Source organism: Sciurus carolinensis, chromosome 16, assembly GCF_902686445.1.
Source record: "Sciurus carolinensis chromosome 16, mSciCar1.2, whole genome shotgun sequence".
In the NCBI taxonomy this organism is placed as follows: Eukaryota; Metazoa; Chordata; class Mammalia; order Rodentia; family Sciuridae; genus Sciurus; species Sciurus carolinensis.
The window spans coordinates 3,545,681-3,658,239 of record NC_062228.1 but is presented as its reverse complement, the minus strand read 5'-3'; the positions used below and the strand labels follow the sequence as shown (position 1 = coordinate 3,658,239).

Here is a 112,559-nt window from a genome sequence, read left to right as displayed (position 1 = left end):
CCTCCCTTCTCTTCTCCCCTGCAACCCCTTAGCTTAGTCTCCCCCAGCTCTTCTTGCGCATCCCACTCTCAGCCTCTTCTGCCGCTCCTCCCTTCTCCCTCCCCTTCTCTGCTTTTCCTTTCCTCCCCCTCTCCTCACCCCTCCGCAGCCTCCTTCCCCCTCACTCCTCCTACCCTCATTCTCTCCATCCCCTGCCCCCAAGACCGCAGGGCCCTAGAGCTCCCCCGCCCCGCCCCGGGGGACCTCCAAGTGGATGACATAATGCAGCCAACCAGAGGAGACAAGCTGGCCACCGCCCCCACCCCAGTGTTTAGTTTTGTGGGTTCTGGTGGGGAGGAATTGGAAAGAACTAAGCATTTTAAATAGGAGGGGTAGAAAGTGGACTGCTTCCAAAATGCTGGTGGGATCACTGTTTACTTTGTATTCTGGTCATTTGCATTCATGACTTACCTCCCTCTCTGGCGCAAGAGCTGACTCATCCTCTCTTCCTCATTCCTTCACTGACTTGTTCATTCACTCCCTCATCCCGCCATTCCAAGAAGACCACTCACAGGCTGCCGGCAGGTGAAAACTGCACCTGGAGACCAGGCTCTTGAAATGCACCCAGCACTGGTCATTTCCGGCTCTGGCCGCCAGTCAGGCTTGAAACCTCTTTGGGTACTTGCCTGGAATGGGAAGAAGAGCAGCACCACTATCCCTGCTGCGTTTTAGGGCTAACTGAAGCGACACAGGTCAAATGTATTAGAAATTCATTTTAAAAATCATTTTGTTATTGTTACTAAGTAATTAAAATAAATCCCAGAGATCCAGAAGGTTAGGGACAGCATGCAAATGAATATTAGAAGTATTAGGACTGGGGGTGTAGCTCAGTAGTAGAACACCTGCCTACCCAGCGCAAGAAGAGAGGGAGGGAGGCAAACTCAAAGCAGCAAAATGTTCACCACTCAAATGGCAGCATATTGATCTTTTTATCATAGAGATAGATCAACCTAAAAAAGGAAAATGGGCACAAGATGTGAGCAGACAGGCCCAACAACTCCTAAACACTTGAAAAGATGCTCAGCTTCGGGCTGGGGTTGTGGCTCAGCGGTTGAGCACCTGTGTAGCATGTGTGAGGCACTGGATTCGATTCTCAGCACCACATATAAACAAATGAATAAAATAAAAGCTCGTCAACAACTAAAAATAAGTTAATTTTTTTGAGAAAGATGTTCTACTTTATCCCTTAGAAGAGAAATGAAAAGTAAGCAAGACTGAGATAACCTGAAGATAATTCTAGGGCTGGGGTGCAGCTCAGTGGTAGAGCACTTGCCTTCCATGTGTGAGGCCCTGTGTTCTTTCCCCAGTTATAAAAATAATAATAATTATAAGGTTGGCAAAAACCATACTCTGACAAGTCTTGCTGGCGAAGAGGCTGTGAAGACCCAGACCCTGGTGGACGCTTCTGGTGGGAGTGTGAGTCAACACAAGCCCATGTGGAGGCCATTTGGCAATTTTGGGCCCATTGTTAAATCTCTATGGCCTCAAGCAATCGTTTTGCCTCAGGGGTCAGTGCCACCCAGCCCCGGCTGGACACTGGGATCACCAGGATGCTCTGGTCCTGTGCTCAGAGATTCTGATGGTCTGAGGTGTGCCCTGGCTGGTGGGCCATTGTCATGCACACTTGAAGCTGCAGATGCCTTGGCACACGTGCAAAATGCATCCAAGGTTTGCATTGCTTTAGCTCTAAGAGCAGAAAGGGAGGACTAACCCAACTGCCCGTCAATGGCAGATGGATGAGTGCCATTCTGGCACAACACAGACGAGTATGCAGCTGGGGACCCTCTCCGTATGCCAATATGGAATGTTCCGCGGGATCTCGCACATAAACAATGCCAGGTACAGAACGGAGTGTTCAGAACACTGCTACTTTGGAGTAAAATGGAGCAAGGGAAAAAAGATATTCATACCTCTTTATATGTAAAAATTCATACCTCCCGGAGGGCACTCGAGAAAAATCACAACTGTACCTGCGTAGGTCGTGAAGCAAAAAGCCCACGAAGGGGGCGGGAATGTTACTAGTTATCTTTTTATTTTATTTTTATTTAGAACCTTGTGAATGCATTATCTCTTAAGAACACCAAATTGTCACCAAAAAAAAAAAAAAAAAAAAAAAAGGCTTGTATTGTGAATTTGACACCCCCAGTATCTGGGCAGGTCAGCATCCCTGGAAGACCACTGTGAACCAGGACAACCGGTAAGCCTGGCTTCTGCCCCACCTTCCGTTGTTCTTTCTACTCGTTGCCGGCGCCCTCTACCGGACTGAATATGTAAAAGCATCAGTTTTTGTTTAGTGGGGGTAGTACTGGGGATTGAACCCAAGGGTGCTTTACTACTGAGCTATATCCCCAGCCCTTTTTATTATTATTATTTGCTATTTTGAAACAGGTTCTTTCTTACAGCCTCTCTAAGTTGCTGAGGCTGACCTGCAACTTGTGTTCCTCCTACCTCAGTCTCCCAAATCTCCGGGATTATAGGCGTGCAGCCACCCCACACACAGCAAAATCATTGGTTTTAAACAGAAACCTGCTTTTGAGCATCTTCCTGTCAATTTGCCCAACTAAGGTAAAAGAGAACGAGAAGAGAGAGAAAAGGAAAGAGGGAAGGGAAGATAGAGGGAGGAAGGAAGGAAGTCACCAAGGAACTGCACACTAGCAATAAATACTGTGGCCACATATGGTGGTTCTTGCCTGTAACCCAAGTTACTCAGGAGGTTGAGGCAGGAGGATCATAAGTTTGAGTCCAGCCTCAGTAACTTAGCAAAAGCCTGTTTTAAAATAAAAAAAATAAAAAGATCTGGGGCTATAGCTCAAAGGTAGAGCACTTACTTACCATGCATGAGGCCCCAGAGTCAATCCCTTGCACCTCAAAAAGAGAGTTAGTAGGTGAAAAATTCATCTGTGGTCTCATTTCTTCATTTATGTATTCCTGGTACTGGGCCTATGATGCCCAAGGCAACTCACAGGCTCACACACCTGTAAGGACAGGCATGTCAGGTAAATGAACCAGACACACAGCCTGTAAGAAAGACTTTTCTGGAAAAGGTGGTCCTCTCTGTGCCTCCCTCTGGGGGTCAATTCCCCTTCAAAGCAGTTTCCACACCCAAAGGGGGATTCTAATTCAGTTCTGCCCTGGCCACCATGCACAATGGCACCAAACCTTCCAGCTGGGGTCCTAAGCAACTTAGCAATACCCTGTCTCAAAAGGAAAAGTAAAAAGGGCTGGGGATGCGGCTCAGTGGGTATGTGCCCGAGCCTGATCCCCTGTACAAAATTAAAAAAAAAAAAAAAAAAAAAAGAAGAAAGAAAAAAGAAAAGAAAGAGAAAGCAGTCTGAAAGTTTCTTAGAATATTAAGCAGAGTTATCATATGCCTGAGGATTTCACTCCGAGGCATATGCCCAAGAGAAATGGAGACGTCCACGTAAAAGCTTGCATGTAAATATTCACAGCGACACTCTTCATAATAGCCCACAGGGGAAAGCCCAAATGCTATCCGCTGAAGCAGATGAGCCAAATGTGACACGCCCACACAATGGGATATTGCTGGGCCACAGGAAAAATGTACAGATGGCACTACGAGGCAAGGAACCTTGGGAAATCATGACCCTGGACACAGAAAGCCCAGCGTGGTCTGTCGATCTGAAACGCCCAGAACCAGCAAGTCCGTAGGGACAGAAAGCAGATTGGCAGCTGCCGCTGACTGCAGGAGGGTCAGGAGTGACTTCCCACGAGTGTGGTGCTTCTCCGGGGGTCGGTAAGAACCTCCCGGGACTAGGCAGAGGTGCTGCTTGCACAGCTTCGTACACTTGAAAATGAATGTTCCACCTAAAAAAAAGGGTCAAGGAAAGGTCCCAGGTTTGGGGCCTGAACCTCTGGGTGAGGGAGAGAGAGACAAGGTAGAGGGGGCATTTGAGCCACTCCTGGGACCTGGAAGTGGACATGTCCAGCAGGTTGAGACCCAGGACAGAGACTGTGCCCAAGGACAGATGGATGCCAGGTCTGCAGTGGGGACCAGTTGAGATGGCCAAGGGCGGTCCCTCAGGGGGAGGAGGAAGGTCACAGCATTGGTGGGAAGCAGAGAGGGAACCCAGGAGGGGCGGTTCTTTGTCTGAACATGGTCTGTCCCCCTCAAGGCTCGTGCTGGAACGGGGTCCCAATGACATGGTGTTGTGGGGTGGAGTCCTTAAGAGGTGATTAGGTCATTAAGAGGATTCATGCCCTGCTGGCAGGACTAGGCTCATTCTCCTGGGACAGGATTAGTTCTCACCAGGGCGGCTGGAATAAGGCAAGGCTGCCCCCAGTGTCCCCGCTCTTCCCGGCCTGCCCGCTTCCCCTCTGCTTTCCAACAGAAGCCAAGCAGCGCCAGGCCCTCAGGCCACTGCAGACACTGAGCAGGTGCCAGCGCCCTGCTCTGGACTTCCCAGCCCCCAGCACCCGGTCTCAGGTATCTACGTCCATAACAACAGAAAGCAGACAAGACAGGCAGAACTTCAGGCAGGGGGAGGTGATTAGCATCGGTCAAGATGTGACCCAGGCCTGCAAGGGTAGGGCAAGAGGAGGGGGCTGGGGAGTGGCCCTGGGACGTCAGAGAGCGCCTCCAGAAATCCTGCGTGCACCTGCGAGTGTGCGTGTGGGAGAGAGAGGGAGAGATGCTGGCGTGAGCCCGGGCCCTGTGGATGCCGAGCACACATGGTACCACAGAGCTGTACCTCCAGCCCCCAGATTTAAAAATCTGCTCTTGACCCAGGAAGTGCACAGCGAGCAGAGACTGGGCATGCTAGCTCACCTGAGCGCTCTTACACGTACCTCCTCTCTAAGCCCCACGACCGCACCCGATGAACCAGACATACTACTGTAATCAAGATCGACGGGAGGTTCTGTGTCCCGTGTGTGCTGCAGCAGCTGTATTGCAGACAGCCATAGGAGGCCCCCTGCGCACTGCCAAACGCTCGCTTGCACCAGCCGGGGTGGCCCTGCTCCTGGGCCGCAGGGACAGGAACTGCCATTTGAACCCAGGGGTTTGGGCTCCATGCCAAGCAGCTGAGTTCAGACACCTTGCGGTAGCTCACGGCGGGCTCTGAGCCACCCCTGCCCTGACTTTCTCAGGATGCTGTTTTTGCACAGGTGCAAAGACCTTGCCATGAATGTCCTGGTTCCCATATTTCCCTTGCAACTACAAATTTAAAGATAAATAAATAAATAAAATCCAGACTCAGCTATAAATAGAGATAGAATAAAACATAACCCGGAAACTTGCTTTCTCAGCAAGGCGGGTGTCACTCAGAAGCAGGTGCCTCACCCAGAGTGGATATTTATAGAAAACGCTGTTTATAATCAGAGTTGATCTCTGAGAAGACGCTCCTTGAAAGATCAAGCTTCGGCGCAGCGGACCTGAGGCACATGAAAGGGCCTGACCTGGGATCCAGGTGGGGCCCCGGGGCCAAGGGGCTGGGCAGGCAGCATGATCTAGGGTCAGGCATGTGCTCACCCCAGCCCTGGCTCTGCAGCACCTTCCTGAGCTTCAGTGTCCTCTCCTGGGAAATGGCTGCCCACGGAGAGCGTGTTCAGGACCACACGCGGCGATCCATGTGGCAGTTACAGTGGCAACTGGTATTTTAAATGCCAAAAGCCCCGAATCTGTACATCTGTGCACCATCTGAAACTGTGTTGCTAGACACGGCTTGCACAGTGTGAGCCGCAGACTGCAAAGCAAGCTATTGATATGCATTCAAGTGTATAAAAGTGGAGAGAAATCAATGCAGAGTATTGGCCACCCCAGGATGAGAGGGCTGAGGGACAGGCACAGATTAGCCACCAGTCCTGGGCTGGAGGAAAGAGGCGACGCCACAGTCCAAGGCGTGTCACCTGGGAGAGCTCCGGCAGAGGCAAGGCTGCTGGAGGTTGCTCCTGAGAAGGGTAGAAACACCTTGGCCTTTTCTTTCCTCCTTCCCACCAGTCTCCACCAGTGTAACCCGTTGGCCAGACCCTACAGGAAGCCATTGACAGGGAGCCCCTGAAATGCAGCCCGCAGTGGCCAGAACTTCCCCACCCACCCCCAGCAACTCCGAGCAGGCACAGCAAGGGATGGGAAGCTCTCGCAGGTTCCAGGGGACCCTCGTCCAGAATGAGGGAAGAAAACGTATGCTCTCGGAGCTTCAAGAGGGCTCCACCGTCCCGAGGAATCCAGGAGGGGACAGGAAGCCGTGGGGCCAGCCATGCTCAGGACTGAGGCGTTGGGAGGCTGTCTTGCAGCAGAGGTGACCCTCCAGGGGCTCCACGGGGCGGTCGCAGGCACTGGGAGATGGCGTTGGCTCAATAGAAAGTCCTCCCCAGCGGCAACAGCATGGGCTCCACTGGGCGGCAATAAGCTCTCCACCACAGCCAGGGGCTCAGGAGAGTCCGTTCTTGACCCGGGTCTGCTGCCATTCTGAACCAGTTTCTGCTCTGGCCATGACAAAGAAGGCCCAGTAACACAGAGGGTCTTGTGTTTCTCATTTCCCCTAACAGGCTGTGAATTCCTCCCAGGCAGAAACGTGTTGGTGCATCTGCCTGAGTTTAAGCAAACAATTCCTTTTTGTTTTATAGAAACCAAACAAAAAACAACAACAAACAACAACAACAAAAACCTATTGCAGAAGCCCTTTAAACAGTAATTTTCCCTAGAACATTTAAAATATGATTGCAGGCATACACAATTTTCTCTGAAATGTTTATTTTCTAGTAGAGAAGGGAAAGAGAGATCCTAGGAAGGCACACAGCAAGGAGAAATCAGTGGGGTGATATGCGAATAGAAAGCTGTGCATGTCTGCAGCGTTTGCTCAAGAGGACCTCCCACGGCTCTACGCGGCTTGTGACTGTAGCACACAGTAGGGAAAGGAATATCCTCAATTAAAAGAGAACACCGCAGTCATCCAATGACTATACTCAGGCGGAGTCTCTGGCTGCACGTGGGGACACTGTTCCCCACGTTACACTTTCCCTGGCACGCACGAGGGCCCACTCCTTCCTGGAGTGTGAGCCCACGGAAATGGGCTTTCTAGCTTTCTTCAGATCACACCCGTCAACTCTGCTGCAACTTCCTTTTCCTGGTCTTCACAGGAACTGGCCCGAGAATGACACTTCCAAGGGAGGAATGATTCTCCCTGGGATTCACAAGCCCCCCCACCCCAAGGCACCAGTTCCCACCGCTAATTCCACCTCCGTGTTCCTAGGAAACTTCTTCAAATCTTCTCATTTATCTGAGCCTCATAAGGACAACGTTCACTCTTTGCAACCTCACGTTCCATGACATGTGTGCCATTAATTAAATCAATGGATGACGATAATAAGCCCAGCAGCCTTCATCTGAAGGGAGCTCTGGAGTATGAGGAATGGCACAAGATTGGGGGCCAGGAGCCAGTTCTTTGCACCCTGGTATTGGCTGCAGGCTGCCCTCAAAGGGAAGGGACTGGAAACATCCAGGCTTTTCCAGGACAGGAGGTCATTTTCCCAAGGCACTGGTATCACAGCAGCTGGGGACCAGTGTGCGCACCCAGGACTGAGGCTCGGACAGTACATTCTACTCATGGATTGCAGTTTACTGGAAGAGGAGCTGTAAAGCTACAGCGACTTTGGAGGCTAACCACGGTCCACCAAGTGCGAGAGTCAGGATTCCTGAGCTTCACCTTGACAAAGGATCCACTTGTGGAATTCAAAATATAACTATTTCAATCCCCCACACCAGATACCCGGCTCAGGGATAAGCGCTTTCTGCCTCCTGGTGTCCACGGTCTCCTCCGCCCCAGCCCCACTGTTCCCTGAGGCACCCCATGTTCCGGTCAGCCGGCTCTTCCTGGACTCAGAAGCCTTCCCTCCTCCAGACCTCCGCACACGCTGTTCTCTCTGCCCGGGTCTCCTTCCCTCCTTCCCGGCCTGGCAGGCTCCCACTCATCCTTTCCCATGTCCCTCTCTATAGTTATGTATCCCGAGCAAATATGCTTTATCCCAGGGATGCCAAGGTGGCTTATCATGGAAAAAAAAAAGAAAGAAAGAAAAGAAAAACTTCATGGAATTTACCACACCCACCGAGTAAAAGTGAAGTCTCTGGTGTGTGTGAAGCTGATAGTAGCTGCTAGCCTGTGTCAAGCACTTATTTACAGTACCCCAGTCACGTGCTAAGTCCTCTCCCGGGAATAACTGACTCTCAAGGTAGGCTCCATTGTAACGCATTTCAGAGAGGAGGAAAGGGAGGCACAGAGAGGATATGTAAATTACTCAAGGTGGCACAGCTGGTAAGTGACAGAAGCAAGAGTTGCCCTCAGACTGTTCTTGCAACGCGCGTTATTTCAGCATGCTGTACTGAATGAATGGTGGAATGAGCAAAGTGAAACCAAGATGATCCGAGATGCAGAGGGGGCAGCTCCTCCTCAGCCCCTGCCCTGGGCGTAGGCTAGTCAGGGGCGGGGACGGGCAATTCAAAGGGTCTGGCTGTGGATGGCAGGGACCGTGGTCCAGGACAGGCACCTCCTCGGGAAGTAGACTCCCAGGACCCTGTGTTCCTCCCTCCCCTGGGTTCCCACACTGGAGGCCAGCCTCTGCCCCCACCCCTTTATCTGACTATATTGCAATCGCGGGCTCAGTGTCTGTCTCTCCCACTTCAGACTCAGGGGCTGGGCTCCACTCAGACCTTTTTGGCCAGAACTGTTTTCCCAGTCTAGAAACAACCCGTTTTTCCTGAATAAAGAAGGACAGGATTGGAGACAGCGGGAGCCCTGGTGAGAACCCGGCCAGAGTCCACTTTGGAGGCAGCCAAGCAAGAAGCCAGCTCCTGGCAGGAGCAGCAACTCAGCTGACAGGTACTGAGCATGCTCTGGCTATGTCCCCTCGGAGAGGCAGGGAGGCAGGAGTCTGAGCTTGAACCCTGCAGACAGGATCTCAAGGGTCCTGCTTCTGGGGTTCTGCGGGCCGCAGCTTGTTAAGGAGGAGGTGGAAAGTGTGCAACTGAGGTCTGAGAGTAGCATCTGTTGCTGTTGACCCCTCTGCAGCTCCCAGAATGCCATAGTGGCCTCTGAGCTAGGCAGTGGCCAACCAGCAATCTCTGCCATGGGCCCAGGGTTGGGAGTGGTGGTATGCATGTTATGCATTTACCATCCTGAGAGAGACGGACTGGGCAGAGTACTAGTCAGGATAGCAACTACTCTTTCCTGAGCACTGAATGTGCCCGGCACCACAGTAAATACCTTTCCTGCTCTATCTCCTTGAATCCTGGAAAGAACCCTCAGAGGTAAATGCTCTTGTCCCTTCCCTAGAAGGTCAGCTCCATGAAGGTCATGATTTAAAATCTGTATTGTTCAGTGTTGTGTCCTGAAAAAGGACGGAGTCACGGCAAATACTCACCAATAGTGGCTAATGAGTTGATGGCACTCCCATTTTGAAGGTGAGGAAACTGAGGCTCACAGCAGTAAGTAGCTCGCTCATGGCCACACAGCTAGTAAGTGCTGCCCCAAGGGCGGAGTGCCCACTGGAATGTTCTGTGATGAGAGAAATGTTCTACTGTCTGAACTACCCAAGGCGGCGGTCTCCGGTGGCCCGGGGTGGCTGCCGAGGACTTAAAATAGGCTAGAACGGCTGAGAAACTGAGTTTATAACTTTATGTGGATCTTGACCAAAATTAAAGTTGAGGGCTGAGGTTGTGGCTCAGTGGCGGAGCACCTGCCTCGCACGCATGAGGCACTGGGTTCTATCCTCAGCACCACGTAAAAGTTCATAAGTAAAACAAAGGTATCGTGTTGAACTACAACTAAAAAAGAAAAATTGAAAAATTGAAATAGCCACGTATGACGGGTGGTGACCATTTTGCGTAGTACAGTTCTTTTCTGGAGACGGTGAGCTCTATCACCCTAGACTAATGCATGATCCTGGATAGAAAGAACACGTGGTCATGGTTTCCCACAGAGTCACACAAATACTTTGGGACATTTACTTATTTATTTATCTAGTGCCATACTGAGGATTAAACCCAGGAGTGCTCTACCACTGAGCTACATCCCCAGAGGGTTTTTTTTTTTTTTTTTTTTTTAATTTTGAGGCAGGGTCTTGCTAAGGTGCCCAGGCTGGCCTTGTACTTGTGAGCCTCCTGCCTCAGCCTCCAGATTACAGGCCACCTTGCCCTGCAGGACTTTTACATTACTGTACCAGGCAGGAGCAGTGGGGTGGGGAAGACGGGGGACCCCAGCGAATGGATCTACAGCAATTGCATTTGCATTTGTGCTGTGTCCCGGGGCTCTGGGGAGCTTCCGTGCGTTTGTCCATGTCCTCTCATTTTAAGTATGAAGAGATTTGAAGATTCCAGAGCAGGCAGGTGAGCACACGACTGCCTGTTGAGCTTGGAACGCCCAGCTTGCAACCTCCAGATCCTAAGTCTCTGAGTCACTTCACCTCTTCAGTTGGCAGAAAGGGAAGTGTGAAGTCCCGAACTGGGGATCAATCTGGTGGTGGCAGTGCCGGCAGGTTAAGGACCTCAGTAGTGACTCTGCTCTCAAGAGCAATTCTGAGCAGAGGCCCCAGGGACAAGACACAGGTGCACGGAGCCCCTGCCCAATGCCTGTCCCCTCCCCGCCCCTAGCCCCTGTCCTGCTGGTGGCTTCCTTTCCCGCTCACCAATGCGTGGTCTGAGAAAGTGACCACCGCCGCTGACCACTGCAGTGTAAATGACTACCTGGGAGCTTCCATTCCCAAAGGATGTCTATTTTAACAGGATCGAGAACTTAAGCCAGGGCTGGGGTGCAGCTCAGTCGAACTTAAGGCAAAGAACACCCTCTAACCGCAGGTGCCGGCCTTGTCAGCACAAAGCTAATGCTTCTGGAACTGCGTCACAGGCAGTTTGAAGAGGTGGTCACGTGTTCATTCATTAACTCTTCAAACAACACCAGGAGGGAGGAACAGGTGCTGCCCACTTGGAGGCGGGAAACGGCCCCAGGAAGCTAGGTCCTAGTAGGTGAAGTCCAAACAGCAAGGGGCTAGGCGGCCAGGGCTCAGATTCCCAGGGCAGAAGGAAGGAGGAGGCAAGTGCCACCCGAGCGAGGTCTTTTTCTTTCATGAGATAAGGGGACCACCCAAGGACCGGCCCAGACACCACCGTGGCTCTGCCCATGTGCTGGTCTGCCCTCTGGAGGCATCTGTGGTGTGCTGACCTCTGGTCTAACAGTTACCACTTACAGGACTGTGCAGGCCAAGAATTCTACGTGTGGACGTGATCTGGGTTGCCCTGCGGGCCTGCTCCTTGGTGTCAGCTGCGAATTTTCTAGATTACTCAGCCTTTGGGGGCAAGCTGGGCCAAGGACAAACCTCTGACTGTCAGGAAGTGGTGTTGAGAGCGCAGCTCCACCCTCTGGGCTCGGCCTCCTCCAGGAGCTAAGAGGAGGCCGATAGGGCACAGGCTGCAGCATCAGGAGTGTTGGCGTGGGCCTCGCTGGTCTTGGGGAGCCTACCTGGGCACTGCTCTCTGGCCTCCACTCAGTGATCACAGCAGCCTCCCTGCACCAGTGCAGGTGCAGCCCAGGGGTCCTTCCAAGGTGCCGTGAACTGTTCCCTGGGACTGACTGGGTCCCTTGTCCTGGTCTTATGCAGTTACCAGCTCAGTGTCCTCATCTGGAAAGTGGGGGTAACAGCACTAAGCCACCAGTTACCTTGAGGGTTGCAGTGGTCTGCATGGGGCTTGCATGTCAATCATTACCTGGGCTCACCTTGCCCATCTTCCCCCCATTGACTGTTCCATGTGTCCAGCTGACAGGCTTCTTTACCCCAGGTCCTCTTCTGTGACTTTGTGTGCGTGTGTTGCTGGGGATGCAACCCAGTGCCCTGAACATGCCCGGCTAGCACTCTACCGCTGAGCTGCACACCCAGCCCCAACATTCATTTTTGAACTTTTGAGCTTAAAAATAGCATGCACCTCTCTAGAGTGAGCCTCTTCAAGGACAGTCCTGGGCCATTACAAAGAGCCCCCCACTCGGAAAGGCCCTGACTTGGGGTTTAGCACTGGGAGATGGGTGTCTTGGGATTTGGAATGATTTGACCTTGAATTTGTGCCGAGTATGGAAAACATGATGGCATTGCGGACCATGTTTGGGGGCTTGAAGCTTCAGCTCACACTGGGTCCACCTCCCATCAGTTCTCTGCTTCCCCAGGATGGTTCCCTTGTCCCCTCTAGCAATCACTGTCACCTGGTGGGACCTGGGCATGGGGCTGGGCCTATGCCTGCTGCCCACCAATCGCAGGGTACAGACCAGGTGCCAGTGGGTGTGTTCAAGGAAGCCGAGCATAAAATGGGAGCAAAAATGACTGGAAAGAGGGAGGCTGCAGAAGAGAGGCTTTTCCTTGCCTTCTTATTTCTTTCACGGCACGAAGGCTAGAGCCCGGGGCTGTGGCTTGTGTGCTAGGTGGGTGTTCTGCTGCTGAGCTACATCCCCAGTCCCTTTTCCAGCCCTTGGAATGGGAAGCAGGGCATAGTTTCATTCTGCACTGCAAATTGTGGAACTGGCCCTGGTTCCATCTGACAGTTCCTGCATCTCTAGAGTGGCAGTGTGGAGCCGCTGTCAGTGGGCACCCATGAGGACCCTGCTTTAGGGAAGGAGCATGGTTTAGAGCCTCAGAGATATGTCCTCCTTCTGACCCAGCAATTCCACTCCACCATCAGAGAGGTGGGAAAGGAAGCATGTGCGAGGACACTTACCTCAGTGTTGTTATGACAGTGGGGCTAGCTGGATGCCCAACGAGGGAGGGTCACGTGCAAAATCCATGTTGAACGATAGGCCCAGTCACCAAGACCATATCATAGACGTCCATTGTCGTGAGAAAAGCTCACATTTGCTAAGAGGGATCGACCATCAAAGAGCACGTAGCCCCAGATATGTGCACGATGCGGCGTAGGGAATGTATGAATGGGAAAAATATGGCACGGTTTACCCTCGGGCACTGGGAGCTGCTTTCCCCAGGGGCCATGTGTTCCCAGCCCTCGGCACAGAGCACGAGTGCCTTTCGCCAATGCACAGAGGCACTGATGCAGAGGGCAGAGCTGGGCCTGCAGGTGCTGGAGACTGCTGACAGGTCAAAGCCCAGCTCTGTTCCTCAGGAACTCTGTGACCCCAGGCAAGGCATTTAACTTCTCCAGGCTCAGCGACCCATCTGCAAACAGCGAAAGGAAGGCTCCCTCCATCACAGGGTGGAGGAGACGGAAGGAGGTAATAAGTGCAGGGAACTCAAGGCGATGCCCAGTGCACAGTACACTTTACGTACCTACCAGTATCATTGTCATCATTAAATTATGTAAGGGACCATGTGCGATGGCATAAGCCTATAATCCCAATAACTCAGGAGGCCAAGCCAGGAGGATTGCATGTTTGAGGCCAGCTTCAGAAACTTAGCAAGGCCCTAAGCAACTCAGCAAGATTCTGTCTCAAAATAAAAAAATAAAAAGGGCCTGGGATGTGGCTCAGTGGTTAAGCCCCCTTGGGTTTAATCCATGGTACCAAAAGAAAAAAAATTATGTAAGGGGAAAATATTGAGAGACAGCATTAACCACTTTTCCTTTGGATGATGTAGAAATAGGTAGGGTGTTTTTCTTATGGACTCTTCCATATTTTCCAAGTCAAGTGAAGCTTGCATTACTTTTATAAGTAGGAAGAAATATTACTGAAAGAAAAAAGTGAAGGGTTATTTACTAAGTGTTGGGGAAAACAGGATGAAGTCAGGTGGATGGAGGCTGCATGCTTTTCAGGTCAAGGTCATGTGTGGATTCCTGAACTTGTCCTAGGTCTGTCTCAATCCCCTACCTGGGCTACATGTCTTCTCCTTCATTAAGAACTTACACCAACTAGGTGCAGTGGCACAGGCCTGTAATCCAGAGGCTTGGGAGGCTAAGGCAGGAGGATCCAGGTTCAAGGCCAGCTTCAGCAACTTAGCGAGGCCCTAAACAACTTAGCAAGACCTTATCCCAAAATAAAAAAAAATAAAAAGTGCTGGGAATGTGGCTCAGTGGTCGAGTGTCCCTGGATTCATCCCCAGTACCAAATTTAAAAAACAAAATCAACACTTTTAAGGCAGATATCAATGCCGAGTTAGAAGCTCTTAAGATACCTTCAGCAAATATATATATACACACATGCAATGTGTACATATATGATCTTCAGCTAAATCTTGATAGACTTCCATATAAAGAGATTCACATATTTATATCTATTGATGAATCTATGCTTACATATATGTGTGAATATACAAACATATGTATCTATACATAAATATGGGGGGAGGGGAGAATCTTTAGCCATAAACAGATTAGGTCCCATTCATAGCACTGAGACTAATCTTATCAATTGCTAAGTCACTTGTTTGCCTGTCTTCTTCATATCCCTGGCACCTACCACCGTGCCTGGAATAGGTGTCCTCTAAAAGTCTGTTGAAAGAACGAAGTATGTGAATTCACGTAACCACAGAGACGCATACGTGGGGCGTCACGCTATGGAGATAGAAAAACATGGGGTGACTTTGTTTGGAGGGGCATCAAGGAAGGGCCCAGTTGGGCAAGGAAGGCTCAGAGAGGGTGCCTGAGTAAGGTTTCCCAGGGAGAGAAGAGGGGAGCATTAGTCCAGTCAGGGAGAGCATGACTAAAAGGGTCCTCTGGGAAGTTCCAGGATTAGTTTTACCCTAACATGTCTTAACTTAAAGAGGTAATTTTGAGATTTGATGTCCGGCACCAAAAAAGAAGAGAAAGAAAGGAAAGGAAAGGAAAAAAATCATAAAGAGATCACTTCTAGGGCTGGGGTTGTAGCTCAGCGGCAGAGCGCTTGCCTCGCATGTGTGAGGCACTGGGTTCGATCTTCAGCACCACATAAAAAAAAAAGTAAATAAAATAAAGGTATTATGTCCATCTACATCTAAAAGAATATTAAGAAAAAAGAGATCACTTCTATACCTTTGTCTTTGTTTTTGAGGCAGGGTCTCTCAGTGTTGCTTAGGCTGACCTTGAACTCCTGTGCCCAAGCAATCCTTCTGCCTCAGCCTCCCCAGGGGCCCAGACGATAACCACATGCCACCAGTTCTGTTTCTAAACAAATTAATGATAATTTAATAAAAATCCCAATCATCAAAAGTGAAAAAACAAAAAGTCCCATAAGTGTAAGGTTTTACAGAGAGAAGGAGGGTGTGATGGACAGTGAGCAAACCGGGAATCAGAAGACCAGAGCAGGCTGGCCCTGCTCTTACTGACCCCGTTCACAGATGAGGGTGCTGAGGCACAGGAGGCAAAACCACCTGGAAGAGAGCCACTGAGCTTGCGCCAGGCCACCCTGCTGTCCCCAGCACTGGAGATCACGATGATGTGTCCACCCTGGCAGTGCAGGAGGCAGCCTATGGGCAGAGGTGGCCTCTGCGGGGAGAGGCTCAGGCTGCCCACTGCATCTGGAACAGCAGGGACAAAGGGAGGCCATGCAGGGTGACCCGGCCGTGCTTGCTCCCCTCGTCTCTTCCTTTCTGGCCCACACTCTGTGGCTGCATCCGGCCATGTTTTATGCAATCCTGAAAGAAGCTCTGAACCCTCTCCAGAGAACACAAGGTATCAGAGAACAGGCAGAAATACATTTTGTTTTGTTTTGTTTTTATAATAGTCTTGAGTCATATAATTCACACACCATAAAATTCACCCTCTCATACCATTCAATGGTTTTAGGACAGTATGTCAGAACTGTGTAATCATGAATACTTCCTAATTTCAGAACATTTTTATCACACCCCCTCAAAAGAAATCCCTTATGTTCACCCACAAAGAAGAATGAAATTATGTCATTGTCAGGAAAATGGATGAAACTCGAGAGCATTATGTTAAGCAAAATAAGCCAAACTTAGGAAGTCAAAGGTCGTATGTTTTCTCTCTTAAGTTGAAGCTAGAGAGGAAAAGGAAAAGAAGGGGGGGGCGATCTCATGACAATGGAAGGAGATCAGTAGAGGAAAAGGATGGGGGGGAGGAAAAGAAAAGGGGAAATATTGGGGAATGATATGGACCAACTTATATTGTAATATCATGTGCATGTGTGAATATGTAACAACAAACCCCACCATTATGTATTGCTATAATGCACCCATTAAAAATGTGGGGGGAAATCCCTTATTCTTTAGCAGTATCCCCCACTAACCCCAACTTCCCACCCTGGCAACCACTAACATACTTTATCTGGCTTTAGGGATGTGCCTGTGCTGGATACTCCACAGGCAGGATCACGTGATATGTGCCCTTTTTGTCTGCTTCTTTCACTAAGTATATTGTCTTCAAAGTCATCCAGGCTGAAGCATGAGAGAAGTCTGACAATTGACAGATGGATGATGATGGAATTGCTTTATTCAACAAATACTTACCTAGTCCTATGTGCCTGCCTTCGGAGGTCGCAGCTAGGAATAAAATCACTGTAAACCCCGTTGGGAGGGTTTCAAATGGGGAAGAGAGACAAAAACACACATGAGGAATTCATGCAAAAATATTAGCGGTCTGGGGATATAGCTCAGTGGGTAGAGCCCTTGAGGCCTTGGGTTCAATACCCAGTCCTGCAAAAATAAATTAATTAATAAATAATAATAGTCACTGGTAAGAAAGAGCTAAAGTAAAGGAGAAGCTGGACAAAGGGCGAAAGGAGGGGAGATGACTCCAAACAAAATGGTCAGCAAAGACCTCCCCACAGGTGGGCGCGTGAACGTTCCTACTGGAAGGAGGTGAGGGAGCCCAGTGATCATCGCGCTGCCCCTCGCACGCAGTCTGTCCCAAGAGGCCCAGGACCTGCAGGCAACCGTCCACACCGTTTCCTAGCGCCCAGGCCGGTGGTGACACCGAAGGCATTCTGCGACGCTAGTCCGCGGGTGGCCCTGGTAGGCTCCGCGAGCAAATGCCAGGATCGCGACTGGTGGGTGTCACAAGCTGGCCCCCAGTTCCCGCAGACCCTCTGTGCGCAGGCCGCGCCCGGCCCCCGCGAGGTCCCGCCCCCGAACAAGCCCCGCCCCGGCGCTCCCCGGCCCGCCGCGCAGGCCTCGCTCCGCCCCCTCAGAGGCCCCACCCCGCAGCGCAGGCCCCGCCCCCGCGCTCCCCGCCCGCCGCCATTGGCTGCGCTGCTCCGCCCCGATTCGCACTTCCTGGCGGAGCTATGGCCGCGCAGCGGGCCAGCCAGGGGTCTCCCGCGCCCGCGCCCCGCCGCACCGCGCGCCCGCCGCCGCCGCCGCCCGCGCCCTAGCGCCTCCAGGTGGGCCTGCGCCCGCGGGCTGCCGGGCCGCGCGCCGTCCGGGAGCCGGGAGGGCGGGGGTCCCGGCGCCGCTCTGTGCAGGGTACGGCGCGCGCTGCTGGCCCGGGCTCCGCGCGGGGCAGGAGCCGCCGCCCCCGCTGGTGCGGCTCGTGCGACAGGTGCGGCCTGCGCGCCGGCCCGCGCGGCGCAGGTGAGTGTCCGCGTCCCGCCTCGGCCCCCGCGCGTCGCGACTCCGCCTCCTCGCAGCCGACCGGAGCCTGCGGGAAGGCGGTTGTGTGGCGGGTGCCGGGTCCGAGCGAGCGACAGCGGCGGCTCCGCAGGCCCCCCGGGAGACCCCGCACGGTGAGTGCCGCCGGCACCGGGCCATTCCGGCTCGCGGTATTTCCTCCGGCGCTGCGGCTCCCCCGGGACCCGGCCGTCCCGGACGTGGGCTCCTCTCCCTTGTTTACTGAAAAGACCTTTCACACGTAATGAGATCCTCGCTGGGAGTGCGGATGGCCTTGACCCTTCACCCGCTTCCAAAACGCTCGGGAGACTGGACGTTCAGCACTCTGGTAGAAATGGGCCCCAAACCTCTTGCACGGAGACAAAAGGGAGCCTCCAGCGCCGGGAACTCTCTCTAGATATCTTGGCCTAGAAAAGAAAACTGCTGGCTTTTGAGGGCAAAACTGAGCCTTGGTTGGCTGCCCGCGGTGGGGGCCAAGGGAGTGTTGGTGTAGAGAGGCACCTGTGTTTTCTGCTCTGTGACCTTGGGTGAGCCCCTCAGCCACCTGGGCACCGGTGTCTTACTGTGGAAACCATGTCGCAGAGAGCCAAGGTGGCACTGTAGGAACGCCGGTCGTTCTCTCAGCCTCCCAGCCTAGGAGCATCAGGAAGACAGGACATGATCACAAAGTTGCTAGTTTGTGCAGAGAGATGTAGTTGCCCCTTCCTTACCCCCAGGGCAGTTGGACAGGATGGAATGGGTCTGAATTCATGAGTGCCTCCTCCCATGGAACAGGCAGCCCTCTCCTGTGTCCCCATTTATCTTGGAATAATGCTGACTTCTTGATACATTGTTCTTTATTAGCAAAAACTGTTTGTTCAATAGGTAACAAAATTGATTCCTTAAAAATTCCTCCTTAAACCCACAACCCCATTATGTGATGGGTTCCCACTTGGTTGACTTAGTCTTCCTCATTGTGCCCTCCCAATCCCCCAAGGTCCTCCCGAAACCTGGCTCTGGGCTGTCAATGAGTCGTTTGGCATTTCAGCACTGGTAGAAACCTCAAGGCAGTGTGGTGCACCAGCCCATTCCGAGTTCGATCACCAGCACACTTGTTCAAGTTTATGTTCAAGACAGGGCAGAGGCCCCAGCTGAGGTTTCCTGCCTGGGAACTTACTTTCCCCCATTTCCAAGCAGAATAATGGTGCTGGCTTCATGGGGCTGTATGGGGACCGAGTGAGCAGAGACAAAAGTCCAGAGAACAGTGTGTGTCTAGAATGTGCTTTATACATGCTCATCATCCCATCCTCCACCTCATCGGGACGTTGAAAGTGTGATCCTTGAGGTGGGGGCCTCGTTCAGCATGCTCCCATGAAGGACCTAGGTTTTGATGATGATTGTCAGCTGTTAGCTTTGTGACCACGTCTCAGTATTATCTGCAAAATGGGATAAGTGACATCATCCTGACCAAGTATGTCTGGGAGTTCAGTGTGAGATGGCATGTGGAGGTCCCTTGGTTTGGTTCAGGGCCATGGTCTGGGCTCTGAAATGACAGCTGTTATCATTGTAATTTTTATCTAGCCAAAAGACCCTAGTTCAGATTAAAGATCAGAAAGTGGAGGCTGGGAACATACCTAGCTCAGTGGTCAGGTGCTTGCCTAGCATGCGTGAGGCCCTGAATTTAATCCCCAGCACTCCAAAACAAAAAGAAAAAGATCAAAAGGTGGGTATTAGCAGGACATGGGCTAAGTGACATGACGTCAGATTCTAGATGCCATAGGAACATTGTCAAACAATGCTGACAACCTGATTCTTTGAACTTGTATGTCGGGGAGTTCTGTGTATTGCTCTGCTCTCTCCTGCATTTCTCCCTGAGACAGTTTCTGCACTTGTTGTCCTTGGTATCTGCCAGCAGGGCCTGTAATGAATGAATGACCTAGAGCTAATGCTGTGCACTCAGAAATCCTGTTCTTGTTGTAGGGCTGCAATCTCTCGTGATGGAGGGAAGCCGGCAGACACGAGTGTCTCGGCCCTACAAGATCAGCGAGTCTTCCAAGGTCTGTGAATGGTCGCTGTGTCATGTCCCCCCCTCCCCCGTGCGAGTTGCCTCAGAAGTGTGGTGGTGGTTCTGACCGACTCTCCCACGTGGTGTTGGTGTCAACCATAAGCTGAGGTAGAAACGGGCAAGGAGCAGAGCGCGCCCCAACACCAGACTGCTGAGGGCACAAGGGTGTCCACACTGTGGTGTTATCTTTCTCCAGGGTGGTATCCTGGGTCGTCCCTCTTGTGTCACAGCCTGACTCACTTATTCATGTACCGGTGCTAGGAGGCAAATGGGCAGCACAAGAACTATGGGGTTTCTGTCCCTGTGTGGGACTCAGCACCTCCAGGGACAGGTGCATGGAAAACCCAGCCACTAGGGTGGAGACTTATTGGGACTCCAAGAGCGAGCAAGGGTGTGTTCCACAGGGCCAGGCTCCCAGCCTTGGATCAGAATCAGCCTTGCCGGGGAGTGTGGAGAGTCTTTAAAGTGCCTTCCTGGCCCCACCTGGGACCTGCTCAGATAAGGTCTGAGGGCAGGACTGGGCACTGTGCCTGGCTCCTTGGGTGAATGAGCAGGCTCTGCCCCACAGCTGCTGTAGAGGGAGAGTGGGTACTCATCTGCAGGGTAGTCCCTGTTCCCACTTGTCTCCTAGCTACAATACTATTACCACCCTCATTTCTTTTAAAATGTCCCTTTTGGAGATTAAATTTTATGGTTACTTTAGCTTGTGCGTTGTGGGGGTGACTGGTTCTTGGGGTGCAGAAAACTGTACAGAGCAAACTTCACAGACCTCACCTGGGCAGTTGACAGGGTGCCAGTGGTATGGAGCTCCTGGGGGGCTTTGGGACCAAATTTCTAAAAAGGCTTCTTAGTAGGAAAAAATGGAGAGATTCTGCATCAGATGCAGGGGGGTGAGAAGGGAGAGGAGGCTCTGCAGAGGCCCTGAAGGGAACGGGCTGTGGGCAAGGGGTTGGTTCCCCTGAGCAATGGTCTCCTGTGGCCATCCGAGCTGCCGAGAAAGCTCCTGCCTGCCTGCTTTCTCTCTGTGAGCACAGAGTTCTTGCTGCTCTCAAAAGGGCTTTGTTCCTGACCTTGGCTGCGAGGACAGTGTTGCTTTCTAAGTTTGATAGCACTGGAAATGTGTGTCTGTTAAAGTTGGATTCTGAGTCGTTTCCTCTATGAATGGAAGCTTTTAAGAACAGGAGTCTCCATCCTTTAGTTGATTACGTTTCTAAATTTTCTTTTTTAAAAAAAGTGTCCAAGTTATACCTTGCATTTATGGACATGAATTTAACCCACATATCCAGCCCTGAGATGGGGACAAAAGCATGGGACCACACCCTTCCTGCTGCCGTGCTGAGCACAGCTGCTCCCAGGTTCTCAGACTGTGGTTTTTCCTACTCTGAACTTGACTAAAGTGGAGTCATTATGGGCCACTGTCATGTGTCTGGAGGCGTCACTCAGCCTAAGGCCTCTGAGTCTGGCAGCCAATAGATGGCATGGGTCACTCGTGCTCAGTTAGAGTCTGCCTGCGTGTGACCACTGCCATGCACTTAGCCACCCTGAGAGGGGACAGAACACAGTGAAGCAGACCCTATACCTGGTGCGTCCTGGGCAGCACTGGCACAGCCACCTGCGTCTCCTCCACCATATGGCCTTGTGCTCAGTGGTGCACTAAGAGGGGTGAGTAGAGTGGGGACTCTAGGTACCTGAAGTGCCACAATTCTGCTGTCCCTTTTAAATCGGGGGATTGTGTGTGTGGTTTGAAAATTGTCATCTGTGCAGCTGCGCAGAATGCCAGAAACAGGCTGCACAGAGGCCCAGGTACAACAACCTGTGTGCCTCTCCCCTGTACTGCCCCTCTACGACAGATGGTCCCCTCGTGGCTATGCCTGTCCCCAGGGCTGTGTCCCTTTCATACCACAGCCAGCCTGTGTGTGCCCATCTGAGTGCTAGGTCCCACACCCTCACCACCTGAGAGCTCTCAGACTGGGTGCCCCTGCACCTCTCACTTGCTTCTCTTGGACACCAAGGCTGGCACCCCTCAGTCACCTGCTATTGTACTTCTTAAATTCCTTCCTGCAGTCTACAAGGGCCCCAGGCCAGTGTCTGTGGGAGCCCAGACTGTTCCTGCTTAATTAGACGCCAAAACTAGGCCAGCCCGCCTCTCTCTGTAAGCAGTCAGATAAATAGCCACTCGGGAGGCTATGCAGAGCTGTCCCGTGGAGCAGCAGCGGGCCTGGCCCTCCAGCTGGCAGGGAGGGAGCCTCAGGTAGTGTCTGCTGGGCACCCTCAGCAGGTTAGGAGGACACTGTCTGCTCCGGGACGTTGACAGGGTGATTGACGCTGCTGCTGGCCAGACCTAGAAGGACCACAGGGAAGCATGGCTTACAATAGCAGCAGCAGCAGCAAGAGCAGACTGGAAAGGGAAGAAAAAGAAATGCCCTGCCACTGGACACGTCCAGAGGGCCTCCCGAGAGCCCAGGGAGGTGCCAAGCACACCTGCAGTCTGGTGCCCTCTCTGCACCCTGGCACAGCTCTGCACCCTCCTCTCAGGGGTACCGCCATCCAGTTCTTTCCTCAGTTCCCCTTGAGTACACCAGCTACTGCGTGATATTTTTGAATGGTCTGTTTTTCCCTATGTTGAATTTTTTTTCTTTTTTTTTTTTTAATAGTAAATAAAAGAGTGTGTGTACGATATCCCTAAAGTAAGGCTGGTCGGTCCTGCAAGGACTCAGAAGCCAGTCTAGGTCTGATGCATCGTTGTGTCCTCAAGAGCATGTGTCAGGTGCTTGGCACTCTGTCCACCAACTTGGATTGATCAAACCGATTGATTGGAATCATTCACATTAAATGTGTTAATTCTAGGATAGTACGGTAATTAAAACTGACTAAGTCAGGCCTAGGTTCAAGTCTCAGTGCTGCTGCACAGTCCCTGTGGGATTTGGGCAGGTTTTCTGGTCTCCACCTCCACCTTCCTCACCTGGAAAAGGGGGATTGTCAGCGGGTGTGTTTGGTGCTCAGAGGAGAGCATGTATGTCAGGTACGCAGCACAGCATAGCACACCCTGAGCACCAGGGCAGGACAGCTCCTGTGCTTCCACACTAGTGTCCCTTCCACCCTGGAGTGGGTGGAAGCCACGCTTCCCAAGAGGATCCCAGAGCATCTAGTGGCTTGCAGTAAGTCAGCCACCACCCTGGACCAAAGCATGAAAACGGGAGTCACGCTGTGGCATGACAGTGTGCCAGGCGCTGCGTCTGAGTAGAGAGCCTCGGCAGGCACTGCCAGCCCCGTGGCGTACACTGCTTGGGCATCGCTGGGCCAGTGCTTTGCCCTGTTCTGTTTCCCTACTTCCCCAAACCTGGGTGGTAACACCCTCGTCCTCATTGCCAGACCAGAAGGCGGAGCCTCAAGTTCCCTGGCTTAACCAGGAACCCAGCAAGCCAAACCGCAGAGTGACTCAACCAGATCCCACCTGGTTTTAGGGCTTTGTGCACAGCTGCCTTCTACTATGACAGCACCTTCTAGACCTCTGCCATGGACCTGGAAGGAGGGGAGGGGAGGCAGAGAAGGAAGGGACAGACAGGAGCTCCCAGCACTGTGTTAAAAAGGAAGAAAATGAGGGAGGGAGAGACAGAATGCTTTTAGAAATCATGCTCATAAAAACGAGGAAGGACGGACGATGGACACACAGGAGGCGTTCTCTGGTCTCCTTCCTCTCGCTCCAGGTCTGGTCGCCACTGTGGGGGCTGAGGTGGGGTGCTGCCTCCCTGACACGCCATCTCTGTCACAGGTGTACCGCTGGGCTGACCACTCGGCCACGGTGCTGCAGCGGCTGAATGAGCAGCGGCTCCGCGGCCTCTTCTGTGACGTGGTCCTGGTGGCAGATGAGCAGCGCGTGCCAGCCCACCGCAACCTGCTGGCCGTCTGCAGCGACTACTTCAACTCCATGTTCACCCTGGGCATGCGGGAGGCTTTCCAGAAGGAGGTGGAGCTGATTGGCGCCTCCTACATCGGACTCAAGGCTGTGGTGGACTTCCTGTACAGCGGGGAGCTGGCGCTGGACGGCGGCAACATCGACTACATCCTGGAGACGGCACACCTGCTGCAGATCTGGACGGTGGTGGACTTCTGCTGCGAGTACCTGGAGCAGGAGGTGAGCGAGGACAACTACCTGTACCTGCAGGAGCTGGCCTCCATCTACAGCCTCAAGCGGCTGGACGCCTTCATCGACGGCTTCGTGCTGAGCCACTTCGGCACGCTGTCCTTCACGCCCGACTTCCTGCAGAATATCTCCATGCAGAAGCTGTGTGTGTACCTGAGCAGCAGCCAGGTCCAGCGGGAGTGCGAGCACGACCTGCTGCAGGCCGCCCTACAGTGGCTGACGCAGCAGCCCGAGCGGGAGGCCCACGCCTACCGGGTGCTGGAGAACATCCACTTCCCGCTCATCCCCAAGAACGACCTGCTGCACCGCGTCAAGCCGGCCGTGTGCTCGCTGCTGCCCCGCGAGGCTGACTGCGAGGGCTTCATCGAGGAGGCCGTGCACTACCACAACAGCCTGGCCGCCCAGCCCGTCCTGCAGACCAAGCGCACCGCGCTGCGCACTGACGAGGAGCGCCTGCTCGTCGTGGGCGGCGAGGTCTCGGAGCGGTGTCTGGAGCTCAGCGATGACACCTGCTACCTGGACGCCAAGCGCCAGCAGTGGGTCAAGGAGACGCCCCTGCCGGCCCGGCGGAGCCACCACTGCGTCGCCGTGCTGGGGGGCTTCATCTTCATCGCGGGCGGCAGCTTCTCGCGGGACAACGGAGGGGACGCAGCCTCCAACCTGCTTTATAGGTATGACCCCCGCTGTAAACAGTGGATCAAGGTGAGACTAAAGCCAGATTATCTCTTTTCTCTTGAGGCCTTTTTTCTTTGCCCTAACCGAGCCTTGACTTCCCTCCTCTCTGGGCCTTGGCGACGGTCCTGCTCTGATCGAGGTGTGACGATAAAGAGATGAGCCACCTCCCTACCCGTGCCCCCCGGGAGCACGAGGGCTGTCCCCACAGCGCTGTCCCAGGGCTTTCTGCCCTGGTGGAACATCCCACGCCAGGCTGCCGGCACAAGGCCCCAGCCCCAGGCAGCAGTTGAGTGCCTGGGTTGTGACCAGCACAACTGAAGAACCAAATTATCAATTTTATTGAGTTTTAATGAATTTACGTGTCAGCTTAAGTGGCCACACGAGGCGCCTCACTACCAGCCATTGCTTCAGACAAGGCTCCCCGCATCTCAGAGCCTCCACCAGGCTCTGCGTTTGGAAACGCTTGAGAACAGCTTTAAGGAGGCCACAGAGCCCGCACCTGGCCCTTTGGCAGGTATCAAGGCCAACTTCTGAGAGGAGCGTGAACCTGGACGTCACACCTGAGATCACACTCCAGTCTGGCCACAGTGTGACCAGGGATCTCAGATTCGTTTTTCACCCTCAAAATTTCACATTTCTCTTCTGGAAGTACATGTGGCCTTCCAGGGTAAGGGGGCGTGGCCTACATGCACCTGGCTCTGGGAAGGTATCCCTTTCTGCTAGTGGTTGGGGTGTGCCCTCTCCTGACCGTCAGCCATGAAAATCTGTCTCCGTCTTTATACTCACACCTCTGTATTACTACTTAACTCCGTGTTTTTCTGAGCTTTAACACTCAGAATATCGGACTTGAGATATCCTTTTGATTTTATTCTCAAAAATTTAAAACTAAAGCCAGTGTGGCAGAGCATGCCCATAATCCCAGGCACTGGGGAGGTTGAAGCAGGGGGATGGCAAGTTTGAGGCCAGTCTAGACAGTGTAGTGAGATTCTGTCTAAAAATAAAAATTTTAAAGCAGCATAGTTCAGTAGAACCTTTGCTTAGCATGTGCTAGGCCCTGGGTTCAGTCCCCAGTATCAGAAGAAAAAAGTCCGAGACTGAGGGCCAAGTCGGACCGCTAGGAGGCGCCTCCAACCTTGGAGGCAGTCCTCAACACTTCGCGACAGCGGGTGTGTCGTCTGCAAGACCGTGCTCATTCCCCTGTTCTGCTGGGGTTACTTAAAACAACAGAAAAAGGTGGGGTCTTCCGCTGCTTCACGTCCTGTCAAGCGCTACTCTCTTCTCATAACTTGGATGGCAGGCAGCGTTTGTTTCTAAAGATAGCCGATGGAGGAGCAGGGGAGGTGACTTCCTGTTTCAGAAAACCGCTAGGAGGCCATGCCTACTGCTCCTGCAGAGTCCCGGTCCATGAGTCTGCCACGTGGCCAGACAGGTTTGGGAAACCGAGTGCCCCACCTGTCCTGAGGATCCCAGTCTGTGTCTTAAGGAGATCCAGGGGCTCCGAGAGTCCCACCAGAGGACCCCCTCCTGCCCCCAAGCTCACTGGCCACGCCACACCTCCTGGGCCGGGCACTCTGTAGACGTAGTTGGAGAGCACAGTGCTAGATAATGACGCTGTCCGGCGTTTAGGGAAGGGAAGGTACAGGTGTGTCACTTCCGTAGGTGGCCTCCATGAACCAGCGGCGCGTGGACTTCTACCTTGCCTCCATCGGGGACGTGCTGGTGGCTGTTGGCGGCCGGAATGAGAATGGAGCGCTCTCTTCGGTGGAGACCTACAGCCCCAAGACTGACTCCTGGTCCTACGTGGCCGGCTTGCCAAGGTGCCCGGGGTCTTGAGGCCTGTTCTTCCAGCTGACTTTTTATGGGGCGACGTTTGGTTGCTCACTCTGGGCATTCCCATTCTTGGGGAAATCTGGCTCACGAGCAGCAGAGGGTGGATCTCGAGGTGCCCAGGGCGTGGGGGAGCCTGGGCTCTCGCTCTACACTGTCAGTGAGTGTCGGCCGTGCTGACCAGACAGGCCTCCCGATTTCCAGGTCCCTGTGGTTCCTGAGCCTCAGGAGTCTTGGGTTGCGACAGAAGGAATTTATTGGAAGACCCCACCGTGGTCAGTCTTGTTTCCTCACCTGAGCAGAGTGAGCGTGGTGATAAAATCTGCCCAATGGTGGGGTGGGAAGGTTAGGGAGAGTCTGTTGATGATCCCTCAGCACAGCCAGTGGGCAGGAGCTGTCTGGGTGCACAGAGCCTGGCACCCCAGGCCTCCCTGCACCCAGGCATGCCTGCTGAGCCGGTGCCACTGTCATGGGTCTAGCAGAAGGCACAGGCCTGCCTTAGATATTCCATGTTGTCCCTGAACACTGCTGTCTGAGCCAGGCACCTCGGGACCTTGTCCCCGAAGGTTCGCAGGGAGTGTGGGCAGGCAGAGCTGTGTTCTAGAGTCACGTGGGGTGAGAGTCCCAGCCCCTTCCATTCTTCGATGGCCCCCTTCACGTGGAGGCTCCGAGACACCAGTGCAGCAGTGATGACTGACAGGCACTGCTGACCCGGTCACAAGTAGCTGGCCCCCGCAGTTGTCATGGTGGCCAGGACTGCTCTTCCTAACTCAGGCCAGGTGCCATGTGTGACTTGTCACCTGCTCCAGGTAACAGAACAGGACAGGTCAGTGGTGTGGGTGCCAGCCAGCCAGGTCCCATGGTCTCCCCAAGCTGAGGTATGTCACCAACCATCTTCCTAGTGGGGACATGAAGCCTAGAATGTGCTCAGAGTGTCTGTTGTCCCCACTGTCCCATCCAGCCAGCCAGCACAGGCTGTGCAGTGTAGACGCTGCAGGGACTGCATTTTTTATTTCTGAGCTTTGCGTGCCCCATGGACCGCAGCAGTCCACGGCGTTGTGGCGTCAGAGTGTGTCCCCTGGCCAGTCCACTGACGCTTCTCTCTCACATGTCCTTGTTGGTGTGGTGGGGCCTGCGTGAGCCACGCCCACATCAGCACAGAACCCGCCCACCGTTCCGCCCTGGGCCCGTGCTGTGAGCACTGCCCCGCGCCCGCTCTGCTGGCTCCCAGCCACCACCCCGGCTGCACGCTCATCGCCCTGTCCTCTGGGCTCCTTTCCTTGCTGGCTCCCTTGGCCACACTCATCTTGTCTCTGCTCTGGCCTGTCCGGAGCTCTCAGCAGTGAACCAGCGTTGGGGAAGGCGTGGGTGCCGCTCGGCCGGCCCTGAACCCGTCTGCTTGCCTCGCAGGTTCACCTACGGCCATGCCGGCACCATCTACAAGGGCTTCGTGTACATCTCGGGGGGCCACGACTACCAGATCGGCCCGTACCGCAAGAACCTGCTGTGCTACGACCGGCGCACGGACGTGTGGGAGGAGCGGCGGCCCATGACCACGGCGCGCGGCTGGCACAGCATGTGCAGCCTGGGCGACAGCATCTACTCCATCGGGGGCAGCGACGACAACGTGGAGTCCATGGAGCGCTTCGACGTGCTGGGCGTGGAGGCCTACAGCCCGCAGTGCAACCAGTGGACGCGCGTGGCGCCCCTGCTGCACGCCAACAGCGAGTCGGGCGTGGCCGTGTGGGAGGGCCGCATCTACATCCTGGGCGGCTACAGCTGGGAGAACACCGCCTTCTCCAAGACCGTGCAGGTGTACGACCGCCAGGCCGACAAGTGGAGCCGCGGCCCCGACCTGCCCAAGGCCATCGCGGGCGTGTCCGCCTGCGTCTGCGCCCTGAGGCCGCAGCTGGAGGACAGGAAGAAGAAGGGCAAGGGCAAGCGGCCGTAGGGCCAGGGCCAGGGCCGGCCCGCTGCCCACCTCCCGGCTGCCCCTCAGACCCTGGAAACCTTCTGTACTCCTTAGCACCTTTTTTACTTTTATGATTCTTGGTATTTCTATGATATCACATAACCAATTAAATATGATATATCACTTTACATAGTATCTTGCCTGAATAATTAAGCGTGGGCCCAGGCAGTGACCCTCCCTTGGATCCGTGCAGGCCTTCTTCCCAGGGAGGTCCCCACAGGTCCCCTTGACTGTGCCCCAAGAGTTCAGCAAACCCGTTGCACAGAAATGTTCATAGAGAGGCTCGGGCCTCACAGGCTGTCTCAGGCTCCTAGTCTGAGCATCCCAAACCTGGCCCGTTTCTTAAAGTACAGGTTCCAGGCCGCCTCAGAATCATCCACTTCAAAGCTACCAGGGCTGCTGGAACCAGCCTTCAAATCGCGAGCAACAGCCACAGCCAGCAATCGCTGGCCAGGTCAGGCACCCACCACGGTGAGCGAGTATCCAAGGCTACCACTGTGCCTCCTCAGCCGGGTTGGGCATGGGGACTGCCTGCTGCAGAGCTGTCCTTGTGGGCGTTCTGTAACAGCTCTTCCTGGCTGGTAAGCTCTGCCTCTAGAAAGTCACAGGTAACCCGGAGAAGAGGGACACGAGCATGAGGCTCCCTGGAAGCGTTCTGTGATTGTGCTTTCCCCCTGGACCCAGGGTCCCTTACCTGCGTTTCTCAGGAAGGAGAGTCACTCTGCAGGAGCTGCTGTTGTCTGCGATGGCTGCAGCCCCGGGGAACCGTTGGGAGCGTGGCACATACGAGCTCGCGGGTGCCCGAGGTGGTCGAGTGCCCACTCAACTCAGGTGATGCAGTGCGTCATTGTGCCTGCTGGGCAGGTCCTTTAGCAGGTGGTCATCCATGCCTGTGTTCCTTGGATGGTGGCTCGAGGGGATGGCCTGTCTGTGTGAACTGCATGCTAGGCTTCTAGAGGGCACCTACCCTGCACCAGTCCGTGCGGGTGCAGGTCTCGCGTGCCTCTCAGTTGTCAGACTGCAGCCCAGCCCAGTGACACAAAGCCCGCCAGGAGGCCAGGAGGCCAGGGTTTGGATCCTGAGCCAGGAGGGCGGGACGGAGGGCTGGCAGTCCTTGCTGACGCCACGGTCAGCAGAAGGGCCTCGGTTCTCTGTGCCTCCCTCCAGGGTTTCCCGTGGTTTCCATCCTCTGTTCCCCTTTGATCCAGGAGAGGGGAGTGTGGACCTGGGAATGGACACCAGTGCTCGTCCCTGCCTGTGCTGCTGGCAAGCAGGCTTCGGGTTAGTAACTGTGGAAGTCTTGCCAGGCCTGTGGGCTGTCAGGCGGGGCAGGGCGGGGCTGTCCTCACTGGGCTCTGCAACTCCATGCCATGCTGAAGGCTCTAGAAGTCCTTAACTCTTAACCTTCAACCCAGCATCCAAACTTCTTTGAGCCTGAGACATTTTGTCTCATTCCTAGTCCCAGACTTCTGTGGAGCACACCCCGCAGCGCCCCTGCCAGCTCTGGGACAGCTCGCCTCTGCCGTCCCAAGAAAGGTTTTATTGCGAGCCCCTTCGTGTGGTCTTCTCTCCCCAGCTCAGCCCAGGTCATGAACAAAGAAGAGGTGATCCTAGCAGAATCCGGTCAGGCTGGGGAGAACGTGTTGGAAATTCTGAGTGGTTTAGCGAGCAGGTGGCTTTGACAGTGGGGAGGGAAGAGCCACTGAGGGTCAGCTAAGCCAGCTCTTAGTTTTTGCTGCTGGGATAAGAGTGACATGCTGACCCTGGCTTTCTTGAGCCTCGTGGGTGACATACCATGTCCTGCACTTTGCATCTTGTAACGTCTCTCTTGAGGTGGTTGATGTGGTTTGTCATTTTCTTGGCACAGATGCTAACGTTACTGAGGCTGAGCGCTTTCCATTATGGGGAGGACTGAGAGGCGAATGTCATCCTGGGTCCACCACAGAGCTGGCAGCCACTGCCCTGTGCAGGGCTTTTGTGCTTGATGGGGAAGGCTCCGTGCCAGGTGCTGGGACAGGCCAGGTTTTTGTCACATGTTTTTAAGTTGGGGGCGCAGAGCTTGGGGCTGTGTGTGAGCAGACGCCTTTGGACCTGTGTTGGGATACCATGGTACCAAACTGATCTCGAGGCGGATGACATGCACCTCGGCCTTCGTGCTGGCCACGGTCCAGGCGTCAACTGTTTGGAGCTTTGAGAACATCTGGATTTTTTTTTTTAATCTTGATGTTTCAAAATAATCATGGCAGGCTTTTACTCAATAGGTTTTGACTGTCCTCATTTTAAAGAGGCAGGGTTTTAACTATGTGAGTTGTAGGCTTGGGGTTTGGTCCTCACCCAAGCTGGAACCCTGTTAAGACACAAAGGTAATGACAGCAGAGGAGAGAGAAAGCTGAAGGATGCTTGCTGTTCCCGTGGTCTCTCTGTTTCTGATGGTACACAGATGGCCAGGCACCAGTTGCCCCCATAGTCCCAACTGCTCTGGAGGCTAAGGCAGGAAACTTGCAGGAGATGCCCGGAGCATGAGGTCAGCTGTACTGGGCTTGGCCTCAGCGGGCAGGGTCCACCTCCCACCCCCTCAGGACCCAGAGACCTGATCAGGCAGAACCTCAGGTGTGTATTACATTCTGAATGCCCCTCTGCTTCCCCTTAATGATAAGGTGACTTCAGGATCTTAGCAGGGACCCCAGAAGCTCTAGGGGTGTTCACTTTGGGGGTGGCAGGTCCTGTTCTCTGCTTTTAGGTGGTCAGCCTGTGTTGCCCAGCACCTGTTCTCTAAGCAAGAGGAGCCTATCAGTGGTGTGCAGCAGTGCTGGATGTGAACGTCCCTCTGCCCTGGTGACCCCTCAGAGAGTCCCCACCCGCACTCTTTACCCTGGTCCCCATGATGTTAGCTGGGCTGGCAGCAGCCCAAGCAGTAGTTCATGGGCCCTGGGTGCAGGCCCGCAGGGGAATCTGCAGCCATGGTCCTGGCCTCCTGGTGTCTGTGGTTCTGAGCATATGAGAGGGAGCCAACGGCATCTGCCTCCAGGATGAACCTCTGGTCGTAGGAATAGGGCACTTCTTCCACTCCAGAGGTCCCCAACCTTGCATCTACCAAGCCAGTTGGTTTTACAGTTCTGTTTTGGTACTTTTTGATACAGTTTGATAAACCGTTTTGTAGGATGCCTGCAGGCAGGCACTGGTTGTCCATCTGATCTCTGCCCTTTGGCTCCTTGATTTGTCTGGACAACAAGCCCTGAGGTGGCCCCAGGACCTTGCCTAGCATGGCTTCTCCTTCCGTCTTTCCCTCTCCAGTGGCCTGTGAGAAGAATTGTCCTAAGTCCCAGCTGAGCCAGAGGGCACCCCTCTGTGCGGGCATGTCTCTCCCGGAGCTCCTACCTCAGCTGTGTGGAGGATCAGGGGACCCCACGGCTGATGATCCCCATGTCACCTTTATCACCTGGGCCTTTTCTGCACCAGACGTGTGACTGGGGTCCTGGTCCATCCCATCCACCTCTGATGACATCTTAGTCGGGCACAAAGGTGCACACCTGCATCCCCAGCAACTCAGAGACTCTGAAGGAGGAGGCGGGAGGATTGCAAGTTCCAGGCAGCCTCAGCGACTTAGCATGATCCTGTCAAAAGAAAAGAGAAAAAGGACTGGGGATGCGGCTCAGCGGCTAAATGCCCCTGGGTTCAATTCCTAGTACCTGCCCCCAATAAATACATAACACATCTTAACGTGACATCCACAGAAGTGGAACCAGCACGTCCCTGCCCTTCAGAGAACCTCTGTTCTCACCTCCACAGGTCATTTCTTGGTTGTTGATTTTATACTTTGGTAGGCTTTGGTGGCTTCTGAGGGTTTGGGAGACTCAAGAAATGGTCCTTTGGGAAAAAAAATAAAGCAAAGGTCCTTTTGTTGCCTTAGTTAAAAGGGTTGAATGAGCATACTGGTTTTGGTGATAGGAGGGGCCGAGGGGTGGGTGGGGCTCATCAGTTTCCTTTGAGGAGACAGCCCTGGCAGCTGCTGGGCACAGGCTTACAGGCCGCCTGCGAGCCCCTTCCAATGGAGCTCAGATCTCTGAGGATTAAGGGATCCGTTGGGTATGTCCTGCCTACTGATGTTGCTGAAATCTGTAATCGCATGTTTTTAATTTGTTGCTTTTGTATTTGTGACTTTATGACATTCGAAGTTTTCCTCTTACCTCTTTTTAATTGATTTTCTTCATACTGATTTCTTTTTTGGTTTATAGTTCCATACAGAGTATTCAGTTCTTGAAAGACATTAAAATAATCTGCCTGCTAGGTATCGTTATTTCATGATTGCGTCCCAGTCTCGTGTGGTTATTCAGTGATCTCTTTCTCTGTTTTCCCCTTGCATGTTCAGCCGAGTGTGACTTGGAGATGAGCCAGCCTTCCTGTGAGTGTCGAGGGAAGCTGGGACTTTTCCATCCTGCCTTTATTATGCCTCTGATGGCTGTGTGTATCCAGGAATTTCATTCAGATCTTTGATTGCAGCACTAAGTCCTGGTGACCTGAAATGAAACTATTTGCTTAAATTTGTGTCAACTGGGGTAATTTGATTAGAAAAGAAGAATAGACACCAAGGGAAGCTTAGCCTGCAAGAAGCACTTTGTTATTTTTAGAGGCTGCCTTTTCCTCCGGGCCTAGGAGAGGAGACTGGCTCCCAGCCTGGGGTTTAGCAAGGCCACCTGCAGAGGAGCCCAGCCTGTGTGATGGCTGGCCCTCAGCACCAGGACGAGGGAGGGAGGCACCTGCACCCCATCACCTGCGAAAGCTGCTCAGAATCTGTCCAAGCCAGCGCACTGCACAGATAGGAAGCAGCCAGCCAGCGGCTCAGCGCCTCCCACCGCTCATTGCTTTCCTCTTCTGAAGACTCAGGAAGGATTCTACCCCACTTTCCAGATGAAGACTCCAAATCTCAGGGTAATGGCCTTGCCCAGGTTGGGTTACCTGGCCACCAGGCAGTGGTCCCCTTGGAGTGTCAGGTATTTGACTGAGCTGGCCACACAGGAAGGAGGAATAGCTGAGGAGAAGGTGCTTTACCTCCTGCTGAGTCACGACTCCCTTCCCAGCAGTGCCTGGGGCAGCAACAACCCTTCCCCTGCGGGAGAGTCTGGGTGTTGACTGGGCTCAGCCTCACTCTCAGAGGCTAGATGAGCAGCTGAGGTTCTCCAGCTGCCCCCTCTCTGCGCCTGCTGCTGTCCCCTCCTCCTCCCCACCTCAGGTGCACAAGTCGAGGCCTCACCCAGACTTCTCAGGGCAGCCAGAGCTCCTAGAGCAAATGCCCAGGTGTGATCAGCAGGGGCCACGGGCTTTTCCCACCCGGCCCGAGAAGTTGGGGACTGTCCCTGCGCTGCAGTCCTCAGGGCCATCACAGGCAGGAAACAGTGGTGCCTCCTGGCCAGAAGGAGGGCGAGTGACCTGGCAGATCTGCCTCCCGACCGCAGTGGAGGGTATGTCCTGGGCCTGCCCGGGCAGTGAGGGCTGGACGTGGGCCTGCCAGGGGGCCTGCTGCCCTGAGGTCTGCCATGCCCACTTCCGCTGCTCTCCGAGCCGGGGCAGTGTCGTAGAGCCAGCCTGTGACCAAGTCTGCTGTTGCAATGGCTAGAATCAGAGCGGGGACTCCAGAGGCACCTTGTACAACGCCCAAGCCAGGTGGTGACCGGGTCTGCTGGCCCAGACAGGCTCCCACACCTCTGAAACAACCAAGTCACTGGTGGGTTCAGTCTTGTGTCCCCGGAGCTTCCACCGGACACCAAGAGGTGAACAGGGAAGTTCTTTTAGTCAGTCAGCAAGATTGCTGTCACCTAAGCCACAGGCAGTAGCGAGGCCATGGTTATGGGACGGGGGACAGGGAACGGATGCCCAGCCTTGTCTTTAGAACTCTCCATGAGTGAGCTGAAGCCACGCCCATTTTCTCAAGGACACGCCCACCTCTTTAGGGACCACTCAGCTCACTGCCGCCTGGCGCCTGAGGGCAGGTGCTGCTCTAGACACAGGGGACACCTGCCCAGGTTCCAGGTCCATGGGCAGAGTGGTACTGACCAAGACCAGGTCCAGCAGGGGCCAGGGAAGCAAACGTGCCACCCTGAGGGACGGTGCCGGGGTGGAGAAGGTAGGCATGGGAATTCTGGCTGCAGAGCTCCTCAGCTGTGCCTGGAGCGTGCCAGGACGGAGAAGCAGCAGTTGGGAGCGGGCAGGTGACAGCGCCGGGAGCAGGAATGACGCCCCTCTGCACAGGAGAGCTGTGCCTGCTGCATGAAGGAATGTGGCGATGAGGGCCTGCAGCCTCTCGTGGGCCATGGCAGCTGGACCGGGGACAGTGACCCATGCCTTTGCAATGTGAAGGATGCTGCACCGAGACGTGGAAAAGGGCTGAGAGCAAGACCCAGGGAGCTTCCCCTCCTGGGGGCGGGCTGAGCCGCCCCCTGGTGTGGCTCCCCTCCTGGGCTGCTCCAGAGGGCAAAGCAGGCCTGTGGGACTGGACGCCTCGGAGTGCATGGAGTCGTGCTCAGCTGGCAGCCAGGGGACCGTTCCAGCAGATAGGGAGTAGAAGCCTGCCGTGCTTGGGACAAGGGTCCCCCAAAGGCCCAGGTGTTAAGGCCTGGCCCCAGCATGGCGCTGTCGGGAGATGGCGGAGTCTTTAAGAGGCGGGGCCCTGTGGCGGTCTTAGGTAATTGGGGGTGGGCCTGGAAGAGGACTGTCTCTCACTTTCTCTCTTTTGCACCCATCATGAGGCAAAAGGGACTCCTCCACCACTTGTTCCTCACCACAGGACCAAAGCATCAGGGCTAATCAGCCATGGACTGATACTTCCCAAACTGAGCCAAGGTAAACCTTTCCTCTCTCTTTTTAAGTTTATTTATCTCAGGAATTTGTTATAGTAATAGAAAGATGACTAACACAAAGCTGCTATGTTCTTTCAAAATATCAACAGTGGAACTTATTCTTTGTGTGTAAGTGAGTGTGTGTAGGTGTGTGTCCCTGAATTTTAACAAATAACAGTCATTTACTGCTAACGTGAGAGACCATAGATGCACAATGGATACACAAAACCTGGTCCCTCCACTCAATGGCTTAGATGTGAGGTGTCCTCCCAAAGCCCATGTGTGAGACAACACATCAAAGTTTAGAGGTGAAATGGTTGGATTCTTAGAGCCTTAATCCACTAATAGGGATTAACTGGGTGGTAACTGAAAGTAGGTAGGGTGTGGCTGGAGGAGGTGGGTCACTTGGGGTGTGGCTTTGTGGTATATATTTTGTCCCTGCTGAGCAGAGCTCTCTCTGTTTCCTGGTGCTATGTCCTGAGCAGCTTTCCTCTGCCACGGCTTTCCACCATGATGTTCTGGCTCACCTTGGGCCCAGAGTTATGGAGTCAGCCAACCACGAACTAAACCTCTGAAACTATGAGCCAAAATAAGCTTTTCTTCTCTACACTGTTCTTGTCAGTTCTCCTGGTCACAGTGACTGAAAAGCTGACTGAATGGTGGACTATTACTCGGCCATCAAGAGCAGTGAGCTCTGACACACGCTACAATATGGATGAAGCTGGAACACTGCACCGAGTGAGAGAAGCCAGACGAAGGGCCACTGGACGACCTGGTCATAGGAAGTGTCCTGAACAAGCAGATCCCTGGGGACAGGAAGCACAGTAGTGATTGCCAGGGATGGGGAGAGGTTAGGAGGGGAGAGGGAACAATGGCAGAAGGGCATGGGTGCCCTCGGTAAGGACGCTTGAGCATTTCTGTGGCTCTGAAGAATCACTGGGTTATGCACTTGCTAAGGACGTATGGCATGTGAAGTGCATCTCAGCAAAACCGCTGCAATATTAGGAAGGACTTCACCCCGTTCCTCAGGGTCTGTTGCTCTCTCAAGAGCTGCGGGTTGTGAGCCAGGATTCAACTCCCTGCTTGGAACCTAGAACTGGTTCTAAACCCGGGAGACTGGAGACCTGGTGGGCGCAGAGCTCAGGGCATCCTCCAGAGGGGGCTCTGGAGCCATAGGCCTGCCGCCCACCCCATTCTCAGGAGCCCTCAGGGATTCCATAAGAGCCCTCCCAGGCACCTGCCTCCTTTCTCCATCCACCCGCCTTCCCGGTTGGGCAAAGTCCCTGCCCAACAGCCAACCACTGTTCCTGGTTTGATCTGGCCAGACCTGAACCCCAGCTTCACCCCAGCTAAGCACAGATGTAGCCAAAGGTCAGCGACGCCTCTGCAAGGACACACACTGTGGCACCCCTTCCTGTGGACAGCCCAGGAAGCACTGGGATGCTCCCAGCCCAGTGAATAGGCTTCTGGCATCCGTCTGCGGATCCGAGACCGGGGTTCCTCTGAGAGGGTCGGTTTACCTGGCACACTGTGGCAGTGGTTCGCTCCCCACGGGCCCTGGGCCCCACTCTCCCAGTCTTCCAAAGACGCTGAAAGTACGCACCTCCTATATGCAACTCTCCGTTCCTGAACGCCATGCCGAGGGCCTCCCCTGTTTCCCTGAACCAGGAGACGTGGCTTCCCATGCCTTGCTGTCACTCACTGGTGTCAGCAAGGCCCTACTTGGTGTCCCCTGCCTTCAGAGTCAGGACTGATCACCTCTCTGCAACATGGTCAGAGCTCAGGGCCGCAAGTCAGGTGTCACTTTTAGCTGTGGCTGGGTGGCAGACCCCTGAGCAGGATGCTTCATCTCTTTGCATTTCTGTTCTTCACACCTGGGGGTGAGACAGAGAGAGACTAGTGTCCCTCAGAGAGTGACCTGTGGAGCCCTGTCTGCTAGGCTAGGAGTTTGTGCTCACAAAATGTTTGGGGTACTCTGGAGGCAATATCTCCCCTCAGAGAGAGGACACGGCCTCTGAAAGTCTGGTAGATAATGCCAATTTAACTTTGCTGAGACCAGGATGCCCCACACTGGCTGTCCTTGGTGCCCTCCCACTCTCTGGCTCTGTGAACAGAGAGGGCGCCTACCCAGCACTCCTTGAGAAATGGGAAGTCAGCAGATTCTGACGCCCTCAGCACTAACAGTCCAAGACTCAGTAATCGTCCTGCCATGGAGGTATCCAGGAGGACAGTTGGCTGACTGCTGGGGATGTTCCCCCTGGAGGACAGCGGTTTGATAGGTCCACTATGTGTGAAGGTCTGGCTTTTGATTTTGCAGGTCTAGAATCTTGATTTGGTCAATGCACCCGTGATGGTTGATGTTGCGTGTCAACGTGGTTGGGCCACAGCACCCAACTTTGTGGTCAGACACTTTTCCAAATGTTTCTCAGAAAGTGTTTTAGTTGTGATTAAATTTAAATTGGTGGACGTGGAGTGGATTGTCCTCCATGGTGTGGGTAGGCCTCATTCAATCAGTTGAAGGCCTTAGAAAACAAAGACTCACCTCCCCTGATGAGGGAATTCTGTCAGCAGGCAGGCTTTGGCCTTGAACTGCGACATTAGCTCTTCCCTGGGTCTCCAGCCAGCAGGTCTACCCTGCAGATGTTGGGCATGCCAGTAGCTTCAGAATCCTGGGAACCAATTACTTGCAATCAGTGTATCTCTCTCCATATGTCTACCTCTGTGTCAGTGTTTGGTCACTGTGACACAACACCTGAGATAAACAACTTATAAGAAGGAAAGGTTTAGGGATTTAGCTTAGTGGTAGAGTGTTCGCCTTGCATGTACAAAGCACTGCAAAAAGAAAATAGGAAGGAAGGAAGAGGGTTTGGGGCTCAGTTTTGGAGGTTTCAGTCCATGGTCAGTTGACCCGTTGCCTTTGGGCCTGAGGTGACACAGTCCATCAGGGTGGGAGCACATGCAGAGGAGGACTGCTCACCTCATGGAACTGGGAGGTGAAGAGTGAAGGAGGGGGGCTCAGGGTCCCAATCTTGCTTCCTTCCACTAGGCCCCACCTCCTGAAGGCTCCACCACCCTGCGGCCAGGGACCAAGCCTGCAATTGCAAGCCTGCAATGCATGGGTTTGGGGGAATATTCAAGATCCAAACTGTAGGGCTGGGGTGCGGCTCGGTGGTAGAGCACTTGCCCAGCGCTGGAGGCCCTGGGCTCCATCTCCAGCACTTAAAAAAAAACCAGCTATATTCACATCTGCCAGGGGCAATGCCACACATAAGCCCAGCAACTCAAGAGGCTGGGGCCAGAAGCTGGCAAATTCGAGGCCAACCTCAGCAACTAAATGAGACCCTAAGCAATTTAGCAAGACCCTGTTTCAAAATCAAAAGTAAAAAGGGCTGGGGATGTGACTTGCTGGAAAAGCACCCCTGGGCTCAAGCCCCGGTTCCAAAAGAAAGAAAAAACTGTTTCTACATCCTTCTGTTTCTGCTTCTCTGGAAACCCTGACTAATGAAATGTCCACAAGAGGACCCACTTGGAGACCACACCGCACAAGCCGGGTCCTGGAAGAGGGCAGTGAGGGGGACACCCCCAAGGCCAGGCTGTGCCCTGTGCACCTGGTCACCCACTGTGGGCAGAAAAAGAAGTGGGCCAGGTACAAGGCTGGAGTCCCCCGAGCCACGACTTCAGTCACCTCTGTCAACGGCCACCTGGAAAGACTAAATTAGACGGGTGAGTGGCCTTGATGGAGTGCGTGGTTCTAAGGGGGCCGACTGCTCTCGCTGCTGTCGACCTCTCGCTGAGCCGGGGCTGCCAGCTAGGCTTCCTCGCAGCGGGCAGGAGAGCGCAGCGGGCTCCCCTGTGGAGGCCGCGGCCCCTGCTGTGGGTCTGGCGCGCGCCCCACGGGCAGGGCGCACACACCTGGAGAGGATGGGGAGGAGCACCGTGGGGGCGGGCCTAGCGCCCACCGCCTTCGCTGGAGAACAGGCCTCCCGCTCAGCAGCTCCCCAGACAGCGGCTCGCGCCTGCCTGCGGGCCACCCTGTCAGCGTGCCCTCAGCAGCACTGTGGTCACCAGCGTGGAGCAGCCGTGGTGGCCGGGAGGGAGTCGGGGAGCAAACTGCCAGCGTGGGCTGCTGTGACCGCAGGTCCCCCGCTGCCGCCAGCCCCCGACACAGACGGAAGCCGTCCCCGCGGCACCAGGGCCGAGACCCTGCTCGCCTCCCGCCGCCGTCAAGGCAGATCTCTACGCCCCTCTCCTTTGGGTCTCTCTCTGTGACCAGTGCAGTGTGGCTGCCTGGACCCAGAGATGTCCACGGACGCCCCAAGGAAGGCCAGGGACGACGTGCGCCTGCAGGCAGCAGCACCAGCCCGGTCCCTCGGGTCGACCTCCTGGAGTTGTCCAGCGTCTCCAGGACGGATGGGCTTTCCTTTCTAGCTCAGCGGGAGGACGCCGCCACTGTCGTAGGAGTGGGGACCGCCGGGGCAGCTGGGGGGCGCGGTCGCCCGGCAGGGACGGACGCAGCTTCCAGGCAGCTGGCTACCCAGGAGCTGCAGCGCCTGCCTGGTGTGCGCTAACCCTGGCCAGCCCAGCTCAGCAGTGTGTGTGTGTGTCTGTGTGTGTGGTGTGTGTGTGTGTGTGGTGTGTGTGCGTGGTGTGTGTGTGTGTGTGTGGTGTGTGTGGTGTGTGTGTGCATGGTGTCTGTGTGTGTGTGTGTGTGGTGTGTGTGGTGTGTGTGTGCATGGTGTCTGTGTGTGTGCGTGGTGTGTGTGTGTGTGTGCATGGTGTCTGTGTGTGTGTGTGTGGTGTGTGTGGTGTGTGTGTGCATGGTGTCTGTGTGTGTGTGTGTGGTGTGTGTGGTGTGTGTGTGCATGGTGTCTGTGTGTGTGGGGGTGTGTGGGGGGGTGTCTGTGTGTGTGTGTGTGTGTGGTGTGTGTGTGTGTGGTGTGGTGTGTGTGTGGTGTGTGTGTATGTGCATGGTGTCTGTGTGTGTGTGTGGTGTGTGTGGGGTGTGTGTGTGTGTGTGTGTGGTGTGTGTGTTGTGGTGTGTGTGGTGTGGTGTGTGTGTGGTGTGTGTGTGTGTGGTGTGGTGTGTGTGTGTGGTGTGTGTGGTGTGGTGAGTGGTGTGGTGTGTGTGTGGTGTGGTGTGTGGTGTGGTGTGTGTGTGTGTGTGTGGTGTGTGGTGTGGTGTGGTGTGTGTGGTGTGTGGTGTGGTGTGTGTGTGTGGTGTGTGTGTGTGGTGTGGTGTGTGCCAGGCTCCCTCTGGGCGGCTCCCTGCGCCCTGGATTAGATGAAAGTCGCTGGCCCCCTCAGCTCCCGAGGGAGAAGACCTGGGCGGTGGCTGAGAGTGGCAGCCAGGGCCGCCTCTTCTTTCCAGGTCGCTCCTCCCTGGCAGCGGCTAGTGGCCCCGTGGAGCTTGCACTGCTTCAGACAGAACTAAACCCCGCGGGATTTTAGGCAGGATGAGCCTTGGTCCCTGTGTCTGCCCTTCGTCCAGCCTGTTGGAGGTCGTGGCACTCATCAGGGTAGCCCAGGACAGGTGGCCGGCGCCCCCGCCAGTCCAGAGGCCACCCCCTGGAGCCCGTCCAGGAAGTTAAGTTGGGAACCACTGTGGTGGACGTGGGAGCCCGCTAGCTGCAGCAGCGGCTTGTGTGCAGATCCACAGCACAGCATTACCTATCAAATGGTAAGCAGGCCTTTTAGTTTTTAAACTTCCATTAAAACCAAGCATCTGAAGTGGGAGAGAAACAGTCCACGTCACAAGCCTGTGGGTCAAAGTGTGTGTCTGCTCGGCAGCCCAGCACCTCACGGTCAGCCCGGCCCAACTAAGCCCAGGCCGCCCCAGGCGCCTTGCGAAGCCAGGTCAGGACTGAGATGCGAAGTTGCTGGTTGTGGGCAGGGCAGGAACCCCGCGGCGCCTTCAGCACAGAGCGGGCGCTGGGGTGGGGAAGGGCAGGGCCGGGCAGGTCCCTGCAGCTACCCACAGAGGAGCAGCCTTCCCTGGGCTTGAGGTTGCTGGCGTCTGCTCAGACGGAGGGCACGCTGAGGCTCTCTGTGGAGTCCAACACTCCTCAGGGCCTGCCCACAACAGGCCAGAAATGTGCCCTTGGGAGGACATGTCCTCCCCCGCCTGTCGCAGTGCAGTCCTCCCATTCTCCTCCCTGTCACCAGGCTCCTCCACGGCTCCTGATCCAGGACGGCTGATTTGGCATGGCCGTGACTCTCGAGCTTTGTGCATCCAGGAGTTCACAGAGCACCTCCAGGCTGGGACTCGGGCCCCACCCCGGGGCGTCAGCTGCATTGGCTTCCTGGGGGTCTTGGGCCCTCTCCACGTTCCTGTCCACACTGCTGTGGTGGGCAGTCACCATCTGGTTCCACCCGAAACCACCGCCAGCACCAGCACAGCAGGGGACCTGGGGCTTGCACCAGTGGACTTGCTCACGGGCACCTGCTGCTGGGCGGGGAGCCGGGACAAGTGCAGACCCCTGGACTCCCCTCGCATCCCCCGTAACCGCCAGCTTAACGGGAACTGGACCTCGGTCACACACTGGGGCGCCGGGGTCAGGGATCTTTCTCACACTAGTCCATCTTGCCTTTGGAGTAGAAAAGGATGCATTTGTGTAGGCTAACGGGGACAGAACGAACGCTTCCCCCGCGGTGTCTGTCTGGCAGAAAAGAAAATCCCATGGCAGACGGAAATGGATGGAAAATAAGAGTTTCTTTATAAGTGGGAAAAGGAAGGTTTGCAGGGTGACCGCACCAAGAAAAACCAGCTCTAGGCGGCAGCGCCGCTGCTTCAGCTCATGGATGCCGCGAGCGTGTGGCCCCGAATGGCCGCTTCTCAAGTCACCCCTGTCATCTCGGTTCATCTTGGTCTCTACCCCACGAGGTGAGCAAGGCAGATGGCTCCCTCGTTACGCAGGAGACAAAGTCACAAAAATTAGCAGTTTCTCCAAGGTCTTAGGCTGAGCTGGGGGCTGAATTAAGAATGGTGCAGGCGCCTGCAATCCCAGCCCTCGGGAGGCTGAGGCAGGAGGATCACAAGTCCAAGGCCAGCCTCGGCAACTTAGTGAGACCCTGTCTCAAAAGGGCTGGGATGGGGCTCAGAGGTTAAGTGCCCCAGGGATCAAAAAAAAAGGAATCCAGACAAAGGCTGTGCCCTCTGTTTTTCTTTACTTCCATCTGCAGTGGTTTTCCCCTGGCTGGCTTCCTTTAGGATGGTGGTGCCTGAATTCCACCATCTTGTCCCTGCTGCTGAGGAGGGACAAGATGGGGGGGAGATAAGCACCGTGTGCAGAAGAGGAGTTGTGTGACAGGGACAGTTGACCAAGAACAGACGTCAGCTACATGAATTCTTCCACTCGGTGGGGGGGGAGAGAGAGAGAGAGAGAGAGAGAGAGAGAGAGAGAGAAGACAAGAAAAACTGACCAGGGAAGCTGGTCCAAACACAGCACCGTCAAGGCGTGAGCAGGTCACAGCCCAGAGGAGACCAGAGGCCAGAAGCCGGCTCCCTCTCTGTCCCCACTTCCTCCCGGGCAGGCCGAGTTTCACGTTTAAAGACCAACGAATTCAGATAACACTGTCCAGCAGGGCAAGCCATAACTTGGGGCTCTAAATGATGTCACCCTCACGATTGCTGGTGACATTGGAAGCTGGGAGAGAGGCTGGGAACAGCCTCCCTGTGCTCTGGTTTCAGCGTCCCCCAGATTTCACCTGAGACCTGACGTTGGTATTGCTGGCGTCCAGTGGGGTCCAGTGGGTCCTTGGCACTCCAAACGGAGAACGGAGTAAGGCACGCACCAGAGGCAGGCGAAGTGCAGGCGACCGGGAAGCGAAGGCGAAGGCGGACTCGGCACTCTGCACGGAGAGCGGGTGGGTGAGCAGGAGAGACTCTGGGTCTGGGAACCAGTGTCCCGCCTGCTGTGGAGCGTTCCCTCCCCCGGACGGAGAGAAGACCCCCGCTGCCCCCACTGCTTACCTCAGGATACTTGACCAGAACATTGTCCAGATTTCCCCATTGGTTTCTTTAGAAAACCTACCCCCACTGGTCATTTTAAAATATTGAATCTGTGGTGGGAGTTGTCATGGTGATAAGTCCTCAGTGACCGGAGTTGTCATGGTGATGGGACTTATTGTAAACAGGGACGGGACATGACTTGTCTCCCTGTCTTGTCCTCCAAAGGCATCTTGTTTGTACTCTGCCTCCACCATATTGGTGTCCCTGAACTCCTACCTAATAATTTGGCTCTGGATGGAGGACCGTCTGTGTTGGTTTTATTAAGTGGCACAGGGACAAAGCCAAACAAGAGGTAGCCACCCAGTGAGGGACACAGAGATTGGAGCAATGATTCTATGAGCCAAGGGACACCAAGATTGCTGGTGACAATGGAAGCTGTGAGAGAGGCTAGAAACAGCCTCCCTCTGCTGTGGTTTCAGTGTGTCCCCCAGATTTCACAAGCAAGAGACCTAATCCCCAAATCCATATGTTAATGGCATTTGGAGGTAGGCCCTTGGGCGGTAGTTAGGATTCGATGACGTCATGAGGGTGGGCCCCTTGATGGCATTAGTGGCCTTATAAGAAGAGGAAGAGAGACCTCAGCTGGCTTCCCTCTGGCCTGTGATGCACTCCGCCATGTTGTGAGGTAGGGAGGAGGCCTCTGCAGATGCCGGAGCTGTGGCCTTGGACGTCCAGCCTCCAGGAGTGCAAGCTGAATAGACCTCTCTTCTTATAAGTTATGTGGTCTCGTGTATTCTGTTAGAACAACGGATAATGAGCCCCCTGAGAGCTTCCAGAGGGGGCAAGGTCCTGCCGTTACCTGAATTTTGGAATTCCGGCCTCCAGAATTGTAAGAAAATGGATTTTCATTGCTGTAAGTCACCTAATGTGTGGTCACTTGTTGCAGCAGCTACAGGAAACTACTGCGGCAGGTAGGCTGGTGATCTTCTGGGGTGCCTAGGGTGGCGGGAGACTCCCGGGTGACCTCGCTGAGACTGGAGACTGTGCTTCCCTGGAAGTCCCTTCCTGCCTGGCCCTCCCGCCTCGGCCAGCTCCCTTCTCTCCTCCCTCGCGGCCCTTCCCCTGCTCCTCTTGGTTCCTGCTCCTCTGACACAGCTCTCAAGTTCCACCGTTATCAAGATTTTGCCATATTTGCTTTGTCTACTCCTTTTCCCTCTCTGTTTTGCCCTCAGATATTTTAAGGCAGATCCCACACAAGATACCACTTGTTCTCTGCGTCTCCCAGAGCACACAAGACCACAATACTGCGGTCACTCCAGACACACCTACTGGTCAGCAGGTCTTATCCTCAAGGCTGTGCCTAGCACACCTCAGGTTGTCTCAGACATCTTTTTATGGTGCTTGGTTTCACTCAATTTTCAAATAAGATCTAAACTCTGCATTTGAAAATCTATTTTTGATTCTGGATCTGCACCAGGTATGAGCTGTGTGACCTTAGACAAGTCACTTGCTTTCCTGCAGACTCCCAGCCCTGAAAGAGGACACCAGTAGTTACCTGCCCCAGGTTGCCAAAAGCTCAGTCCTTGTCCCCCGTGCAAATCCAATAATGAGGACACAGTTTTAAGAAAAAGGAAAAAGAAGGTTTATTGCTTTGTTAGCAAAGGAGAAACACAGGGGACTCCTGTCCCAAAGGCTGTGATTCTCCCCATCAGCAGAACAGGGGGATTTTAAAGGGCGATTCAGAGGGAATAAGATTAGAGGGGAGAGATCTGGAAGGAGATCAGGGAAAAGAAGGACAGGGAGGAGGATTTCAGGGAAAAGAAGATCGGAGAGAAGGTTAGGGAAAAGGTCGGGAAAAAGAAAAACCATCTACGTCTCAAAGCCACAAGGGATATAGTGGAAGCATCAAGTGAACCCGTTACACTATTGGGTTTGGGGGATCAAATGAGGCCCTCTGTTCATTCATTCGGCACATGTTCCAGGAGCAGCTTCTTCGGAGCGCCTGGAACTCCCTGGTCTTGGCGCTGCAGGAACCTGGAGAAGGAGGCCACATGGCAGCTTCCTGGAGCTTGGGTCCTGGTGGAGGACACATGAAGGACACCTGGCACAGAAGGGCAGCGAGGGACCAGAGCCGGTGGGGAGAGCAAAGCGGGAGGACGGAGGGACAGCCACGTGGTCCAGGAGTCCTTCTGGAGCAAGTAAAGGGCTGCGAACCCTGGTGGAAAGAAAGGCGCAGGCAGGCAGGACGGGCAGTGGCAGGAAGCGGAGCAGGCCAGGGCCGGGAGCTGGCGCCCCCACATCCATGGTCTCTTTCCATCCTTAAAATTCTCACCACAGGCCCCGGGTGTGTCTCAGCAGGGGAGGCTTGCCTCATGCATGTGAGGCCCTGGGTTCCATCCCTAGCAATGCAAAAGTAAAATGTAAAACTCTAGATAGATTGAAAGATAGATATAGATACATAGATGATTTCAAAATGCTTTGGTTTTTGCCAGTGATATCTATTGTTGTTTACTGTATTAAAAAATAAAACTGGACTAGGTGTGGTGGTGCATGTCTGTAGTCCAAGGGACTTGGGAGGCTGAGGCAGGAGGATCTCAAACTAGAGGCCAACCTCACCAAATTAGTGAGATCCTGTCTCAAAACAAAGACCAAAAAGGTCTGGGGATGGAGCTCAGGAGTAGAGCACCCCTGAGTTCAATCCCCACTACAGCAAAACAAAACAAGCAAAAAAAAAAAACCAAAAAACAAAAACAAACAAACAAAAAACCCCTGAGATATTTAAAAATATGTATAAAATTTTTTTAAGAAAATAACAAGTTCGTATGTCAACAGAAATAGCATATTTTGTTGTGAAAAATAATTACTTCCTAAAACAAAGCAATTTAGTGAGAAGAGCAGCACTATTTTGTTTTTGCAAATTGCTTTAGTATCTGAATTAATAAGAAAAACAGCTGGGTTTTCATATTGGCTGCTGTGTTCAATCTGGTACTACATAGTTGTTTTGGTTGAAGTGTATGAAGAAAATCCAGCTCTCACAGATAATGTGGTTAGGAAAAGGAGGAAGAGGGTTTTTCCTAAAATGTACAGGGACTAAGCCAGGCGGGTAGTGCACACCTGTAATCCCTGGGGCTCAGGAGGCTGAGGCAGGGGGATCCTGAGTTCAAAGCAGCCTCAGCAACTTATTGAGACTCTGTCTCTAAATAAAATATAAAATATAAAAAGTGGGTGTGACTCAGTAATTAAGTGCCCCTGGGTTCAATCCCTGAACCGAAAAAACAAAAACAACACAATGGTATAAAAAGTACAGGAAATAACCATTTTAGTTAAGTGGGAGGTAGTTTTCTTTGTTGATGCCAAAAGCAGATACATTTCTTTTTTTAAATTTTTCTTTTCAGTGCTGGGGATGGAACCTAGGCCCCATGTGTGCCAGGCAAGTGCTCTTCCCTTGAAACACATCTCAGGCAGATACCTTTCCTAAAGGAAAATTACAAGGTGATATGTGGAATCATATCAGTTAATTTTTCGCACTGTTAGATTAAAATCCACTGGCCTGTCTTGTGTTTTGAATGGTTCTTTTACTTCGGCATGATTTTTGAAAAAAGTCTTACACAGTTGCCCAACCCGGTTTGGAAATCCTGAGCTCAAGTGATTCTCCTGTCACAGCCTGTGAGTAGCTGGGACCACGGGCGTGCACCACCACGCCCAGCTCACAGATGTGCATGGTTTTATAACATCCTGAACTGGTCATTTGGAAAAAAACTGACTCATTCAGTTATGCAGATCTTCCAAATGTTCAAACTTTCCATTATTTGTTATTTTTTAAAAATCACATTTGTTACTATCACACCAATCTCACCAGAAAATCTTTACTTACTGGGACTCCATCTAGCTCATGTGGTGGATTGGGTTTCTAATTTCCGTTTGAAGGCTTGAGTTTCATCCTCGGTAATAAATATCACATGTGCTGAGCCCTTCCTGTGACGACATCACCTTTCTTTCTAAGGTTTCTGGGAATGATGATAATTTCCACCTTTTTTTTTTTCAGTATTGGATATGAAACCCAAGACTTTCTGCATGCTGGGCATAAAGGATGTACCTCTGAACTACATCTCCACTTTTTAAGAATGATTTTATTTTGAGACAGGGTCTCACTAAGTTGCCCAGGCTGACCTTGAACTTTAGATACTGTTGCCTCGTCCTCCTCAGTTCCTGGGATGATGTGTGTGCCACTGGGCCCAGGCAGATTCCACCATTTATGCCAGACATCTTGCTAAGCAATTTACGTGTTATTTCCTTCCGTATTTTTTTCACTACATCCCTGGGAGGTATTATTTCTCCCAATTTTACAGATGAGGAAATTGAGGTCCAGAGAGGTTAGGAACCTGCCAGGGTCACGCAGCTATGGTACACTTCTGTTTTATCAGAGTTCCATTTATTTCCATGTAGGAAAACTGAAATACTCTGCCCCCGTGGGTCGACAACCAACTGCTGTGTGCCAGACCAGTTTCCCCTGGTGTATATGGGAAATAGGATCCCCATGACCCTCTGGCAAGACCCAACTACTCAGCAGACCCATTTCAAAGTGACCTCCTTGCGGGAGGCTCACGCCCTCTCTGGAAACAATAATGAAAGCTCCCTGACCACTGTTAAACAGAAGGTAGAAGGGTCACACCCTGTGTGCTGGGTCTGCACTCACTTCCTCCTGGCATGAGCGTGCTGGGCGGGGGTATTACCCGGCATCAGTTCTTATTGCTGCTGTAACAAATTATCACACAATTCACTGGCTTAAACCCACGCTGAAGGCTTGTTTTACGGTTCTGCAGGTTAGAAGACTCGCTGGGCTAAATCCAGGCACAGGCAGTGAGCCCACCCTCGTTCCCTCTGGAGGGGTGTATCTTGCCCTTTCCAGCTTCTAGAGGCACCTGCCCTCCTTGGTTCCCCTGTCCCCTCCACCTTCAAAGCCAGCATCAATAGCCCCTTCCAAGTCCTCCCTCTCTCCAGCTCTGCTGGGGCACATCTCCTTGTCTTCCGTCCCTCTTGTGCCCCATTTCCCTTGGTGACATGAACCCAGCCGGATGCTCCGGGGCGTGCTCCCATCTCAAGGTTCTGGCGTAGCCACCTCTGCAGCACCCCTTCCACCAGGGAAGGTCACACAGGCACAGGGTCCCAAGGTTGGGATGTGCACATCTTTGGGGTGTGGTGAGGGGCTTATTCTGCCCACCATATCTCATACAGGATCCTCATAGAAAGGTTAGGCCATTTGCCAAAGTTCATGCAGCCAATGGGGAGTCTGCTTTGAATCCCAGGTTCCTCCATTGACCCTAGATTCATGGCAAGTACCTGGGCCTATATCCCATTTATCTCTTTGTTTTAAAACCATGTATTAACATTTCTGTGAATTATTTGGAAGCGAAGATTGAGTGTCATTTATTAAAAGTTTATTTTTGCTCTAGCAACATTATGACAAATTACACACGCCTACTGTAAATCACCAGTAGGATTTCATATTCCATGCAGGTGCTCTCTCCATGTGCAGGTAGGGTTTTCACACGGTGTCATCAAAGCAGGGATGCATAATGATACACTCTGTCTTCCCCATCTTTTTGTTATCAAAAATTTCAAACAGAAAAGTTGAAATACAGCACCACATAGTTTCAATAATTATTAACATTTACCACATTTTCTGTCTCTTCATATGTATCTGTGTGATATGGATTTTTTTTGGTACCAGGGATTGAACCCATGGGTGCCAAACCACTGAGCCACATGCCCAGTTCTTCAATTTTTTTTTTTTTTTTTAATTTTGAGACAGGGTCTTGCTAAGTTGCTTAGGGCCTCGCTAAGTTGCTGAGGCTGGCCTTGAACTCGCAGTCCTCTCAGCTTTCCAAGCCATTGGGATTAAAGGTTTGTCTCACTTGAGCTGTTAAAAAAAAAGTTGACAGGCATTTATATTCACCCCTAACTTCTTCAGAATGCATCTTCTAACAGTGAGGACAATCCATGAGAATGGATGGAGACAATCATTTTTTACACTATGAAAATCACCAATAATTCACTAATCATCTATATCCAATGCAAGTTCAAATTTCTCCAATCGTCAGAAAATAAATAGTGAAACAGGCTTAAAAAGCACCGTGGTCCAATTAAGGCTGATGCATCGTATTTGGCTGCTATCCTTTAGCTCTTTTATTTCAGAACAATCCTTCCCTACCACTTAATGTTCGTCACGGCATCCCACCTGTGGTCCACCGTTTCATGGCACGTGGGGCTGGGTCCTATCCTCATCTCTAGATATTCGTTGACAAGGAAACCAGCCTCGGGAGTGAATAATAACCCGGTCTTTACCGAGAGCTCTCCTGGCCAGTGAGCTCACAGAGGTCGCGAGTGAGGCATTTCAACCGTCTCAACCACAGGTGAGGAAACCGAGGCTCAGGAGAGCCAAGGCATCGGTCCCAGCGCAGAGTGGGAAGCGGGCCGCGGGGCCGGGGCTGCGGCCGGGAGCCGTGCGCGGGCGACGCGGCGCTCGCCACTCGCAGCCCCGGCCCGGCGCCCCACTCTCCGACGCCCACCTAGCAAGGCGCGGCACGCGTGGAGCCGACGCGAGGGAACGGATGGGCGGAAGCGTGGTCACCATAAACCAGGCGTCCGCGGGCACCTCGAGCGCCCACTCCGAGCCCCGCCGCGGAGGGCGGGGAGGCGCGAGGTCCCGGGCTCCTGCAGGCGACGCGCGACCCGGACTGCCGCGCCTCCGCCCTCCCGCCTCCACGCGCCCTCAGCCGGCCCTGCCCGCGGCTACCGGGTAGGGCGGACAGCGGGCTCCGCGAGAGGCGCGCAGAGCGCGGCGCGGGGCGGGGCTGCGGAGGCGGTGCTGGGACACGCCCCCCGGAGAGGCGCAGGCGCGCCGCACGCCGCCCCGCCCCGCCCCGCCCCGGCGCGGCAGTGCGCAGGCGCGGCGGCCGCTGCGAGCGTGGACGTGCGGCGAGAAGATGGCGGCGGCGGGGGACGCGGCGTGAGGCGCCGGAGCAGCGCCGAGTCCCATTGAAACGGGCCGCCATGGCCCTCCGCAACCCGCAGGTAGCTCGGTCGCGCCCTCGACCGGAAGGCAGCGCCCCGGGCGGTAGGGGGGACGGCACCGCGGCGGGCGGGCGCGGTAGGGGCGGCGCGGGCACGCCGCTGGCCTAGGCCCCGCGCCGCGCCCCTCTGTGCCCGGCCGCCCCCGGGCCGCGGGACGGGCGCGGGGCGCGGGCGCCGCGGGCCGGGCAGGGAGGGCTTCCGCGTGCCTGCGGGCCGCGGTCGAGCCCAGACGAAGCGTGGGCCCCGCGGCGGGGGCCGCCTCTGCGTGCCGGTCACCGCGCCCCTGTCGCCCGCGCCCCACGCCCGCATCCAGCCTCCAGCGGCTCGGCCACGCGGGCTGCGCCTGCTCCGGCTTCCAGACCCGAGCCGCTGCGCAGCATCCGGAGGCGCTGCTGCCAAGAAGTCGACTCAAGTCGCGGGGACCGCATTTGCACTTGCCTCTGAGTGACATCTTTTGCACAGATGCACCCGAGCCAGTCTGACAGTAACACACCCTGTCAGAGCAGAAGCCCCAACTCGGGGGCCGTTCAGAGTAATCCGGAGCAGAGAGAGTAAAAGGGGAGGTGTGCATTCAGGGTCGAGTTCTCCCCCCACCCCCATGCTGTGCTCCCTTCTCCCAAATTGCAGTTATTCAGGCTAAAAGTCAGCCTGGGTCGTTACTTGTCATGCTTGCCTTAGGCCCCTGATTTGTTGACGTCTAATCCCTAGAAATTGTTGCACACTTTTGTACCATCTCAGTGTGCTTTTGTATGAAATTTGGGAAATAAAACAAAGTAGCTATTTGGAAAACTGGTGGGGAGTAAAATAACTCTTAAGCAATTGGTTTTTGTAGTCTCTGGGCAGATGAAGTCGACCTCTTTTAAACAGTGATTTTAATAACTTGTGATTGATGCATATTGTGGGATTAAAAACTCGAAAACCTATTTTTAAAATTAGATATTACAGGAAACTGCGATTTTAAGTTTGCATCAGAACTTCCCCCGTTTAACTTTCGTTCACTTGTACATTTACTTTTGTAAGTGCTTAGTGCAGTTTCTTGCACCAGAAAGGCACTTAATAGTTGAATGATTTTACAAATTGTGCTATTCAAATATTTTCTTAAGAATTTGTTTTTTGCCTTTTGCTCAGCTTAACTACTGATTAAATAGCTTATTATTAAGATTAGTATAATACTTCATTATGAACTAATATTTAATATTCCTTGTGATTTTTGAGGTGAATAAAGTGTGTTCAGGCATAATTCACTTTAATAATTACCAATCACAATGCAAAATTGAAATCTTAATAGTGATAAGATGTAAGCTTAATTGTATTTTCATTTGTGTTCATTGTCGCAGTATTTGAGTTTTATCTGACCTTAATGCCTGTACACATCTTTAATATATTGGATTGGCAAACTTTTGCTAAACATGAATATTAGTAGTGTTTTGGATTTATTCTTTCACACTGTGGTTTAAGTTCTTTTAATGTCTTTCAAGGAGAAGGGAGCAGAGGCAATAGTTCGATTTTGTGCAATTTTATTTTTGAAAAAAAAATAATAAATAGAATCATATATGACAGGGTTTAATTATTGGATCCTGCTTGAGTTGTTCTGAGTATTTTAAGAAATGTGTTTTATTCGGTCACCTTCTGTCTTCATTGTCTTTTAGTCTTAATGGTTTGTTAATTCATTAATTCGGGAATATTGGCTTTCCATGTGTTAAGTGCCATGGTATGCAGACCACTTATTTACTGTTGGAAGTAACAACCAGAAGCCAAAGTTGAAGGTCCCATTTGCACATTGACTTGTTAGGTTAGAATTTAAACTTTTAATATAGATTATAGCCTTCCATATTTTTGGAAAGAATTGGTTGAACCCTGTTCCCTAGATTGAAGTGCAGTGATGAGAAACTCATAAGCATTTCAAATGCCAGTATCTTTCATCTTTAACAAATACAAGTGATGAACTTTGACAATTGGAATGTAAGTACATTTCTAATTTGTGAATATTTGTTGTCACAAGTGAACTGATTAAATGATTTAGTTCATTTGAAGCTACTTGTTCTATCTTAATACTTGAAGAAATTCTTGTGACCATCAAAGTTATGTATAGTGAAGTCTCCACAGTAATGCTTCCTCACCCAGTTGGGGTATCATGCCTCAGTTTCTGTCCTCTGCCTTTGCATGCAGAGACTCACCCCATTTTTTCTGAATTCAACCTGAAGAAAGTGGGGCCCCTACAATTTACATGTTGGAATTTCTTAGGTCCACCTTAAAGCATATGGCATAGTGTTACTGTGTCACCAGATTTGTTTATAACTGACAGGTGGATTAGTGGAATTCTCAAAGAGATACATTTTGATTGGAATCTCATGTAATGAGCTACTGAAGCAAATGAAATTATTTGAAATGCTGAAAGGATAGTTGAAGATAGTTTTCCTTTGTACAGTGACAGCAGAACATTTAAACGTGTCCTTTTTTAGTTTTTGTGGTGCTGGTCTGTGGGCATGCTGAGCAAGTGATTTGCCACCAAGCCACTCCCCCAGCACTTAAGGCTATAGATGATAAAAGTTTCTAAGGTGATGGTTGCCTGAGTGGTTTCTGCAGATCAGCTGTGCCAGGTGCATCGTATCCAGGGCCTCGCCTTCATGTTCTGCAGCCCATGGGTCCTCTGGATTCTAAACTGTTCTGTAGAGCAAAAGTTTCAGTTTCTGTTATGTGAAACTAACATGATTTTTAAATGTGCTTCACATAAGAAAACTTAAAGAAAAGGATTCCAAAGTTTGGTGATTGTTTTTTAATGCCAGACCTGTGTCAGTCATGTTTACTTTTTGCTGTGTTTAGAGTACAATATTCAAATAATGGGAAAACGTTGTATCATCTCCACTCAAATTAGTTACATAAGGTTATTTTTATTTATTTATTTATTTTTTAAGTACATCTTCTTAATGGATCAGAGTTTTCAAGTGGCACATTTACCATGGTACTCAGGACACTTGTCTCTGAAACTGTAGCAAAGAATGAAAAATAATAGGAAGAACTTGCTTTCAAATTTGTAATTAGGCTGTTATTGCTGCTTACTGCCACACATAGGAGAATCACTGTCACACAAAACAGACAAATCTGTTTGCAGTGGAATGTGCTGGCGTTGGTCCATTGGATTACTGTCATTTGTCACTTTAGTGCCACTTCAGCAGTGTAGAAGTTCATTTCCAAAGACTTGCATGTGCTTGGACTGCAGTTTTCCTGTCTGTTGATGTGATCTCCTAAAAGGTTTTTCTATGCCCATTTCTGTCAGTCCAGGCTGGGTTAAGAACTAGTGTAGGATCAGAGTGGGAGCCATAGGGTATGTTCACAGTATTTGTTTCAATGATCAGAAAATGTACAGCTTATTTAGACTTTCATGAGCTAGTTTTTTTCTAACTACTAGAAAGCTCCTTGATTATGACCCATTTTCACTTGAAGACCTGGGAAACCAGAAGTCACCCTCTCCATTTGGCCCTGTATTGGTACCTTTCCTGTCCCAGCTGCCTCTTCCTGGGAAAAGGGCAGGTGAGGTGTGCAACAGAAGTGTGGGTTGGGGCTTGGAAGAGAAGGGTAATGTCCAGGAGGATTCAAGCCTGCCTACCTGTACTTTTCCTCCTTAACAGTAATACCTGCACGAGAATGATGGCTGCTCTTATTAAGACCCTTGGGCCCCTGCCCTTTGGTCTTGAGTCTGCAGCTTTATTTGGTTGTCTTTCTTCATATCAATTCTCCATTTATTTTTCTTGTATCAGCTCAAGGGCCATCTAAGTCCACACTCTATAATTCAAGAGTTCCACAATTAGTACATTAAATAAAAGGATCTCTTCATAAAAAGGCAGGTGCTACTCTTGTGCCTTTGGTCTCTGGTTTTAATATCTGGCTACCTTGGTGCACACATCTCTTTCTCTCCTCCGATGGTGGTAGTGTTTGGTTTTCTTTGTCCTTAAAAAGAAATGCTTCTTTTCATCTTTGTATTGGTACATATTGGTAGGTCTTTGCTTCCCCCCCCCGCACCCCCCCCCCCACAAAGTAGTTTTAAAAGTATCAAAAACCTTACTATGACAGCTCCAAACTTACAGCCTCATTGGAGCTATTGTAGGAAAAAAATAGGTCTGTGTAAATGTTAATTGAATAATATTAGATGTATCATATGTTCCTGCTGTAAGAAACTGAGTGTTGCAAAACAACAACAAAACTCAAGCATTAAAACCATAAAATGCAGGCTAGGGATGTAGCTTCGTGGTAGAGGGTTTGGGTAGGGTGCTGAGCCCTGGGTTCAATCCCCAGAACTAAAGCAAAACAAAACTGCACAAAATAGAGGATCACATGCTAGACCTGATATTGTGGGTGATATATAGACCTTGGCTGGGGTGGAAACAGAGCTGTCCCGTGAGTAGCGCACCCCATTAGGTCTGCTGGCTGGGTGGGATATGGTAAGGACAGCTTCACAACCACAAAAATAGAAGTTTTCCATCATTGTGAGTGCATGTCAGAAATACTCATTTTTGTTTTAAAAACGCATGGAATAGGGTAGGGGATATAGCTCAGTGATAGGGTGATTGCCTAGCATGTGTGAGGCCCTGGGTTAAATTCCCAAACAAAACACATGGAATAAAGACAAATTTTGGTATAAATTATATTTTGCAAGCATGGACATTGTCAAGTAGAACTGGCTAAGAGCATTTAATATATAATTCTATGTAGAAAATTACGATTTACCTCATCAGTGTAAGGAGTTGACAATCTGCATTGTTCAGTTCTCACATAAACATAGTATTAGCATCCTTTGCCATGGCTCTAAGCTTTGTATTTTAGCTTTATTACAATTTGTTTGAATTTAGTCAGGACTAATTAACTTGTGAATTTGTTATTTTAATAACCGTCAAGAGGCTTTCTAGCATTCATTTCCCCCCCCCATTTCTCCTATGTTAGAGGTTTTGTAACTGAGAAGTGAAGTAGTGTCCCTCTTGAGAGACATCATTATATCATTAAAATACAAATTCTTTCTAACCTTTCAGAAGATGTCAACCTTTTCCCTTTTGAAAGGACAGGCTGAAGCTTTGGGGTATCTAGAAAAGAGTATGAAAATAAATTTTGATTCTGGATTTTTGGAGATTCCCATCCAATGTTGTGAAAAACTTCTCTAACTCTGTGTGTATATACATATATGATTTTTTTTATATATCAAACTCAGGATCTTGCACATGTAGGCAAGCCCTCTACTATTGAGCCTTACCCCGCCAGCCATCTCCTGTTCTATTTAAAAATTTTTTTCCTAAGGCTTTTTTTTTTTTCCACAGCAAAATTGAGAGGAGGAGAGAGAAAATTTTCATGTATGGCTTCTCTTGATATTTTAGGTAATAATTTTCTTTAGATGACTGTCAAGACCATATATATTTATTTAAGACTTGAAATAGTTCTTCTGAGTAGATCTGATCTTGGGACAAGGAAGATCATATTTATTGTGAAACACCAAGCTCTGCATTAATCAGCATTTGAAGAATGTCGCATGGTATCAACTAGTTTATAAAACGATCCTTACAGCAATTCTATTGGTATTGTTATCACCATTTACAGATGAGTAAAGTAAGACCCAGAGGTTGTGACTACAGGTCACATGGCTGATAAGTGAATTATCAGGTACTTAAAAGCAGGTCTTTGGACTTCGAGGTCCTGCATTTTTCCTGCTTTGCCTAAATTGCTATCCTGGAAGAGATTGATAAAGAGACTGTTTCGTGTTGTAACTCCCCCATAGAGTTCTTTAATGAAAGTGTGTAGAATGAAAAAACAAATGCTTAAATGTTTAAGGCTTTTAATATGTTACTAATTTTGTGTAGATTAATTATGATAAAAGTCCTTAATGCTTTTATTTTTAATTACAAAATAAAGATATGTTATTTTTAAACTATGCTAACAATATAGAGCATTTAAAGTGAAAAGTATAAGTCATTCTCTGCTCGGCTCCTTAGTCCCCAGTTCCACATTTCTCTTCTGTACTTTTCTTCTGTTGGGACATTTGTGGTCATTGTTGTATTGATTCAAGATGCAGTCTTTTCTAACTGAACTGAACTTTTTAGAGCAGACCTTGTTTTCATAATTACTAAAGGCATCTGCCCAAGTGAGGTTTTTCTTTTTTACCTCATTTCAGATATTCTGGAGGTTAAAGTGTCTTATCAAGATCCAGTGTAAAGAGGACTGTGGAAGTGGTGTTGAAATTTCTGAGGAATAAAAATGTTGTCCAGGGCTGGGATTGTGGCTTAGTGGTAGAGTGCTCGCCTAGCATGTTTGAGACAAACTGGGTTCAATCCTTAGCACCCCATGAAAATAAATAAAATTTCTTAAAAAAAAAATGTTGTCCAAAAAAGTTTTTTTCTTGGTAGACATTCAGCCCCTTAATTGCAACAGCCATGCTCTACTCTGGGTTTTATGTTTTAAAAAGAGGTGACTCCCATTCAGATTCTGGTTGACTCATTGCCTTTGCATACAGCCTTTCCTTAGATGAAGAGATTGGTAGGTCTGTCTGTGAATAGTAAAGTGGGTAATTCACCCGAGTTTTTCTTCACCATCTCCAAAGTCATCTTTTTTCCTCTCACTTTGCATAGTCAAAGTACTACAACAGGAAAAAAAAAAAAAAAAGAAAGAAAAAAGAAAAGAAAAAGAAATAAAAAGAAATACTCCCCTAACTCAGGTTGCTGACCCCAGAGACAACCACACTGAACTGTTTCTGACTGATAAAATAGAAAATTAGATCTTCCAGGGTTAGCATCCTATTTTGTTTGGAATTAATTTGTCGGCTGTTAGATGTTTCTATTCAGAACCATATAAAGGGGACTTTGTATATTTTATGATTGTTCAAAGATTTTTGGTGACTGGACATTAGGAGTGTAGGGTTAAAAGGTAGCTCCTTTAGACTTTAAAATCTCATAGCAGTGTCGAGAGAAACAGGCTAACGCTGGATCCATTTTCAGGGTAGTAGTTCTTGTAGTAGACATGTGAACAGTGTCACATATCAAGAACATTCACTTGTTAGTTGGTTTGTTCAACCATTAAATAGTACTGAGACTGGGCCAGGTGGTTCATGCCTGTAATCCTAGCTACTTGGGAGGCTAAAGAGAAGGATCACAAGTTTGAGGCCAACCTAGGCAACTTGGTGAGCCTATGTCAAAATTAAAAAATTAAAAGGGCTGGGGATGTAGCTCAGATCCCCAGTACAAAGAAAAAAAAGTTACTGAGTGGTTCCTGTGCACCAGACCTTGAGGCTTTACCAGTGAGCATCTCTGGGAAACAGACCAGTTTGTGGCTAAAGTGATATGCAGGGTGAAGTGGTGAGGGGAGGGGAGGACCAAGTGTTCTCTTGGAGTAGGTGGATGGGTGTCTGGGAAATGGCAGGTCTGAGGAGGTCGTGGGTCCCTGCTCGGTCTTGCTTGGTGGGACAACTGGGGGGTCTGATTAGGGTCCTTCTTGAGTGTCTAGGGCTGGATTCCTCTCTGCAGCTCTCTGCAGATCTGGGAATCTACTTCGCTCACCTTCACACCCCAAGCATCTTAACTACCATGACTTTGAGGGGGAAGTAGGACATCTTTTTTTTTTTTTCTTTTGGTATGGAGGTTAAACTCAGGGACACTGACCACTGAGCCACATCCCCAGCCCTATGTTATATTTTATTTATAGACAGGGACTCACTGAGTTACTTAGTGCCTCACTTTTGCTGAGGCTGACTTTGAACTCCCGATCCTCCTGTCTGAGCCTCCTGAGCCACTGGGATTGCAGGTGTGCGCCACTGTGCCCGTCAGGACATTTCTTTTAGGGACATCTAAGGCAGATGATGCAAGGCGAGTCGCCCTTTGAATGTTCTCAATGATAATGGGATGAGTAGTTAGGTGATTTAGGGACAGCATTTCCTGTTTTTTTTTTTTTTTTGGGGGGGGGGTAAATATACCTTTAAAAATATTTTTTCCCTAATTATATTTCTAGAAAATAAAGTATTAACAAAGGTATCACCCATAGCATCCCGTGACTCTCCTGAGATTATTTGAGATCTTTAAATGTTACTTTTAATACTTCTGGAAGTAAATTAATAATTTTTGAGGTATTGTGTGTAACTTGTGATCTGTGGGCACCCTTTGCTGATTGCAGTCAGGCACCCTGTGAACTAGCCCTCAATCAGTGTTTAGCTCCCCCACCCAGGTTAACTCATCTGGGTTCTCACCCCAGAGCCTCTGTACGGGTTTGTGTACAGCTCTTTTCGTTTCACCTGTGAACTGGGGGAAATAAATAAGTCATACTTTGGGCACATATTTTACTATCTTCAGTCTGTGTTACATGTGAACAGCAAAAACTTCAGCTTGTCCTACTGAGTGTGATATCACCCAGTTTTAGCACTGAGAAGAATTATTGTAAGCAGACCCAGAGGGAGAAACCAAAACTTTTCCCCTTTGATGATTTATCATGTTGGGTCTTCAGAGTGAGATTTCAGTTCTGTTCGAAGTTCATTAAGTGACTGATGAATTAATTCTTTTTTGATAAACATTTATCTAGCGTTTACTTGCTACCTAGGCCTGTGTTAGGCTTAGGGTCAGGGTTAGGGTTAAGGTTAGATGCAAAGCACATTTGCTTTTGTTCAGTGTTAAGACCAATTTGTCGCAAAGCTATCGATTTGTCGCAAAGCTATAGCGGTGCTCTGACCTGAGACCTCCACCCTTGCCCACCCTGCTCGTTGCAGCTGCCTTCTAGTTCTTGCCGAAGCCTGTCTGTGGTTAGCCTGGTTGTTTCCAGGAGTTCTTGTTGCTGTTCATGGATTTTTCAGCTAAGGACATTCCCCGCCCCCCCCATTTGTTCTTTTTAATTCTACAAGACAGGAGAGTGCATTTTGACATATCATACGCACATGGAGTGTAACTTCCCATTCTTGTGGCTGTACGTGGTGTGGAGTTCACTGGTCATGTATGTACATATGAACATAGGAAAGTGATGTCTGATTCATTCTACTGTTTTTCCTATTCCCATCTCCCCCTTCCCTTCATTCCCCTTTGAGGACATTCTTGTCTCTAGTTTTTTTTTGTTTTTTTTTTGGCGGTGCTGGGGATCGAACCCAGGGCCTTGAGCTTGCAAGGCAAACACTCTACCGACTGCTCTCTCCCCCCAGCCCTTTGTCTCTAGTTTTAATTGCTCTTGGTACTACTTTACTTCCAGTCTCTGCTCTTTGTACCAGGAACATCAACTTCCTTTTTCACCTGTGATTAGAGTTCTAGTCATTCAGACAGACTGTTTTCTTCTTTTTAAGGTGAATAGAAAGTTAAGTATGTTACTGTTACTTTTCTTTGCTGTGGCTTTTTTACTAATGGAAACAGATTTGAGTTAGTTGTGTTAATTAGTTGATCACTTCTTATGAAAAAGAAGACACATCTCATGTGTTTTGTGTGTATGGCCCTCTTTGTGGGCCCTGTGGACTTCAATTCCCTCAGGGCCCTGTCTTTCCTCCGGAAGGCAGGTAACTTACAGAGGCCTGTGTGACCCCTTTCTGAGCGCAGTGTAAGAGCAGTCTTGCCTGGTGGAGGTGGCATTGTGTGCCAGGTGAGCACTACGAAGCAAGCACTCTAGAGTCTGGCATGGTCTGACTCCTGTAGCACTCCCATTGCCCAGCAACTTGGGCACTCGGGTTGTTTGCCCAGACCATGGGCAACTGGACAGAGGGACTAGTGGAAGGAAATAACAGAGAGAACGTCTGGTTGTCATTCAGTGTTTTGAGGAGGGTGTGGTTCTAGTTCCAGGAGTGAAGATGAGGATCCCAACTTAAACAATGACAAGGGACACATTGACCCTCTGTGGAAGTCCTTTGTAATGATGAGAGCTGATTAATCCAGTGTCCCAGATGTAAAGCAGCTATAAAAACTTAAATCAAGCAACCAGTGTACTACTATGGTAACTTGGAAATAATTATTATGTTCACAGAATTGGAAACTTGGGACTTAATGGATTAAAAAGGGGTGGCTGCCTGAAGTGTTCAGACTGTCTTTTCTGCACTGAGAATGCATGGGTGGCCCTTAAGTCCCCTTTAGGGATTTAAGTGCTCTCTTTATCTCTCGTGCAGTGGCTTGAATCCAGATAACTGACATGTGTATCACTTATAAGCTATCTTGTGAAACTCTTTCCTGTTTCTTGGCAAATGCAACCCTGTGATCTGAGGTGGTGCTAATGCAAATACAGCACCTTTACTGCAGTTCCAGGAGTGCTTGGTGCCAGGGCAGCCCTGTGCTATAGCTCCTCCCTTCTAGTTGGTGGGCATGGCAGTGAACTTTGCTGATCTGGTCAGAGCAGATGCAGTCAGCCCCAGACCTGAGACCTATGAAGAGGTTGTGCTTCCCAGTTAGAGGCCTGGTTGTGTTAGTGATGATTCTCCTTATTTCCATACTTTGACCTTGGACAGCCCAGCCAACGGCTTCACTCACACTCCTCACTGTGTACTGAGCCTACTGTGCACCAGGACAGAAGCAAGGGAGAGCTGGTCACTGCCACATGAGACCTCTGCTTGTAGCCATGTTCCTTCAGTAGTGCGTCAGCTCCTGCTCCCTGGAGTTTGCTCCTGCACCATCTCCTGAGGGAGGCCCATTGACCACACCTTGGAAACCACGGCCTCCTCTGCCTGCCCCCTCTCGCCTTGCTTTCTTTACAGAGCACTTGCCGCCCTCTGGTGCTCTGTAGCTCTGACATCTTCATGGAGCTTATCATTTTCTGTCTCCCCAGGAGGCAGTGTCATGTGCCTAGGTACTGGCCCATGGCAAGTGCGCATTAAACATCTACTGAGTGACTGGTTTCTGTGGTGCTGGAGATCAGATGGGCCTCACACATGCTAGGCAAGTGTGCCCCCAAACCAGTCCCAGCCTGGGTGATTATTTATGTGTGAATGAATGAATGAATGAATGAATGAATGAAAGCTGGGCCCCTGTGGGTGTTTTGGGAAGTGCAGAGTTCAGTAGGCAAGAGCTTAGATAACCAGAGCTATTCCCAGCCAGAACGAGAAATGCTGTCACAGGAAGATTCGAGTGGGGATGCTGCAACTCAGAAGGGTTTTTGGGAAGAGAGTTCACAAACATGAGCCTCTGGGATTGAATTTTGCAGTGTGAGCAGCTGGCCAGGCCAGTGGGGCCCAAATGAAGGCCCTGCACAGAGGGCAGTGGGCAGGGTGCAGGCGAGTCTGGGAAAGCAGCTTCTTGTGGGCTCTGCTGGAACCTTTTCACCTGGAAGGTTCTGGAAGGGCTTTTCCTCTGGACCAGCCAGGGTCACTGCTGAGAGAAAGCACTGTGGTAGCCACATACAGTCAGAGGGTGAGGGTGAGCACTCTTGCAGAGACACTTCCAAGGAGCAAGGAAAGCTGCATGAGCAGAGTAGGACCGGTGGGCAGCCTCCCTCCCTGTGCTGGTGGTGGTGCCTTTTCTGTTGTAATGAAGGGGGCTACTTGATGTGCATATTGGGAAAGTCTTTTTCCACTTCTTATAGTGCAAATATTCTTCCATTAAGCATTTTCCTTTAATATTCTTTTTCTTCTTTATTTGTGCTGGGTGGGAACCCAGAGCTGTGTGCATCCCTAGACTAGCACTCTGTCGCTGAGCCACATCCCGGTCCTTCAGTATTGTTTTTAAGGACTGCAGAGTATTCATTCACAAGTTGTATTTAATGCATGCTAAGAACAGTGATGTTTGGCATTTTTTGATGCATCTTTTCATTGTCTGTGATTGTGAATTATCTTATTTCCCAGGGCTTATTAAAGCATATAATTTTAAATTGAAAGGTGAACATTAATTGATTGATCATTTGTTGAGTGAAGGGAAAGGTATATTTTGCTAAGTGATATTAAGATAATAAACTTGGGGATGGGGTTGTGACTCAGTGGTAGAATGCTCGCCTAGCATGCGTGAGGCCCTGGGTTCAATCCTCAGCATCACATAAAAATACAAGTATTGGTTCAACTACAACTAAAATAAATAAATAAAAAGTAAAAAAAAAATAATAAACTTGAAGTTTTCATGTTTTGAGATTTTGAAACTGTACTGTACTAAGATCAGAAATGAGTTCTTACATGTGAAGTGCTTAAAATATTGAGAAAGATCCACTTATAAAATATTTGTCAGTAAGTTGCCTTCTCAGAGTTTTTGAAGGCCAGCTATTGTAGCTACTGCTGTAGATATTCCTGAAGGTAACCGGAGCCTTCCTACTCTAGGTAGCAGTAACTGAGGCATAAGACACAACTGGGGCACACTACAAGATGTGTAATTAAGTACTGAATTGTATGGTGCACGTGGGAAGTTCTGTAGTTGCACTTGAGATGACGGAGATGGCCAAGGAGAAGCCTTGAGAAGGAGTGGGGTTTGGGTAAATGGAAAGAAAAGATGAGGGCTCTGTAGGTGGGCGGACAGAACGAGCAGGGCTTAGATTTCAGATTAACTTGATTTTAACAAGTGAAGAAGGCCCTGCTCTCTAACTGGCTTATACCATAACCAAGATTTATTGGTGCTTGTAACTAGCAGTCCCAGAGGTAGATCAGGCTTCAAAGTTGATTTGATTTAGCCATTCAGTGATTTTGGGGACGGTGGGGGGAAACCAGATCCCTTTTATCTTTCTTGTGACAGCATCATCCTGAGGCTGCTTTCCCCAAGAAGGCAGAGGGACCCTATCAGCTGTGGGCTTCCCATCTGCACGCAACCCCCATCACACCAGCCAGAACAGGAGGGTGAGTGTGTGTCCTGAGTTTGTGTCCTTTCGGTCACCTTAGCAAAATCTGTGTCTAGGAAGATGCCATGCCTGCAGGGTTCCCTCTGGCCTTCTGAGCTGGGTGTCTAGTGTCCAACAGCTAGAAAGAGAGGCCGCCCAGTCCTTTTCACTCATTCTAGCACTGTCCCTCCCTCTCATTTTGCAGGTTTATTCCTTCCTCCTAGGCTCCTTGGCTCCTCAGACTTAATACTCTGTCCTTTCTTCTGGGCAGATCAGTACTGTCCTGTGGCACAATTTTTTTTTTAAACCGGAACCTCACATCAGTTTGTTTCAGATGTAACAGCAATGTCAAAATAACAAGTTTAATTCTTAACTGTACCAAGCATAATGCTACCTTACTGTACCTGACAGTCTCCTTAAATTTTGCTGTGGCTTAATAGTTTGTGTGTCTGTGCCTTATGGGCAGCACCAGGTTCTGATTCTTGTCTTCAAATTGCTCACAGGATCTAGAGCAAAGGTGGTTTCTCTGAACCTCAGGTTTTTTTCATCATCATTTAGTCGGTAGATCTTTCTTAGATTCTAAGTCTTGTGCTTAGGTGGACAAGATCCAGAACTAGAAGACAAGGGCTCTCAGAAGTAGATGAGGTTAGCACGAGATATGAACAGTGCTTTTACAGGTGAGCCTAAGAGCACCTGCTGAGGAGGTGGTGTCTGTGTTGAGCTTGGAAGGTCAAGGGGGAGATCATTAGAGCCAAGGGCTGTCTGTGTGAGTCATGAAGGCAGTGAACTAGTAAATATAGACTAACTGGGCCTCAGGCACCCATGGAGATGAGGCTGGATGGTAGGCAGGACAGTGGTTATGCCAGGCTAGTTAAGACTCTGTATATCTTGCCACTAGGAGAACCATGCGTTCTGGTTTCACCCATCATCCCAGTGTAACTATTAGTGATCCTTTCACTTTGAAATGTACCTCTGGTTTGGATGATAAATGGTCACCCAACTTAAAATAGGAGTTTGGAGGCCTTGGGCAGAATCAGCAGGGAATGTTTAAAATGCTGGCATGAGACCTGAACTCCATCCCAATCCGCTGACCCCAGAATTGTTGGGGTGTGGCCTGTGGATGTTCTGATTCTAGTATAGCCTGGGTTCTGGGTTGAGAGTAGTTGTTTGGCCTTTGTTCTGTGGGCTTACCCACCCCCACAGCACCTCTAGGACTTGGTGAACTATTTGGGTGAAAATTCCTCTCTTCAAGGTGTTCAAATTCAGAGCACCACATATTCACCCTCAGGGAGACTTTTTGAAGTCTCAAGTTACATATTTCTAGTAAAAGATTTAAAACCTAATAGTGAACTTAAATAGATAAAGAATGGAGTGCAAACGATTGTAATTTTTGGCTAGTAAACTATATGTGCATAATTAAAACCTTGGGAGGACCTTTTCTCAATAACTTGTTTGATGAAAGTTGAATTGAAGTCAGTAGTGGACTGCTTCCTTGGGCCTGGGCTAGTTGTGGCTCTCAGAACCCTTTTTGCATTCCTTTATGTTCAGCAGATGGTGACTTTGCAGCTTTGTGCTTCTTTGACTGACTTGTCTAGTGAAACTTTGGTTTTTCATTAACAACTGAAGCAACTCATTAAAAGGCAACTATGTGGACTTCTTTTCTAAAATGACAGGAGAAGCAGGGCGAGGACCATCTTCTAAGTGGCCCTTGTCATTGGGCAGATGAGATTGTCCAGGACTAGCATGTTAGCCGAAGAGTTACGGGGTCAGACTTCTTTGTGAATGTCCTCTGATGAAGCTCTGGGTTAGGGATGTACTCTCTTTCTGGCAGGTGGCCTTCAGTAGCCACGCTTTTGTTGGTTTGGTTCCAGCATGTTTCATTTAGTGAAGAATTCTGTAGCACAGATGGCACGTACAAGCTTCTGCAGTGTAGCACTTTGTTTAGTGCAACAGGATAGCTTTGCTTCAGGGTTTTGGCATTAGTTGTCTCTGTGTGTAGTGAGGAATTGAGGGCATGTGGAGGGTCTTGGTGGTAGTAAAGACTGAGCAGCCAGGAGGAATCAGAGGTGACCAAGTGGTGCTGGGACAGAGGCGTAGGAAAGGGAGCAGTGCATTTTAGGTGGTATCCTGTGCCCTGAGGTCTGTGGACCAAGGGATATGAAATCTTCTTAAAATCCCAGTAAGTGGGTACTTAGTGAAGTATAATTTGATACAATAAATGTACCCATTTTAACTACCATACAGCCAAGAGCAAGAATATTCCATTGCCTAAAACTGTTCCTTCATATGCCCTTGCTGTAAGTCCCCACCCCTGTCCAGCCACTAGTGAGCTTACTACTCCCTTTAACCATAGCCTCAGCAAAGACAACTGTTTCTATTACAGTTTCTTTTTAATTGGTCTTCTGCGTCTTTTCCATTTGTTTCTTCCTTCTTAAGATTGGCACCAAGGTGATTGTAATCAATACAAAAATTGATGGAATCTTAAACTTCCACTGGGGCTCTCCCAGGTAGTATTTACTGATTGACTTCCTAGTTTATCATCTGCTCTCTATGATGAAGATTCTGCATACCAAATTCTTATGTAATTGAGGGCTCTGTATTTTCCTGCTGGTTAGTGCTAGCAAAACAGTTAAAATTTAACTACCATTGTGTAATCCAGCTCTACCATAGACATAGGGCAGGAAAATTGTTAAAATTGGATTTCTGTTAAGTGAGTTGTGTTTTCTAACTGGGAGATCCAGTCAGTAGAAACAAATTTTAGTTCAATGTCTCCATGAAAGCACTAAGAGAAAATGTAGCCAAGTACATATTTTGAGAATAAGTATTTCAGGTGAGAGGACTACTTTGTGTGTGTGTGTGTGTGTGTGTGTGTGTGTGTGTGTGTGAAAACATGCATATTTTGTTTTGGGACTAGGGATTTAACCCAGGAGTGCTTAACCACTGAACTACATTCCCAGCCCTTTCTATTTCTTTCTTTTTTTTTTTTTTTTTTTTTTTTTTTTGCGGTGCTGGGGATCGAACCCACAGCCTTGTGTTTGCAAGGCAAGCACTCTACCGACTGAGCTATCTCCCCAGCCCTTTCTATATTTTATTTTTAGACAGTCTCCCTAAATTGCTGAGGGCCATACTAAGTTGCTCAGGCTGGCTTTGAACTTCTGATCTTCTTTCCTCATCCTTCTGAGTCACTGGGATTACAGGCATGCACCACATCCTGCTATGAGAGGACTACTTTGTGATAGGACTTTAATGGTCAAAATAAAATGCACAAACAAATTAAAGTAGCCACTAAACTGCAGTATTTTGAGTCCTAAGAAGGAGAGATGCTGTCTCTGAGAGTGGCTTTGTAACATGGTTTGTCTACTTTGTTCCCTTTTTAGGACTCTTTGTCCTAGGGAAAAGTAAAGCAAATTCAGTGGCAGCCGGGCAGCCACAGTGCATTCAGTGGAGGAGCAAGACTTTGTCTGCCTTCCTGTTCCATGTCTTTTTTTTTTTTTTTTTTTTTTTTTTTTGCCATCTGTAACACTGCATCTGGCAGTTCACTTGCACTGTAATAAAACTGTAAATGTCCTGAGCCCTGTGTTTATTCAAAGACTTACTCTCACAATTCTACACAGGTCAGTGTGAATAGTTGGTGCTCAGTAAATAGTGAAATTTCTGCTTAGCATTAACTGAACAGTGTTGTCTTCAGACATCCCCAGAACCAAATTTGAAAGCACCCTGTGGTTGTTCATTAGATTTCAGTCATGCACTGTCGTGTGATCAATAATTTTTCCTTTTGATGCAACCATTGACCTGTTTTTTCTTCTGCTTTTGAGATATTCACATGCTATGCCATTCACCCCTTTAAGTCAGTGTGCCTTTCAGTGGCTTTTAGTATATTCTCAAGTTACGCAGCTATCTCCATGGTCAGTTTTAGAATGTTTTATTTCCCCCACGAACCCTCAGATCTGTGAGTGATTGCTGCTCATTGCTCTTATCCCCTGGCTTTGCACTGCAGTCCACTTGGTCTCCATTGGATTTGCCTGTTCTGGACATTTAAAATGAATGGAGTCTTGCAGTCTGTGGCCCTCCGTATCTGCCTTCTTTCTCTCAGGATTATGTTTTCAAGGTTCATCATGTCATCACATGTATTAGCCTGATGACATTTCCAAACCCATGTTCCTTAATCCTTGTCAGACCCAGGAGATCCTTGTAGAACTGGGAGATTATGAAGTCTGGTGTCACCCATTTTATAGGTGAAATTCAGACTTTCATCACTCAAAACAGTTTATTTCTCCCTAATGTTTACCCATATCTCCCAGATTCAACTTACTTGAATCAGGAAATGAGGGAGGAGAAGCCCGTACTTCTCAGTTTCTCCTTTGTTGGTGGTGACTTGGTTATGATGGTGGACCCTGCCTGGCTTTGCATCTGTAAATAGGGGATTGTTCTAGAACCTTTGTGATGGTTGTCCAGCTAACTCGGAAACTGTTAAGAACAATACAACTGCAAGGTATTACCTGATTACCTCCCGGAGAGCCTGGTCCGTTGCCATCATCCTTTTTGAAGGCAAAGAGCATTAATTTGGGGGCAACCTACATATATGCTTTTGCATTTCTGGAGAGGTGAAGACTTTGGAAGGAAACTTAGAACTTGGAATGCTGTGCCCTAGTGCCCTCTAGTGAGTGCTGCAGCACTCACCCTCAGTTTCTGTCTTTAACTTCAAGCGGTTTCCCGTGGCTCCGTTTATGTATGTAGAGGAGCTACAGGTGTGCAGGTGTGATAAACATGTTTCCTTCTTCCCTTCTTTGATCTGAGGTTGATGAGTTTATTTCTGAACCTTACGTCTTTGCTTTTCGATTAGCACAGACACTGGCGTGTCTAGCTTTGCCCAACCACTTCCCAGGGCCCTCTGATAGCTGAGGTAGCCCCCTAGTTTCCTCCAGAAGACAAAACGAAGAGCAGCCAGGCTAGGGGCCTGTGTTTCAGTTTCAGGCTGCTTTTTGTCTCCATCCCATCTGGTTTGTGGGCTTGCCCTCTCGTTCCTGAAGTATTTCTTATGTTTTTTTCATGTCCTTTCTAGAAGGGGTTAGAAAATAAGTGCACTTGAACAGTGTGAGTTTTGAAAGCCTGGGATGGTGTGGGACACGCACGTTCCTTCTCCAAAAGAAGAATGTAGGTAGCGGACACCTCGCTGCACAGTCGGCTGGACTCTGGGCGCCACAGCACTTTCAAGAGGAATGCTAATGTTACTTTCTCCTTCTGCCTTTTGACCCTGATGTGCTGCCAGCTCTGGTGGGGGTCCTTCAGACAGAGGCAGCTTCCCAGCATTGGCTTACAGCCTCGATGGAGCTATTGGAAGAGCAGTTACTGAAGGCAGTGCAGACGTTCTGTAGTGTGTGTGACTTGCGAGGGCCTTCAGGTACTGCTTCCATTTTGTCCTTACAGTGACTGTTTATTTGTGTGTCCTAGGTCCTGCACTGGATTTTGGAAATACAGGAAAGAATGAACTTGTTTCTACTTTTTAGTCTCCCCTGCTAAATTATTGGTTTTTTTATCTTTATACAATACAAAACAAATTCATGTGGCCAGTGGCATTTCCTTCCTCACTAGAGTATAAATGTTATGAAGTCTGGCACATCTTTATTTCATCCAAAGTTCTGTATATCTTTCCTCCTCATTTAACAGACTTTAAATTTATTAATCCTCCATAGAAAGGAAAACATTCCCATTCAGTAAAAGGAGAGGAGTAATGTGGTTTTCAGTTTTAGATTTTTCTCTATTTTAAAGCTTTTTATTTGGAAATAATTTCAAATTTGCAAAAGTTGCCAAAAGCAAAATTGTAATAACTTACAGGTTCTCTTTTACCCAGATGCACTTAAGACTTAACTCCATTTGTGAATCATTTGGGGTGACACACAGGTATCCAGACACACATAATCCGACAATTTTTCCAGAACTCCTTGAAAGAGTAGGTTTCATATGCCATGGCCTTTCATCCCTAGATGCCTGAATGTGTCTTTCCTAAGGAGATGGATGTTCTCTCACATCACTGCAGTCTGTCTCCTGCTGTGTAAGCTCACACTGATGCAGGGCCGGCTTCCATACTGCTGTCCAGATCCATGTCCGTCCTGGTACCGAACCCACCCCAGACTCCAGGCTGCTCGGCTACCACATTTAGTTCTTGTTCCTCTTTTGCGTTCTGTGATCTGAAACATTGCCACAGCCTCTCATGACACTGATATTTTTGAATTGCAAAGCTCCCACTCTTTGCCTTTGGTAACACTCTGTATTTTGCCAAACCTAAAGTAATTTTTATTTTTGAGAGGCAGTGCTGGGGATTGAACCCAGGGCCCAGGGCCTCTCGGATGCTGGGTGATTACTGTACTGCTGAAGCACACCCTCCAGGCCCTAAAAATAATTTTTTTCAATGCCTATTATAATTTTTCAATCCCTATAATAATTTTTTATTGAAAAGTCAGAAGAAGGTGGTGAAAGGTGAACATTTTCATCATAGTTGGCTGTCTGAATTCTTTGATAAACTTCAGGTGTCACAAAACATGCTTCAGCCTTTAGTCAAATATCATTTTAGTTAAATAGTTGCCATTAAGATAGCTAGGCAGTGTGATTTTTGTCCTCTTGTTGGAATTTGCTCGCTCTTCAATAAATATTTGGCCTCTTCTTTCCCTTTTATAGTTCCTTTTGTAGGGGATGTTAGAAGGATAAATTTTGAGAGGGTCTTGCTAAGTTGCCCAGATTGACCTTGAACTTGCAATCCTCCTGCCTTAGCCTTGGGAATTGCTGGGCTGACACTATGCCCCGTTCAGATCTCTTTTTAAAAGACTCGAGGTTATATATGAACTCAGTAAAGTGTGTGAGAAGTATAATTATACATGAACACTTCACATTCATTTTTAATTTTCTAGAAGAAAACCTGCCCAAAGAAAATACCTAACAATCCTATAGAACATTCCAGTTCTTGTCTGTATGTCTTCTCTACATTCTGAATTAAAATAGATCCTTTATCATTAGTAAGATTAAGATGGATAACTTTTAATAAAGCATGCTCTTAGTGAATCTTAAGATTTAACTTTACAGACTAGGGCTGTAGCTCAGTGGTAGAGTGCTCGCCTAGCACACGTGAGACACTGGGTCACATAAAAATAAATAAATAAAGGTATTGTGTCCATCTACAACTAAAAAAAAATTAAAAAGACTGAACTTTACACCTGTGATACCCACAGTTCCCTGGATTTTACTTCTTGGTCACTATTCTTGTATCTTTTGAATTCATTTTCTGGAATTTATAAGCAGTACTCCCCCTTTCAAGAAATGGGTGTATGGGTGCCAGAGAATGTTAGTTTTCTTTCTTTCTTTTCCTCTTCTCTCTTCCGCCCTCCCTGCCCAACCTGGGGTTGGGCCCAAGTCCTCAGGCCTGCTAGGTACAGTGCCCCACCACTCACCAGAGAATGTTGTTTTTCTTTTGCACTGAGTAATAATCTTAAGAATAAAGTCGAATTCTATGAAAAAAAGTACTCTGGAATTCTAGGAACAAAGTAACTGTTGAACTTTCCAAATACTGTCCCATGGCTTTATAACTTTGTTATTCTGTTGTTAAGACCTGTTGAGTTTTAAATTTAGTTATTTACATTTAGTAGCCTAGTTTCCCCACTTCTCTAATAGCTCCTCTTTGATGACCCTGGGTGCTTTTCTACCCGCCTCCCCCCTTCACCTCCTTTGCCCTTCCATTGCTTGATTTGTACCTGAGTGAAATTAATATAAACTTTCCCCCTTGTTGAAGATCAGGTCTGGGATCACCCCTAAATCATTTTGAGACTTTGCTCCTTTTCACCATTACTGTCAACACACAGTGTCTTTGTGGGCTGTGCAAATATGTGGAGATATTTATTTACATAGGAGCTGACCAGGAGGCCTCCCTCACGAGCAGAGCCTTCCCTGTGCAGGGCAGACGCCAGCAAGTGTGAGAGCTGGTCACCACTTTTCTACGTTTATTATGGTAATAAGTATTATCTATTTAATATTTAGTTACAGGTTATTTATTTACTTATTTATTACCAGGGATCGAACCCAGGGGTGCTTAACCACTGAGCCACATCCCCATCCCTTTTTTATTTTTGAGACAGGGTCTCATCTCACTAAGTTGCTTAGGGCCTCACTGAGTTGCTGAGGCTAGTCTCCAACTTATGATCCTCCTGCCTTAGCTTCTGGAGTTACTGGGATTACAGGTTTACAACACTGCACCTGGCTAGTTACAGGTTATTTTTGAGGCATACATATATAATTTCCCTCTAAGTTATGAGGTTGTAAGCTCTGCAGAGCAGAGGATTGCTCTCTTTCCTCCCCCACGTAGTAGGTATAAGAAAAATGTGGCTCAGTTCGGGTCCCAAGGCGGCTCAGATTCTTGAATCCAGGGGAGCAAGCACTCTGGGGTGCCTGGTCTGAGTCGCGGACCAGCAACAGCATCCAGAAAGCCACTCTGGACACGGGAGCTCACACCAGAGATTTTATTAGGCAGACAACCAGAGTGTCTCTTCTTGGTGCTGGGAGAGAGAGAGAGAATGGCGCAGGAGCTTCTCCTAAGTAGTGGAATTTCGAGGGCTAACAACAATCGGGTCAATTGCTGAGAAGGGGGCTCACAGGCTGACTAGTGGACCAATAACTAACTGGCTAGGATGTTCACAGACTGACAATCTAGGTTGTGAGATGGGAGAGGGAGAAGTGGCTGCAGTGTAAAGAGTCGGGTAGCAGCTTTATATTATAGTAAGTTCCAAATAAAGATCAGTTGAAGGAATGAGTGAATGAGTGATTGTTGTAGAAATTAAACTGATTCTTGTCAGTGACTGCTTGCTTGCAACTCCAGGAAGCACAAACTTATGGGCACTGGCTAAGCTCTCATCTGTAGTTTCGCAAGGTATTTTCCCGGAAATCTGTGAAATCAGGCCCCATAACTAGATGCTGTGTTTGTCTACTGTATGTGTGTGTGCATCATGTTCAAGTGCATTTTTAAAATAAAGAAATTATATACTTAGAGATCATTAATCAGGATCATTACCACTTGTGTCTTTAGGGTTTTCCTCTCTTCCCTCTTGAACCTCATTTTCAGCTTTTTGTTGTTTGTTAGGGAAAATTATAATGGAGGTAGTGACATGAGTCAGCAGAAAGGTGAAAGGAGGTAAAAAGGCAAACTGGAAATACTGGTGGACCGGAAATCTCTCCCATCAGCAGGACTACATTTGCTGTACACAGTTGACATGTTTCACAAGAAGCCTTTTCAATTTTAGAGTGTTCTTTGACAGTTTATGGAAAAGTTTAAGTGTTTTCTTTTTAGTAACTGGCAAATACTACACATAGAAAACTCAGCTTGTTAAATTATAAAAGAATTTTGGGGATTCTGGCACAAATGTTGCATATAATTGTTAACACATATAGTGTTTTTTGGGAAAATAAATGATTTGTATATTTTATATGATGACTGAGTCTCTCTCTCTCTCTTTTTTTTTTTCCAGTATATTTTTGGAGATTTTAGCCCTGATGAATTCAATCAGTTCTTTGTGACTCCTCGCTCCTCAGTCGAGGTAAGACAAACCTGTTTTAGTAAATAGAAGTATTGATACAATTAATGGTTGTATTTGTTTTTTGATTTTTAATTTGTTTTTTAATGAAGAATTCCAGTCTACACAAGGTATAGACTAATATGAGGAGTGCCTGAACCTACCAGCTGGATTTGATGAATATTAACATTTTGCTGTATTTGCTTTATACTTTCAAAGAATAATAAATATTGCAGATGCTGTTGGAGCTGTTGCATCCTCCTTCTTGTGGCCAGGAAGAACTCTGGCAGGTGCCAAGTGTGGTTCCTGGCTGTGTTGTTCACCTGGGGTACACGCACCGGTGTTATCGCCAAGGAGTGAACTGCAGTGTTCTACATGCTTTAAAATGTCATGCAAATGATCCACTGTGTTCATCCTTTTGTAGTTTATTTTAAGGTACTGTTGTATTCTTCAGCATATCTGTGCTTATACATTTGTTTTTGTTCATTGGTTTTAATTGCTCAATACCATGAATCTTAACGCACCAGTTTATTTACTTGTCCTACTGAGGACCATTTTGGTCTTATGTTCAGCTATAAAACATGGGCATACCTTGTCCTATCTCCTCCAGCTGCTCTGCAGCATTCTCCAGGATGTGAGGTGGGTAGGGACTGGACTTAGGCCTCTGTGAGGAATTTCCCATCTTTAGTCTTCCTGGTGATTACCAGTTTACTCTCTCAGAGGTTTTCAGTCTGCATTCCCTTTAAAAAAGATGAGTGCAAATTCTCAGTATTGGCATACCCTGAATCTTTGTTAATCTGGTGTGTAGTAAACAGATTCTCATTGTTTTAGTTCACATTTCCCAGATTATAGACAGTTGATTGCTATGTGATTATTTTCACATGTCTGTTGACTATAGATTTTATCTTTTCCAGTTACTTTGTTTTTATCCCTTTTTTGTGTTTTCAAATCACATGACTTATCTTTTTCTTTCCGATTTACAGGATGAATAATAATCTTTGATTTTGTACATTATGGGTATTTCTTCCTAGCATGAGGACTTTTAAACTTCATATATGACACACTTTGCTGGGAAAGGGAAGTATGTCTTTGGCTTTAAAGTCAAATGTGTTGATTTTTTTCCTTCATGTTTTCTGTGTATATAATTTAAAAGATATCTTGAAGAAAAGTTTGTTTTCCTTCCCCAAGGGATGAAGACATTTGTCTAAGGTTTTAAACTTCTTATCTCCACACTTGAGTGTGTCACACAGCTGACACTGGGTCCTTCTTGTGTATGTGTGGCAGTGGGACTCCTGCCCCTTGCCCACTGCAGACTTGTCTCAGCACATTTGCAGAGAGCCACCCCTCAGGTGTCGTGGCCTCGTTGACCTATTCTGGCTCTGCCTGCCCCGTTCCATGGTCTTCTAGCTGTCTCTGCGCCTCACTTTTGACTTGGGGTAGTTTCACACTCAGTCTTCTGGTGTAGTGTGTACCCTCTCCTAATTCATGCATGTTTGACCGCCCTGCATCCTTCATTCTGTTAGGGCATGTCTGTGATCAGCATGACAAGGCCTATGGAAAATCTTACCAAAATTTCAATTAGAATTGCATTAAAATTATGGATTAATTTGTAAGAGAATTAATATCTTTATGATGATGATTTTTCCTGAAAATTATTTTGTTGTATTTTAACCATTCATTTTTTTTCCAATCCCCAAAAATTGAAACCAGTGTCTTGTGCATGCCCAGCAAGTGCTTTCTCACTGAATGAAATCCCCAACTCCAGGCTTCTTTTGAAATGTCTACTCTGTGTGATTAATGATTTCTGTTTTAGTTTAAGAAAAACTTTTCTTTGTCATCTTTTCAGACTTATATTTTAAGTATGAAGCTGTTGAAGATGGATTGAAAGGGGAAAAGTATATAAGAAGTCAAATCTTTAGCTTTTAATGAAGCTTAACTAGCCCTTTAGGTCCTTATCTGATAAGTATGCACAACTGTATATTTCGTGTACGTTAAATATTCAGGCATGGAATTCTTTTATTGGGTAAAGTGGGTGGGGAAAGTTAACTGCTTTGACTAGGGTTCTAAAGACCAGAGGCTGGGATCTGTCTGGGCCACTTGCATTTAACCTTGGCAAGTCTTTTAACTCCTCTTCACCTTGGCTGCTTAAATTCTAAGAATTGCTTTTTAGAGTTGTGGAGGTAAGACTAAACAAGAATATATTGAAAACATTGTATTTAGGCTATAGAGATGTAAGAAAGACTTATGCTTGTTTCCTTCAGTTTCACTTTAGGAAAAAGAAAATAGAGTTTTATGTCAGATTTCATTTTGGAAATCAAGTACATTCAATTCTGAATTATTCCCATCTCTTGTGATTATTGCTATCATTATATTAAGGAATCGGAAGTATGAGCCAGGAAAAAGTGAAAATTATATTACATTGCCTGAAGCAGTAAGATGTATCTGTGTGTCTTAGAATTTTGTAGAACAAGCTCTGAAATTTAAGTGTTTTCCAATAATAAACATTTAATTAGGAAAAATTATAACCAGGTTCCATATTCCCTAAGTGTTAGACCCTGCTAATGATTCTGTTCTAAATAATTTGTCTTTGAATCATAGGAAGGTGTGGTGGCACTTGCCAGGAACACCACAACCTAACTTCTCTTTGTGATGAAGGATCTAAAAAATGATAAAGCCCAACTTCCGTTTGCCATTGCTCCACCACTTAATCAGGCTGGGCCGTCTTGGACACTTCCTTCATCTCCTCATGCTTTCTTTTTCTTTTCTTTCCTTGTGTTTTTAATTTGAAAAAATAGAGAATGCTCATTTACTTCACAGAAATGTGAAATCAGCTAACATCTGGTCTGATACACATAATGGTGCAGAGGTTCAGGTCAGGTCAAACCTTCCATTTGCAGGAGCAATGGCTATCTCTTATCAAAATCAAGTTTAGCCCTAGAAATCTCAGTGTGTCTGCATTTATTTGGACTCTTTTTCTTCTTCTTTTTGAGCATGCATTAAAGTTTGAGGGGGTATGACAAATGTTTATTCCCCAAAGGTAAATATAGACTAATTAGCATAATCGGATTCACTTATTTCTGAATATTATGATTATTACAATTCAAGAGTCTGCATTATAGTGTCATGTAATTGTGAAGCAGTGACCATTCATGGGGTTTGTGAGGACTGAGGACTGGCCCCTCACTTTCCCTGCACAGCCCTTTGGCCTCTGTCTTACAAGTAAAGTAATTGCACTTCATTCCTGCACTTCTCCCACCATGGGACTGTGGGTGGCACAATCAGAATCTGCTAATCTTTATACCTGTCTTTTGGCTGTTAGGAGGTTGATGACATGCATTTCTTGCACAGGACCAAGAACTGAAAAGCCCCAAATTAAGTAATGTTGAGGGACTAGGGAGATAGCTCAGTTGGTAGAGTGCTTGCCTTGCAAGCACAAGGCCCTGGGTTCAATCCCCAACACCGCCAAAAAAAAAAAAAAAAAAGTCGATTGTTTTAATGTGACAGCGTTCCACCAGAGCTCTTTTGTCTTTGGTTTGCTTGTTGGAAAACTTACCACTGACAAGACAAGGGTAACCATTAGTTCAATAGATGTGGGTGACTTATATATGTGATGCTAAATATTATTTTAATTCTTTAACAGTAACTGGTAACTTTCTAGGGCTCTGCTCTAGTTTATGAACCAGGGTATTAAAAATTAATTTCTCTAGTGGGGAAAATGCCTTCAGCTCATTTAATAAGCACATTTCCACCCCATTTGTGATCCTGTTATTGGCGCTTGGAGTAGGGAGGAAATGGTGGTTATTCTCGTAGCTGTCCAGGCTTTCAGTGTGGACACTCAGGTCCTTCACTGAACAAGCCCACAGGAGCCTAGTGCAGCTGTAGGTGCACATGTGTGTAAAGCACAGTTAAGACTGTTGTTCTCAATTTGGTGTCTTCATGCGGTTTCAGAGGGAGGGAGTCCTGGCTCTGAAGGGTCCATCCAGTGGGGAGCAAAACATTGACTGCCTTAGGAGGAGACTGAAGCATGACCTCTGCTCAGGATTCCTGACTAGGACTGGAGCGTTGTTTTCAGACTAAGCTGATATGATGTCGAATCTGAAATAACCATATTTTGGTTTTTCACACTGCTTAGTTTACATTTGTGTGGGGAATTTTGTTTGCTTTGATTTTTTTTTAAATTTTGTATACTTATAGTAGCTGTGTAATTAAAGATGAGAACTAGCCATTGCTTCTGCAAATGGAAGATTTGGCCTAACCCGAACCTCTGCACCATGTTGGGTATCAGGCCAGATGTTAGCTGATTTCACAACATTTCTGTGAAGTAAATGAACATTTTTTACTACACAAAAATCGCATCAAGAAGCCCAAAGGATCTTCACACCTGTATTTTGTTCTCTGTGGGGAAGAAAAGACTGAAGGAAATTCAATCCTCAGAGGCAGCAGGCTGGGAAGACTACCCAGTGACACCAGACTATGTTCCCTGACTGACAGGATGACCCAGTGATGCTAGGCAATGCTGTCTGAGTGCTCAGGATATGCTGGACACGTATCTTCTGCTGCCTTCAGTGACCTCAGGAAGGGGGACTGTTTTCATGGAGTACCAAGAAGAGGAAGCCAGGGCTGGGTGTTCCAGGTCAACTGTACCTCTGCTAGGTGGTACAGGAGAGGTCCAGTCACCGACCACTGTCTAACTCTGGGGCAGTACTGCCATTTTCAGTTAATGTGTTTAAGCATTTACTTTGATTTGCTGATGTGACAAAACAATGCATTTGTGGGGTATACTTGATGCTGAATGAGTTACAGCACAGCTAAAAAATGTTTCCTTTTTTCTCGTTGGGCATGTGGGACCTTTCATTCTACAAATCTCAACCACACATAAGATACCCTTTAGTCTCTGACAACTGGATAAAATAAACACACAGTGAAATAAAACTAAGAGCTGGACAGTGGTCTTGATGGGATTTTTGTATAGTGATTCAGAATAGTATAGATTTCTGTCTCCAGGGGACGCTGCAGTGTCTTTGGCAGTGGCAGAAGGAGAAGGCATTAGAATGGGAGTTTGCACACTGTCTCTTGTGACTAAAGAGGGCAGGGCCATGCTTTGTGGCTTCCCTGACAACTCTGTGCCCACCGCTTTGGGCAGATGCATGCTTCTGCTGACTCTGGGCCAGCCGAAGTGCTGGCATATGAACTGGTCTCTTCTGTACAGGTGCTAGGCACAGTGTCTGGTTCAGCACTTGTCTGTGTGCTGAGCGTGGTGCCCCCTGGCCATGGAACTGTATACAGCTACAAGTCCTGAGGTGTCAGCTTCCTTTCTAGTCACCCTGTTTGTTTTGCTTTTTCCCTTCCTTTCCTATTTGTCATTATTTTCTGGTGCAAGATCTTACTAGACAGCTGATCCGTTCTCTCTGATTGTTGAATTTTCTTGCTGAGAGTTCTTCAGAGTGGGCAGCCATTCAGACAGCAGCTCCCCAACAGCAGGGGCGTGAGAGCCACCAGGGAGCTTCCACCCCAGTGGCCCCAGTCCCATCTGGACTTGGTGGGCCACTGTGCTGCGTGGATGCGTGAGCAGATTGGAGAGGGCCACCAAGGCAATGGTGTTGTGTTTTCTGTTTGCCTTCAGGTAGCTGCTATTTGTTCACTTACCTGATTCCTCCTCTTAAACTTTGTTTGTCCAAACATGTCATTTGAAGCATTCCCAGCTCTCGGACCAACGTGGGCCAGCTAGGAAGAAGAAGTTTGTGAGAGGTTCATGCTGTCATCCTGTGTTTTACAAAGAAGTCTGACCGTATCATTTTGCTTTCTCTCTTTCAAACAAAAAACCTGATGTCTAGCCATTGGTTCATTTATGTGGGGTACACTTACGTGTTAAAAAGGGAGCCACAGTCCCAGGCCCATTTTTCTGCTTTCTGACCACAGACCTGGTCCCAACCTCTGCTGCTGTGCTGTACTGTGGTGGTCATGAACAAGAGTGCAGATGATCCAAAGAGTCGCCTTCATAGTGATCAGAAAGCAGAGGGTCTCTGTGATCAGCCACCAGTAGCCTGAGAAAAGGAAAGAAGTCTGTCAGAGGCTTTATTGTAACTGATTTCCATGTCTGTTAGAATTAATTTAAAAAAATTTTTTTTTAGTTATAGATGGACACATACCTTTATTTTATTTATTTATTTTTATGTGGTACTGAGGGTTGAACCTAGTGCCTCACATGTGCTAGGCAAGTGCTCTGCCACTGAGCCACAATCCTAGCCCGAGAATTCATTTCAAAATTTTTCTGGCCTCATTTTTAGATGTTTCATAATGATAAATATTTGAAAGCATTTCTATAATTTTTTTTCCTTTAAGGGGAAATAAAGGTGATTCCAGATTTTACAGCCTCACCATGTGTGTTATTCTAGTAAAAGTAATGTCAAGAGAAGAAGTTGCATGGATAAAGAGTTTAGTTAAATTAAATGTCTTAATGCAAGTATTGGGTTTTAACATTCTGTTGAATTAAAATTTGTTTTCCAATTCCTCGTGCAGCTCCCTCCATACAGCGGAACAGCTCTGTGCGGCACACAGGCTGCAGATGAACTGCCTGATGGTAAGCTGGTTCTTTCCTTATTTCCTGACTTGGTTCTGGCCAGGTGCCTGGGTAGGCATGCTACCTGCTATCGTTGGCGTCCCTCTAATTCATGCTTCTTGAGTTAACATTTCTTTGCAATGTGTCATTGTTGAGCCACAGTGTAGTTCATCACTGAGCTGCTGTGACTGCTAAACTGGCTTTAAGGGTTGTGCTGGACCTCAGACTCTGAGACTCAGGATTCAGCCTAGGAGATGGTTGTTTAGTTTTGTTTTTTTTTTTTCTTAAGGGTTCTCAGTGCCACAGGTGTGCCATTCTTGACAGCCTTACGCTTAGATTCCAAGGGAGTTTCCTCTTCTTGCTGCTGGGGGACCAGCTGGTCTTGGGGGCAGGCTTTGGGCAGCTAAGGGCAGCCCGGAGCTGCTTTTGTTGCACTTCACATCCCTGCCCCAATCTGTGGTCGCCCTCTTGGGAATTCTGGACTTCATTTCCTGGAGTGCCCTGTGCTCCTCTTCTGAACTTGGTCACAGACCCTGGGATGATTGCCAAGGATGGTGCTTATTGAGATGCATCCATTTCCTGTTGTCAGCACCAGTGTTGAAATGCTAGAAGGCCCTGCAGTCAACATAGGCTGCTGTCACAGGCTCAAGTCTGTCTAGACCATTTTTGGTTTGGATCACATTAAAGGCCCTTGTTGGCCTCTGAGAAACTGAAATAAAACCATTTCTTGGAGAGCCAGGGATTTGGATTCCCTCTCTAGTTAGTTTGGTCAGACTTGTGAAGGGGTTTTAATGATAATTTAGGCTTACATAGGAACTTTAAAAGACTTACCCAAGGGTTGGGTCTATGGCTTAGTGGTAGAACGCTGCCTAGCATGTGTGAGGCCCTGGGTTCAATTCTCAGCACCACATATAAGTAAAGTAAAGGTCCATTGACAACAAAAAAATATTAAAAAAAAAAAAAAAAAAGACTTACCAAGTTAGCCTTTTTTGTTACACAGTAACATCAGAAAGTGATTGTATCTAAAGTTATTATCCATTTCATAAGAAACAGTAATACAGGAGACTCTAAAGAAAAGGGCAGATTTAATATTAGTTGAGGATGCTTAATAAAGCAGATGAAGCTCTGAGGACCCAAAAGCCTGCTGCAGCCTCTGGGCTGCTTTTCCAACTGGCATCTGACTGCAGGTGGTGTGGGCCGGCGGCCTTCCCTCTGTGCCTCTGGCATGCACACTGAGAGCATGCTGCATGTTCTGTGCTCACAGGTGCTCTGTTCTCCTGCCGTGTGCCTTTTTCCTGGTCCCACACCCTCTCATCCTCTCCCCTGTCTAGGCTTTTGTACTTCTTGACTCTTTCCCCCCTCTATTCTTCTGGTTTCTTTAATCCTTCTTTTATTCCACTGGAAACACAACAGGAATCTTGCCACCTGCTTGCACAGTTAGCCAGGCTCGCTGATGAGCCCCTTTCTCTGAAGTCTCTTTGGTTCTGTGTTTCCATTACTTCTGTTACTCTCACAGGGCCTGCCTCCTATATGGTAATGAGTCTGCCTCCCTTTCGGCATGCCCAACTGTGGGTGGCAGGGACCACATCATTTCTGAATGCCTGTCCACTGCACAGTGTATATCCAGAAGGCTGAAACTATCAGTGCCTTGGTTGGCTGAATGATTTAAGATGTGCTCTGCTGCTGCCTCCCACCATAGCTCGCTGCAGCAGGCCACCTACAGACACCTCTTCGTAGCATCATGTTTTATAGCTCTGCCTTTGTAGACAGTTCCTAAAGCTCGACATAGCCTGTCCTCAACCCCAGCCCCATTCAGTTGTCCTTCAGGTTCCACTGACCTCTCTGTAGTTCCTGATTGAAATGATCTTGGCCTATACCCAGAAGCAGTCACAACTTCACCTCACGTTATGCATTGTCCTCCTCAGTTGACTTGTCTATCTCCTTAGTTAAGTGTGAACTCCCTGCACAGGGACCTAGCCTTGCTCAGCTTTGGCCTCCTGCCCTCGAGCCTTGCACCAAGGGCCACTGTACTGTATGTACCACGCCTACTTTGAGATTCACTGCCCTGGGATGTTGTCATTTCTCCTTCCTTCAACAAATCTGCCTGTAGCATCTGAGTGTGAGTTCCGTCTTCACAGTTGGACTGTTTAAAGCCCTGTCTGCAGGTCTCCTCTCCTCTCCTGACAGACGGGGCTCTGCCTGAACTCTCACTGTGTAGTTACAAGTGTGTCCATTGTGAACATTCTTGGGAAGAGGAACTGTCTGGCTGCTCTTTTGCCTTCTGGTGATGCCAGCCAAACAGTACTGGGTGAATGTCTTGGTCATACCTGTAGCGTATTGCAGCAGTTTTATCTGTCCATGTCACTTCAGTCCAGAATGTAAAATGCCCTAAGATTGAGAATTGAAGTAGGGAAGCCATGCTCTGCTGGAACAGCCTTACCTGAGCAGCATGCTAAGTCTGTGAGGTTTCACAGTGTGCACCAGACTCCCAGGGGTGCCCCGTATGGGTGTCCTTCACTCCTGGCACACTTACCTGGGTCCACGTAGCTTTGCAGCCTCCTTGCATGTCATGAATAGATGATGCTGGAAGCAGAATGAACAGTCAGCCCCTAGACCAAATAACTATTTCTCTTTTCAGTATAAGGAAACAAAAAATGAATACCCAGTGAGCAACGGACTCAGGTTGTTCTATCGGTAGCTTTATATGTAGACTTACTGATAGGTATAATTGTGATCAGTGTTCTTTCCCAAGAACTTTCTATTGTTTTGGACAGGATTGTACCCTTTGCCTGCCCAACTGTGATATTGAAACAGATGAAAATTCAGCTCAGTCATCTAGCTGTTGGGCACCTATCTTCTTCCCTCCCACTAACTGGCACATCATTGGCCTCTCTTGATCTGTGTTTTTCTTTTGGGTACTGGGGATTGAACCCAGGGGTGCTCAACCACTAAGCCACATCCCCATTTATTTATTTTGAGATAGGATCTTGTTAAGTTGCTTAGGTTCTCTCTAAGTTCATGAGACTGACTTTGAAATTGTGATCCTCCTGCCTAAGCCCTCCCGAGCTGCTGGGATGACAGGTGTGTGCCACTGTGCCTGGCTGGTCTGTATTTTTTATTTCTAAAAAAAGACTTCTGAGAGCACCGCCAAGGTAAAACATACTCAGTTCTCTGCAGTAGGACACCATTCTTGGTGTAGTATGATAGTTTTCTTGAAATATGTTCCTTGAAAAAAATTGGCCTCTTAATGCTAAACTCAGTGACATCTTCACTTAGTATTAAAAATGAATTACAAATCATGTTTCCTTTTTTTAGCTTCAAACTTACAACCTTTTAATGAAATTGAGAATAACATTAATGCCTAAAGTCTGTTGAAAGACACAGTTCTCATACTTAACCTAATTTCAGAGAGATGACCTGTGAAGAAATGTACATCTTGTCATTAATGAATATGTAGATTATGGCTAACAGGGAGGAAGTATTGAAGAATTCCAAAGAGATATTTAGAAGTCCAAATTTATCTTTTGGTATGTTTGGAAGTGTCTTTGCCACTCACGGACTCGATGGAGTGTGAATTCATTTATTGGGCACTCCATCCATTGTCTGAGACCATTTCCACACCTCCATTACGTCGTCCGGGGAGGAGGCCCAGAGACAGTGTGTTCTTCTGTATAGGATTCTTTGTGTACCCTGTGTCTCTGCAGCTCTCTGTCACACTAATTAGAGAAACTGACATGACAGTTTTGGTTGCCTTGGTTTCTTTTTTTCCCCCCTAAAATTAAGTTGTCCAAAGTTCATATTCCCTTAAGCATAAAGTAAGGTATAATCAGGTCAGTTTCCGTCGAGGGGTTCTCTTATTGTTTTGTGTGTTGTGGTGCTGGGGGTTCACCCCAGGTAAGCATGTACTCTCCACTGAGCTGCCTCCCAGCCGAGGTTGTGTACAAAGACAAAGCATTTTTTTTTTTTTTAATCACAAATTTATTTTAACTTTTGTTTTCTAAAAGTCTTCCTTAGTTACCCAAAGGGTTGAAGAAAAGTGTAGGCTTCTATTTTTCATATAACCATTAAATATAATTTTAGATGTTATTTATTTTCAGCAAATTATTGAGCACAGAAATAAAATATATCATGGCTTTATTAATTAGGGAAACAATTTGAGGTCTTAGTTTTCAAAAATAAAATGAGTAATTATTGGCACTTTCATAGTTTATAGAGCCGTGGTCTTAATTAAGAGGCTATTTACTAATCAGTTTCTCTCCAAACAGGACAAGAATATCAGAGAATTGAGTTTGGTGTTAATGAAGTAATTGAATCCAATGAGACTTTGCCGAGAACCCCCAGCTACAGTATTTCAAGCACATTGAATCCTCAGGCTCCTGAATTTATCCTTGGTTGTACAACTTCCAGAAAGACCCCTGACGGCATCGATAAAGAGGTGAACTGCAGCTCTGTTGACTGCCAGTGCCCGGTCTCTGCCCTCACTTTGCATAGCGGTTCTAATGTGGAGACAGAAGTTTTGGAAAATGATGGTGTCTCCAGTGGTCTTGGACAAAGGGAGCGTAAAAAGAAGAAGAAACGGCCACCTGGGTATTACAGCTACTTGAAAGACGGGAGTGAGGAGAGTGTTTCCACAGCAGCCCTGGTCAATGGCCACACTACTTCTGCAGGCCCCACCTGCGTGGGTGCTGAGGACGCAGGATTTCTGGGTGATGTGCTCCCACCTGTTACGCCCAGGACTTGTGGCAGCCCTCAGAACTCCATGGACTTCATCAGTGACACTATGCCTGACGGTCCTTTCTCTGGAGCACTGGACGGAGATGCCAGGACTGCTGGGCAGCCTGAGAGCTGCCATGGGACTGATTTTGAGCAGCCTTGCCTCCCTGCAGGCAGCCTGCTAAGGACAGCTGTGGCTCAGCCGTACGCTGGTACTGATACTACTGAAAACCTGGGAGTTGCAAATGGACAAATACTTGAAGCCTCCGGTGAGGGCATGACTGCCAACGGGGTGGAGTTGCACACCGTGGAAAGCATAGACTCGGACCCAGCGAAGCCTGAGAGCGTGTCACCTCCTACCGACAGCACAGTCTCTGCACCCGGCACCATTCCCGTTAGCCAGCCTGCCAAGTCCTGGGCCAGCCTCTTCCACGATTCTAAGCCCTCTTCCTCCTCACCTGTGGCCTATGTGGAAACCAAGTGTTCTCCTCCTATTCCATCTCCCCTCGTCTCTGAAAAGCAGGTTGAAGTCAAAGAAGGGCTTGTTCCAGTTTCAGAGGATCCTGCAGCCATAAAGATCGCAGGTACAGTTAAACAGGTGCAGGTTGAGTGACAGTGGGAGCAGATCCCATCGCCTGACGAGTGAGAACTAGAAGACAGTGGGCTGGCTGTGCACTCTGGTGATGGATCACCACTCATCGCCACAGTAGATGGTGTGCATTGGTGGCAATCTGGAAAGAGTGCCTGTCTGAAACATGACCTGATAGGAACACCATGGGAAGAGGGGTGCCAGACCTTTATGTCAAACATTAAGCAAAAAGAAATCCATGTCTGTTCTGAGTCTTTTTTCTATTTACAGATTTCGTTTCCATTTCCTGCCTTTTGGTTAGGTAATTCAGCTCCATTCTTGAATGTGTGATGGGCTTGTCCCGTGTCACAACTGTTCTGCAGCTTTGGTGTGATAACCCCTGACTTGTACTCACTTTGTACTCTTTATTTTTGTATTATTAAGATGTAAAAAGGCATTCGATGAATAACATAGGGTTTTTCCTTTTTTAATGACTAATTTGGTTGAGTAGATGGATTTTATTCAGGGTTTTAGCACGCCTAAGTCAGCTGTTGACAAGAAAAGAAAAAGTTTGAGTCCAGCCCAAAGTTAACATTTTTTTCAACTCACAGTAAAAATATAAAGCACACAGGCATAGTCTCAAATGCCTGTGATCCCAGCTACTTGGGAGGCTGAGTCTGAGGAGGATCACAAGTTCTAGGTCAGTTTTAGCAGCATAGGCCCTATCTCTGAATAAAATGTAAAAAGGACTGGAGATGTAGTTCATAGGTAGAACACCCTGGGTTCAATCCCCAGTGTCTTAAGATGAACAAACAGTGTAATTTGCAGGTTGAGTTGAAGGGGAAGGTGGGAAGTCAGAGCTACCCAGGGGCTGTGTGGTCTTATGTGCCCCAGCAGGACAGGCTGCCTCTCGAGGGGTGAGTCTGCCAAGCTTGGCAGCCAGCTTTTCAGGTCGCCACCCCATTAACCAAGTTGTAGTTGGCAGACTGGTTGAGGTTTTTCTTTTAGAACACACTTATCGCAAGGGACTGGTATCACAGGATAAGGCAATGTAAGCTTTGTATAGATTAATAAGTCAAAAGTTTACTTTTAACCTTTAACAAAATATGTACAGCAGGGTGCTTTTAAAAATGCGCATTGTAAGTTCAGGGTCTTAAAAGCATTGTAATTATACTTCTTCTTGTAAGTTACTTCACAAAGGAGAACCTTCCTTCTCTGGAAATCTCTCATTCTCTATTTAAAATAAGAAAGAGGAGCTTCGTTTTAAAAAAATGGTCTGCCCAGTCATGTGACTTTAAAGTGCTTTAATACATAATTTGCTCTGTTCCGTGTATGTCGGAGTCTGATGGCGAACCCACTTTGTCAAATGCTGCAGGTAGGGGCCTGCCAGTTTCTCAGGTCGGCAGCAGAGACTTGCTGGGCATAGTCCAGGTTGTTGCACTTTCTTGGGTGTCATGTATGCCTGTCTCCCCTAGCAGATTTATTTCCCTGATGTCATTTTGATTAGGCTAGTTACAGAGACGCTGTCTAAGCAGCCTGCTTGTTGAGTGTTCAGCATTGCCTTCTGTGAAGTGACGTGGTGACAGTGTTCTCTCTCTTAGGTTGTGGAGGGCTGAGGTAAAGTGGGACTGTTGGGAATTTTTACACCTTTATCATTTTCTTATGCTCATGGATTTATTTTATCAAAATGATAAATAAGTCCGATTATTATCCATCTACAACTAGAAAGTATGTGCATATTTTTAAATGAAAGTCAGATTCACTACCAAAGAGTTCCTTTAGTGGGCATACTTTTCAGTGTAGGCTTACTTATTTTAAGCATCATTTAGTTAAGTGAAATGTAGTCCAACTAAATGAGAATTTGACTTGTATTAGAATCTAACTGGTTCTACTGAGTGGTTTTTTTTTTTAAAAAAAGTTTATCATAAAATTATATTCTTTATATGAATTAATATTACTTTTATATAATTTATTACATTATGAATTAAAGTTGATTATAATAACTTGGGAAAGAGAGAGAATGGAACAATTCAGACACCCTGTCTGTTCTTTCTTAAATTGTTTGAATAATCACAGTTTTTGATCCCAAGTTAATTCTTTCTGCTGCCCACTCTGCTGGACCATCTCCTCTGTCATTGCTGAGTAAATGCCAGCTGATTTCTGTATAACCAGAAGTCAGATACAGATTAGGAAGGCAAGTCGGTTGTAAAGGAAAACAAGAATCCCGGGAGGCTTGGTGGTGCTGGTGATGGGACCGGGCCTGCCAGGCAGGTGCTCTGCCCTGAGCTCCACCCCACGCCCATGGGAGGCAGTTTAAAGTAAAGGACAACCAGCTCTTGATTATCCACGGACCTTTTAACCACTTGAACGGTTTGACTTTTGTCATCTTTCCTGTGTAGCTTGGCAGCATTTTGCTCCATTGGCTGTTACTCCCCTCGTGTAGATGTGCGTTTAAGCGGAGGAGATATGAGGGATGGGCAGGTTAACCTGTCCGAACAGAGGAGGCCTGCTGAGGTGGAGGAGGGATCTGTCTCAGTGGTGGTTTATGTCACCCAAGAGAGTTGATATTTTTCAATAGGAGTAACTCAGGAGGCAACGAAAGGAGCTTGAAAGTCTGAGTAACTTGTGTCTGACAGTGGCCATGGAACATGACCCAGGCCGTGTTCAGGAGTCAGTGTGGTGGGTGCACCAGGTATGGGGTGACCTGTACCACTGCCCGCTCCATTGCTCACCCACAGTGACTGCACATGGAGCTCGCAGCTAAGCATCTGCTTCAAAGACAGTGACTCTCTTCTGGGCTCTTACTAGGGGACATATCTTATCCCAAAGTAAACTGTATCAAATGCTTCTATAGTGTAAATAGAACTATTTTGTATTTCATGTTTAAAATCACACATCAGTGTAGTTTGTTTTAAAGGAGTATATATAATGCTTGATAATGGGAGAGATGAGTCCATACTCTAAAATAAGATTCCAGTGAAAGAGAATCAGGTAAAATGAGGTCAACTCTAAAAAAATGCTGCTTAAGTCTGGGTCTATCGGTGTTGTTTACTAGGCTCTTTCTGCCTGATGTTGCATGGTGGTTTTGAGCCTCAAAGTTGTTGCTGAAGAGCAGTCAGCGGCAGAGTCATTTCAAGTTGGATCTGCATGGAAGGGTTGATGTCTTTGTTCACATGTACATGAATATAAGCGAGTCCTAAGCCAAGCTCCGTGACTCCGCCTGTAATCCCAGTGGCTTGGGAGGCTGAGGCAGGAGGTTCAGGAGTTCAAAGCCAGCCTTAGCAAAAGTGAGGTACTGAGCAACTCAGTGAGACTTTGTCTCTAAATAAAATACAAAATAGGGCTGGGGATGTGGCTCAGTGGTTGAGTGTTTCTGAGTTCATTCCCTGAATCCCCGCACCCCCGCCCCCAAAAAAGAAAATATGTCCTAAGACCCTTCTTTGTTTTGATGGTTTATAAATCATACTGTATACTTCCCCCCTCTGTGGGAAATGATTTCTCAAATATTTTGCATTCTTCTTAAAACTCTGAAGTAGTAAGGGCAGTGGTTATGTAGTGTGCTTTGAGTTCAGAACTGTGCCCCTCTTGGCAGGATGCCACCCCTGTGGATGGAGAGGCAGTCCCTGGCTTACTCCATGTGTACATGTCCTTGCTCATTTCTGTGACATGTCTCTCTGGTGTAGAAGTGATCTGAGACCCTCAACTTAGAGCTGATCTGTGGCCAATTGGTGGTGGGATATTTTGGTTACTTTGTTGTTCTCCACCTGATTAGGCCGCCAAAATAACCTGTGACCTTCTAAAGTGATGGTAATCAGGAGAAGAAAAGCACTGTAAGAATGTTCTAGACAGGAAGATAGCAGAAAAGCAGGTCAGCATCAGATGGGGATTATGGACCAGTGATTGACCTTGAGAACCAAGTCTGCACCTTGGTTTTTCATGGATGTTAAATGGTAATGTGACCTCTAAATCATAATTTTAGGAAAGCAAATTTGGATGATATCAAGGTTTATAATGCTAATATTGTCATTGAGTTCATCAATCATTTCAGATGAATCATTTCTGGCAGAGTGTGTGAGCTTTTTATGTCTTGAGAAAAAAGAAAGGATGTTAAGCTACTTGTTTTTTCTGTGTGTTGTCAAATTTCATAACATCATTGAACTTTAAGTCATTCTTTTATATTAATGAAGTGAACACATGAGTTTCAACTTTGTTTCTCTCATGAGTCTCATTTCTTGCCAGTGGGTAGGCATTGTCTTGGGCTGCCCCAGCAACCCTTACCAAAAGATGGGTGGGGTGTGGGGGCGTGTGCTAAGTCAGCTGTCTAAAGGGATTTCCATGGTCAATAGCTGGGCAGCCAAGAGCTGAAATAAGGCTGCTAGAAGGGAGCAGTTTGCTATGAGCCAGCCCAGAATTGTTTGCCCTCAAGGGAGATGCAGTAGATAAAACCAGCAGCTAGGAGTTTGGAACAGAGGTCAGATTTAAGATTCAACTCCAGAGACATTCCCTTGCCTTCTGCTTTGTGGCTTTTCTTCTTCCTTTTAACTTTCATAATTGTAGTGCTTATTGGATTTAGGCTGAGGATAAAATAGCAAATAGAAATGATGGTGTTGCTACAAGGAGGCACTTAGTTAACCCAAGAGTGTTGCTGGAAAATTGAAAGTGGTGCTCACCTCGCTGGTTCCCAAGTCCCCATCTTATCAGAACTCAGTTTCGTAACTGGGTGTTGGCCGTCAGGAACCAGGATTGCCTTTGCTCCCAAATTCTCTGATACTGCCGTGGAGGAGGAGCTCACCAGCCACCTCCATGATGTGCTGGCAAAACACTCACTTTATGGCTCGTAAAGTTACTTGGGGGAAAAGGCACAATGTGCAGTGTGCTACAAAACTGGAGCTGCAGAATTTTTCGATATTTGGATTTTAAGAGAATATCCTAGGCAATAAGATTTGTAGTCAGAATTTTTTGGAATCTATCATTCCTTTTGAAATGGAACTTTATTAATATGTTCTCAACATGTTCAAAACCTCCAAGTTTAGGGAATTTAGCCTAACTAGTTCCTCTTGGAATGCTGAAATTGTTTTCTTAGACTCTTGTCTGAGTTCCCTTCTCTTTGCCCCTCTAGTAACCCTTTCGTCTGCAACCTGACCTTCGTGCAGGTCTTTCTTCCTGCTCTCACATCCTCCTGGTGCTGTGCACCATGCATGCGGTTCATTGCAGGTGAGGAGTTATGTGACCTGCCCCAGATTTAAAGTGAATGGAGCGTCAGAGCCTTTGTGTGAATCCAGGTCTTCTGGTTTGGTGCCTGAGCTCTTGCCCAGATCCTCTAGTGGGCTTTTTTTTAAACTGAGATAAAATGAGCTTTAAAGTCCGACAGGTCATTTCCAACATGTTGGAATGAGGTCATGTGCTGACACAAGCAACTCAGATCTCCAGATGTTTAATTCACCCTGTATTACTGTCCTGTTGCAGCTTACTGTATGCTAGGCACTATCTAGGCCAGCAGGTAATGGTCTTCCTTCCTTGAGGCAGTCTAAGGCACAAGATGAGAGCACAACAGCACAGCTCTCACAACGAAAAGAGAAGTGATGGCTTGCATGGGGCTGGGAGGTCAGGGCGGACACAGAGGAGGAGGCCTCCTGCAACCAATGTGGGTCTCATTACCAAACTGGGAATGGCAAAGACTACTGGGTGCTGTTGTTACCTTGGACAGGGAAGACCGTGTTGAGCAGGTTAGCATGAAGGTCTTGTTCTGGAGCAACATCCAGCTGCCTCTAGTTAAGGGCAGGCAGCGCTGTCTCTGCTGCTTGGAGAGCCACGTGGACAGCCTTCCAGGCCTTCATGGGGGACCATACAGTATCTAGAGAATTGCAGTTTAGAAGATACTGATAACAGAACAACACTGTGTTTTAGTTTATGAAAGACCTACTACTAGAGAAAAAGTTTATACAAGAGTAGAATAAGCATTAATAAAATGTAGAACACCAATATCTCTTGTTTTCTGTCTGTAAAGATTTGTTCTGCATAAGCTGGGTGTGGATGGTGCTCACCTATGTTCCAAGTGAATCGGGAGGCTGAGGGTAAAGGATTCCAAGTTTGAGGCCAGGCTCAGAAACTTGGTGAGACTCTAAGCAACTTAGCAAAACCCAGTTTAAAAGTAAAAGATACAAAGGGCTGGAGATGTTGCTCAGTGGTAAAGCACCCCTGGGTTTAGTCCCCAGTACCAAAAACAAACAAAAAAAACTATTGTACCAGAGGGCTTTTTGAAAGGATATTAAAGGCTTGAAATAAGCTGGCTGAATACCTCTTCAAGCAAATGTACCCAATGGCCTTTTCTTCAGTCTGTGCTCTTTTGATATTGTAGATATGTGACCATGTGGAATGCTTTGTTGGTTACAGTTCTTTTTTTTTTTTTTAATTCATTTTTATTGTAAACAAATGGGATACATCTTGTTTCTCTGTACATGAAGTAGAGGCATACTGTTTGTGTAATCATACATTTACATAGGATAATAGTTCTTGATTTGTTTACAGTTCTTGAACAAACCACTAGGTGATGCTAAAAGACTCGAACTTAGTACCATGGAGAAGAACCAGGGAAAGGGCTTTTACCTCTTTAAATAAGCAAACCAGGAATTGGCATGAATTTAAGGGAAGGGTTGGTATAGAAACTAACAGGATTCTGTCTGACATGTATACACTGCTTCCCAAGTCTGTGCTGGGAAGAAATCCGCTTGCAGTTGGCTTCAGGCTGGGTGTGCCCTTTGGTCCTGTGGGGCTCCTGGGTCGCTGCCTCCAGGCATTCAGGTAGTTGGGGCCACACCTCACCTGAGAACTTGAAGCAGCCTGCTCCCAGGTGGGCTTAGTACAGCCAGTCGCCAACCTGCTTCCCTTTGGAGGCAGAATTAGCTGTATCATAAGTGAACTTTCTTGTTTTGAGCTGAAACTCTGAATTCAGAGTACTCTCAACCATATGTGATCAGGTTTTCGTCCTGGGAGGGACATGTCAGACAGGCCTGGCTTAGTTCTTTTTTGTTTCTCATCAGTGTCTGCTAAATAAGAATGTATGTCTTCAAGCCCTGTCCCCACCTCCTCTCACACCTTTGCTTCTCGTGTCATCAGGAAAATAGAGGGTTCTGCTCAGAAATGCCTGTGCACTCCCCGTGGTCTTGTCCTGCTGCTCAGCCAGGCCTCCAGCTGAGTGGTCACACTTGCTGTCTCCACTTGGCACTGGGAGCCATTGCTTCTCTTGCATCAGAGTGCAAACTCCCTGCCGTGAATTACAGGAACCTGAGTGTATGTTTGTGGGAGTATAAATAGGAGACTCACTAGTCTGTGCGTGTAAATGCACTACTGTGGTGATATTCCCTCTGTCCACCTCTACGATTGAATTTGCTCTCTTCTCACCACATGAACAAAACTCAACCAGCCTGTCCTATTGTGTCCTCCTTGGGGAGCATGGCACCTCACCCCAGCCATGACTAACTTCTGGTGTCTGTCTTTGTTCTTCTGCAGCTTCCATGTGCAGCCATCAGCCCCTGGCCAGCCTCCCCAGTGCTTCTACAGTCCTTAGATGGTGCTAAGCATCATCCCCCAGCCCCTATCAGCTGAGCTTGCTGTAGGGCTGAGCTGGGAGTCCAAGTCCCTCTTGTCACTGGACTATGAACTGTCCTAGAGTAGGGCTGCCACTCAGTCATCTGGGCAAGGTAGGGCTCAGCCAGGGTCCCCTGAGCCATCAGCAAAAGGCAGCATGTTGTTTAAATGAAAGCTGCTGTGGAAGGAAGACTGCTCATCTTGAGTCTTACGGTTACGTAAAAACTTACACTTTTGTTATTGGGTGTAAAAATACTATGCCAGAGATTTTGGGGTATGATGCTGCTTTAAGACCTTGTGCCACTGCAGCAGAGTATTGATGTGTGTTTGGAAACACACAGGTTTTGGGCAAAGCAATTATTGACTAATTGCTGTGCTCTGGCACACACTGGAGATAAATGACTGTTGTGGTAATGTGACGAAGACAGTTTAAAAATCTAGTCTATCTGAAGCCTGTGGAAAGAGTCTCTGAAACCTCCAAGTAAAAGGGATTTTAAGTGGAGCACACTGCATGTTGGAGAGAAGGAAAAAGATTTGTCACTGAAGTCAGGTAGCCCAGGTCTCACAGTTTGGTTCAGTTATGTGACCTTAGTTTTCTCATCGGTAAAGTGGGGATGATAGTGGTGTCTCTTGGATGGTGTTGTTATGATGATTATGAATAATGTGGATAAAGCTCCCAGCACAGTGTCCCCCACACGACAGGCATCATCTGTGCAAGGTGTCACCACATGTGGTCTTGGGGTTCACTTCTGTAACTGACCTGTTACCCTGTAGTAAGAGAGGTGAGAAGAGCTTCACAAGCTTAGGCTAGTTGAAAACATACCCTTGGGTTCTCTTGGTCCTGCAGTGTTTCACTTTTATTATAGCAGATCTACTGAAAATGGTTCCCTGTGCTTCCTCAGGTAGGGGAAAAGGGAAGGAGGAGATGAGATGTGTGTGCTGACATCTGAATCGTGTGTATTCATTTGACTTATGCTTGATTCTGGGACCTGCCAGTGCAGCTGTTTCAGAACGGTTTTTCTTTGTGTGGTGCCTGAGATGATTGCTAATGTCAATTTGTGCCCATTTAGTTTTCTTTCCTTTCATACAATTTAAAAGTAAAGGAGGCAGTGCCATGTGGCCACAGATCATGGAGTTAAGACCATGACCGCATGGCCTAGATCTTTTGAGATCACAGGTGAGTTACATAAATTTTCTGAGCTTTAGTTTCTTTATAGTGAAAAAGGGATAGTGATGGTCCTCTTGGATTACTAAGGCTCACGTCCATCCAGTCAGCATTTACGAGTTGTAAAGAGCTTGCTAACTGTAAAAGATGTCCATAAATTGCAGCCATTGCTATTGTAGGATTTGTAAGGAGATGTGGAGAGATCTCATCTTGTTTCAAAGCATTTTTTTGGCTAATTGTATAAAAATGGCACTCACCCTTCTGGAACCTGAAAAAGCGTGGTGTCGGGGTGAGTCTCAGGCTCAGAAGCTTGCGTTGTGAATGGAGTAAGGGTGACATTGTTCATAGAAGTTGTGCAGGTGGACTGCAGTGGAGAACACCACGTAAGTGACAGGACACAGGTGTTCTGAAAGGAGCATCCTGGCTCTGAGCAGTCCTCGAGCACCTGATGCAGGGTGGGGCATGGCGCTAGGTTCTGGGGTTCAGAGATGGAGCTTTGTATCTAGTCCAAGGGACCAAGGGACCTCATTATTGAGGAGACCTGCCTGACTGTCAGCACTGAAGGAAAAAAGCCTGTACCTTTTAATCTTCCTCTAATGCTGACATTGTGTTTTTGTTTTTTTTTTGTTTTTTGGTTTTTTTTGGCGGTGCTGGGGATTGAACCCAGGGCCTTGTGCTTGTGAGGCAAGCACTTTACCAACTGAGCTATCTCCCCAGCCCCGACATTGTGTTTTTAATTTTTTTGTTTCTCATTTTAAAAAGGTAGTTCTTGTGCTTCCTGGTTACATTCCCATGAAAAGATGAATGAGTGTTGGTGTTGGGGGATATTAATTGAGGCCAGTTTCAATCATTAAATTCTATACTTGATGTATAAGCTTCAAAAATATGAGTTTCCACTGGATACATGCTCTATTGAAGGGATTTTCAACACTTCCCTGGACTAGTGCATATGAATAGATTTACATGTTAATTCACTAGGTGTCATTAATTTCTTAAATATGCTTCTCGCTCTTTCAGAGTTACTGGAGAATGTAACCCTTATACATAAACCAGTGTCATTGCAACCCCGTGGGCTGATCAATAAAGGAAACTGGTGCTACATTAATGCTGTATCCTTCTTGGACACTGTCCCCAGGGTGGACTTCCTGTAATGGTTTCTTCTTTAAGTGCATTTACTTAGTGAAACGTCCTTGAAGACCAAATTTTGCATCTGAAAACTTGGTTCATTGCTAGTCTGCCTGCCTACCTTTTAGGGTTATTCCTGACTCTAGCTTCTCCATTCCTGCTGAAAAGAGAATTGACCTGTGAATGACAGAGTCAGGCAAGTGTCAATCTCATGTAACGGTCCTAAATAATAGGCAGAGTGACTACTTAGAACTGGAAATTTTGTCCTAACTGACCTGATGGTCTTGGTTGAATCAGGTTCTGAACATGAACCTGACTGCATGGTAGGTCACTACATAAGATTATAAAACGGTTGTCCTCGGGATTATTTGGTCTATGCCTTTTTATGTTTACCTATCTTAAGTAGCTCAATATCCATGGTTTATTTTTATATGCTCTCATGTTTAATGTGCCTTTAGGAAGTTTGCCGTTTCATTTCCTTTACGTTTCCTTACTGCCAATATTTAGACCCTGCAGGCGTTGGTCGCTTGCCCTCCGATGTACCACCTGATGAAGTTTCTTCCTCTGTACTCAAAAGTGCAAAGGCCTTGTACGTCAACGCCTATGATAGACAGCTTGTAAGTAAGGTGTTGTAAAATGTGTTAAGGGGTGGGGTTTTTCCCTCTTCCGATTGTTAGAATTTGAATAGTTGAGCAGAGTTCTTGATTTCCTACAAATGAGTCCTATAGCTTTGTCTTTTTTTGTTTTTTAAAAAAGGATCTGTTCATTATTTTATATGGAAATTAACCATAAATGGAACATTATGTGTTCTTTAGATTTAGTAGAAAACATTTTTGTTTCTACCAGCTTAAAATACCACTTAAGATTTATAAAACATGTATGTAGAAAAGATTAAGAGATTTGTTACTCTCATTACCTTTGGTTGCCTACGACCTGCTATATTTATCCTAATATACTCTACTTAGCCATCAAGGCTCTTTAGTAAAAGTATGTCTTTTGAAAAAAATGCACTGCTTCACTTTCTCTTTTCTCCACGTTTAGTGTTCGACTGATGAATGAGTTCACTAATATGCCAGTACCTCCAAAACCCCGGCAAGGTGAGTAAAGGCGAGAACTTCTGAGACATTGCCTATTGGGAGCATTTGGTTGATTCAGTCTTGCTGAGAAGATGGTGTCTTCGTAAATGCAGGTGGCCACGCCTGTGCCTTTCTTAACCACTGGCCTGTGGTGGGGTGGGGCGTTTTGATGATTTGGATTCGTGGTGTCCTTTTAGTCCTGTAACTCTGTGTCCTGTTTGCATTGCAGCTCTTGGGGATAAAGTCACAAGGGACATTCGCCCTGGAGCTGCCTTTGAGCCCACATACATTTATAGACTCCTGACGGTGATCAAGTCGAGCCTGTCTGAAAAGGTCTGGGGTCCTGTCGAGCTGATGCACAATGCTGCCTTTGCTGCACTGTGTTGGGCGGATCAGTGTCTGCCCTCTCTCTCCAGTGATGTCATGTGGTAGTTAGTGTTCAGGGCTAGGTCTACATTGTGGTGGAGTCAGCCGTGTGTTAGATTTAGAGTGTGATGATCACCCACATGAGCAGGCCTCACTCATCTAGCTTTCGCTGTGTACCGAGTGCTGTTCCCAGTACTGAACAGTATTGGCTTTGCCAGCCCTGTGAGTTAAGCAGGGTTATCATCGCCTTGTCAGCAGTTGATAGAGCTGCAGCCATTGTCTAGGTCACAGCTGTGATTGCTTGAGCCTGGCTCTCAAGGCAGCTCTCTTAGCCACTGCACTGAACTGCCTTCTAGGTCAAGTGGAGTGTATTCTTCCTGGATGACAGTAGTGTTCAGGAGAGCGTCTGTCTTCAGTATACTCAGGCTTTAGCAGCTATCGATGTCCCTGACTCTCTTACCATTAAAAAAGAAGTTTGTAGGGACGGGGGAGATAGCTCAGTCGGTAGAGTGCTTGCCTTGTAAGCACAAGGCCCTGGGTTCGCTCCCCAGCACCCCAAAAAAAAAGAAGAAGAAGAAGTTTGTTTGTTTGTTTTTGCAGTGCTAGGAATTTTGAACCAAGGACCTCACTCATGCTAGGCACTCACTCACTCTACCACTGAGCTATACAACCTAAAACTTTTTTTTTAAAAGTCTTTGATTGAGATGACAATATTCTTTCAACTTACGGTGAATTTTGTTTGTTTATTATTATTATTTTTTTAATGTGGTGCTGAGGATCCAACCCAGTGCCTCACACATATGAGGCAAGTGCACTACCACTGAGCCCACAACCCCATCCCCAACTTAAATTTTTTTTTCGTGTGTTTTGCTACTGAAGGCATGGACCAGGGAAGCAAAGACGCCTTATAAATGGCCCTGACAGCCGTCAAGAGTGAATCAGGGGCACCCTTAGCACAATAACTGCCACACTTCTTTCTTCCCTGACTGAGTTTGTGATGAGTCAGTATATGTGGTTGAGATGATGCTTAGGAAAACCTTGTTCACAGATGAGAAAATGCTGTTTAAACTGAATAAAGTCAAATTGAAGCTGCATTCCTTTGAAGAAGGGTGAGTGTCCAGGGCAGGGTAGTGGAGACGATGGGAGGCAGCACAGAGTTTGAAGCTTTTAAATACCCCTGATATAGCTTTCGGTATTGGTTTGGATTTCTGTTTCCCCAGCAATGAAAATGTACAGAATGTTTGTTAGGGATGTGGAAGTGCAGTGAAGTATGCCCACTGCCCTGGAAAAGCTCACTACCCATTGGGAGTTGCATTCATAACAGAGTAAACAGATAAATACAATGATTGGATGACATACTACTGCTGTGGAAGCTGGGGGAGGACCAGTGCAGGTGGAGGCAGGGGCAGAGGAGAGGAGTCGCTCAGGGAGGGTTTCCTGAGCTCGACCACTTTAGGATCGTGCTTAGAAGTAATACTTAGGAACAGAAACATCATTTTCTGATGTTTATTAATACTGACTATGTCAAGGTCCCAAGGCCACTCTTAGGTTTGCTACTTGCTGGCAGGACTCAGAACTCAGAGGCTGTTATGTGCGTTTATGCTTTATTGCAGCAGGATTCAAAGCAAGGTCAGGAAGTAAAAGGACACAGGACCAAGTCTGGAGGGATTCCCCAGCTTCTTCCCTAGAGCCTTCACACAGCATGTTTTTAATTCCTCTGCCATCAAACTGTAATGACGCATGTGGCCTGTAGTCTCCCAGGGAGGCTTGCTGGGGTCAGAGGGAAGACAGCTGCTCAGCATTAACCATGTTGCTTACACAGAAGCTAGGCACCGTCCTTATCAGTATTTGGGATAGTGGGTTGAAATTGAAGTTCCCAGACATCATCCAGGGGCCAGCCTGGCAAGCAGGCCTTTCCTGGAAAAGCAGCCTGCCCATGTGACTATGTTGAGAACCGTGGGCAGTGCCCATTTTGCCCTTTGCTACACACATCAGAGGGTGCTGATTCCAGCAGTGGTCTGTTTGGGGAGAATGGGCAAACCCAAGTACAGTCCACCCAGAGACTTTATGCAGAAGAGCTTGCAGATCCACGGGGTAGGCAGTTATGCTCTAAGAACATAGTAGGAACCAATTCTGACCAATTACAGAATCACACAAAGCCAGGATGGGATTTTGAGACTAATGTGTGACCACATTGTGTGCCTCACCCACGAGTGGTCTTGCTGATGTGTATATGGGCATAAAACAGCCAGCCTCATTCTGAGTCAGTACCAATTTTTGCGTATGATTTGAGTCCTTTCCCAGATAGTTGCTCATCAAAAGGAGACAGAGAGACGCACAGGCTGCTGATTGCACACCTCCCAGAGTAGTGATAACCCCTGGACTCAGCCAGTATTGTGGCCCTTAGACATCTTATTTTTGGTCTTATTTAAGCAACAATGCAACTTTAAAATAACCTCATTTGACTGTAAGATGATGTGTATCTATTGTAAAAAATTTTTTAAACACAGAAAAACATAAATAAGTATACAAAAATTCCATGGGATCTCAGTTACCCAAAGAAAAACTCATGTCAGTTTTTAAAACTCCTACGTATTTAATCTTGAAACTGTCAGCAGAGGTGTAGTTTGAACATGCAGGTCTTCGGACTCTGTAGGCCTGGATAGCAGTCACCTGAAGATGGTGAGCATGATGATGCCTCCCCTTCCAGGGTCGACAGGAAGATGCCGAGGAATACTTGGGCTTTATTCTGAATGGACTTCACGAGGAAATGCTGAGCCTCAAGAAGCTTCTCTCGCCAAATGATGAAAGTAGGTCATGATCTTTTTCCTACCAAACGGGTGAGGATATTTTCCTGAGAATTAGTTTTTTAATATTTTTTACCGTGCTGGCAATTGAACCAGGGTCTCGTGCATGTTGGGGAAACACTCTACATCTGGGCTACCTGCCCAGCCCCAGGGTACATTTTTAAACAAATCCTGCATGCTCCTGCCTCAAACTACCATTAATAATGTTATATTTAGATAAATTGAAATTTAGCCAGAATCTCTGCTGTTGTCCTATACTTTTACTTAGGAAAATGGTCAAGCACACAGAAAATCAAAGAATAGTTTGATAAATAGCTGTATAACTGCTGGAGTCTGCAGTCATTAGCATGTCATTGTTTATCTTTTTCTGCACAAGCATGCATGTGCACCCACACTGTTTGTTTTTCCTGAATGATTTAAAATCAAATGGCAGATAACAGTTTCATTCATTCCTCAGTACTAAAACACACATCCCCTGGGATAAGGGTCCTTTCCTACATACCCACTGCCCCTGGTCTCATGAAAAACCAACTGTGGTTATAAAATTCCATTTGCTTTCCAATGCACCTGCAGATTTTTCCAGTTGTCCCAACAATGTCTTTTACTGTGGTTAATGTAAATCCATGAAGCTGCACGTTTGCATTTGGTTACTGTGGCTCCTGATTTCATTTTTAAAAGTACAAGTGACAAGTCTGTTGAGGTGCTTCACATAGAACCTTTCTTTGTTTTTGGCTTTTGCTGCTATAAATCGTAGCCTAAGCAGACCCTCTGCTTTCCAGAACTTACAGTTTCCAATGGGCCCAGAAGCCACTTGGCAGACGACGAGGAGCAGGAGGAGCAAGGCGGAGGAAGCGAGGAAGAGTGGGAGCAAGTGGGCCCCCGGAATAAGTCTTCCGTCACCCGCCAGGCGGATTTCGTTCAGACTCCAATCACTGGCATTTTTGGTGGACACATCAGGTTTATGCTTTTCTGGAAATGTTTAGTGTTTGTCTGTTTCAGGGTCTATTTGTTTTGCTCATGGGGAAGGCATGAGCACTGTCCTGGCACCTTTTGCTGCCCATGGTTTGCTTTTGTACTCCCTGCCTACTCTTTGCTTGTCCATCCAATGCCTCTCCTGTCAGCCTCCAGAGCTGTCCTCCTGCACACTGGCCCTTCTGTAGGGCACTGTCCCCAGAGGGCCTGTCTGCCATAGTGTTCCATCAGGTGTAGCTGCTCACTGCCATAAAGTTTGAGAAGAGCAAACTGATTGGGCTGTTTGTTTTGTTAAGAGAAATTTATGTACCTGATTGGAGGCATTTTATTTATTTATTATTTGAAATAAAATATATCTGTTATAAAATATAGGTAGGAAAATGGTTAGCTTAGAGATGCAGTAACATATCCATCATCTCATGAGGTTAGCCCTTTGTTGTTGTGGCAAGAACAACTACAGTGTACTTATTTAGCAAAGCTCCTGGATACAGTCACACTGTTCTCTGCTGTCCCTGTCAGCTCTCTGGTCTTCCTCGCCTTGCAGGTCTGCTACTTTATACCTCTAGGCTACATCTCCCACGTTCTTTCCTGACCCTACCCCTGGTAATCACTGTTTTTATTCTCTGTATATATGGCCTTTTTTAAAAAAATAGATTCCAGAGATAGTGTGAGCATATACTATTTTCCTTTCTTTGTTTAGCTTATTTTACTTGGCCTGACGTCCTCCAGATCCATCCACGTTTTGGCAGATGGCAGGATCTCCTTTCTTAAGACTGAATAATATTCTATTGTATGTGTACACCCCAGTTTCTTTAACCATTCATCCATGGAGAGACATGTAGGTTGTTTCCATATCTTGGTGCTGATTGTGAATGGATTGGAGGAGTTTAGACATCAAACCACGTGAGCTAGGAAGTGGAGGAGTGGAGGGAGATACTATCACACAGAGGAAGACACGTGACCCCAGCTCAGCGCCACTTCCCTTAACCAGCTTGCTGCTCATTCTCGACGTCCTTCTAAAAGGTTTTTATTTATTTGCATTAGAACCTTTCACTGCCACTTGATGTGGGACTGAGTGAGGCATGTCTGTGTCCAGGGAGATTCCCTTGTCAGCAGTGCTCAAGTTCCTCTTGCTAGCAAGTTTTCTGCAGAAGGCTTTGCAGCATAACTGCCTGGGGTGTACTTAATGAGACTTGGGCTGTGGTTGTCCCCATGCTGAGTATGAGAAAAAGCAGCAGCTTTTCAAGGCATCAAGAGTTGGTTTAGTCTTTTACTCTGAGGTTGAGCAGCTTTTTTTTTTTTTTTTTTTTTTTTTTTTTTTGAGAACCTCAGAAAACCTGGACTGATTGCCTGCGAAGCTGGTTTCTGGTCCTGTGTGGAACTGGGCTTCGAAGCCAGTCACATGGCTGTGTCCTGCACTGAAGCTTGATGTGTAGACCCCTTTCTCTTCAGGTGTTCTGGAGTCTGTGGAGCTGTGTGGTCATGTGTGGTCTGGGGATTGCCACACACTGACCGTTTCTGCTGTGACTTGTCTTGGCAGACACATCCTGGGATGTCCTATGTTGACAGGTTGAGGGGTCAGAGATCCAGAGTGGCGAGCAGTAGGGAGGGTGACTGCCCTCTACTCCATCAGTCAGTGTGGTGTTAGGGGGATGCTGTCTTGAGGACACAGAGATCAGGTGACAGCTCAAATGGAGGCAACAAGAGCACTTCTTTTTTTTTTGGTGTGGAGGTGGAGTATCAAAATCGCAAGGCTATAGACGGTACCATACCCAGAGAGCCCAGATGTGTCTAAGAACAATGAACGGAAATACCGGAACCCACCTTGACGAAATTGCTGAGTGGCTCAAATGGTGGCATGTCTGTTAGCCCCGGCCTTTGTGGGGTCTTTGTGTTGAAGTTGATTCTTGTTTCTTTTTAGAAAAATGATAAAGCAAAGATAAAGAATCCTTATAATCTAGGAATTCTTGAGTCATCATTAAGCATGATTCTCTATTCAGACCAGTTGAGAGAGAGAGAGAGAGACTCTTCCCTAAAATTCATCCTTGTTCCGGTGTTTTCAGCTTCCCCAGGAAGATCAGCACCTTTCCCATCTTTTTGTTTTGGGCAAAATACAGAATCTTTTTGTCAAGAAGATAGCCACCTCTTGACTGCTTCACGAACTGTCACTACTGGTCTCTCCACTGTTTTTTCCTGAGCCTGGAGAGCTGGTGTCCATTAGTGTGTGTGTTCAGGAGGAGCATGGCCATGTGTCATCGCAGCCTTCAGTTGGTTCTCAGGAGCCTGAGTAACTACACATTGACTTCATACCCTTCGTGAACTTGTCACTTCGACTGCAGAAGAGACTCCCTTATAATGAACTCCTGGGATGTTTCATTGCTGAGCCTAAATGAGAGACAGCTGAATATCCAATTTCTTCTCAGAAAATTAAAGAAAAAAGAAAAACAAAATGAAACAAGATGGAATCGGAGCCCTTATTGGAAGGGAGGAAGTCTCTTCTTGGAATGCTAACTTGTGTTTTATTGTCCACACCCTGTGCCCCTTCTTACGTATGTCATGTTTACAGGGGAAAAAATACCATTAAAAATATTGCTTACCTTGGGATTTCCTTTATTAGAGCAGGCCGTGATGCTTTGAGAAAATGAAGAATGTCTGAAGTAAGACCTGACAAGATGGTCATCCTTACTGACCAGCACGTTGAATAGCAGTGGGTGTGGAAGTGAAGACCTGGAGGAGGAGATGGGTGTCCTCCCTGAGTGCTTGAGCAAGGCTGGACATGGTCACTGATACCTAGTGTGGGGTGCCAAGTCATTTTTAAGTTCAGTGTGCCATTACCTTTTCTGTGCTCTAAAGTCTCCCGAAAGTGATACTGAGTAACCTTGTTTTCAGTGTTTATTCCTCCTCTTCTGTGGTTAATCTGAAGGGAAAGTGGCAAGGAGTGGCTCTTACATCTTTGTTTTCTTGCTTTCAATGACTAGGTCTGTGGTTTACCAGCAGAGTTCAAAAGAATCTGCCACTCTCCAGCCATTCTTCACACTGCAGTTGGATATCCAGTCTGACAAGATACGCACAGTCCAGGATGCACTGGAAAGCTTGGTGGCAAGAGAGTCTGTCCAAGGTTATACCACAAAAACCAAACAAGAGGTATCTTCACAGTTGATCTTGAACCTTGGTGGGAAGAACACAGAATTAGGGATGAGGAGAATTGGAATTCTGCCTCTCTAATCAGTTGCTTAAATTTTTTGTATTGAAAATTTGCACTTTTAAGAATGGATCCAGGTATGGTGGCACGTGCCTACAATCCCAGCAACTAGGGAAGCTAAGGTAGGAGGATTGTAAGTTTGAGGCCAGCCTTAGTAACTTAGGGAGACACTGTCTCAAAGTAAAAAAAAAAAAAAAAAAAAGGGCTGGGGACATAGCTCAGTGGTTAAGTGCTCCTGGTTTTAATCTACAGTACCAAAAATAAATGAATAAAAATTATTGGGTTGGGCATGATGGTGCATGCCTGTAATCCCAGCATCTTGGGAAACTGAAGCCAGGAGTTCAAGCCAGTGAGTTCAAGACCAGCCTCAGCAAGTTAGCAAGGTCCTAGGCCAATTCTCTAGATAAAATATAAATTGCATATTTTTTACTTTATATTTTTATATCATACAAAATAAAATATAAAAAAGGGCTGGGGATGTGGCCCCTGGGTTCAACCCCTGGTACCAAAAAAAGAAAAAAGAAAAGAAAAAAAAAGTGAAACAGATTATCTTAGCTACCTCTTGACTCTAAATTGTGTAGCACAAGCCAATGATCTCCTTTGGGCCATAGGTCCTGATCTGTGTTTCATTTTCTGGCAGTCTGTCACAGTATCCCCAAATCAGTGCTGCCTCCAGCAGGCTTCATGGCTTGTTAATGTTTGTGGTGTGCAGCACAGTTTTTATCTTTTCTATCTTGCTGACTTAAGAGTAGCAAGTTACAGCTCAGTGGTTTCTGCCAGCTGTTGGGAGTGAGGCATGGGCTCTGCTTTCTGCTTGCTTCCTGGTTCCTGTCTCTCCAGATGTGCCCACTTCCCCTGTTTTCTGCTCCACAGTAGAGAAGGTCTTCCCTGTGTCTCAGAGTTCATAGTACTGCGTTGAGGAGGTGAATACAGGCTGATTAGGGGCAGGACTTTTTTGAGTAGTTGGAGTAAGCCACCTGGTATCCCTATGAAATGGTGTGTAGATAGGCAGTGTGTGGTAGCTGTAAGGTAAACACCTATCTCCACATTGTCCTTGTCCTGCACCTTGTGTGCTGAGTGAAAAAGAGCAAAGGAGACCCTGGAGACCTGTGCTCGACTTTTTGTACTGGCCACACCACATTCTTAGGGGACCTGCAGAAGTTAGGCCTGATTCTCCATTAGGAGTTTTCCGACTTGCTTCTGATCTGCAGTTTTATTTTACAAATAAGAGAGCTAGGAGCCAGACAGATGTCTGGGCGAGCTGAGGAGGCCGACGGAGGAACCCATGGAACAGAGGCTGGCAGGGTGTTTGTCTGTGAGTGACTTTGTCAGCTTGGGCCAGTCTGTGCCAGCTGTGACTCTTCCGAGGTGGATCATGTCCCTGGCCACTGTTGCTGCTGTCCTCACTTCTGTGAGCCAGGAGTGGCTCCTGCTGGGGAGCTCCTCAGCTTCTGCCTGGGTGGCCCTGGAAGACCCTTGCATAACGTGCTTTCTCTGCTCCTCTTGTGCTGCAATTAAAGCTGGTCAGGCCCAGTCCTGGGCAGGGTTGGGGACAGGCAGTGGTCAGCCTGTTGCTGGACTGTGAGGAGGGCAGTCTGTCTCACAGAGCAGGACCGAGGAGGGCTTTGGAGGAGCTGTCCTCGAGGGGAGCCTCAAGGACCAAGGGGACTGCTGCAGCCTGTTGGGGCTCTGTGGTTGTTGCCAGCACAGTCAAGCACACTCAGAGGAGCAGGCAGCCGAGGAGGCAGGTCTGTTTGGACAGCTTGTATGGAAATAGGTACACCAAGCAAAGAATGCATTTTCTTGTATGTGACTTTTTAAAATTTTCCTTTTAAAAATAATTCCAGATTTAGGGTTGAGGATGTAGCTCAGTGGTAAAGCCCTCTCCTAGCATACGTCCAGCATGCCGAGGACCTGGGTTTGATCCCAGCACACACACACACACCCTGCAGAGAAAAACCCAATTTTATTTTATTTTACGTTAAGTAAAATAAATGAGAGCATAGGAAGGATGATCAATGGAAAAATAATAGCTATGTAGAAAATGCCTGGATTTATTGTGGGTTGGAAATTGTGCCTCTCTTTGTCTAGAAACCCAAAACGCACATTCAGAATTGCAAGTTAGGTGTTCAGTGAGTTGACCGAGAGCTTTCAAATGACACTAAGCACTGAAAGACACCCCGGAGGTCATCTGGTCCTGCTCTCCAATCACAGGTGGGGACCTGGAATCTCACCGTCCTTATCTCCAGGATGAACCGGCAAGCAGCGCTTGCACCTTTGTTGGCTCGTAGATAATTGCTGGACTCACAGATGTTCACTCTTAAGACACAGTGGAGTATGGGGGAAGTGTGAGGTAGTTTCTGCAACCTGGAATCTTACCAGGGGAAAACACATGCTGGAGGAGCCTGGGAGGTCATAAATCCAACCATTGATGGCTCTGGAGCTTGCTTTCTTCCAAAGATACATCTACATCAGACATGTGTACAGTCCTCTGACAGGTTTGTTTTTCTTAATATGTTGCTACCTTTTGGATTGTTTCTTTAAAAAAGTTTTTTCTACAAAAGGTATTCTCCAAGTAAATAATAAGCATCAAAGAGTTTGTAAGTTAAAGGAAAATCACAATTAGTTAAAGAAAATCTAGCTTTATACTGGGCACTGTGGCCCATTGCCTATAATCCCAGCAACTTGGGAGGCTAAGGCAGGAGGACTGCAAGCCCAGGCAGCCAACCTTAGCAACCTAGTGAGACCCTGTCCCCAAATTAAAACAGGCCAGGAGTATAGCTTGGTGGTAAAGCATCCTTGGGTTCAAACCCGACTACCCAAAACACAAAACAAAACCTAACTTATTTAAAAGCAGCATTCTTTAGATCTGTAAAAATACTTCAGAGGCTCATTAAGTTGCTAAAACTAAAATGTTATAAGACCAATGGTTAGGATAAATAGCTTTAGGATTATTGAGAACATTGAACTGAGAGAACATACTGACATCAGTGTTGTTGGGTCTGTGAACGTGGAGCGGACTGGGGGGGCAGGGAGGAGATGCACACTTGCAGGGCACGTTCCAGGACCACCTCCTACTCGGCCTCGCCTCCCAGTTCCCACCACCTCCCAGTAACACCATCAGAAAACCAGTCAACTGACCAGGTCAGAGCCCTCAACACCCCGTCACTTCCCAAAAGCCCACATCTGGATGCTGCTGCACTCGGGACCAAGCCCTCAACTTGTAAGCCTTTTAGGGGACATTCCAGATCCAAACCATGACACGGAAAATTATGAAAAGCCAGGTTGCCACATAGTGAATTCAAGCTGCTGGCCACAGTACAGAGCTTCACTTGGCAGTCACAGAAGGACTGCAGGGCTGGGGGTGGGAGGGCTGACACGTCTGTGGCATGGGAAGGATCATAGAGCCCTGCTGTTCGATGCTGGTGAGGACAGGTCAGGTGTCCGGGTGTGTTCTGTGTCCTAGGTTGAGATAAGTCGGAGAGTGACTCTGGAAAAACTCCCTCCTGTCCTTGTCCTGCACCTGAAACGATTTGTTTACGAGAAGACTGGTGGGTGTCAGAAGCTGATCAAAAACATTGACTATCCTGTGGACCTGGAGATCAGTAAAGGTAATGCTGAGGCTGCTCCCCAGGGCTGCGAGCGCCACACTTTGTCACAGCGGGGTGATGTCAAGATGAAGGGCACTCTTTCTTGACTTTTTTTAATTTCAAATTTCTTGACAGACACACACACACAGTTTTTGTGTGTTGTGTGTGGTGCTGGGGCTAGAACCCAGGCCCTCCACACATGCTAGGCAAGCGCTCTGCCACTGAACTACATCCCCAGGCCCCTCTTGATGTTAATATTAAAATTCTCAACCGAGCGCGGTGGCATATGCCGTAATCCCAGCAGCTTGGGAGACTGAAGCAGGAGGATCACAAGTGGAAAGCCAGCCTCAGCAAAAGCGAGGTGCTAACCAACTCATTGAGACCCCGCCTTTAAATAAAATACAGAAAATAAGGATGAGGGTGTAGCTCAGTGCTGAAGTGCCCCTGGGTTCAATCCCTGGTACTCACCCCCCCACCCCAGATCTCACTAAAATGACTTTTTAAAAATAGAGGCCAAGGACTGGTGATGTAGCTCAGTGGTAGACTGCTTGCCTAGCATGTGTGAGACCCTGGGGTTCAGTCCCCAGAGCTGCAGAAGAAATAAAAGTAAACGCAGAGGCCAAAATGAACAAGCTCCATCCTTCACTGGATGAGAGAAACTCAAGCCTTTGCCCCTTGAAGGAAGTGCGACGGCTGCGTTGAGCAGCCTGGTTGGGCGGCAGTGGGACTCCCTCTAGTTGCAGAGGTGCGTGTGTTAGCTATGGACTCACGGCCGTGTGAGTCTCCTCGGGCAACCTAGCACTCAGTGTAGAAGAGCTTCAGCAGACAGCTGAGCACATAGCTTGAGGGAGAGCTTTTCTTATGCTTCAGAACTTGCAAAAATGTCTTGTACAACATTGAAGCTTAGAATGTGACCCCCCAAGGAGACTTGGCATGTCATGGCATCTGGGAAACAGGCAGATGCCTTAGCAGCATTGGCCTGAAGGAAGGTCATGCTCTTTCCCGCCTGCCTGACACACCTAAGTCTCCTCACAGTCAGGTGCCATGTGTAGTCACGTCCTTGGTGTCCAGAGACAGCATGGCTCCTTCTGGTTGGGACTTCAGCTCAGAGGTGGGCTGCAGCCAGTCCCCTGTCCCTCCTGCCTCTGCCTTGGCAGCTGCCTCTGCCCTCTACAGCAGTGTGGCTTCTGATCTGGAAGACCAGAGGGGAGGAAAGATGCCAGCAAGGCATGGTGCGTCCCCTCCCACTGTGCCTTGCCTCCTGGAACCCCAGAGGCAGCACTGGCACAGAAGGTGCCTGGACCTACATTCCTGCCCCTTCGGAGCCACCAGTGCTGGCAGTGTGGCTTGCTTGCTTCTCTCTTTCCTTTTTCATTCTCTTTGTCTCTTTTTTCCTCTTCTTCCTTTCTCTTTCTTTCTGTGTTTCTGTTGTCTCTCTCTTCCTCTCTCTGTCGCTCTTCCTTGGGGGTCTCCTTGTGTTGCCAAGGACAGCCTGGAATTCCCAAGCTCTGCCTTAGCCTCCTGAGCTCCTGGACTTGCACCACTGTGCCCTGGGGCGATCTCCTCCACTGATGTGATCGGCTTATCTCTTCTCACTTGTTACCTGTGCTTTTATGTCTGCTGTCACCTCAAATCCTTTATAGAAAGAGGAATGACATCACAGGGGCCAGAGGACCTTGATTTGGGGGGCGGGGTGGAGGAGGAGGCACAGTGGCTGCCAGGAGTGCCTCTTGGGCTGGGCTCCTCCTGTTCCTGAGCTCTCCTCCTTTCTGCCTGGAAGCTGCACCTGAGGATAGGCACAGGCACCGGGAAAGCATCTCAGCCTCACGTGGTTGGACTTTGATGTGACTCACATGTGAAATGTTCTGATTCTTGGGTTTTCCAGGACTATTGTTGTTTGATTATTTTTGAGCGGGCAGCTTTTTTCTTGTGCATTTTTTAGAGCATCTGTTTGTAAGAGGCACCCAGCCCCAGCCTCATGGGTTCTGGGTGTCGCTCATGCTACTCACAGGTTGGCTGGGACTGCGTTCTTCACTGCACTGCATGTGAACTCTCCTCCTGGATTGACGAGGCTGGAGAATTGCTCTTCTGCTCTGCCGCTGGCTTGTGGAGTGCAGACTGGCCCTAGCCGTTTGCTTTTGTTACTCTGAACTTCTGTCTAAGAGCTTTTGTAAATTGGAGCTGTTGATGTTTTGTTTTTCAGAACTGCTTTCTCCGGGAGTTAAAAATAAGAATTTTAAATGCCACAGAACCTATAGGCTCTTTGCAGGTAAGTATCATTTTGCACGTTCTTTCCTTGTTAGAGCAGTGGTGGATGAGTTCATACTTAAGCCCAATTTCACTGTGATGTCATTCAGTGTAGAGCGTGGCCTGCTCTTTGGACAGGGAGCCCTGGGGAGTTAGTCACTTAGGAAGTGACTTCAGAAGGTGTTTTACCCGAGATCTGTGCTTGTTATCTGACCAAATACTGCCTGGGCCCTGTGGTAGGCTCAGCAAGAAGCCTCACCTGAAGTGCCTGTCTTCAAGGTAGAGTGAGCTTCAGCTGCTAGCAAGGCACCTGTGGGGCGACTGGCAGTGGAGCCTCTGTGATGGCTGGTCACTCACCTAGGTCAGGTGGTGTGTCCCACACAGGTACCCCGGGGCCCTCTGGCACATGGCACTGCAGAGTGCCTGAGCTCCCTGGCTCTGGGCCGCCACCCTTTCCACAGTGAGCTAGGAGATGGCACCTCCATCCCCAGGCCCGCCACATCTTAGCGCCTCCTACCCACAGAGCCTGTCTCCTCTACACTGTCTTCCCTCCCCCAGCCTCACCTTGACAGCCTCGTCTCTAAGGCCTTGGAGTCTTGATGGTGCCACTTGTAACCACTTTGTTTTTCTGACTGTTTTTCATAGAACTTTCTAGCTGCTGCTTTGTCTCTCCTTTTGTGTTTCCTCTAATGCACCTGTTTATATTTAAACAAGATAGCTTTTTTATGTTGTCTCTTTTATTCCTTGTGACTATCCTGAGAGGTAAGCAGGTCGTTCCTCTTTTATGAGAAAATCATCTGACATTCAAAGCAGAAGAGTTACCACTCTGAAGCCCAGAGGGGCTAGCAGGGCTTCCCCTCTAGTCCACCTGAGTTGCTCCTGAGGTTGTAGAAGTCTGATTAACCGTGTCTGAGGGCCAGGACCTGGGCCACACTAGAAGGTAGCCTCTTTGTCTTTCTCCCATGCTTTGTTTTTTGTTTTGCTTTTCCCTCTCCCTCAAAATATCTGCTCACAGTCCCTTCCTGACCTTTTGGGTCCTAGTGGAAGTGACAAGTGATAAGGTGCCTTATCTCATGAGGTGTGTCCAGCCTCCTTCCCCTGCCCAGGAGTGGAAGCTCTGAGGTCTGACTGCAGCCAATCAGGGGCCAGCCTGACTCCTTGGAGCCTGCAATGAGGTCTCAGTGGGTGATGGACCCTCTTTGCCTTCTCCCTGCATCTATCTACTTGTGACCTTTGCAGGGGAAGGTTGGTAGTCAAGGGCAGGGTGAATTTCTTATTCCTGGGTCAAGCGCCCCAGTGCGAACGTGTATGCATTCTCAAGAAGTAAACTTTCAAAAAGCAAAAGCTTTTCAAAAACTGGGTCTCTGTTCTGCCTCTGTCAGGTGGGCTCTCCTGGGGTAAGTGACATGTTACCTCGTAGTTATCTGGGCTGCTCTCGAAGATACTGGAATGTGTGGAGTGCAGTTCTCAATTTTTAGAGTGGAGGTGTTTTATGGGAAGTAGGGTTAGTTAAACCCTTAGGGTCTTCAAATTGTACTGACTTGGTTGGTAACTTTGAAAACAAAACTCTTGGTCTTCAAGGTCAAAATCCAGGACAAAAATTCCAAAAAGAATTTGGGGCCCAAGAAACATGCAAGTTGCCCTATGGTGGTCACTTGGATTCCTGTGACTTGCAGCACAAGAGTCAGCTGGGACCCTTCATTGGCTCTGTCCCTGTTTCCCACTGGAAAGCCAAAGAGTCTGTCCAGTGACTGAAGCCACCCCCTTGGTGGCATTGTCCTCCAAGCAGTGGTCTTTAACCCAGAGTGGACCTGGACTTCTACATTCATTCAGCACCTAGACGTGACAGCTGCTGCTGGAACCAGTCATGTTTGGGCTTGTTTATTGCTGACACATCCTGCCAGTGAGACTGTGCCTTTGGACCACTGTTGGGGGAACACTGCTTAGCAGTCCACACTGATGTTCTTTCCCAGAATTTGGTGGGACTATCCTTCACCCAGGCGGATGTCTCCAGCTAGGTGGGCGGCCTCTGCCCTGCCTTACGGAAGGGGAAGTCCATGTCCTCTGACTGCCTTCACTGACCGCACTACCTTGCCCAACATTTACATTTCTCTGGGCTTTGTTGTTGTTCCAGGGGTTGAACCTGGGGCATTTAACCTCTGAGCCACTTCCCCAGCCCTTTTTTTATATTTTATTTAGAGATAGGGTCTTGCTGATTTGCTTAGGGCCTCGCTAAGTTGCTGATGCTGGCTTTGAACTCACGATCCTCCTGTCTCAGCCTCCCGAGCTGTTGGGATTACCTGTGTGCTCCAGCTTGTCTAGGCCTTTGACTGTGGCTTCATGGTTTAACTACAGAATTTTTTTAAAAAGTAAATAACAAATGGTATTTTTATCTTTTAAGATAGGCCTGTGGGTAGGTTGTGTGGCTGCCAAGGCTTTGTGGGAGTAGGTGTCTTTGTGAGGTGTTAGGTGTTTTAAATATGTTATTAAATGTGTGTGTGTGTTACGGAATGTGTGCAAGACAGGGATCTTGCCTCTGTGGTGTCGTCCCCACCTAAGCAGCACGTTACACGGGGATGTGGGCTTGAACACAGGGTCTGTCTTGTCTTACTCTTACCTTGCCTTGAAGTTACATGTGACTTTGTATTATAACTCACTAACATGGTCTGAGCTTAAGAACCCTGTTCTAAGTGCAGCTCTCTTCCACGGACGTCTCTGGGTGTCAGGTACTGCCTCTAACAGTGCCCGCCGCTCTCTTGCAGTTGTCTATCATCACGGCAGCAGCGCGACCGGTGGCCATTACACTACGGACGTCTTCCAGATTGGCCTGAACGGCTGGCTGCGCATTGACGACCAGACGGTCAAGGTGGTCACCCAGTACCAGGTGGTGAAGCCAGCTGCTGAGCGCACAGCCTACCTCCTGTACTACCGCCGAGTGGACCTGCTGTGACCCTCTGTGCGCGTGTGTGTGCCTGATGCCCGCTTTTAGAACACCAGTCTCACTCACTTCCTGCCTCTCTTTAGTGGCTCTTTAGAGAGAAACTCTCCCTTTTGCGAAAATGGGCTCAAATGAAAAGGAGAAGCCTTGGGGTTTGTGCGCAGCGTAGCTCGTGTTGACTCCTAACTTCCAAATCAAAACCGTTTGGTGGAAACAGACTGTCGCTTGATTTTAAAAAATACACAAAACCCCATATTTCTGAAATAATGCTGATTCCTGAGATAAGAAAGGGGAACTTGCATTTGATTCCCAGTCTAATTGCTTAGTAGAATAAATTCTGCACCAGCAACCTTGTAAATTTGTGAAAATGAATTTTATCTTTCCTTAAAAAATAAATTTTTTAATCCATTACACTTTCCTCCCCCACCCTTTAGTTTTTGATAAAAATGAGCCAGTTATCAGAGAAGAAATAGTTCTTACTTCAGAAGAAAAATAAACATAAAAAATAAGTTGCTGGTTCCTAACAGGAGAAGTACATTTTAATAATTGTGCGATGAGAAACTGCTTACGTACACATTGCCGATCAATACTTGAGGTTAAGATGTTAGTCTATATAGATGGGTGATTGTAACTTTATTGCCATTAAAAGATTTCAAATCTCATTCATGCTTCTGTGTACCCGTGGTGAAGAATGGGCAAGCGACCAAGACCGGCACTCCCGAGGCTGCTCTGTCGGCTCTGCTGTCCTCCTCTGTACTGCCGCCTCCCTCCTTGTACACAGTTCAGTGATACCTAGGAGTATAAAGTCTCGCCCATCAATAAAAATCACAAAGTTGGTTTAGAACTGCGTGTGTTTCTTTGAATGCAAAGGCCTTTTCCAGTAAGGAGTTCGCGGGGCACAGCTGTACCTGCGGGATACGGTAAGCCCCTCCGTCAGTCAAGTGCTGTGGATCTAGGCCACTGAAGTTCTAAAACCCCGTTAGCTGGAAAAGGGGAGTCCCCGTCTCCTCTGCATTGGTGCTGTCTCCCAGCACTTTCCAGTCACCAGTGGTGTCAGTTGGGGCTGAGCACCCTTTTGGCTGCGTGCCACCGGAGCAGCTCAGCAGCACCTCCCAGCACCCCCCTTGGGTGCCTGGAAGAGAAGAGAGATCACGGGCAAGGGAGTGACCAGCGGCAGGGCTCCTACCCCGTGCCGGGTGCAGGCGACTCTTAGCGATGTGCAGGATCCACAGAGAAGTGGCTTCAGTGTGGTCGGAATCCTTCTCCAGCTCTCCTACTGTCTGGTATTCCCAGGGCCTGGTGCCATCCTCTGTGGGGAAAAAACTTTCTTTGTAAAATTACA

At 48.3% G+C, this 112,559-nt stretch overlaps 2 protein-coding genes across 4 annotated transcripts; both read left to right on the top strand.

Moving 5' to 3' along the window:
• Positions 1-17,164: 17,164 nt before the first annotated feature.
• Klhl36 (kelch like family member 36) lies at positions 17,165-28,310 on the top strand. Of its 3 annotated transcripts, none has more exons than XM_047529544.1 (5): positions 17,165-17,484; positions 19,480-19,556; positions 23,337-24,410; positions 26,043-26,200; positions 27,621-28,310. In XM_047529544.1, the coding sequence occupies exons 2-5, from the start codon at positions 19,497-19,499 to the stop codon at positions 28,159-28,161; spliced, it is 1,833 nt and encodes a 610-aa protein (XP_047385500.1). In that variant the 5' UTR covers positions 17,165-17,484; positions 19,480-19,496; the 3' UTR covers positions 28,162-28,310. The 3 variants fall into 3 exon arrangements, with proteins under 3 accessions (XP_047385500.1, XP_047385501.1, XP_047385502.1); XM_047529545.1 differs by having other exon boundaries at positions 17,165-17,636; XM_047529546.1 differs by having other exon boundaries at positions 17,167-17,294.
• Positions 28,311-49,917: 21,607 nt separating this feature from the next.
• Positions 49,918-112,061, top strand: Usp10 (ubiquitin specific peptidase 10). The gene is made up of 14 exons (XM_047528718.1): positions 49,918-50,037; positions 72,258-72,326; positions 78,822-78,882; positions 83,127-84,158; positions 93,912-94,003; positions 94,527-94,636; positions 95,061-95,116; positions 95,325-95,428; positions 98,172-98,271; positions 99,048-99,225; positions 102,219-102,384; positions 105,909-106,053; positions 108,236-108,301; positions 111,042-112,061. Exons 1-14 carry the CDS (start codon positions 50,017-50,019, stop codon positions 111,227-111,229), a joined length of 2,388 nt encoding a protein of 795 aa, XP_047384674.1. The 5' UTR covers positions 49,918-50,016; the 3' UTR covers positions 111,230-112,061.
• The last annotated feature ends 498 nt before the right edge of the window (positions 112,062-112,559 follow it).

What these genes read in the sequence shown, in the direction of transcription:
- Usp10 (XM_047528718.1), top strand. Translation starts at nt 50,017, where the DNA reads ATGGCCCTCCGCAACCCGCAG. An exon ending in ACCTCCAAAACCCCGGCAAG is followed by an intron (nt 95,117 to 95,324) that starts GTGAGTAAAGGC and finishes TTTGCATTGCAG; the next exon opens with CTCTTGGGGATAAAGTCACA. An exon ending in AGTCGAGCCTGTCTGAAAAG is followed by an intron (nt 95,429 to 98,171) that starts GTCTGGGGTCCT and finishes CTCCCCTTCCAG; the next exon opens with GGTCGACAGGAAGATGCCGA.
- Klhl36 (XM_047529544.1), top strand. Translation starts at nt 19,497, where the DNA reads ATGGAGGGAAGCCGGCAGACACGAGTGTCTCGGCCCTACAAGATCAGC. An exon ending in AGATCAGCGAGTCTTCCAAG is followed by an intron (nt 19,557 to 23,336) that starts GTCTGTGAATGG and finishes TCTCTGTCACAG; the next exon opens with GTGTACCGCTGGGCTGACCA. An exon ending in TACGTGGCCGGCTTGCCAAG is followed by an intron (nt 26,201 to 27,620) that starts GTGCCCGGGGTC and finishes CTTGCCTCGCAG; the next exon opens with GTTCACCTACGGCCATGCCG.